At 44.1% G+C, this 126,626-nt stretch overlaps 2 protein-coding genes across 7 annotated transcripts; one reads left to right on the top strand and one right to left on the bottom strand.

Annotated features, from left to right (window-relative positions):
• Positions 1–5,789: 5,789 nt before the first annotated feature.
• On the bottom strand, positions 5,790–83,384 carry RPRD1B (regulation of nuclear pre-mRNA domain containing 1B). 2 transcript variants are annotated; one of them, XM_055545018.1, is made up of 8 exons: positions 82,802–83,384; positions 77,631–77,760; positions 69,477–69,610; positions 61,230–61,342; positions 59,551–59,677; positions 53,444–53,619; positions 6,338–6,402; positions 5,790–6,077 (listed from the first exon to the last, which is right to left on the bottom strand). In XM_055545018.1, exons 1-7 carry the CDS (start codon positions 82,950–82,952, stop codon positions 6,340–6,342), a joined length of 894 nt encoding a protein of 297 aa, XP_055400993.1. In that variant the 5' UTR covers positions 82,953–83,384; the 3' UTR covers positions 5,790–6,077; positions 6,338–6,339. The 2 variants fall into 2 exon arrangements, with proteins under 2 accessions (XP_055400993.1, XP_055400992.1); XM_055545017.1 differs by lacking the exons at positions 5,790–6,077; positions 6,338–6,402 and adding an exon at positions 28,394–28,791 and having other exon boundaries at positions 82,802–83,374.
• Positions 83,385–83,390: 6 nt separating this feature from the next.
• TTI1 (TELO2 interacting protein 1) lies at positions 83,391–125,231 on the top strand. 5 transcript variants are annotated; one of them, XM_055545013.1, is made up of 9 exons: positions 83,391–83,492; positions 94,834–97,176; positions 102,363–102,572; positions 105,462–105,610; positions 109,012–109,152; positions 111,444–111,648; positions 111,940–112,027; positions 122,889–122,983; positions 124,498–124,666. In XM_055545013.1, the coding sequence occupies exons 2-9, from the start codon at positions 94,875–94,877 to the stop codon at positions 124,512–124,514; spliced, it is 3,207 nt and encodes a 1,068-aa protein (XP_055400988.1). In that variant the 5' UTR covers positions 83,391–83,492; positions 94,834–94,874; the 3' UTR covers positions 124,515–124,666. The 5 variants fall into 5 exon arrangements, with proteins under 5 accessions (XP_055400988.1, XP_055400989.1, XP_055400991.1 ...); XM_055545012.1 differs by lacking the exon at positions 122,889–122,983 and adding an exon at positions 92,866–93,091 and having other exon boundaries at positions 83,429–83,492; positions 124,498–125,231; XM_055545014.1 differs by lacking the exons at positions 122,889–122,983; positions 124,498–124,666 and adding an exon at positions 121,734–122,340.
• The last annotated feature ends 1,395 nt before the right edge of the window (positions 125,232–126,626 follow it).

Here is a 126,626-nt window from a genome sequence, read left to right as displayed (position 1 = left end):
TAAAGAATTTGCCTGCCAACGCAGGAGACAAAGGTTGGACCCCTGATCTGGGAGGATCCCAGATGCTCTGGAGCAACTAAGTTCGCCTGTCACAGCTAGTGAACCTGTCCTCTAGAGCCTGAGAGCCACAACTACTGAGGCCACATGTCTAGAGCCTGTGCTCTACAACAAGAGAAGCCACTGGAACGAGAAGTTGGTGCACCTCAAGTAGTGAGCAACACTTTTCCCCGCAACTAGAGAAAAGCCAGTACAGCAACGAAGACTCGGCAGAGCCAAAAATAAATAAATAATATAGTATAGTATTTTAAGCATATTTTTAAAAATATATTATTTATTTATTTATGTTAATAATATTTTGTGTATTTATTTTTGGCTGTGCTGGGTCTTTGTTGCTATGTGTGGGCTTTCTCTAGTTGTGGTGAGCATGGGCCAGCCTTGCTTGCAGTGCTCGGGCTTCTCAGTTGTGTCGCTTCTGTTGTTGCAGAGCACAGGCTCTAGAGCATGGACTCAGTAGTTGCGGCACACAGGCTCAGTTGCCCCACAGCATATGAGATCTTCCTGGACTAGGGATCGAACCCATGTCCCCTGCACTGGCAGGTGGATTCCTAACCACTGGACCACTAGGGAAGCCCTACATTCCCTTTTCCTCAAATCAGCCTTCTCCCAGGATACAGCGTCTCAACATCAGGTTGAGGCATCATTGTCTCCTCCATAGGAACAGCCTAGCACTTAGTATATTTTTTTGTTGAGTAAACAGAAAACGATTAAATGATGAAGATGGCTTTAGTTTCCATTGTGACTATCCAGTGAAAGGTTTTGAAAAGAAATGAGACTTGTCTCCAGGTGTGGAGGATGGAGAGGGATAGATGAGGATTTGCAATCCAGATGGGGAACAGAAGAAGGAAGGAGTGTGATCCTGAAAATATCTGCATGGTACAGGAAACCGTAGAAGGTGCCCCAAATCCCACAGATGCTTCTAGGGAAAGTGTGGAGGTAGCATGTGCACGCTTGCTCAGTTGATCAATTGTGTCTAACTCTTTGAGACCCGCATAGACTGTAGCCCACTGGCTCTTAAATCCCTTAGCCCAGAAGTTACACATATCACTTGCATTCACATCTTTTGCTAGAACTGGTCACACGTTCTCTCCCATCTCTAAGGGTCCTGGGAAGTGTAGTTTGCCTATGTTTCCAGAAAAGAGAGGAAAACCAGGTAGGAGAGAGCATTTATACTCTCTACTCAGAGAATTTAAACAAAACAATGAACAAACTTGACCTAATAGACACATATAATTCTGCATCCAATGCCTTATTTTCAAACACAAAAGACAATTTACAAAATTTGACTATAACTTGGGCTACAAACCCAGTGTTACTAAATTTCAAAGAACTAAAATAGAGCTTATTATTTAACTAGTTATTTCTTATAATTAAGGTATAAATCAATAAGAAAGCATTAGAAATTTCCATATTCTAAGAAATTAAAATACACTCCTAGGGACTTTGCTGGTGATCCAATGGTTAAGACTCCAAGGTTCCAATGCAGGGGGCATGGGGTTGATCCCTGGTCAGGGAACTAAGATCCCACATGCTGTGTGGTGCAGCCAATAAATTCATGGGGGGAATTTTTTTTTAAATACACTTCTAAATAATGCATGAGTTGAAGAAGAACTGACAAAGAAAGCTAGAAAATATTTTGAATTTATTGATAATAAAGAAAATTCATATCAAAATTTGTAAGTGTAGGTAAATTGTACATATAAGGGAAATTTATAGTCTTAGACACATATGTCAGAAAAGACAAGAAGCTGAAAATTGATAAAAATAAACATCCACCCCAAGAAGTTATAAAAAGAATGTCAAGACAAATCCAATAAAAGTAGGAAGAATTAAATAATAAAGTCAAGAACAGAAAATAAAGTAAGAAAGCAAAGATTAAACCAGAGCTAAAAGATGGTTCTTTGGAAATACAGCAAAATTGAAAAACCCCTGAACGAAGTTAGTCTAGAGAAAAACAGAACTGGCACCAAAAAAACAATATTAGGAATAAAAAGTGGAACATCACTACAGTTGTTGCCAACATTAAAGGAAAAACTAGGGTACTTTGAACAACTCTGATCAACACATTTGAAAATTTAAATGAAATGGATAACAACTTAGGAAAGTACCTTATACCAACTTCAGCGCAAGACAAAATAGAAACTCTAAAGAATCCTCTAACAATTAAGAGCCCTGAGAATCTCTTTCATTAAGAAAACTTCAAGTCATCACTGGCATATTCTATCCAACATTCAAGGAAGAAACAATTTTAGTTTTCTGGAGACTAGAAAGAGAGTAATATAACCCCTAATTCATTTTAGCAGATTAACATAAGCCACAGACCAAAACAGCACAAAGATAAAGCAAGAAAAGAAAGTTACAGGCCAATTTTATTTATAAATATAAATGAATTCTTAATAAAGTGTTAGCCACAAAAATCACTATGTAAAAGGATACTACAAAAGTAGGCTAATCCCAGAAACACAAAGTTGATTTAACAATAGAAAATCTACTCATACAAGTCAGCACATAAACTGACTAAAGGACAAAAACTACATCCAGAAAACCATTTGATAAAAAATTAATATTTATTCATTATTTTAAAGCTAAGAAGATGATAATCTACAACATTATGAACAGAAGGAAATTTCCATACTTTGATAAAGATGATGTCTGTGGCTATCATAATTAACGGTAAAATATTGCAAGCTTTTCCTCTTGAGATCAGGAAGTCAAGGATGCCTACTGCATCCGTTTTATTCAACATTTTACTGGCAGTCTTTTCCAGTGCAGTGAGACGGGAAAAAGAACTGAAAGATGTAAGATTTAGAAAAGAAATAAAAATCCTCTTTCAAAGGTGCTACAGTTAATATGTATAGAGGAAGGCAAAATGTTCTACAACTATGTTATCTAAATTAACGAGAAAATGTAGCATTTTTATTGGACTCAAAATAAACATATTGCAAATATGTTTCCATACAACCACCCACTGAATTATTGAAGGAAGCTACCACAGGGAAGATTTGCACTTGGAGGACAAGATCTTCTGAACATTCAGAGATAAACCTGTGGGAACGGTTTACTCTGTGTGTGAGTGAGCTTCCTGTCAGTGGAAGGGTTCAAGCAGGGACAGGATGAGCTGCGTCCAAGGGGGCTGAAGGCTGGTTCTCCCCAGGCTGGACCTCAGCTCTTCTCACACTTGGCCCCAGGAGGCAGCCTCTCTCCTTTCTTTTGGCTCTTGTCAAAATTAACTTAATGCTTCTGGCAACGTAGGTAAAACGAGCCAGGATTTACGGCTCCAGAATGCAATTGCTAATCTTATCCACTTCCCTTGCCTAGGCTCCCCTTTCAGACAAAACCCACAACGGTTCTCTTGCCCTGCCTCCTGCCTTACATCCCCACCCCACCAGACTTATCTACCAAGTCTAAGTTCTCTGGCAAACAAAACAGCTCCCCCTAGGGGGATGAGTGTTGGCCTAGGGGTTTTCCACAAGGGAAAACTGGAGGTTTACCCTGTTCAAAACCTTCAAAAGCTCCCTGATGCCTAGAGTCAGGGCTTTTTCCCCAACACCACAGACCCCTTGAGAAAGGCAAATCCTTCCTTGCACACAGCACTCTACTGAGATTTACTCTGTGTCCAGAACTGCGCTTAGGCTTGACTTCACTGACTACCCCCTGAGACTCCATGAGGTAGGATCTATTATTAGCTCCAGGTCACTAAGTGAGAGCTTGGGACTGGGTCAGTCTCACTTTAGGCCACACAGTCTGAAACACCATGTTAATCTGGGTTTGTTTTTTTTTTTTTTGGTTTTGGTTTTGCCCCCACATTATTGTCTTCCTTCCTTTTTTTTTCTTTCTTTCTTGGAGTATAATTGCTTTACAATGTTGTGTTGGTTTCTGCTGTTCAACAAAGTGAATCAGCCATAAATATACATATATTCCCTCCCTCTTGAGCCTCCCTCCCAGCCCCCATTCCACCTCTCTAGGTCATCACAGCACACCAAGCTGAGCTCCCTGGGCTACACAGCAGCTTCCCACAAGCTATCTATTTTCTCACTGAGAGTTTATATAAGTCAATGCTACTCTCCCAGTTTGTTCTGCCCTCCCTCCCTATGTCCACCTGTCTGTTCAGCATCTCTATTCCTGCCCTGCAAATAGGTTCATCTGTACCATTTTTCTAGATCCCGTATATATGTGTTAATATGCGATATTTGTTTTTCTTGGTTTGCTGTTTGTAACTGTTGTCCAAGTGAAGCTTGACATAGTCCTTTAAAGGCACAGTCATGCCTGGACTGCTAGACTTTTCCACCTCATTCTCCGAAGCAGCTCCCTCAACGGGCACTCAGCCACCAAATCCACCGTCCTCACAGGAGGGGCCCAGGAGGCAGAGACATATGGCTGCAGACTTTGGAGTCAGACCTGTGCTCTCTAGTTACCTGAGCTTAAGCCTTGGTTTTCTCACCTGAAAAATGGGGCTAAGGCCTTCCTGCTTTTGTAGGGTTATAGTGAGGATTAACCATGATCGCTAATGTAAGGGCTCATCACCCGGGAGGTGCTGCATACATACCGCCTGCAGTTATTGGCAGTCTATGAGGTTTGGGGTAGCTCCTCAGCACCTCCTTCTGGACTCCCTGATGGCTCAGATGGTAAAGAATCTGCCAGCAATGTGGGAGATCTGGGTTCAATCCCTGAGTTGGGACGATCCCCTGGAGAAGGGAATGGCGACCCACTCCAGTATTCTTGCCTGGAGAACTTCATGGACAGAGGGGCCTGGGGGGCTACAGTCCACAGGGTTGCAAAGAGTCGGACACGACTGAGCAACTTTCACTTTCACCTGCTGTTCTTTCAACACCATAAATCAAGGGCCATGATCTCTAGAAAATGCTGTGACCAGGAGCTGAGGCAGCCCTGACCCCTGCCGGGGACATGGCCACAGAGCCTCACTGGCTTTCCTTGCAGCTGTAGCATCCGGGCTGATGTAGGGAAGCATGGCTGTGAATAAATCTGTCAGTTTCCTGGATGCCCCCCATCTTCCCCACCCCTATAGGGGACCCCTGCCTCATAGGAGGGCTGAAGTCTAGCTGGCAGCAGAACCACATGTTGGCTGAGCCGCTAGATAACTCTGTAATGAACTGAAGGCGTTAACCTTGCTGCCTGGGCCCTGGGGTTAACCCTTTCACTTCCCAGCCCCAGAGAAGCTAAGAGCAGAGCAAGTGTAAGGGAGGATTATATTGATTATCCCTCGCTGCCGAACAAATTATGCCCACATTTAGCAGCTGGAAATAACTATTAACGTTCAGCTTCTGTGGCTCAGGAATCTGAATGTGGCATCACTGGGTGGTTCCAGGTCAAGAGATTTCATGAGGCAGGAAGCAAGATGTCAGACACGTCGAGGCTTGACTCTGCGAGGATTGGATTCCACCCTCACTCGTGTAGCTGTTGGCCAGCTTCCGAAGAGCTATGACCAAGTTCACTCACACGTGCCTGTCCACGGAACTGCTTGTGTCAAGGCAGCTGGGCTCCCCCCATGCCCTCCCTGCTCCACCTCTGCATAAGAGGTGAAGAGGGAAAAAGACAAGCATCCAAGGTGGAAGGCACAGACCTTTAATAACCCACCCTCCTCACCCACCACTTGTGATGCTGTTGCAGGAAGAGGGGGATCCCTTCCTGGGCCGAGAGTGGGCTCTTGTCTAACACTCGGAAATGAATTGTCTGAGGAGACACACGTGTTGACAGAGCAAGAGACTTTATTGGGATGGGTTGCCTGGGTGGGGGGCAGGAGGGTAAGGAGACCCAGGAGGACTGCTCTGCCATGTGGCTTGCAGTCCTGGGTTTTATGGTGTTGGAGTTACTTTCTGGGTTGTCTCTGACCAATCACTCTGACTCAGGGTCCTTCTTGGTGGTGCACGCATTGCTCAGCCAAGATGAATTCCAGTGAGGATTCTGGGAGGTGGTGGGACACGTGATGTCTCCTTTGGACCTTTCCTGAACTCTTCCGGTTGGTGGTGGCTTCTTAGTTCCATGTTCCTTTCCAGTACCCCCTGTGGTAAAATGTAAAATAACTCAGGCAAATCGTTACTATGGTGCCGGGCTAGGGTGGGCAGTTTCAGTCAGTGTGTTTCCCCTGCCAGTGTTTCCTATTTCTTAGCTGTGAGTCAGAAAGCCCAGCCCACACTCAGGAGGGGAATGATATGAGGGTGGGAAAGCCAGGAAGCCGGGGGTCACTGGGGACCATCTCACAAGGCGCCCACTTCAGAGGGGCTGCAGCTAGGACACACAGGTAGACCTAAGGCTGACTCACCTTCAGATGAACCTGTGCAGAGCTGGGAGTTGGCCTCGACTCCTCATTCCATCTATCACCAAATCCTGTTAATTCAAAATCCTAAATCGTATCCGAGTGTGACCACTCTGGACTGTCATGGCTCCAGTCAGGCCCCCATCATGTCTCACGAGGATGTCATCACTCCATCACCATCTCCTCACTGGTCCCCCTGTATCTACTCTGCTCCTCTCTGCCCTCACCATCCCTTCCACCATCACCTGTCCCTTCCTAATAGTATTCAGAAGAGTCAAAATGCTGACTTGATGCTGTCTTCCTTTGCTGAGAATTCTTCAGAGGCTCTCCGTGATCCTCAGCATGAGAATTCTCCACAGACAACAAGGTTCTGCAGGGTCTGACTCGCCCGGAACCTCGACAGCCTCACCTCACAACACTGCTGGCCCCTCTCGGTGCCTCGAACGGGCCCTGTGCCCTCTTGACCCAGGTTTCCCACATGCTGTGCCTCTTCTGGGAACACTTTTTTTTGTACCCTTCACCTAATCAGACCCTCATTACCCTGGGGATATTGGCACAAGAGTCACTTCTTTGAAGAAGCTGACCCTGGCCAACCCTGACTGAGTTCAAGTCCTCTGTTGAAAACTCATCCTCTAGTCATAGCGTGTTGCCGGGCCCACTGTGCCTTTATCTGACTGGTCACTGTCTGTCCTTCCCTGAGACTCTTAAGTGCCATGATGGCAGGGACCGAATCTGGTTTTGCTAGCTGCAACCATTGTGCCTGTCACCAGTGGGTGCTTAAGAAACATATATTTAAGGGACTTTCCTGGTGGTTCAGTGGTTAAGAATCTGCACTTCCTTTGTAGGGGGGCATGGGTTCGATCCCTGGTTGGGGAACTAAGATCCTGCATGCCACTCGGTGCAGCCAAAACATTAAAGAAAAAAAAAAGAAACATAGAGAATTAAAAAAAAATTAAAGTCCTTTGGAAGATAAAACTACAATTTTAAAACAGAATTCATTAGAATCATAGAATTTTGGGGCTCAAAGCGGGCTCAGAGACTAGCCAGAGGAAATTAAGGCCCAGAGATGAGGAAGGGCTTTCTAGGCTGCAGAATGAGTGGAGACCAAGACAAAAAGACAGGGCCCCGGATGACCCCCTCGCCTCCCACTTTCCATCTGCCATGAGCCCCACTAACCTCCTATTACCACCTAAACTTCACCAATGGCCCCTGACAAACACTAACAGATCACCTACGTCAGTCCTCAGACCTCAGCACAAAAACTCCAGAAGCTGCTGACAGAGCCTCCCTTCAGGTAAATTCTTTTCTTAGCTCTGCAACTACCAGTTCCAAAGATGCACAGCCAGTCTGAAAACAGCCATTTCACCCCACATCAAGAACAAGCCCTGCCTTTGAAAATTCTCCATTTGGGGCATTCTCCATTCCTTGCAAGTGGAACTTTCAACCTTTTGGTTTGGCCAGGACCTAAGAGGTTCTTGGCCAGTTCCAAAAGGGAAACTGAGGTCAGAGAAGAGCAGAGACTTTTGCAAGGTCACTCAGGGAATCAGTGACAGGGTGGGGACCGGAACCCAGGCCTCTCCACTCTCTGGCCAGCAGCCCCTGTGTCTCTACAGTAGGCTGCAAGAAGTTGGACTGGATTAACTTGAAGGTTCTTACAGGCTCTGATCTGAGGCTAATAGATTCTTCTTTGAACAGAGATTCTTCCTCAGACTGTGCTCAGCTGTGCAAATTTCTATCTCAGGTCTTTAGCCGAGAGTAACTTTTTAATTTCTGAAATGAAAATATGGCATTCCAAAACAAATCAGCTTTCTGAGAACAAACCAACCAACATTCCAAAAAAAAAAAAAAAGAAAAAATTCCAAGCTGGTATTCAAATTAGTTGCCAACATTTAAAAACGAAAATATTTTTACATGCAAATCTAAGTTCCCACATTCTTATAGAAAAATCAGCCAATCTGGTATAATCCTGATCTTCCCCTCCAGTGTGTGACACTTGGCTAAACTAGCCAGCGGCCGTCACACTCTCGCCTGTCCACAGCTGGCCACATTGCCTGCTTCATGTTGCCTTCCCAGGTCCTGAAGGCATTTGAATTTGGAGCCCCTGTTCCTTCGGGGTTTACAAATTCCCTCTGTAACTATTCCCCAGGTAATGGGTCACATAGGCACTGTTTGATGCCAATAGAGACAAGTGGTGTCCTTCCAGTCTGTTCTGTGGCTGGCCAAGTAGATGGTGGTGGGGAGGGAGAGCTTGATTGAAACCATGGCTTATCTGAATCCATGTATAACAGGTCATGCTGTAAGGTACTTCCAAATTCTAATGAACTTTAATTACCTCAGAACCAGGACAGTCCATGCTTGTTTTGGTTGAGACAGATAAGAAATGACTCTAGGAAATGACTTCATAGACTTTCAGGCCATCAAAATGAAATCCACATGCCATCGCATTCTGGCCAAACTGGGGACCAGGTCGGGATGGTCTTTTTGAAGTTTTGAAGGAAATCCGTGCTGATATCAAAAGAGGGTTTGGAGGTCTGTCTTCGGGTTCTTGAGCAACGACAGTGCTCAGATAAACTGCCTTTCTATGACCCCGCCAGGATCTGTCATCACTGCCTGCCCCATGTTTCATAATCCATGGGTGTGGGGGGAGTAGAGGGTGGGGGTGAGGGAGGGTGCTTAGAGTAATGTTAGGCCACTGAGCACTTCATCAGGAGGTGGCCCAGAGAATCTGGGCAGATGCTCTTACAGAGCTCTTGGCAAGCTTCAAACTTTGGAACTTTAAAAGCAATGGCTCTGTTCTCACCACACTTATCAGTAGTCAAATCTCAAAGCCGGCGGAAACATTAGAGTCCAGGACTATATCTCAAAGCCGGCGGAAACATTAGAGTCCAGGACTAATCAATACGGGAGGGCCCTTGTATGTTTCAACTCATCTAACTCTCCACCTTAATTGAGTAGCTTCCAACAGCACCCCAGACAAGAAGACTCAGCCAACCTTGGTGGGACATCTTTCTGATAATGGGTCAGAAGCTCTCCCCATTGAAACCTCCAGCTTCTGTCCCCAGTTTTATCCTCAGAGTTAGGACCATGCTTATGCCCTTCTTCATCTATGTATATTGAGCATCACCATATTTACTCTCTCATCACCAGGCTACACTGTTTCAGGTCATCCTTCCTGGGAGACCTTGATAGAAAGACCTAGCTTCTCCCATACACTTGGCCCATGCCTCTCTCCAGCATCTTTTCACATCAGCTATGACTTTAAGAGGACACAGCTCTTGCTCTATGATTTCTAGAGAAGAACGGCTGAGTCCAGCTGTACCACATTTCAGGTTGACATGCCCAGAATTTGCACAAAGTGTTCCATATTGGTTAACAGCTTTTATTTACTTAACAAATACTCTTGTAGCTCAGCTTACTTTAGTAATATTCATTAAATCCCCATAATCCTAGGTGGTGCTAGTGGTAAAGAACCCGCCTGCCAATGCAGAAGACCTAAGAGATGTGTGTTCAATCCCTGGGTGGAGAAGATCCCATGGAGAAGGAAATGGCAACTCACTCCAGTATTCTTGTCTGGACAATCCCATGGACAGAGGAGACTGGTGGGCTATAGACCATTGGGTTGCAAAGAGTCGGGCATGACTGAAGTGACTTACAGCATAGCACATCATCATCCCCAGTGTACAGATGATGGAGCTGAGACACAGAAAAGTAAAGTCACTTGGCCAAGGTGTCAGTTAAGTGGGGAGATTGGGATTCAAACTCAGATCCTTGAAGTTTGGAGCTGAAGCTCCTAACCTCCCTGTGCTGCTTCTCCATGACGTTTGTTCATGTTAAGCTTGAGAAGAAAGATCTCCAGGGAGGTCTGGAAATCTACATCATCCTGATAAGGTCAGCCTCACCCTAAGATGTGAAGCGACTTATCTAAAGTCACTCCATTCTGCAGTGATGGAGTTGGGACCTCAACTGGTTTCAAGTCCAGGGCTCAAACTGTGGAAAATTCTTCAAGAGATGGGAATACCAGACCACCTGACCTGCCTCCTGAGAAATCTGTATGCAGGTCAAGAAGCAACAGTTAGAACTAGACATGGAACAACAGACTGGTTCCAAATTGGGAAAGGAGTACGTCAAGGCTGTATATTGTCACCCTGCTTATTTAACTTATATGCAGAGTATATCATGCCAAATTCTGGGCTGGATGAAGCCCAAGCTGGAATCAAGATTGCAGATGACACCACACTTATGGCAGAAAATGAAGAACTAAAGAACCTCTTGAAAGTGAAATAGGAGAGTGAAAAAGTTGGTTTAAAACTCAACATTCGAAGCAACCTAGATGTCCATCAGCAGATGAAAGGATAAGAAAGCTATGGTACATATACACAATGGAGTATTACTCAGCCATTAAAAAGAATACATTTGAATCAGTTCTAATGAGGTGGATGAAACTGGAGCCTATTATACAGAGTGATGTAAGCCAGAAAGAAAACACCAATACAGTATACTAACGCATATATATGGAATTTAGAAAGATGGTAACAATAACCCTGTGTACGAGACAGCAAAAGAGACACTGATGTATAGAACAGTCTATGGACTCTGTGGGAGAGGGAGAGGGTGGGAAGATTTGGGAGAATGGCATTGAAACATGTAAAATATCATGTATGAAACGAGTTGCCAGTCCAGGTTCAATGCACGATACTGGATGCTTGGGGCTAGTGCACTGGGACGACCCAGAGGGATGGTATGGGGAGGGAGGAGGGAGGAGGGTTCAGGATGGGGAACACATGTATACCTGTGGCAGATTCATTTTGATATTTGGCAAAACTAATACAATTTTGTAAAGTTTAAAAATAAAATAAAAAAATAAAAATAAAAATAAATGGATGAGCCACATGTAACACAAGCAGCTTTAAATTCAGGTTTGGGGAAGGACCTTACTATGCTGAATCTTTTGAAAAGTAAAAAAATAAAAGTTTATTAAAGCATTAAAAAAATAATAATAAATAAAACTCAACATTCAAAAAACGAAGATCATGGCATCTGGTCCCATCACTTCATGGCAAATAGATGGAGAAATGGTGGAAACAGTGGCAGCCTTTATTTCCTTGGGCTCCAAAATCACTGCAGATGGTGACTGCAGCCATGAAATTAAAAGACACTTGCTCCTTGGAAGAAAAGTTATGACCAACCTAGACAGCATATTAAAAAGCAGAGACATTACCAACAAAGGTCCGTCTAGTCAAAGCTATGGTTTTTTCAATAGTCATGTACAGATGTGAGAGTTGGACTAGAAAGTTGAGCACCAAAGAATTGATACTTTTGAACTGTGGTGTTGGAGAAGACTCTTGAGAGTCCCTTGGACTGCAAGGAGATCCAACCAGTCCATCCTAAAGGAAATCAGTCCTGAATATTCATTGGAAGGACTGATGCTGAAGCTGAAATTCCAGTACTTTGGCCACCTGATGTGAAGAACTGACTCACTGGAAAAGACCCTGATGCTGGGAATGATTGAAGGCGGGAGGAGAAGGGGATGATAGAGGATGAGATGGTTGGATGGCATCACCAACTCGATGGATGTGAGTTTGAGTAAGCTCTGGGAGTTGGTGATGGACAGGGAAGCCTGGCATGGTGCAGTCCATGGGGTCGCAGAGTCGGACATGGCTGAGCAACCAAACTGAACTGAACTGAGAGCATGCTGTGTGCACTTATCAGATTCAATCTTACCTATGGAAGTGAAATGCATTCTAAACTGGCTTTGAGCCCACATGCATATATAACACACCACAGTTAACCCAGTAGGTTCCTGGGCCAGGGAGAGGAGAACTACCCAGCCTAGGCTTCTGATAGTCCTGGGCCCTGCTCTCCAGAACCCTGTCCCCCAGAACCCTGCCCCAGGCTGAGTGGGGGCCAGAGAAGGTCACCATGTACCACACACCAAAGAAGGGGGTCGGCCTGGGGGTGGGCCACATAGGCAGCTTCTTCAGCAGCCTCTTGGCAGCAGCCCCAGCCTTCCCAAAGCAGCAGTGCCCCCGGGCTGGGGCCCAACCTAGAAGGCAGGGGTTGATTTAACAAAAACATAACGTTGACTTTTTTTCCCCGGTGGGGCTTATTCTGTAACATGACTTGCGGATATTTATATAAAAACGAGTGTTACAATGAGAAAAAAAAAAAAAAAAAAGAAAGTGCCCATGTTAGAACATACATGGAGACCTCATTCATTCATAGTCCATTAATTCAGAAGGCATCATGGTCTCTGTTGGGTTGAAATGCACATTACATTAATCCAAAGATGGGCAAACTTTGGTAAAGGGTCAGAGAGTAAGTATGTTGAGAAATCAGTCATCCATTGCCTAGTGATTGTTTTGTTGTTGTTGTTAAGGTGTACCAATCCTTTTAAAAAAATAATTAATTTTTGGCTGCACTGGGTCTTTGGTACTTTGCACAGGCTTTCTCTAGTTCAGCAAGCAGGGGCTACTCTGTTGCAGTGCATGGGGTGCTCATTACAGTGGCTTCTCGTGGATACAGGCTCTAGGGTTCATGGGCTTTGGTCACATACAGGCTTCGATAATGGTGGCACACTGGTTTAGCTGATCTGCAGCACATGGAATCTTCCTGGATTGGGGATTGAACCCATGTCTCCTGCACTGGCAGGCAGATTCTTATCCACTGTGCCACCAGAAGTCTCAGGCTGGTGATTCTTGCACAGTTGCACAAAAGTGTTCCTGGGACCTGAAACATTACCAACAACATTTCCTTACGGGAAGGTAAGGAGCTCTCATAGCCAGTGTTGGGCAAAGCACTTGTTTGCAAATATCTTTTCCCTGCGAACAGGCTTGATGTGTATGTCTTTGTGCTGCTTGAGTGGCACCTGGCCAACCCCACTGCTTCTATCTGTTCCTGGGGAGAGGGAACAGGGTCCTCCCCCTGCAGCATGAAAGGGGAGCAGGCAGACCATCTTTCTGTGTCAGCTGCAGGATAGGACCTGCTGACCATGGGAACCAGTGCTCACTCTTAAAGCAGACTTTGCTCTCTTCTCTCTGAGTCAAGCATCATTCCATCTAATGCCTATGTGAGTCGTGTCTTACTTGGTGACTCCAACACCTGAAACCATACACTTTAAATTTCTTATTATTGGGAATTCCCTGTCAGTCCAGTGGTTAGGGCTGTCACTGCGAGGGCCTAGGTTCTATGCCTGATGGTGCTGTGCTGTGCCTAGTCACACAGTTGTGTCTGACTCTTTGTGACCCCATGGACTGTAGCCCGCCAGGCTCCTCTGTCCATGGGGATTATCTGGGCAAGAAAACTGGGGTGAGTTGCCATGCCCTCCTCCAGGGGATCTTCCCAACCAAGGGATCAAATCCAGGTCTCTCACATTGCAGGCAGATTCTTTACTGACTGAGCCACATCCCTGGTTGGGGAACTAAAATCCCACAAGCCATGATGTGTGGGTCAGTAAAAAAATGAGCAAATTTCTTAGTATCTGACTTTTAACTGAGGTATTCAGACGTTTAATGTGATTACTGATATGATCAGATTTTAACATATCATCTTGCTATTTGTTTTCTACATGTCTCCTCTATTCTTTGCTCTATTTTTTTCCCTTTAACTGCCTCCTTTTGGAATAATTGAATACTTTTAATGATTTCATTGCATCTCCTTTGCTTATTAGCTACATACAGTTCTTCAGTATTTTCATGGCTGTTTTAAACTTTTTAGTGTATATCTTTATCTTATCACTTTTTACCCTCAAGTGTCATTATGTCACAAATACTATGATCCTTTTAATCTCATCTCTCCTCCTGACTTCATACTATTGTTGTTGTAAGTTTTGCTTTCTTTCATAAAATTCTAAGTAGATTATTATTTTTGTTTAAACAGCCAATTATCTTCTAAGGACATTTAAATTATAAGAAAAATTATATACTCCCCCATGGAGTTATTTTCAGTGCTCTCCGTTCCTTTGTGTAGATCCAGATTTGTATCTTGGTATCGTTTTTCTTCAGTCTGAAAACCCTCCTTTAACAGTTCTTATTGTTCAGGTCTACTGGTGATGAATTATTTCAGCTTTTGTTGCTTTGAAAACATTTTCCTTTCGTCTTCATTTTTCTCACTTTTTAAAAACAAAGTAAAATTGACTTACACTATTAAATTAGTTTCAGGGGTACAATATCATGATTCAGTATTTTTATAATTACAAAGTGGTCATCATGATAAGTCTAGTTACCATCAGTCACCATCAAAGTTTTTCCAAAATTATTGACTATATTCCCTGTGCTGTACATTACATGACTTATATTTATTTTGTAACTGGAAGTTTGTACCTCTTAATCTCCCTCACCTGTTTTATACACCACTCCTTCTGGCAAACACCAGTTTGAGCTCTGTATCTCTGAGTCTGTTTCTGCTTTGTGATGTTTGTTTTGTTTTTTAGGTTGCACATATAAGTAAAGTCATATGATATTTGTCTTTTTCTGGCTTATTTGACTTGGTATAATACCCTCTAGGTCCACCCATGTTGTCACAAATGGCAAGATTTTTTTTTTATATAGCTTAGTAATATTTCATTATGTGTACATGCCTCATCTTTATCCATTCATCTGTTCATGGGCACTTAAGTTGCTTCCATATCTTGGCTGTTGTCAATAATACTGCAGTGAACATAGGCGCACATAAATCTTTTAGAATTAGTGCTTTTGTTTTCTTCAGAAAAATACCCAGAAGTGGAACTGCTGGATCATACAACACTTCTATTTTTACTTTTTTTGAGGATTCTCCATACCGCTTTCCGTAGTGGCTGTACTCATTTACATTCCTACCAACACTGCATGAGTGTTCCCCTTCTCCAGTTCCTCACCAACGCTTGTTATTTCTTGTATTTTTGGCAATAGCCACTCTGACAGGTATGATACCATATCTCATTATTGCTTGATTTGCATTTTCCTGATGATTAGTGGTATTGAGCATATTTTCATGTATCTGCTGGTCATTTGTGTGCCTTCTTTGGAAAAAAAGGTATATTCAGGTATATAAGCCCATTAAAAAAAAAAAAAGGGTTGTTTGTTCTATAAAACTCTTAGAGGAAAACATAGGCAGAACACTCAATGACATAAATCAAAGCAAGATCCTCTATGATCCACCTCTTAGAGTAATGGAAATAAAAACAAAAGTAAACAAGTGGAACCTAATTAAACTCAAAAGCTTTTGCACAGCAAAGGAAACTATAAGCAAGGTGAAAAGATGGCCCTCAGAATGGGAAAAAATAATAGCAAATGAAACAACTGACAAAAGATTAATTTCCAAAATACACAAGCAGCTCATACAACTCAATACCAGAAAAACAAACCCAATCAAAAAGTGGGGAAAAGACCTAAACAGACCTTTCTCCGAAACAGACGGCTAACAAACACATGAAAAGATGCTCAACATAGCTCATTATTAGAGAAATGCAAATCAAAACTACAATGAGATATCACCTCCACTGGTCAGAATGGCCTCCATCAAAAAGTCTACAAACAATAAATTCTGGAGAGGGTGTGGAGAAAAGGGAACACTCTTGCACTGTTGGTGGGAATGTAAATTGATACAGCCACTATGGAAGACGGTATGGAGATTCCTTTAAAAACTAGGAATAAAACCACCATATTATCCAGCAATCCCACTCCTAGGCATATACGCTGAGGGAACCAAAATTGAAAGAGACACATGTATCCCATTGTTCATTGCAGCACTATTTATAATAGCTGGAACATGCAAGCAACCTAGATGTCCATCGACAGATGAATGGAGAAAGAAGTTTGGTACATATACACAATGAAATATTACTCAGCTGTAAAAAGGAATGCAGTCCATTCTAATGAGCTGGATGAACCTAGAGCCTATTATACACAGTGAACTAAGTCAGAAAGAGAAAGATGTATATCATATTCTAATGCATAGATACTGGAGAAGGCAATGGCACCCCACTCCAGTACTCTTGCCTGGAAAATCCCATGGACAGAGGAGCCTGGTAGGCTGCAGTCCATGGGGTCGCTAAGAGTTGGGCACGATTGAGCGGCTTCACTTTCACTTTTCACTTTCATGCATTGGAGAAGGAAATGGCAACCCACTCCAGTATTCTTGCCTGGAGAATCCCAGAGACAGAGGAGCCTAGTGGGCTGCCGTCTATGGGGTCGCACAGAGTTGGACACGACTGAAGCAACTTAGCAGCAGCAGCAGCAATACATAGATACGGAATCTAGAAAAATGGTACTGAAGAATTTATTTGCAGAACAGCAATGGAGAAACAGACATAGAGAATAGACTTATGGACATGGGGAGAGGGGAGGAGAGAGTGAGATGTATGGAAAGAGTAACATAGAAACTTACATTACCATGCGTAGAATAGATAGCCAATGGGAATTTGCTATATGTCTCAGGAAACTCAAACAGGGGCTCTGTCTCAACCTAGAGGGGTGGGTGGGGAGGGAAATGGGAGGCGGGTTCAAAAGGGAGGGGATATATGTATACCTATGGCTGATTCATGTTGGTGTTTGGCAGGAAACAACAAAATTCTGTAAAGCAATTATCCTTCAATTACAAATAAATAAAATTTAAAATTATATATATATTTAAAGAAAAAAAAAAGGCTTGTTTGTCTTTTTGATGTGAGTTTATTTTGATGCGAGTATTAACCCTCTTTGGCTATATGGTTCACACATATGTTCTCCAACTGAGGCTTTTTTTTTTCTTTTAAACTTTTTATTTTATATTGGAATATAGCCAATTAACAACATTGTGATAGATTCAGGTGGACAGGCAAGGGACTCAGTCATACATATACATATATCCATTCTCCTCCAAACTCCCCTCCTATCTAGGCTGCCACATAACACTGAGCAGAGTTCCCTGTGCTATACAGCAAGACCTTGTTGGTTATCCATTTTAACTATAGCACTGTGTTCAGTAAATTCCTAACTCCCTAACTCTCCCTTCCCCCCAACCTATCCCCCTGCCACCACAACCATAAGTACATTCTCTAAGTCTGTGAGTTTGTTTTGTGAATAAGTTCATTGGTACCATTTCTTTTTAGATTCCACATTTAAGGGATGTCATACACGCTATTTCTCTTTCTGACTTATTTCACTCAGTATGACAATCTCTAGGTCCATCCATGTTGCTGCAAATGGCATTATTTCATTCTTTTTAATGACTGAGTAATATTCCATTGTGTGTATGTACCACATCTTCTTTAGCCATTCCTGTTGTTGGACATTTAGGTCACTTCTAAGTCTTGGCTACTGTAAACAGTGCTGCAGTGAACACTGGGGTGCATGTATCCTTTCAGACCATGTTTTCCTCTAGATATATGCCCAGGAGTCTCCCACTCAAGTTTTTAAAAAATGTCCTCTTTGATTTCTTCAACAATCCATCATTTGCTTGCTTATTTATTTAGGCTGCACCCCACGGCATGTGGAACTTCCCCAACCAGGGATCAAACTAATGCCCCTACAATGGGTGACCTACCTGAGGGTGCGGGTCCTGGTTACACTGCATCTTCACCCCTCCTGCCGTCTTGTTGTAGTTCTCTACGTCTTTAGTTGTGAAGAACCTATTCTGCTAGCCTTCAAGTTGTTCTCATAGAGAGTTGCTCTCTAAATAGTTGTAATTTTGGTATGTCTGTGGGGGGAGCTGAGTTCAGGGTCCTCCTACTCCACCACCTTGGCCACACTATCCATTTTTGAGGGATGTTTTTGCTAAATACAGAATTACAGACTTTCCCCCTGTAATGGGGGGACTTTCCAACACATTAAAGAGGTCATGGCATTCCTTTCTGGCTTGCATAGCTTATGACGAGAAGTCTGCTGCCATTCAGATATTTGTTCCTCAGTGTATGTTTCTTTTGATTCATTCTCAGTGGTTTATCAATTTGACTATTATGTGTCTTAGGATGTAAGTTTTTTTTTTTTTCCATATGTATTCTTTTTGAGGACTACTGAGTTTCTTGGGTCTATGCCTTTATCATTTTCATCGTATTTGGAGAACAGTCATTATTTTTTCAAGTATGTTTTCCTTTTCTCTCTCTCATCTCCTTCTGGTATGTATTTTTGATACTTGGTATTGTTTCACAGCCTCTTCTGTTCATTCCTTTAAAAGTATTTTGTCTTTGTGCTTCATTTTGAGTATCTATTTCTGGGCCTTCAATTTCACTGGTATTTTCTTCTGTGTGATTACTTGTGTCTGACTCTTTGTGACCCCCATGGACCATAGCCCACCAGGCTCCACTATCCATGGATTTTTGAGGCAAGAATGCTGAAACAGGTTGTCATTTCCTACTCCAGGGAATCTTTCCAACCCAGGTATCAAACCTGCATCTCCTGCGTTCCCTGCATTGGCAGGTGGATTCTTTACCACTAAGCCACCTGGGAAGCCCCCATTCTTCTGGGAGGGTCTAATTTCTTCTGCTGTCAATCCTATTCAGTTTAATTTCAGATATTTCACATATCATCTCCAAAATTTGACTTGGATTTTTAAAAAAGTATATGCCCTATGCCTTTCCTCATTACGTTCATGCTTTCCTTTATATATCCTTATGTGTTTATATTATCTGTTGAGGTCTTTGTCAGCTAATCCTATCATCTGTGTCATTCTGGATCTGTGGAATTATTTTTCTCCTGACTCTGATCATATGTTTCTAACGCTTTGCCTGGTGAATTTGTTTTGCACCAAACATAATAAATTTTACATTGTTGAGTGTTGGGTTTTGTTGTATTTCTTTAAACATGCTGGACTTTGTTCTGCCAAGCGGTTAAGTTGCTTGCAGATCAGTCTGAGGATTAATATTGAGCTTGTTTTATGGCAGGCCAAAAGCAACCTTTACCCTAGGATTACTTGAGCCCCACTTCAAAGGCATGACCTTTGCAGGACTCTATCTATCACTGTGTGTTAGAATGTCTCTTCTCTGGCTGGCAGAGACTTCAACTATTCCCAGAACTATGGGAACCCTGGGAATTACTTGGCATGCAACTTTCTCTTTTTTCTTTCCCTGGTCTCATGGAGTTTCATCCCATGTCCTGATCAGAACTCACCCAGGGGTCCAGGAAACCCTGTGGGATTTTCTGAGCTCTATCTCTGTGCAGCTACCTTCTCTGTAATGTTGTTCAGTTGTTCAGTCACTCAGCTGTGTCTGACTGTTTGTGACCCCATGGACTACAGCACGCCAGGCTTTCCTGTCCTTCACCATCTCCCGGAGCTTGCTCAAATTCATGTCCATTGAGTCGGTGATGCCATCCAATCATCTCATCCTCTGTCTTCCCCTTCTCCTCCTGCCTTCAATCTTTCCCAGCATCAGGGCCTTCTTCAATGAGTCGACTCTTTGCATCAGGTGGCCAAAGTATTGGAGCCTCAGCTTTAGCATCAGTCCTTCCAATGAATATTCAGGGCTGATTTCTTTTAGGATGGACTGGTTTGATCTCCTTGCAGTCCAAGGGACTCCCAAGAGTCTTCTCCAACACCACAGTTCGATAGCATCATTTCTTCAGCACTCAGCCTTCTTTATAGTCCAACTCACACATCCATATATGATTACTGGAAAAACCATAGCTTTGACTATACAGACCTTTGTCAGCAAAGTGATGTTTCTGCTTTTTAATATGCTGTCTAGGTTTGTCATAGCTTTTCTTCCAAGGAGCAAGGGTCTTTTAATTTCATGGCAACAGTCACCGTCTATAGTGATTTTGGAGCCCAAGAAAATATCTCTGTTCCATGTCCATGTAAATTTTAGCTGCCTCGGCCTTCCTGTACCCCTACCTCTGTCTCTTCAATTCAGTGATACAGTGGGTGTCAGTTTCCCCATCTCTGTGCTGAAGGTTGGAGGCATCCTAAATGAGTAAGATTGGTAATCACCCCTTCCTGTGCATTTCCCGTCTCTCAGGGAGTCACAGCCTGTGCTTCCTGATGTCCAATGTCTAAAAACATTTGTTTTATGTATTTCATCTGCTTTTCTGGTTGTTTATAGTGAAAGGCAAATCCCACGCACTTAATCCTTCATGGGTGGAACAGAAAATCTCTATCCTAGTTGTTTTCACCATTGGTTTATACTTTAAAATATCATTTATTTAATAGATGGTGGCTTCATTAAAAGTTGTTAGAGACAGTTTAAGAAAATTGTGTTGGGAGTTAGTTCATGAATATTTTTGAGTTTTACAATTCTATCAGGAAGTCAGGCTCTGTGAAGATTTTGTGAAAACCTGAACTAGGCAAAGATCTTCAAGGTTAACTCGAATTGATCAAGACACAATGCATTACTTAACCTTTAAATTTGTTTTCTTAAAGCATTCAAGATCTTGACAAGGATGCCAAAACCATTCAAGGGGAAAAAAATAATCTCTTTGGCAGATGGTACTGGGTGAGATAAATGGATATCCACATGCAAGAATGAAGCTGAACTCTCGCCTCATACCATACACAAAAATTAACTAAAAATGCAGCAGTGACTTAAATATAAGAGCTGAAAGTATAAAATTCTAGAAGAAATCATCTGTCTCAATATCCTGATGATTTTCTCTGGAAAACCCTAATATAGCAGTTCTCATCCACTACTCATGGATATGTACATGGTGCCACCACTGTGGAAAATCATTTGGTGGTTCTTCAATTAGTTAATGGAGAAGGCAATGGCACCCCACTCCGGTACTCTTGCCTGGAAAAATCCCATGGATAGAGGAGTCTGGTAGGCTGCAGTCCATGGGGTCGCTAAGAGTCGGGCACGACTGAGTGACTTCACTTTCACTTTTCACTTTCATGCATTGAAGAAGGAAATGGCAACCCACTCCAGTGTTCTTGCCTGAAGAATCCCAGGGATGGGGGAGCCTGGTGGGCTGCCGTCTATGGGGTCGCACAGAGTCGGACACGACTGAGGTGACTTAGCAGCAGCAGCAGCAATTAGTTAAACAGAGTTGTCATATGACCCAGGATTTCCACTCCAAAGTATATTGCCAGAAGAATTGAAAATAGATGTTCAAACAAAAATTTGTACAAGAATATTCATGGCAATACTACTGACAATAGCCAAAAGGTAAAAAACAACTCAAATGTTTGTTGACTGATAAATACTGATGAATATGTGGCATATCTATACAATATTATTCAACCATAAAAAAATAAAATTCTGATAAATGCTATAACATGAACGTTGAAAACACTATGCTGAATGGACAAAACCAGACACAAAGATCACACAATGTATAATTCTATTTACATTATAAGTATCCAGAATAGGCAATGTCATAAAGACAAAAAAGCAAACTAGTGGTTGCCAGGGGCTTGGCACAGGGGCTTCCCTTGTGGCTTAGCTGGTAAAGAATCTGTTTGCAATGTGGGAGACCTGGGTTCAATCCCTGGGTTGGGAAGATCCCCTGGAGAAGGGAAAGGCTACCCACTCCAGTATTCTGGCCTGGAGACAGTCCATGGGGTCGAAGAGAGTCAGACACGACTGAGCGACTTTCACTCACAGGGGCTTGGAATTAGGAGTGACTGCTTAATGACTATGGGGTTTCCTTTTGAGGGTGAAGATATTCTAAAACTAAGCTGTGATGGTTGCACAATATCATGAATGTATTAAATACCAATGAATCATACACTTTTAAAATGGCTAAAATGGTTAATTTATACCATGTGCATTTTACTACAATTAAAAAATGTGTTTAAGTACACAGAGAAGGATAATTCTTGAAATTACTAAGAAACAAATTAAAGATACGGATGTGAACTTTTTAAGTTAAAAAAAAAAACAGTGAATGAAGAATTAGAGGGCGTAAAATAAATCACGTGTGTAACCGTAAGGAAATGGCAACCCACTCCAGTGTTCTTGCCTGGAGAATCCCATGGACAGAGGAGCCTGGCGTGGGCCACATGTAGTCCATGGGTCACAGAGTCAGACATGACTTAGTGACTAAACAACAACCACCGTTATGATAAACAGGCAGGCTTGTAGAGAATTACAATCACAAAGCAACTTTATTTTTGTCTCCTACTCTCCCTTAAAATCCAACTTGAGACTAGTGTATCCCTTAATTCTAGAAGAAAACTCGGGCCTCTGCAACTTCTCTTCAGTCATGTCCAACTCTTTGTGACCCCATGGACTGCAGCATGCCAGACTTCCTATCTTTCACTATCTCCCGGAGTTTGCTCCACTTCCTTAGTGCGTCTTAGTATCATCCTGTAGTCACATTTGGGGCCCACAGGTGGCACAGTGGTAAAGAACCTGCCTGCCAATGCAGGAGACACAAGAGATGCCGGTTTGATTTCTGGGTCTGGAAGATCCCCTGGAGAAGGAAATGGCAACCCACTCCAGTATTCTTGCCTGGAAGATTCCATGGACAGAGGAGCCTGGCAGGCTACAGTTCATGGGGTTGTAGAGTCAGATATGACTGAGCACGCACACACACACACAGTTACACTTAAGGTGTGTAACAGTCTCAGTTCAGAAATTTAAATGTCCAATTCCGTTGTAATCAAAATGGCTTATCACTTGAAGTTGAGGCTTCTCTGGGCCAGCTGCAGACTAGGGAACTGAGGTCTTGCTTGTGTACTAAGGTTTCTGACCCTTCCAGGATTAGGGCCGTGGGAGTGAGGAAATGAAGGCAAAGCAGGAACAATATCCTGAGTTGAGGTGTTGTGGTAACTGGACGCTGACCTGGCAAGAGTTTTAACTGTGTCTTTCTCCCGCGGACTCCTCCTTCACCCCTCAGGGCAGCTTCTCCCTCCCAGTCCTGCCATCTTCATGCCCAGAGATCCCTCAGGAGTGATGCCCACCCTGTGGCTCTGCTTTCTACTCCTTTGTCCGCACCGTGAGCCGAAGTTCACCTCCTGGAGGAAACACTTGCCTCTTGTTCAGGCTCTGAGATGACTACGTGTCGGTTCCCTCGCACGCACACAGCCTACATCCGGTCCTGGGAGGTATGCACACACCCCCCTCTCCCGCTCTGCCCCATCCAGGCTCCAGGAGTAGAGGCCATACTCACCTCTGTCATCTGCTCCATCATCAAAGCACCCAGCCAGACACTGGTAGCTCATCCTTTAGATTTTTCCAGGCTGGGGTCTGTGTAGTCCACTGGATTGTCACCCTACAGGAGACGCTCATTAAGTTTCCATCCAGGCCCCCTTTCCTTGGCCTTGAGGTGAGGGGCAGCTAACACTCACTACTCTCCCTGAGGAGACTCAAAACACACGAATGGCTCTCTCAAAGTCACACCAAGAACTCTCCTCCTTCTAACTCTTCTTTTACACCTTCAGTGTGGGTTAGGGAGTTAAAGAGGGCTTCAGGTTTTTGACTATCTCCATTATAAATTCAGTATATGGTATAGGTATGTAGTGTCTTCCAAAAGACATGTATTTTAACACCTTGTTACACGCACATTTAAATAAGTACAACCATTATTGAATACAGTTAACAGCCACTGTTGAGCCCCTAATTTGTCCCAGACATGGTATTAGGCCCTATTTTACATCTCATTTAAAGTCGGAAGGACTGATGCTGAAGCTGAAGCTCCAATATTTTGGCCACCTGATGCAAAAAGCCAACTCATTAGAAAAGACCCTGGTGCTGGGAAAGACTGAGGCAAAAGGAAAGGGGGGGCGGCAGAGGAGGAGATGGTTAGATAGCATGCCCAATGCAATGGACATGAGTCCGGGCAAGCTCCAGGAGACAGTGAAGGACAGGGAAGCCTGGTGTGCTGCAACTCACGGAGTGTCAAAAGATCCAGACATGCCTTAGCGACTGAACAACATTTAAAGTTATTAGCAGTTTAAATTCACTGAAAGTTATTAATAGTTATAATTACCTTGATTTATCAATTTCATGAGTTCCCACAGATAAGTGGCATTAAAAATCTACAGAGTGAGGTGGTATTAATAAGATTCTCAATAGGAAGAAATATTTTGAAACCCTAGCTGCAGAACTGTAGATCTGGAAATGATGGCAAAGGTTATTCAACCTCACTCATTGCCCTTAAGAAGCAGCTGAGGTCCCGAGAGGCTGAGGGACGTGCCCAAGGTCATCAGAGTGACAGGAGATTGGAAGATGGGGGCTGCCATTTGCTGCAGCTCTTGTGTGTGTAAAGTATTAGATACATTCTGATGCATACTACTAATTTTAATATTTATCAAACCAGTGGTAGAAATGACTTCTTAATTCAAAATAACTATTTCAGAGTCTTAAAAAATTGAACAATCTGGGCTTTCAACACGAGATAAAGCTGTGAGAATCCTAATCTACTGTACAGGAGAATAATGGATTCTTAATTGAATCTGTGCCTCAGAGTGGAAGAATGGTTTTTAAATGGAAAATCTCACAGAGGTGGTGATGAGAAATGAGTTTAGCTAGATGAATGATCTCAAGAGAAAGTAAGACAGCAAAGCCAGGATGGAGAGCGGCTTTTTCTTCAAGATTTCAAATAAACCAAATACAGGCAGTTCGTACCCAGATAGTGAACTACCGTGCTTACTCTCACCTTCCTAGTCTTGGCACTGTCTCATGTTCTGACCTTTATTGGCTACAGTACCCCAGGGTTTCACAGATATTTCTTAAGAAATAAGTATATATGGTATAATGATGATATTATTACTCTATTTATCAAGTACTGTTGGCAAGCCAGGACATGCCATTCAGCATTCTCAGACTTCAGTCCTGCATTCACTTCCTCAAACACAACAAATCATATGCTTCAGGGCTGGCAGTGTGTCTAGAAATAATTTCAACCAATACAATTCAAAGATGGGAAAACTGAGGCCCAGAGAGGAAAGTAACTTGCCAGGAAGGTCACACAGTAATGGCTCCCATCACAAAAGTAACGCAGTTTGACAGATTCATGAACTCTTGGGTAGTTCCACCCTCAGCTCTGAGGACCTTGGAGTCACATTTTGTAGCCTGAAGTGCTAATTAAACCTGAGGAATTATGGACTTATTATTTATAGGTAGGAGTGAAGACATTAACTAGGCCATGAAACCTGGGGACACAGAAGGAGATTGTCTCCTGAGATTCACATATTACATCAAGCCTTTATATTTTAAGGAAGAACTTGGTTAATGCCATAGTCTCAACTTTCCAACTCAGATCTTCATCTTGAGTTGCTACGTATGTAGCCCTGAAGGACCATGACTGCAGCAGTTTTTTGCATCATGAGATAAACAGGTAACTGCACTTCTGATAAAGGCTATTCTCACCAATAACAAAGGTTAAAACCATCCTTCTAAACGTATCAATTGCTTCAAAGGACTGTATTTCAAACCATTTTTCAATATTTTGAATTTTAACTGGTAATAGTCAATATGCTCTCATGAATGTAAAAGTGAAAAGGAACCCACAAAAAAATACTTTTTTATCTCCCATGTTTCTTTTTACTGTTCAGAGTGGCTTTCACTGTACCGCCAGCATGAAATCTCTCTTAGGAGGCCTGGTGGTGCGAACAAAAGCACTGAAATCAAAGAACTTCCAAGTTTTAATCTGTCAGAGACTGTGTGGTACTAGGGAAAGAGTCATGTGACCTCTCCATCAGTCCCATTTCTGTACAATGAGGATAAAACTCTGGAGGTACCTCTCCTGGATACTGTGTGGACTGGCTAACTGACCCCCTGGAAAGAACCAAAAATTCTATGTAACAGCTGAGTATTTATGGGCCACTAACAGTCACAAAAACTCCTAAGAGACAGGATTCTGTACAGATAGTACAATCTCTATTGGTGATTACTAATTACCCACTGATTACAAAGAAAGTTTTGAGGGTTCCCTAAGAGGGAAGGGAAAAGAAACACTGTACAATGTCGTTCAACAACACCATCTTTATTCAAAAATATATATCTATGAGACATTTCAGAATATACTGCTACCGCCAATGGCAGCCTATACTTCTAAATAAAGTCCTAAATTAATATACAAATTTAAGCTTTAAAAATATTCTTTAAGAAAAAAAAAAACAAAAACAAAAAACAAAGGAAGATTGAAGACTTTCTGAGGAACATGACCTAAAGGAAAGGTCTTGGAGGCCGATGGATGTCCTAAGTGTAGGAAAACACAAAACAAACCCCCCACCCCCACCCGACCTGGTCACCTCATACATACAAGGAGAAAGGGTCATTTAAATTAAACAAATGAAGTAAAAAGTACACTTGGGGAGGATGTGGGAGAATTGAGAGTTAAAAAACAAAAGCATTTCATTGGGGAAAAAAAAAACAAAAACAGGACTAACCTCCTTATAGGAAGTCTACTAGTAACAGGTGTTAAGAGGCCAACACATTCATTTACATAATTGCTACAGTTTCATTTCTTGCTCTTGCTGTAATAATTATGCACCAATCTCTAGTCAAAGACTCAATCAGATAAAACACAGCAGTGGGCAAAACCCATTATATTATATAACATTTTCATCTAGCTGATGAGACCAAATGCCTTCTCCACCTTTCTGGTTGGTTTGTGGCTGCTGAGATTCTGCTTCCTTTGAAAGCACAGAGTGCGTCCACGGCGATCTGTTTAGAAGCAGCTCGCCTGCAAGACCGCAGCAGCACACCACACGGGGAGGGGCTTATATGCAGATACAGCAAAGGCTGGAATTCATTTTGCAATTGTGGTAAAGTCATTTACTGCCCTATGGCCTCTGGGAGAAACACTTTACAGACAGACCCATTAATTTAATAATGACAGGACGACAGGCAGTGTCGATATGTAACCAACACACAGTCTGTATTCAATCTGAAAAATAGCTTAAATGCTACGAGGTTCTACAGAGTTAAACTGCATACCTGCTGTGACTTTTCCTTGTTTTCTCTTCATGGCAGGCAGGAGAGCTTCCTGAAGGGAAGCCTGTTACACTTCTAAAAACAGACATCATCATGCTCTAACACGTTGAACATGTAGAATCACATGTAATTGGCTTTTTTGGTAATCCTGAAAAGAGCAACTCAAAATGATGGAAATTCTGAAGCCCCCTCCAAGGAATTCCTTTTATAGCTTTTGGATTTCAGCCTCCGGGCTCTAATTCCTATTACACTATTAGGGCGAATTGTTTTCTGCCCTTTCCAATGTCAAAAATCAGCCCGCCAAATGCGAATGATTTACAGACAGCAGGCCTAGCCTTTACTAAAAGTAAGATAAAAATCCTAACTACATCATACAGTCATAACGTCAGCTGGCATGATAATGGAATTAAGACCCCCCCCCCCCCCCCAGTTAATATCCCTCACTCTCCCCCTTCCCGAGATGGGTTAGTCAGCGGCACCTGACACAAAGCACTCCTCCTCCCCGGGGCACAAGGACACGCACAGTGACGTGAACTGAAGGACAGGCAAGCATGCAGCGTGTCGGGTCTGCAGGGGAGAGTTTCAAGTTTAGTCACCATGCTGTGGACAAGCACCCACGCAATGAATTAATTGGTAGTGTGTGCCCTATTCCCCCAAAGAAGGGGTCAAAGCAACAGCAGAACCCGGACTCCCAGAAAGCCTTCAGTTTCAGGGGCCCACTGTGCCATTTCTAATAACTGCCTTCAAGCTTTCACAATGTGGGGCAAGGATGTTTCTAGAAACGTGCTCCTGACCAGAGGTTGGGACCCTTGATCAGAGCAGCCTGGGAAGGTTGATAGGAACCTTGAGGAAATACCTTATTTTTGATTCATGCTTGTGATCCCCGTGAGTCTGTCTGTCTCAGAACTGTGGCTTGATGTCCCAGATCAGCTTTGAATCTTTACTGCTCGATTCTCTAGTATGCTCACAGAACACATGCACCTAACCTCTGACAACACATTGTCAGAAGCCACAACAAGGGAGAATCTGAGATTTGGCAAACTCTTTATGGCGAAGACGCTCAAAACAGTTGTGCCTCCAACCTCTGGGGTGGATGGCAGCCAGGAAAGCCAACGATTCCAGACCTGAGTCCCTTGGCGGAAGCCTGCCCTGAACTTGAACAAGCCCAGCTCGAAAAGGAGCAACTGCTTTCATGACACAATGTCGTCATGAGGGACAAGATTCTTCTACACATGATTTTCATAACTTCTTAGGTGTACAGAGAGGGCTAAAAAGGGAAAACCAACAGGGGCATGGAAACATGAAGTGAGTTTGTATTCTTTCCAAGTATACACTGAAACTGGATTCCATTTGCCACTGTTCTCAATTGTGCTCGACAGAGGAGAGGCCGGAGAGGGAGGAGAATCAGAGTCCGTGGTTCTTTCTTGAGGATGGGGGCCGACTGAACGAGGGACAGAACCAGGGGCTTCCAGGTTATTTCCAACCATGACGTGCCCTCTTCTTTCTGCTGGTACAGATGGGAATCTGGGGCATGACACCTGCCCTAGTCAGTTGAAAACAGGTCACCAGCAGAGGGCAGGGGGGCCAAGCCCCCTGTGACGTTGGGCAGCAACGAGAGGTCTGGCAAGCTCTGAATGTGGGACTTGAGTTCCTTGCGGACCTGGGTTACCCGAGCAAGCTTCTGTTTATATTCCTGAGGAGACAAAGAGTTATATTAAGGACAACGAGAAAACAAGCTTCTGTTTATGTTCCTGAGGAGACGATGCAGTTATGTTAAGGAGCTGATACAGATACTTTCAGCCTCCTGGCCTGTGCTCCTGACCAGAGAGCCCCTCACACATTCAGCTAAGCTACCAGGCTCAGGTTTTCAAATGCTCAAAAGCAAGACTGTACACAAAAAATGAAAGCTCTAGAAGTTGGATACTGGCAACAGTGAATTAAATGGTATTTAACTGAGTGCTTGAGATCTGGAAGTAAAAAGTGATGTTTTGTATTTGTAGTGTCTTTGGTGCTTATCTATTTCAAAATACTCTGTAAGATAATGCTTGAGCTTTACAATTATTTTGAAGGCTCCACCTAGACATGACTAGGAAAACCACTCTAAAGCTAACTGTATTTTCTGTGTTAAACTTAGATTAACCCAGAGTTAGCATCTTCATAGACAAGGACTTCAGAAGCTCAAAATTCCCACCGCCACCGCCTGGTTCAGGACTTCCTCGTTCCACACGTAGGCACTGTAGCAAGGCCCTGCTGAAGCCTTCTGGCAGTCACCCCTAAACATGCCCCTGGACTTATCTTTCAGAAGCCCAGCTTTCATCAAGTCCCTCCTCTGATAAAGGGAAGCACGGTGCAACACTACCTCCATGACTGATCTGGGTGCAAGGTCTTCTAAAATTCGCTCCTGCCCACATGCTGCACAGGCCAGAGCCTGCACTGGCCGTTTGTTCAGGATCCCCCTAAACCTGAAGGGCTCTCTTTCTTCTCCTGGTCTCGGCAAGGTCCTGACTTTGCTCCTTCGCCAACTGCTGAGTCCTATCTCTCTAGGAAAATCTTTCCTCCTCATCCAATACACTGGTCCCTCTCTCCGCTGGCCTTCCTGGGCACTGCGCCCCTAACGGACTGCTCTGAGGTGCTCTCTCCCCATGTCAGAGTTCTACGTTCCTCTAAAATACGACTCCCTTGATGACAGGAACTGAATATACTATTTTCTTTCCTCAGCTCCCAGCTATAAGGTCTTGGGTAACAACTCTAGGTCAGAGGACATCTGTGGTTTATGGCTCCTTTGGGGCTAGACTTTTTCTTTTTTCACCCTCTTCGGTGTTTCTGCAAAGACAAGGCGGCTCCTGAGACTGGGCCCTTGCTGACTAAAACCTCTCCTACAGGAACATAACAGAGCACTGGGCTGCGACACAAAGCCCTGGGCTTAGTCCTGGCTCTGACTCCCAAGTTCCAGTGTGACTGTGGAGGTGTTCCCTCCTTTCCTCCATCCTTCTTTATCTGAAAATGAGGGAAGTGGAGCACCCATAAGGTTTTTCTTCATGTTCTAGATTCCTTCATGCCAGACACTTTCCATATACTTAGAGAGGCAAAAGGTTTGAAGAAGAGTGATAAGACAGGAAATAGGTTAAAAAAAAGAACACTTAGCTGAAGTTGTAAAGACAAATTCCAAGCAAGGAGTGGGAGAGGGAAATGGGGAAATGAGCAGGGAGGCTCTGCCCCCATATGACTGCTGGCGGTCAGCCTTCCCCCTGAAGTGAGAGCTGCTCACACAAGCCCTCAAACAGAGACAAGGGACAAGTAAAGAAAGGAAGCTCTCCTGATAGTCCCTTCCTTTCCTCTGAGACTTAGCACAACTAAAATAATGACTTCTATAAATTATTCCTAGTGACTCCCCCAACAAACCAGTAAGCATCAGAAGGCAAGGACCAAACCCAACTGCCTCCCCAGCATCCACCATGCCCAGCAGTGCCCTGCAAACAGTAAGTATCTACACAGCTGCCCAATGAATTAACAATATATAAAAGATAGGATTATGTACCAGTAATTACCTTTCATTCTTGAAACAAAAAACTGATTTCAAATCTGAGGATCTATTAATAAAATGTCAAAGTTCTCTGCTCTTCCTTCTACAAACAGTTTTCTCCTTTGGTTTTACAGATGTCACAAGAAGCTAACAGAGGACACCTATTCTCTATTACTGGACATGGATTCATTTATTGAACTTCTCCTGAATTCTAGGTACAAAAAGGGTAATAGTTACCCCTTGCTCCCTGTGACCATCCTCTGACCAAAGCTGACACATGAAAGCCACCTCAACTCAGAGCCATCCAGAGTAGACAGAGAGCACTTCAGTTGAAAGAGGAATTCCTCAAGGACAGTTTGAAAGTCACTGAGTCTCTGGAGAGGTGACCTAGGATCAGAATCCAAGGGTCCGTACTCTCGGGTGATCCTCAGACTAATTTAGCAAGTTCACCTGAGATCAAAAGGTGGTTGATTGGATTAACACTCCCACACCATCTTAAATTCAAACAACTCTCATCTTAAAAAAAAATCTTATTTGTTCCTCTTTAGGAGTACAAGAGGTGGGAGGATATCTCATCATGTTTCAGTTCAGTCGCTCAGTCGTGTCCGATTCTTTGCGACCCCATGAATCACAGCATGCCAGGCCTCCCTGTCCATCACCAACTCCTGGAGTTCACCCAAACTCATGTGCATTGAGTCGGTGATACCATCCAGCCATCTCATCCTCTGTCGTCCCCTTCTCCTCCTGCCCCCAATCCCTCCCAGCATCAGGGTCTTTTCCAATGAGTCTACTCTTCGCATGAAGTGGCCTAAGTATTGGAGTTTCAGCCTCAGCATCAGTCCTTCCAATGAACACCCAGGACTGGTCTCCTTTAGGATGGACTGGTTGGATCTCCTTGCAGTCCAAGGGACTCTCAAGAGTCTTCTCCAACACCACAGTTCAAAAGCATCAATTCTTCTGCGCTCAGCTTTCTTCACAGTCCAACTCTCATATCCATACATGACTACTGGAAAAACCATAGCCTTAACTAGATGGACCTTTCTTGGAAAAGTAATGTCTCTGCTTTTGAATATGCTATCTAGGTTGGTCAAACTTTCCTTCCAAGGAGTAAGCGTCTTTTAATTTCATAGCTGCAATCACCATCTGCAGTGATTTTGGAGCCCAAAAAATAAAGTCTGACACTGTTTCCACTGTTTCCCCATCTATTTCCCATGAAGTGATGGGACCAGATGCCATGATCTTCGTTTTCTGAATGTTGAGCTTTAAGCCAACTTTTTCACTCTCCACTTTCACTTTCATCAAGAGGCTTTTGAGTTCCTCTTCACTTTCTGCCATAAGGGTGGTATCATCTGCATATCTGAGGTTATTGATATTTCTCCTGGCAATCTTGATTCCAGCTTGTGCTCCTTCCAGCCCAGCGTTTCTCATGATGTACTCTGCATATAAGTTAAACAAGCAGGGTGACAATATACAGCCTTGAAGTACTCCTTTTCCTATTTGGAACCAGTCTGTTGTTCCATGTCCAGTTCTAACTGTTGCTTCCTGACCTGCATATAGGTTTCTCAAGAGGCAGGTCAGGTGGCCTGGTATTCCCATCTCTTTCAGAATTTTCCACAGTTTATTGTGATCCACACAGTCAATGGCTCTGGCATAGTCAATAAATAAAGCAGAAATAGATGTTTTTCTGGAACTCTCTTGCTTTTTCCATGACCCAGAGGATGTTGGCAATTTGATCTCTGGTTTCTCTGCCTTTTCTAAAACCAGCTTGAACATCTGGAAATTCACGGTTCATGTATTGCTGAAGCCTGGCTTGGAGAATTTTGAGCATTACTTTAGTAGCGTGTGAGATGAGTGCAATTGTGCAGTAGTTTGAGCATTCTTTGGCATTGCCTTTCTTTGGGATTGGAATGAAAACTGACCTTTTCCAGTCGTGTGGCCACTGCTGAATTTTCCAAATTTGCTGGCATATTGAGTGCAGCACTTTCACAGCATCATCTTTCAGGATTTGAAATAGCTCAACTGGAATTCCATCACCTCCACTAGCTTTGTTCATAGTGATGCTTTCTAAGGCCCACTTGACTTCACATTTCAGGATGTCTGGCTCTAGGTGAGTGATCACACCATCGTGATTATCTGGGTCGTGAATATCTCATCATGTTTAGATTACTATTATATTCTAGATATCATTAGAGAAAATTCATTTTAATGAAAGGAACTATGTTCCACATTAAAGTCCTCTTTTCATAGCACTCTGAAAGTGGATGGATCAGGCCCAAACCTCCTCGTGACCCAGGGAGGTCTTCTTGTTTTCTACCCACAGACATTTCTATTTTAAGAGCAGGCTCATGAGCCTAGGAGGAGGGCATCACTAGACAAAGGATGAAAGCAGGAGCCAATCAACAGGATTAAAAAAAAGAGTTGCAAGATACAACATTAATATATAAAAGTCAATTGTTTTCCTATATATTGGCAATGAACTAGTGGAATTGAAATTAAAACCCAATACCATTTACATTAGTCTTAAAACAATGAAATACTTAAGTATAAAGCTAACAAAATATCTATGACATCTACAGGAGGAAAACTACAAAATTCTGATGATAGAACACAGAAGAGGTAAATAAATAGATATTCCATGTTTGTGGATAGGAAGATGCAATTCTCTTACAATGTCAGTTCTTCTCAACTTGATCTGCAGATCCAAGGCAATCTCAATCAAAACCACAGCAAATTATTTTGAAGATATGAACAAACTAATTCTAAAGTTTATATGGTGAGGCAAAAGATTCTGAAGAGTCAACACACTATTAAAAGAACAAAGCTAGACACTACTTAACTCTAAGACTTACTTTAAGCTGTTGTAATCAAGAACGCAATACTGGCAAAAGAACAGACAAAAAGATGAGTGCAACAGAACAGAGGGCCCAGAATATATAAACAGTCAACTGATCTTTGACAAAGCAGCAAAGGCAATACAATGGAGAGCAGATAGTATTTTACATACAACATCAACAACATGATCCATGAAACAAATGACAAACTGGATTTCATTAAAATGAAAAATTTCAACTCTAGAAAAGACTGCCAAGAGAATGAAAAGATAAGCCAGAGAGTGGGAGAAAATGTCTGTGAAAGACATCATATGTCATCAGGGAAATGCAAATTAAAACAATACCGAGGGCTTCCCTGGTGGTCCAGTAGTTAAGAGTCCACCTTGCAATGCAGGGGATACAAGTTTGATTCCTGTTCCAGGAAGATCCCACATGCCTCAGGGCAACTGAGACCATCTGCCACAACTACTGAGCCCGTGCTCTGGAGCCTGTGCTACTGAAGCTCACACACCCTGGAGTCTGTGCTCTGCAGACACTGCAGTGAGAAGCCCCCACACCACAATGAAGAGTAGCTCCCACTCGCTACAACTGGAGAAAGCCTGCACACAGCAACAAAGACCCAGCACAGCAAAAAATAAAATAAACATTAAAAACAACAACAGCATTGAGATACCACCCCATACCTGCTAGAATAGTCAGAGTGCAGAAAAGACATCACCACATGTTGGTGAGGATGCAGAGCAAGAGGAAGGCTCAAATACACCACTGGTGGGAATGCAACATGGTTCAGCCACTCTGGAAGACAATTTGGTAGCTTCTTACAAAACCAAACATACTCTTACCATACGACTATGCTTGCTGGTCTTTATCCAAAGGAGTTGAATATCTGTGCCCACACAAATACCATCACACCACCGTTTACAGCAGCCTTATTCATAATTACCCAAAGCTGGAATCAACCAAGATGCCAAGTAGAGGAGTGGATAAACTCTGGTACATCCAAACACAGTATTATTCAGCACTAAAAAGAAATGAGTACGTCAAGGCTGTATATTGTGACCCTGCTTATTTAACTTCAATTAAATAAGCAGAGTACATCATGCAAAATGCTGGGCTAGATGAAGCACAAGCTGGAATCAAGATTGCTGCGAGAAATATCAATAACCTCAGATATTGATGACACCACGCTTATGGCAGAAAGCAAAGAGGAACTAAAGAGCCTCTTGATGAAAGTGAAAGAGGAGGTGAAAAAGCTGGCTTAAAATTCAACACTCAAAAAACTATGATCATAGCATCCAGTCCCATTGCTTCATGGCAAATAGATGGGGAAACAATGGAAACAGTGACAGACTTTGTTTTCCTGGGCTCCAAAATCACTGCAGATGGTGACTGCAGCCATGAAATTAAAAGACGCTTGCTCCTTGGAAGAAAAGCTATTACAAACCTAGATAGCATATTAAAAACAGAGACATTACTTTGCTGACAAAGGCCCATCTAGTCAAAGCTTTTTCCAGCTGTCATGTATGGATGTGAGAATTGGACTATAAAGAAAGCTGAGCGCAGAAGAATTGATGCTTTTGAACTGCGGTGCTGGAGAAGACTCTTGAGAGTCCCTTAGACTGTAAAGATATCAAATGAGTCAATGCTAAAGGAAATCAACCCTGAATATTCATTTGAAGGACTGATGCTGAAGCTTCAATACTATCGGCCACCTGATGTGAAGAGCTGATTCACTGGAAAAGACCCTGATGCTGGGAAAGACTGAAGGCAGGAGGAGAAGGGGATGACAGAGGATGAGATGGTTGGATGGTATCACCAACTCAATGGACGTGAGCTGGCAAGCTCTGGGAGATGGTGAAGGACAGGAAAGCCTTGTGAGCTGCAGTCCATTGGGGTTGCAGAGTCTGGACATGACTGAGTGACTGAACAACAAAAATAAATGAGCTATCAAGCCATGAAAAGATAGGGAGAAACTTTAAATGCTTATTATTTAGTGAAAGAAGCCAATCTGGAAAGGTTAACTACTGTATGACTCCAACTATATGACATTCTGAAAAAGGCAAAACCATGGATACAAAGGCTGGAGGGAGGAGGTAGGGATGAATAGGTGAAGCAGATGATTTTCAGGGTAGTGGAAATACAACAGTGATGAATTACACATGGTCCAAACCCACAGAATGTCCAACTGCGATGTGAACTCAGGTAACTATTAATATAGTGTCAGCATAGGTTCATCAGGGCTTCCTTGGTGGCTCAGATGGTAAGGAATCCACTTGCAATGCAGGAGACCTGGGTTCAATCCCTGGGTTGGGAAGATCCCCTGGAAAAGAGAACAGCTACCCACTCCAGTATTCTAGCCTGGAGAATTCTGTGGACAGAGGAGCCTGGCGGGCTATAGTCCATGGGGTTGCAAAGAGACTGAACAACTTTTACTGCTCACTATGCGGGTTCATCAGGAGCAAAAATGTACCCCATCTGGAGGACGTAGACAGTGGGGGAGACAATACAGGTCTGGGGTAAGGGAGTATATAGGAAATCTCTGTACCTTCCTCTTAATTTTGCTGTGAACCTAAAACTATTCTGAAAAATGGTGAATTGGCCAACTGGTTAAAATGTATCAGCAAGAGCCACTAGGTATATACTCTGAATATCTAAATACAGGTAAAGACTGCCTTTAACACTGTTAAAACATCTCTGGACAGGGGGAGAATAAGATCCCACAAGCCATATGGCACAGCCGAAAAAACAAACATAAATAAACAAAAAAAACTGTTAAAATATGTAGCTGCTTAACTGGGACAGCTGAATGACCCCACTTAATACCTTGAGGAAAGACAAACAGGTTACAATTCACCCCAAGCTCTAATTAGGTCAAACTGAGGCTATAGTAATTTTATAGTCCCCTAAATAAAGGAAATGGCAACCCACTCCAGTATTCTTGCCTGGAGAATCCCATGGATGGAGGAGCCTGGGGGCTACAATCCACAGGGTCGCAGAGAATCGGACACGACTGAGCAACTCCACTTTCCAAATAGATTTAGTAGTAACTGACTCTGTGATATCCTAACCCTTTTTTTTTTAATTAGAGTCAGCCTTTTCCCAAGTGTATATATGTACAGCTTGTGTCAGACTCTGCACAACCCCATGGACTGTAGCCCACCAGGCTCCTCTGTTCATGGGATTATCCATGCAAGAATACTGGAGTGGGTTACCATTTTCTCCTCCAGGGGATCTTCCCAATTGAGGGACCGAACCTGCACTGGCAGGTAGATTCTTTAATACTGAGCCACCTGGGAAGCCCTTAATGCTGCCACTGACCAACAGAAAATTAAGCATGAATCCAAATAAAACTACTCCCCCAGACACAAATCCAGCCTTTACCTGTCTCCACTTCTTCCCTCAGTTGGGGCAGGGCACACCCTTGATAGCTGCCTTCCTGTTATTCTCTTAGGTTCTAAACAGGCAAAGGAGACAGACCGCAGGAGAATCCAAGCATCTTTTTCCTCAAGGTACTATTCTGCTTTCTGACAACTAAGACCCACAAACTCGGCAAGATTCCACACTGAGCCCTCGGGAACTCCTGTTCTCAGCAGAAATCAAGAATTCTTTTCAAGATACCATGAAAACCAACTTCCAAGTGATGAGACCCATTCAAATTCTTTTGACTCACTGAAGTGTGCTGCACCCCACAATCTCTTCAGCACATAGATAAATGATGCGACAAGGTGGTCACATGCTGCTTGCTTAAAATACCTTAGACTTGTATATAACAGAGGACTCAGCCTTTAATCTAAGGCTCCACTACCCTGCCTGGTCCAGGAACTCGAGAGATGGAGCCCTGCACCATTTACACCAGCAGATGCCACCCCTGCCCTACTCCTGTTTCTCAGTCTTCTCTCCCCACCAGCTGATTGACCTCACCCACACGTCACACGGCTCTTTTTCACACTCGTATCTTCAGACACTTGCCTTTTCCTCCACTACCAGGCAAGCAAGAAAAGACAAGACAAACCCAGGAAGCGCTGTTGCTTTGCCTTCCCTGCTCATGCATAATTTACACTGGGGTGGTGGCAGAGGCGAAGCGTTGAGCTGAATCCGCCGTTCGCTACAGGCACTCACTGCAGCAAAACACCCCCCCCACCGCCCCCCACCATGGGGAGCCATGAAACAGGCAGGTGTTCTACCAGACTTGCGGCTACTGCTGCCCTGGTGCAGGATCCTGGAGGGGAGGTAGTGCAGGGGGAAGCAGGCACGCATGATGAACTGCCTGGGTTTCTGTGATCGCCAAGAAATGCTGAAAACAGAGAAGGTAAAGGATGGAGGTGTGACTCTCAGACTGAGCCTAGGATTTATGTTCCTGGCAAAACTCTGGAATCTCGCCTCAAAGATTCTTCAAACCAGAAGTAGAAAATGTGTCCAACATCCCCCTGCTTCCTATGGATCCAGCTGACACTGTGGGAACACAGTCCAGCACAGCACATGGAGACAACTGGCCGAGGGAAGCAAGGCTGACACATTCTTTGCCTTTTTTGGTTAGAGGGGTAAGCCAGAGCTGACACGCTGCAGATGAGCTGGGGGATAAGACGGTTAGAAATGACAGGGGCCGACATCGCAATGACCTTTCGAGGGGAATTTCACTTTCAAAACAAACAAAAATTGTAAGCATTTCCTCTAGCAACTCATGTAAGAAATACAGATCAAAATGTAAACTGTCAAACCTACTTTTTTCTCCTTGCTAAGAAGTATTTACACAACAAAAATTATGTTAGAAATAACACCAAAGGCAGGGGCTTGATTTGATAAGATTTCCAGTAACAAGATGTCTGTTTTCCTTTATCTTGCCCTGTTGTGCTATAGGACATATGGTATATAAAAATCACCCACTGCCCAGCTACTTCCAATTAAGAATTATAAAGGGTTATTATGCATGAAGAAGTTTATGAAGGGCCCTGTTTGAAACGTGACCTGCCACACTGAATTAACGTCAGAGAACGGCTTCATTACAGGAACTCAGAGAGAGCCAGGCAGAAAGGGAAAGCTGAATCTTGCCCCAAGGTTACTTAACATGCCCCCTCAGCCCTCTTGTCTTTCCAGGAGGCTTAACTCTATAGTTGCTGATGCTATAGACTTAGAAATCTACACTTAGAAATCACAGCTTCAACTTAAACTACAACTAATTAACTCATCCATTTTTTATGGGAAAATACAATATCTCAATCTTTGGGCTGAAAATAAGAATGCTGCTTTTAATTTTTCTTCAAGGATCTACATGGGAACATTAAAAACCCATCGCTGACTCGCACCTCTCCCCCAGCCAGCTCCATTGCTCCATGTGACTTGGCGGCAGCTGCGCCATTTCAGAATGGTCCCTTCTGAGGTGTCAGCAGGGCTGCGGCTGCTGAGTTAAGATGCTGGGAAGATACAAGGAAAAGAGAAAGCTGGGGCTCTGATTCTAGTCTTCAGTGGCTTTCAGCTCTGTTACCAAAACCAATAATAAAGGGACTACTACTGTTGGGGCTCCGAGTGGGCTACCCCAAAATGGCTATACCATGGCATATTAATTATTTGAAGTTGCATGAAAAGCACTGATATAAGAAATTAAAAAACAAGAAAAACTCTGATCCTCTTCTGTCTCCCTGAAAAGCAGGAAATAAATCTCTCGAGTGAAAGGTTCACTTTCTGCATCTGGAGGTGGAAAGACAGACACCCTTATTGTCAGAGACAGGAATTCAGAGCTGAGGAGCCTGTATAAACAAACTCTGTTACTTCTCTGATTCACTACCCCACACTCAAATTCTGTTTAGATTCTTTTCTAATTAAGCACCCAAAGCCTAAGTTTCTTTGTGCTGTCCATTCCTCACAAATTTACTGTGTAAAAAGTATAAAAGCTGCCTGCTTTGGTTACTTCTTAGGTCTCATTTTTAGAAGATCTCTGTGTATATGAAAAAAAAAAAATTTCTTTTTCTCCTCTTAATCTGCCTTCTGTCCTTTTTGTTTTTTGTTTTAGTAGTACAATCACAAGAACTCAAGAGGAGCAGAGGGGGAAATCCCCCCTCTCCAAAAGTACACACAGTGTTTCCCAGGAGGGAAAGTGACAAAATGACTATAATTTGAAGTATTCGCAGAGCAATACATTACTTCACCAACAAAGGTCTGTCTAGCCAAAGCTATGGTTTTTCCAGTAGTTATGTATGGATGTGAGAGTTGGACCATAAAGAAAGCTGAGTGCTGAAGAACTGATGCTTTTGGAGTGTGGTGTTGGAGAAGATTCTTTAGAGTCCCTTGGACAGCAAGGAGATCAAACCAGTCAATCTTAAAAGAATTCAGTTCTGAATATTCATTGGAAGGACTGATGCTGATGCTGAAGCTCCAATATTTTGGCCACCTGATGTGAAGAACTGACTCATTGGAAAAAACCCTGATGCTGGGAAAGATTGAAGATAGAAGAAGAAGGGGATGACAGAGGACGAGATGGTTGGATGGCATCACCGACTCGATGGACATAAGCTGAAGCAAGCTACAGGAGTTTGTGATGGACAGGGAAGCCTGGCATGCTGCAGTCCATGGGGTCGCAAAGAGTCAGATACAACTGAGGGACTGAACTGATTGGCGGAATCAAATGGGAACTGGCTTCTTAAGCTGGAAATCATACCACAAAGTGTTTTTGGAGTATTTCTTTCTCCCCAGAAGACCCTCTACACAAAAGGTTTAAGGGAGCTTCTACTATCACAACAAAAACCCCCTTCCGAGAGGGATTTGCAAAAGCAAGGGAAGAAGAATGACAAGTTACTATGTATCATGTCCAACTCTTTTGCAACTACAGCCTGCCAGGCTCCTCTGTCCACCCCATTCTCCAGGCAAGAACACTGGAGTGGGTTGCCATTCCCTCTTCCAGGGAATCTTCCCAACCCAGGGATCAAACCTGGGTTTCCTGCATTGCAGGCAGATTCTTTACCATCTGACCCACCAGGGAAGCCCAACACACATAATTAAACTAATAAAAATGAAACTAACAAAAATAAAATCCATTTTGCGTGCATGTGTGCGAAGTCACTTCAGTTGTGTCTGACTCTTTGTGACCTTTGGGACTGGAGTCCACCAGGCTCCTCTGTCCATGGGATTCTCCAAGCAAGAATACTGGAGTGGGTTGCCATGATCTCCTCTAGGGGATCTTCCCAATCCAGGGACTGAACCCACATGTCTTATGTCTTCTGTATTGGCAGATGGTTCTTTACCACAAGTGCCACCTGGGAAGGCCAAACTCCATTTTGGGACTGGGCAAATTTTCAAATCTTAATGTAATCATAAAGCTAAAATTTACAATTGAACAGATGCCTGTGAACATACTCTAAAAAGAGACTAATTTTAAAATGCACCTGGGTCCCTCAAAAATGTTTACACCAGTTATACAATGGGTCCCTCATACAAAACCAGGTAAAACCAAACCACTAATGCACAGGAAGTATATTTACAATTAATTCATTTTTTAAAAAGTTAACCTTCAAAAAACACAAGCTTTATGCAAATAAAGCCCCCACAAACTGATTTCCTTAACAATCATTTTAATAAAAAACCAAGTTATTGATGTTGTGCAAACATGAAAGGTGCAGGCAGACCTTTCAGCCGTTTCTCTTGTCGAGCCCAATACTGGTGGAGTCAAGTATTCCTGCAGGGCAGCAGTGAGAAGCAAAGGGTAGAAAGGAAAAGGGCATTTTTCACACAAAATAACTTTAAGCAATGTTTGTGATAATTTAAAGTGCTGAAAGGTCTGCCTGGAGCAAGGTGGCCTGTAGGTTACTGCTTTGCATTTGATACAGCTCTCTCTACAAGCAATAAAAAGTTTTCACTTCCTCCCGTTAGCAAAAAAAAAAAAAAAAGGAAGTAAAATGCATTTCCTAACTCTCCCAAAAGACTGAGGGTACGTCACCCTCCCATGGGAGGGAGGTCTCCATAGTAGAACAGAAAAAACTTGGAGTCAGAAACTCCAGATTCAGGGATTTTCCTGGTGGCCAGGTGGCTAAGACTCCACTTGGTGCTCCCAATGCAGGGGACCTAGGTTCAATTCCTGGTCGGGGATCTAGATCCTACATGCCGTAGCTAAGACCCAGCTCAGTCAAATAAATAAATAAGAAAGAGTTGGACATGACTGAGTGACTGAGCATTCACACACTCAGGTGAGAGATGGTGTCAGTTTGGACTACACCGGTAAGTGGAGACAGAGATGAAGAGGAGGACAAATTCAAGAAAAACTGAGGAGATAAAAATCACAATGGCTTGGCAACTACTCCAATGTGGAAGAGAGGTGACGGGAGGCTGTCTTACAGAGCTGCAGCAGTGGAGCTGAAGAAGCGACTGGGACATCAGGTGAATGAAGTGACTCACGTGGGAGGTGGGAAAAGCACAAAGAGAAACACTGGATGAGGCCCAGTGTCTGGCTTTGATGAATGGCAGTTGGAAGGGAGAAGATGGTGAATGTGATCATATTAAGTATGAGGTGTCTGTGGAAATTAGATACATGGGTCTTAAGTACAAGGAAGGATATAGGTATAGACCTAGATTGAAGCCATCAGCATAGAGGTGGTAGCTGAAGCCACTTCAGAGAATGAGAATGAGAAAAAAGCTAAAGGAATATCCATTTATTGGGCAAGAATAGAGAAAAGCATATTAAAGGACAAAAAGCCTAGAACCAGCAGAAGGTGGGATCCAGAAACCAAGAGAAGGAAAACACACGAAAAGTAATAAACAGTATTAAATGCTATAGTTTCTAGCCTCTAGCCCTTGCTGGTCTGGTGGTTAGGATTCCTGGTTTTCGTGTAGATGACTGTTAGTCACTAAGTCGTGTCCGACTCTTTGTGACCACATGGACTATAGCCTGCCAGGCTTCTCTGTCCATGGCGTTCTCCAGGCAAGAATACTGGAGTGGGCTGCCATTCCATTCTTTCTCCAGGAGATCTTTCTGACCTAGGAATTGAACCTGGGTCTTCTGCATTGTAGGCACATTCTTTACCAACTGAGCCACCAGGGAAGCCCCCATTAAATGCTATGCTACTGCTGCTGCTAAGTCACCTCAGTCATGTCCGACTGTGTGACCCCATAGACGGAAGCCCACCAGGCTTCCCTGTCCCTGGGACTCTCAAGGCAAGAACACTGGAGTGGGTTGCCATTTCCTTCTCCAATGCATGAAAGTGAAAAGTGAAAGTGAAGTCGCTCAGTCATGTCCGACTCTTAGCGACCCCATGGACTGCAGCCTACCAGGCTCCTCCTTCCATGGGATTTTCCAGGCAAGACTACTGGAGTGGGTTGCCATTGCCTTCTCCAATTAAATGCTATAGAGAGGGCCAGAAAGAGAAAAGAAAAAGAGAGCCAGAGACTGAGAAATATCTTTAGGCTTTTGAGATTAGACTACTGGTGTGTGTGGGTGCTCAGTCATGTCCAGCTCTTTACAACTGCATGGACTGTAGCCCTCCAGGCTTCTTTGTCCATGGGCTTCTCCAGATGAGAATACTTGAGTAGGTTGTCATTTCCTCCTCCAGGGGATCTACCCAACTCAGGAGTCAAACTTGAGTCTCCTGAGGCTCCTGCACTGGAAGACTGATTATTTTACTGCCGAGCCATCTGGGAAGCCCTAGGCTACTGGTGGGGGATTCTAAAGACAGTAATGGAGATGTACCTGCCAAGCTGCAGCGGGGTAAGCAGAGGCAAAATGGGGAGCCACGATGCAGTGATGTGGTAAAAAGGGAGAGTAGTAATGACGCGGGGTGTGCTCGTGTGAACGTGATGTAAAAACCATATTAGAGAGGCAAGGCATGATACACCTGCTGAGAAGGAGCCCTTCAGCCAGCCTACTGGAGACTCTTTACACAGAAAGGAAAATAACTTGGTCCTAAAGGTCCTGTGCGCTAAGGAAAGGCAAACACTAACAAATGAGGTTGGACAAGGGCCGGAACCTCTTTGTTACGGGTGAAGGTAAAACTGTTATTTTATAAATGAAAAACCATGCCAAAGATAGGAGGCTGCCAAAACCACTGAATGGCCTCAGTAGAGAAAGGCACAAAGAGCCTGGAATGGGCACTGTGGATCCTCATCACTAAATTCTGACTGGGGTTAAATGGTATATTTCTGGGAATAACTCCTTATGAGTCTTATGTCCCACAGAGCAGAAACAATGGTGGGCAAAATAAAAGCACCAAACAGCGCCTACCAGACGCCATGAAGGAAAAGTGGGATGAGTCTATTTTAATCATTATCAAAACCTCAAGAATGCTTAGAAAGCCACCAGCAAATTTTTGCTGAATTGAAGTTCGCAAAGTTACTCTGCTTAAAATTCTCAAAGAACCTCATGACTGGAGTAAGAGAGATGTCCATACTTTTTCCTAAAGATGTTGAAAGAATCTGAATAAGGAGGAGAACAAATAAGGAGGCTTGCAGAGTCATAGAGAAAGTTGACTGGTACCATCACTTCTTCACGTGAAGCATGCCATACCTTTGGGAGCTCAGGGACTTTGTAAAGGTTTCATGTTGACTCCTTATTATAAGCAAGCAAATTTTTGCTCTAAACATGGAAAAAGACTCATTCTGACCTTACTTTAAGCCCTTCATTTTATAAGGGAAAACAAAGTCAGAGATACAACTTGCAAAATTGCAGAGCATGCCATAATCTAGTTTCACCTTCTTCAAAAACCACAACTTACGGTAGGAGCAGAAGGCCCACCTGAACAGGAGTAGGAACATTCATAAAAATCAAAATAGAGCTTTGCTCAACATAACATGCACCCCTTGGGTCAAATAGACACTTAGACACAAGAGCTCAAATGTCTGTAATCTGAACTCTGCTCTCAAAGCTATGCTCACTCAAGTCAATGTTATAATAAGTAGTTGCCATCTTCACACAGCTGTTTCAAATATAAACAGTTAATTTAAAACCCAGAAGAGAGCCCCATTTGTCTAATTTGTCTACTTCAATGTTCACTCCTTCATAAAACAAAGATTAATCCTTAACTTGTGGGTATATACACACATTACACACATACCTATGTATCTTCTACCTATCTGTCTATAAAGCTCAGTGAAGTTCTAGTCTACTTAAGATGCTTTGAAAAAGATCAAGAACCCATAAGTCAGAAATGCCTACTGAAGGCAAAGACCTTGAAATACATATGACCTGGAGTATACTTAAAGACAAGCAGACATCTGCACACATACAGAATCCATTTTTTTAAATTTCTAGGAATTAAAAAATCCAGATACTAAAAGTTAGCCCAAAGTTAAAAAAAAAAAAAAAACAACTTCAATAAAAGTAATTGAATATCAAACCATATTCAAGAAACCATTTAAAATGTTTACAAAGTTTTTTGCTAATAAGGGAAAATAACCACGTAAAGTTTTTAAAGGCACATATGATCATTTTAATTTTAAAACAGGAGGAAAAAATATAAGAAATATATCAAAATTAAAAGTAGATATCTCTGAATAGTGAGATTACGAATTTTTTTTCTTTATATTCTATTTTTTTCTAAGTTTCCTGTGAGTGCTTCTTTTGTAATTCAAAAAAGAAAAAGAACTGAATATTAGTTGAGTAAGAATGAATGTTTGGGGACTTCTCTGGTGGTGGGGTGGCTAAGACTCCAAGCTCCCAATGCAGCAGGCCTGGTTCAATCCCTGGTCAGGGAACTAGATCCCACAGGCTGCAACTAAGACCTGGTGCAGTTAGGCAGCTAGCCAAGTTAAGTTAGTTTAAACAAAAAAAAGAAAGAATGAATATTTTGGCAGACAAAGCAGTGATGCAGGGCTCGAATACTGTTTTTATTCAATGTATATATGCACTTCATAAATAAATCTGAAGAATTAGTGCTACACACACTAGCTAAAACTCAGTGGAGCTGTTCCAAGAAGGAGGAGGAACCATCAAAAGTTGATAAATAGGAAAACAATGCTGTGGCTAAAGGTATGGATTTACAGCTGGGAGAGCTTTGAATTCACGTCACTGTTTTCAAAGTAAAGTTGCAAGTGTCAGGGAACCATGCCCTTAGATCACCAAGTAAGTGAAGTACATTATATGGGGCCTTTTCTCTCCTGGAGTAATGAGAGATTAATATCGAAAGACACACACACACACCCGTAAGCACACACACCGATAGATAAGAGCTCCAGCTACAAATCTGGCCTGAGCTAAAGGGTCAGCAGTACCTAAAAAGAATGGAAGGAATCCAAGGATTAAATACAGCCTCCAAACTCCAAATCACTTATAGAACCATGCAACTCAAAAAGTCCCCACCTACTGGAGGGAAACTTTAAAAAAAAAAAAGAAAAAAAAAAGGGGGGACATACATCAAAGCAGGGGTGAAAAAGCAGTGAGCGAGCCAAGGCCTGCTGTGTGGGGAAGGACACAAGTACAACCCCATCCCACCAGTCCACCGCTGATCAAGTGACCAGTGTGAGCAGACTGGCCTGCTTCTGCCCATGGTGCTGACAGCCTGCTGGTCTGGGGGGGACACGCTAAGGAAGGGAGTAGAACAGAGGGCCCACAGGCAGGGCCTCTCAGTTCCCAGGGAACACGGTAGATGATCACTGGGGTCAGGATTCTGCAGACTGGGGTTCTCTCCTCACTGACTTCCTTCTGTGACCCTGAACTGCTCAAAGGAACACTGAGCTCTGTCTTCTCATCTAAAAGGGGGATTGTATCGCCTGCTCCCATCTGCCCTGACTGTAATGGACAATGAGGTATTGGCTTCCCTCACCATGGAGAAAGGGGAGGATTTGTCCAAAGCTGACCAAAAATGGAGCTCTCTATCTCTACATACTGCCCATCCCATTACTGGAATGAACACCTCTCACCATCTGCACCCTGCGGGGAGGTGGGGGATGCCGCCAGAAATAACAGATGCCGTTAGTGCCCCCTGAGCTGTAGCCCAAGAATCTTTCAAGTTTGTTGGAACCAAATTACAAACAGATATAAGAAGTCACAAGTCAGTGCTGGATTCTGGGCCATTTCCCCCTTCCCAGCTGTGCTGTGCTGTCTTAAGTGAAAGTGAAAGTGTGAAAGTGTTAGTCACTCAGTTGTGTCCAACTCTTTGTGACCCCATCGACTATACAGCCTGCCAGGCTCCTCTGTTCATGAAATTCTTCAGGCAAGAATACTGGAGTGGGTAGCCATTCCCTTCTCCAGGGGATCTTCCTGACCCAGGGATCGAACCCATGTCTCCTGCACTACAGGCAGATTCTTTACCATCTGAGCCACCAGAGTCTCAAAGGAAAAGTCACATGTACTCTTGAGTATTCATTACAGTGGAGGGCGACCTACCAAGTTTGGGAGACACAGAAACAGGCCCAAGTTCAGTGACCAATTTCTCCCTTCTTCTCAGAGTAAGAGAATGCAGAGTTATGGCAGGAGGGTACTTAGAAGCTTGGTGGCAAAGTGCGCTCTCTCAAACTCAGAAAGGTTTTCTCAGGGGCCATTCCAGAATGCTTTCCTGCAACCATTTTAATGCCCCTATATAAGACAGCATGTCTCTAAAATAAGATTCTTGGGACTGCTGAAATGATCAACTCTGGCTACTCTTCTGTATAGAGTGTCTTTCTGCTGTGACCTGACCTAATGAAATAAATAAATAAAAATTTAAAACCACAATAAATAAACCAAAACACAAACTTGATAAAATGACAAGATGTCTGCTTTAAATTGTATTTCTGGTCTGGACTAACTCTGGGTCTGAAGAGAAGACTATATGATTCAGAAGCTGGACTATACACCTTCTGAGGTCCTATCCAGCTCCATAATCCTGTTAAAGACCTTACCTAGACATCCAGGCCTCTCCTCTGCAGAATAAAGCTGGCAGTCTTGCCTGTGCCCTGGTGACTTTGTTAAACGCACATGTGTACACACGCAGGCCTTCCAGAGGTGGGTAAACACTGCCTACTGTAAGGAGAGGCGCACACTGCCGTCCACTGCGGCTCCGGACACTGAGGGCCCCTAAACAAGGCCTCGTAAAACCAAATGCGCTGGGAAACGATGCTCTAGCATGTCTGAAAATTCTGCAGCAGAAATTAAAGAATTATCTAACTAAATGGGAAGACATTTCACGTTCAGGGACTGGAAGGCTTAAGACTTAAGATGGCAATAGTGCCCAGATTCAACACAACTCCTATGAAAATTCCAACAAACTTTATTGGAATGGAAAAGCTGATCCTCAAATTCCCACAGAACTGAAAGAGGCCCTGAACAGCCAAATGACACTAAAACAGAACGAAGTTTGAGGACTCACATTTTCTGATCTTAAAACTTACTATGAAGCTACAGAGGTCACTTTAAAAGTAGTTGTGTGTGATACTGGCATAGGACAGACACACAGACCAGTGGAACAGAACAGAGTCAAGAAATAAACCCATACATCTATGACCAATCAATTTTTAACAAAAGTACTAAGTATTCAGTGGGGAACGACAAACAGTGCCAGGGCAACTAGGCATCTGTATCAAATAAAGGAGGTACGCTCACACTCCCCTGCCCACCTCACATCACACACAAAAATGAGCTCAATAACCTCAATGTAAAAGCTAGAACTAAAAAACTCCTAGAAGAAAACACAGGAATAAGTCCTCCTATGACCTGGATTTTGCAATGGATTCTTAAATGTAACACCGAAACGTTGGATTCTTAAATGTAACACCGAAACGTAAGCAACACAAGAAAAAACAATTTATTATTATTATTATTTTTTTTTTGAAAAAACAATTTAGATCTTATCAAAACTTACTGCTTCAAACAGCATACTGAAGAAGGTGAAAAAACAACTTACAGAATGGAACAAAATATTTGCAAAGCATTTAACTGGTAGAAGCCTGATATTCACAACATACCAAGAACTCTTACAATTCAAGAACAAACAACTCAGTTCAAATTTGGGCACAGGACTTGAACAAACATGCTCTTAAAAAAGATACACAAATGGCTAACAAGCACATGCTAAGATGCTCATCCTCGTTAGTCACCAGGGAAATGCAAATCAAAACCACACGATACGACTTCACATCCGCCAGGATAGCTAGAACTTAAAAAGGGCAGACAACGCCAAGTGTTGACAAGGATGTGAGAAAAGAAGCCTCATACACTGCTAGTGGGAATGGGAAATGGCACAGCTGCTATGGGAACCAGTTCTGGCATCTCCTCAAAAAGTTAAACATAGACTTCACTTTACGACTCAGTAATTCTATTCCCAGGTATACATAGACCCAAGAGAAATAAAACATATGCCCACACAAAAACGTGTACACAACTGTTTATGGCAACACCATTCATAATGGCCACAAGGTGGAAACAGCCCAACCGTGCATCAGCAGATGGACGGGTAGACATTTTTGCATATCTATAAAATGGACAATTCAGCCATAAGAAGAAATGAAGTACTAATACATGCTACAACCTGGATAAATCCCAAAACATGCTAAGTGAAAGAAGCCAGACCCAATTATATGAAATATCCAGTGCTGGCAAATCCATGGGCACAGAAAGCTGATTGGTGGTTACGAGGGGCTGGGAGGAGGGGCACACAGGGAGAGACTGGTTAATGGGGTACAGGGTTTTCTTTTGCTCTGACAGAAAGCGAGCTATTTTAGAATTTGATACAGGTGGTGGTTACTCAATACTATGAATGTACTATGTGTCGCTGAAATGCATATACTTTAAAAGGATTATTATTTTCATGTTTCACCTCATATTTTTAAAACATCTGCAGACAGGAACACAGTTCTCCAGAGTTCGTCTCTGTGTGGCATACAGTCTGTGTGTGTACCACTGGCAGGGACATCACACACAGATCTGTCTCCTTTCAGTTCTAGAGCTTTGCTAGAATGTCAACAAACATCATGATGTTTAAAAAAAAGGACCAATGTGTCAAAATTATGAGCACCTTCCCCATTTTGATTTTTTTCTTCAATGCATGTACAAGTAAGATTTCCCTCCCTCTCTCTTTTCCCTTTGCATATGCCCAGATGGAATATACCATATCAGGCTTTCTCCAAAGTGACAAGACTGGAACTCTGTCCACCCTACTCTATGGCTTGTGAGCTTCTAGCAATCACTTGGGGTTAATGGTCACCTCTATCCCCCAGAAACAAATTCTCCCTTTGCTCTAAGAACTGAAGTTTTAGAGGCTTTTCTGGCTCCTTTTCCTTTTTTGAATTCACTTTCTTCTACCTCTTCCACATTCCTGATCCTCCCTTTCAGGCTGCTATTTGTGCTTCCTGCTGCATGTCCTCTTTCCCATTTCTATGTTTTCTCATGTTCATGACAAAAGCATGACAAATATTAAGCAGCTTTCCTTCTAACTTGCCTGGAGTTTAAGGCCAATGTCTATTATAATATCCAAAAGCAATAGCATGGGGAAAAAAGAAAAGAAAAAAAAGGTAAACAAAGAAAAAATGAATCATGATTCTCTTTAAAGGAAAAAAAAATACAAAGGAGGAAACCCACAGTTTCCATCAAATACTCACCTTTCTTTACTAATATAGTCTTTACAACCAAGAATTAGTTTTTAAATGTAACCTAAAAAACCCTCTTCATTGAGTAAGGCTGTATCAGGTGATGAATTTCACTCCCAGAACAAGTATTTACTGAAAAAAATTACGTTTCTGATACTGGAAGAGCTGCCAAAGAACACCTATTCTAGTGAACTCTGGAAGACCTGCTGAAGGCATTTTCGTTGAGTTGCTAGGTTGCATCTGACTCTTTGCAATCCCATGAACTGTAGCTTGCCAGGCTCCTCTGTCCAAGGGATTTCCCAGGCAAGAATACTGGAGTAGGTGGTCATTTCCTTCTCCAGGGGATCTTCCCCACCCAGGGATCGAACCCATGTCTCCTGCATTGGCAAGTGGATTCTTTACCACTGAGCCACCAGAGAAGCCCACTGAAAGCACAGCATTGTTCAAAAACTGTCTGTGCATTTTATAATTCACTTCTATTTTAAATAAATGTCTGATTGATACAGTGTATTAAACAAATAACATTTTCAACTTTCCTCAGTTGATTTTAGCTTAGACATAGTGAGTTAAGGTATTCCCCTTATTGAGAACATTTCTCACATTCTACTTTAACTTCATTCTTGCTTCTACTAGAGTGGAAGCTCACTAAAGGAGAGCACATATCCTGCTCATCTCCACTTACCTCCTGCCTGGCATGGGTTCTGCTAACTTCATGGCTGAATGAGCAGCTGCTAAAAGAGTTTTGTTGTTGTTGAAAGAGTATGACACCTAATTCCCACAGGAGGGCTCTGGGACCCCGCTTCCCGTACCTTCTGTCTTTGTCTTCCTTTACTCATCTGTCTGCACCAGTGTGGTTGTTCTCCATTTACAAATGTATTTCCCTTCTTCAGTTGCTACTTCCTCTTATGAAAAGTCTTTATTGCCTGCCCGGAAGTTTAGACTTAACCTTAAACCACAATCGTAAGTGCAACCACAATCCTAATTGCCAGCTGCCTCCTTGATCTATATTACATACAATCCCTTGGTTTGGTTTTACGTTCAACCATCCTGTTTATGCAAAAACATTATTTCCTTGAGGGCAGAAACACAATTTCTCTGGGAGCCATAACTCTTGTCTTCTACGTCTCAGGATCTGAATCATCCTAGGCTCTGAATCATTATACTTCCTATCCCAAAGTTCAGGAGACACTGAGAATCTAAGATAAAATTCTCAAGTGAAAGAATAAAGAGGTACACTCATTATATAAGGAAGATATAAACCTGTAGAAAAAAATGTTATGTGTTACCAAATTAGAACTCTGGGAAGAAAAGAGACTCTCAAGCAAGTAACAACATTTCCAGAGTTCTAAGAATTCTATGTTCATACACTGATGGCAATGAAAAGATTAAAAAATAAAAGTAGATTTCATTACTCTTCTGATGTGGCAGTTTTAAAACAAGGACTAGTAATGTTAAAAAAAAAAAAAAAGAATGTTAAAAAAATACATATACTTTATGTACTGTCCCTATCAATAAGACACTTTTGGAAGATTTAGAAGAAATCATAGTAATAATGTGTCTTTCAAGTGGCACATACTTATTAAGTTTTATCATCATCATAAAGATATAATGGAATTAAGATCAGTCTATTATGGGATATGAGAAAAAAATCTCAGATTCTAGGGAGCAGATTGTTCATATTTTTAGCAAACATGGATAAAGAATGAAAACCATTTCTCAACATCTTATATCTAACAGTTTGCTTTTTTAAAATGTAGCAAATTTAGCTCCATTTTTACAATGAATAGTTTTCACTCATGTGGCTGACAGACATGGTTTGGGATAAGAACTGGGAGTTCAGAGTCTATACTTTCAGGTGATGGGACATACCTGTTCTGATTCTTAAAGTGATGGAATTCCAATGCCCAAGTGAGTAAAAAAATTGGGGCTGGAAAGCAACGGATCCAAATCTCTGATCCATTTCTGCCCTAATAATCTCCTGTGGCATTTAGCAAACCATTGGTTCTACAGAAACCAGGAAGATTCCCCCAGAAGAAATATAGGGAGGAAAGTGCAACCATGAGGAAAGGAGACGAACAAAGGGTTAATTCACTCTACCAACCCAATCTCCTTCTCAAAGACTCTGTCCTCTATGGTAGCCTGCCACGTTCCACCCAACAGCAGCTGCTCATGATAATCAATGTCTGACAGATCAGAGAAAGCCCTTAATGTGTCGCCAAGGGGCAGTTCAACAGATGGTATGGTGACTTACAACCAGAATCATTAATTACACTCTCTTATTAGTCCTGGGGCACAGGGTTGAAAATGCTTCCTCAGTGAAAGATGAGCATTTCAGATAAATGACCGTCTGGTACTGCCTATGAAACTCCCTTTAGGATTTCTGGTCAGTGTTGATTTCTAAATCTAAGCCATACTATTTTTATATCTCTTTCCCATCTTCCACTTTCAAGCTGGCTAGGAATATGAAGTTCCCCCTACCACTACCCATCACAGCTCCCGTAATCATTGCAGTAACGACATGGCAAGAAGCGCCATCTTTCATTTCCCTGCACAAGTCAAATGACTGTGTTGAAAGGCAAACATAATCATGGCAGCCTCAGGGCTAGCTCACTTTTCCGTCCCTCTGGGCCAGAGAAAGCGTTTCTTGAGTGCAGGGTTGGCAGATGGGGACAATCCCCTCCCTCCCTGATCTACTCTTGTTTCCTGTAAGAAGTGACTGATTCTTCACCTCAAAACTGTCTTCCCTTCCCAAGCCACTGGTTGCAACTCTTCTCTATATATCTTTGAAAAAAAGAAGGGCAGACATTCCTTAAAAGGAAGCTTAGCTGCAGGATGCAAGCAAAAGTTCCCAGATATCCACACTTCTGGTTCAGTTATCAAAGGACTGAGATAAACCACCAGGTATTTAATTAAGCCAGACAAATGCATGGAGAGAAACTAGTTCTGGAGCTGCTCTCCAAGGGCATTCAGACAATGTCAACTCAGGGTAAAAATCAGCTCCTTCTCAACAGTTTGAGAACTGGGCTCCACAAACATTATTAGGTTTATGTGGAATTTTAGAACAGACTGCAGACAGAGCTTGGAGGCACACTACTTACTGGCCTTAGAAAGGATACAAGTTGGAAATAAATCTCAATATAATCCAAAAGAAAGTTTTAAGCATTTCCCAAATGCAATCATTCCTTGGCTGTGCTGAATGCCTATTCTTCTCAAACCTCAATCTACAATTGTTTTTCTTGAAATATGAGTTCAAACTAAAGCAATGAGACCCTAAATGCTGTGATTTAAGACTTCATTGCTTGCTTTCTGCATTCCACTTTGTTCTTTCCTGGACATATAAAAAACATGACTTCAATTTTCAACTTGGTTTAAATCATTACAGTATCTGATGGATGTTCTCATCTCATGAATGTTTTAAATAAAAAAGTGCTAATTAAGGCATAATAAAACCCTCCTAATGTGGGCTCCAGGAAGGTAAACTTGGGGAGTTTGGGTCTGCCTTGCCGTGTACTCACTTCCAGTTTTTTCTCCTTTTCTGACAAAACGTCTTTCTGGTTCTGGGTGTACTCCACCAACATCCGAGCCAGCTGGCGTCGGTCTTCCAGCTCCGCCGCCAGGCGCCCGTTATATTCGGCTAGTAACAGACATGCTTCATCTACTGTTTTTGAAAGACGTTCAGCTGCCTCTTTGTCTAAATACAAGTGAGACCAAAAAGAAAGAAACAATAAATAATGACACAGGCATAACTGCAAAGACTTCTGGGGGAGGTTAGCAGTTTCTCCCCTAACACCCAAGTCCAATAGGCTGGAACCTGTAGACAATGGACTGGCTGGCAAAAAAATCAAAGGCACTTACTCCTGTCAACAAAATGGGACCTTTCTGAACTACCTGAAGTGAGGCAATTGTACAAAGAGGTGAATCTGACAAAGGACTTCAAAATGCCTATTCCTATAAAAGCTCTACAAATAAACAGAGAGATTTACAGTCATATATGAAATAATATTGCCCCATCTCTGAAAATTTCAAAACTGCTTTCTTCATATTACGTCATTAAATAGTCTTTGCATATCCATCTGAAATACAAAAGTAAGCACCCATTTCTTGAGTGTGAAAACTAAGACAATAAAAGCCACACAACAGATTCAGTATCGTGGGCTTCGCTGAGGAGCTGTGGACTCAAAACCATAGCTCTAAAATGGACCTACAGGGACTTCCCTGGTAGTCCAGTGGTTAAGACTTCACCTTTCAATGTAGGGGGTGTGGGTTTGATCCCTGGTTGGAGAGCCAAGATTCCACATGCCTCATAGCCAAAAACCCAAAACATAAAACAGAAGCAACATTATAACAAATTCAGTAGACAAAACAAAAAAAACTCGATTAAAAATAAATAAATAAAATGGACCTTTAAGATTATATTTCTTAATCTGTGTAAGCATTAAACCTCTTGTTCAGCAAAATATACAGTCTGGTAAGACAGAAGTTTTTAAATGCTTTTGAATGTGACCCATGCTAAGAAATACACTTTATATAAATATATATTAAAAAAGAAACCAAAGTTTCATTAGACAATACTTCCTTCAGTGTGTGCAGAGCATTCTATCTGCCATCTCATTTAAAAAAAAGAAAAAGGTTGGTTATTATCTACCAGACTGACTTCAGGCCCAATTAATGGGTTGCAACTCATTGTTTGGGGAAGAAACTGCAGAAGAACCAAAGCATAAGAAAGGGTATCCTTGGGAAAAAGTGGTGAACCACACTCAACCTCAGGAAGTAAAAAAAGACAAAGGATGATTTGTGTTTAAAAAAAACTGATGTAATTAATTACATGTGGGGATGGTGAGATTAACACTGAAGTATGTATGTTGTTGTTGCTGTTGTTCAGCTGCTAAGTCGTGTCCAACTCTTTGCAACCCCATGGACTGCAGCACACTAGGCTTCCCTGTCCTTCACTATCTCCCTAATTTTGCTCAAACTCATGTCCATTGAGTCGGTGATGCCATCCAACCATCTCATTCTCTGTCGCCCCCTTCTCCTCCTGCCTTCAATCTTTCCCAGCATCGGGGTCTTTTTCAATAAGTCAGCTCTTCACATCAGGTGGCCGATAGTACTGAAGCTTCAGCATCAGTCCTTCCAATGAATATTTGGGGTTGATTGGTTTGATCTCCTTGCTGTAAAAGGGACTCTCAAGAGTCTTCTCCAATACCACAATTCAAAAGCACCAATCCTTTGGCACTTAGCCTTCTTTATGGCCCAACATTAGTACATGACAACTAGAAAAACGATAGCTTTGACTATACAGACTTGGCAAAGTGATGTCTCTGCTTTTTAATATGCTGTCTAGGTTTGTCATAGCTAAAAAGGCTTTAAAGGATCAAGAGAGTTCGGTGCTTTGAAACAAAGCACTAGAGACGCCAGTAGTTCCATGGGATAAACTGAAAGTGAGTGTCCGTGATACAGATTTTGCTTCCTCTGAATGCAGGTGGTCAAGGTGAGAGAGTTCAGCACAATCATAGGTAACCCAGATTTAAGAATTCCCCACAGAGTTTCTCTGGCAAACAGTGTCTGACTATTAGACGCTGCCTCAATATGAATACTGGAAGGTGAACTGTTGAGGGATTCCAAATTAGGCCTGATGCCAAAGATCAGGTACTTCTAGGCTCCTCGGGGACAAGGAAACAACAGGATGTTCTTGGTGGAAGGGGAGTGAGCCAAAGAGAAAACAAAGGAGAGAGACAATTTCAGTCACCGAGGGTAAAAAGGACAGTGAAACTTATTCTTCAAGACTGGTGGCACAGTCTAGGAACAAGCTGCTGGGGTCGTTAGGTTGGTTACCTTCATCACTGCTGAATTATTTTTGTAATGGTTAATTTCATTAAAATGTTTCAGGGCCTGTGGCAGAAAATGACAAGTAAAACACTACTTTTTGAGATTTAAAAAAAAAAAAAAAAAATCAATTCTCACACTCCATGAAGTTGTACAAGGGAAATAATTCATTCACACAAATAATTACAACCCAGAAAAAGAACCTGTGATAGTTTTATGAGCCAAAGAAAAAAATGCAGTTGAAACGCAGCGGTGAGATGCTCACTTTGGGGAACTTACCCGTGGCCACCCTCAAATGCTCTGCCCTCCCAAGCCCACAGACAAGCTCTGTGTGCCTCCCTCGGCCACTCTGTCACTTATGCATGGGCACCCCATCTGCTGCCTCCAAGACTCAAGTGTCTGGGACTGGCACCTGCGGGTCCCCAGCCGTCTCTCCCTCCAGAAGCATTCCCCCTAGCACGCACACACACTGCTCTACCTTCTGACCACGTGTCCCTCCCCAGCTACCGTGCACATGCCTGCTCCCCTTACAGCGGAACTACTCGACAGAGCTGTCTCTCCTCCTGGTCCCCACCCTCTCTCCTACCAGGTCACTAAACTCACTCCAATCAGACTTTTATACCCCAACCCTTCCAAGCAGCCTGACATATATGTGGACTCTTATTGTGTGTCCAACACTGTTCTAGGCTCTGAGCCAAAAGGTAACAAAAAGACCAAAACTTTCTGCCTTCAAGTTTACATTCAAAGAGAGAAAAGAAATAAATAATACACTATATTTTACTTATTTACCAGCTGAAGATAAGAACTCTAGAGAACAAAAAGGCAAAGCATTTGGAAGGAGGTGGTTCGAGAACAAGTCATGTGACCATCTGGGGAAGATCATTCCAGGCAGAAGAAACAGTCAAGTACAAGGGCCCTTGGAGAGTGCTTGGCAAGGAACCCACATGACTAGAGTGTTCTGAGCAGAGTGGGGCATGATCCAACTTCTATTTTAGTGGATCACTCTGGTTACTATGTTGAAGACAGACTGATGGCTGGAGGACAAGAGGCAGCAGGGAGAGCAGACAGGAAGCTACTGGGATAATTCAAGTGAAGATGGTGGAGACTCCCACCAGGTGGCAGCAGCAGAGGTGGTAACAGGTGTCAGATTCAAGCTGTAGTTCAGATCAACAGGAATGATGAGAGGGTCCATCTACTGAGATAGGGAAGACCATGAGACAAATTTGGGGGGAAGAGGAAGAGTCTGGTTTGGGACAGGTCAAGTCTGAAATGTCTTTCAGGTTATCCAACTCAGTAACACTCAGAGCAGGAGGCTGGATGTATGGGTCTCAAGTTCAAGGAAGAGGTCAACCCTAGAGATGTAAATTAGGGGATCATCAGCACAAAAATTGTTATTTAAAGTCATCAAACAGGATGAAAGGAACTGTCAGTGAAACTAACTAGGGAAGAGAGCTAATTACTCAAAATTAAGAGGAGAAGAAGGGAAGAATCAACAAAGGAGCCTGAAAAGACAAGAGACTAGAGAGGAAAGTTAGAACATGTGGCGTCCCAGCCTCCTCCTGCTGCCAGAAACACAGCATCAGAAACCTGGTGGCCTAAAACAACATAGACGTAGCATCTTGACATTTATTGTAGTATCATGGCCCTTTCCTTCTATCTTCAAAATGCATCTCTCCAACTTCTGTTTCCCCAGTCACATCTCTTACTCCTGCTCTCCTTGCTCTTCTAAGGACCCAGACCACTTGACTAACCCAGGAGAATTACCTCCCCACCGCAAGATCCTTCACTCAACCACATCCACAAAGTCCCTTTTTCTATGTAAGACAATATATTTGCAGGCTCTAAGGATCAGAACATGGACATTTGGGGAGGACCATTATTTTGCCTACCACACCAAGTGAGAAAGTATTTTTAGGAAGAAGAAATGATCAACTGGGCCAAATTAAGAATGGGCAAAAATATATAAGGCCTTGATAAGACTAGTAAGGGGGGCACTCTCCGTCCCCCTTCTGATGTCTATGTCAGAAACTTTCTCTGTTTTTATATTTTAATAAAACTCTGTGCCCCCCACCCCCCCAGACACACACACACAAAAGAATGGGCACAAAAAGTTCACCACTGAATTTAGCAACATGGAAGTCATCAGCCAACACTGATAAGAGCAGTCAGTGAAGTGAAACCAAAGGGTGGTGGGGGGCGGTAGAGAATAGGGACAGATGAGTATACGCCATCTATTTAGAATGTTTAGCTACACAACAGAGAAAGGAGACAATAGCTGGAGGAAGGTACTAGGCCAAGAAATAAAAAATTTTCCCACATGAGAAAAAAATATGTATTTTATGCTATGGAGAATGGCCCAGTAGCGGGGGTGGGGATGGACTGGAGATGCAGGAGAAAAGGGGAGGATTGTCAGAGCAGTGCCCTTGGGTGGGTAAGAAGAAATAGGCTTACTAGGCTAACGGGCTGCTTTAGAAAACAGCATGTTCATCCACAGAAATAGGAAGAAAAGTTAGCCAATGTTAATCATTTGTTTTGCCCAGCCACATACAATTGTGAGTGGCGGCCGCCAGGAGCTGGGGGGTGGGTGGGGATATTTATATTTTATAAAAATATAAAAACAGTGAATTGTTACTTTAATGATAGACAGCTTAAGTTCTGCAAGATGGAACGAGTTCTGGAAACTGGCTGCACAATGTGAATGTACTCAGCACTTCTGAATGGCGCACCTCTGAATGGCACACTTCAGAATGGTTAAGATGGCAAGTTTTGTTAGGTGTATTTCACCATAATTAAAAATCAAAATAAATACTTTTTAAAAGCCATGTAAGTCCTTTAAGTCAGTGAAAACAGACAAATGCAACTACACATGCTGCTGATTTTATGTTAACTTGTTTTCAGTTTTGCAGACTGTGATTCAAAAAGTTGAGTTTTTCCAGAAGACTATAGGGAGAAGGGAAAAAAGAGCAAAAGGCACTCAGGGTGTGTGTGAAGGGTGATTATAAAGACCCGAAGCCGAGTAACAGAGAACATGAGGCCAGGAGGGGGCTAAAGGCTGGGAAAAGGGGGAAAGATCAACAGCCTGTGCGCTCAACAGGTTGTTCGATCCAGTGGGTTTGATTGCTGGGGTGGGGGGAGTAGAGAGCAAGCCAAGAGGCCTGGCTGTGCTCTCCAGTAACCCACTCCTGCCTGAAGGGCTTCCCGCCCCCTCTGTCTGGGCAGCACTGCCTTCCCTCACATGTCCTCATAGCTTGCTTCCTAAATGGAGGAGGTGGGGAGTTCACGCTCACTCCTTCCTCTCGACTGACCAAGCATAGAGCGGGAAGAATGTCAACTGCCCCTCCCTGTTTAACTGGGGGTTATCATCACAAGGGCAAGGTGATAAGATTAACAATACAAACCTCAAGGGAGCGTGGTAGGGTACAGTATAAAAATCATGACACTGAGTCATACATTTTTTTTTTTTTTGTTAAGAGGGTCATGAGTTCAATGCTTCCCCCTCCTTTGCCCTCCTGCACACACAGTTTGTACCCTGATTTCAAAAGACCTTACTTGAACTGAGTACCACAGGCTGTGGCACGCCAGCATTTCTGCAATATTTCCTAGAGTCACTATTCAAGCTCAGACTATCCCAGCAGCTCATTTGTTCAGTCTGTGAGTTATGTTTGCAAATCTCAAGACAATAGAGTACCCAGCCCCAGGTAGAAGGTCTGTATCTGCAGACGCTGGCATGTCCTGGGGTCTGATGCACTGGAGATATGTTCCCCTTCCCTCCTCCTTCACCTGACCTCTAACTTCTCACCTGTTATTTTTTCCAAAAGAGAAACATCTTGCACTTCCTGGGGTAAAGAAGCAATTTTCTGTCGGACAGTAGCATCCCCCGATGCAGCATTTTCTAGGTCCTGCAAAGCTTTGATCAGCTCCTCAGTCTGTACAAGGAAAACAAAGATAACACCATCCGTGAAGATATGTGGGGATGTGGGGTTTAGAGAAACTTAGCTGGTGTTCAACAAGGTGAACGCGAATTCTAAAATTGATCATCCCTGACATTTAAAAAAGAACCACTGTCCCTACCCCAGAGTGTATACTGAATCAGTGATATAAATTCTAAGAGAATGCACATAGTATTTCTAAGTGTGAGGCAGAACACAAATGAAATTCTATATAACTGTGGAAAAGAATTTTTTTTAAAGAGTATGTTTTTGGAAACTTAAGAAAATGGAGTCTGGTTCACACTGCTTAGTTTCAAAGGATGCATGGTCTCTAGTATAGAACGGCCTCCAGTTTATAGTAAAGGAACACGTATCAAACGCTCCAGCAACCTGATTAAATGAAAGGACACTACCTACTTCAATTCTTTCCTGGATTTGCTCTACAAAATGAATGTCACAAAGATGATGTTTTTGATTTCAGCAGCCACTACCAAAACTAAATGTGTCAAGCTCATTAATTATAAACAAAGAGGGAAGAAAACAAAAACAAACAAAAAAAACAAACCAAGAATGCATATTCTGTGTATACCAAAAAAGGGTTTTTTAATTGTCAGGAAAACATACAACATTGACAGGTTAGCTAGTTCACAACGACCCCCAGAGTGCCCTGGAGACAGCAGTCAGGTTAGCTAGTTCACAATGACCCCCAGAGTACCATGGAGACAGCAGTCAGGTTATCCTGAAAGTTGGTCATTTGGGCTGTTCTCTTGCAAGTTTTTAAATGCAAAGATACATGGCCTAACACTGTTTTCATTTAACTCCCAGGCTAATTTGACATCTTACCATAACACAAATCAGACATGCTTTCTATTTACACAGGCCTTAAGCACACCCATGTGTAATAAAATAAAGCTGCATTAGGCAGAATGAGAGGCAGTGCAACTCAGTGAAATGTGTATGGGCTTTGAAGTCAGCCAGGCCCAGATTCAATTCAAACACCAAGTAAGTTACTTAATTTGTCTCCTTGAGACTCACTTTCTTTGACTGTAAATGAATACATAAATAAACAAACAGCTAAAACGAACCAACCATACAGAGTTCATGAACTAACTTACACAAGGGGGTCAAACAATGCAAATATATGGCTAAAAACTCAGTCAATGCTACCATCTGGTCTAATATTTAAATAGGCTATAGTGTGGCAAATTTGCTGTTGCTACACACACTATCCTCAGATACTAACACCTTGTTTACTTATAAGACAAGTCTTACTAGAGGACTTCTGAATGTCTTTGTAATATCTACTGGTTTACAAAAACTACTTTTAAAGAATATTTTAAATTTCTAGGAGTGAAAAAACACCAAATCCAATTACTCTGTAAAACACAAATCCAAAGCCTGCTTCACGAGTGGATCCTGCACCCAGTGCCAAGAGCTCCCATCTGGTGATTCCACACTACTGATCACTAGCTCCACCTTGTGGCCAGAACCTTCAACTAGGGGTCGCTTCAAGCCATTCAGCCCGATGCTCTGGGGGGTCCGGACGTACCAGGAGGGGCCCTGCAGAAGGATCCTGGGGAGAGTAGCTGCCAGGATAGTCGTCATCCTCCTCCTCTTGTATTTGCTGAAAAGTCCGCTTCAGAGATTTCTTCTCCTCTGTTGCTAGAGGAAAGAAAAGAGTGGCACACGTGGGTCACTGCAGCCTGAAGAGGTAGGTCAAATGCTAAGCACAACAGGTCACAAGTAAAACAGGGTAGAAGGGTGCACCTTTCCAGAGATGGCTTAACATTAACCCTAACTGCCACTTATTTTCAAGTGGTGGTCATTCCGTACATTATTGAGAAGAGTCAAAACGGCCTCAGTTGGTCGTCTCAGACTGACTCACTGGAAAAACACCACTGGAAAAAAGCACCTAAAAGTGAAACTTACCAAACTAACATATTTCACTAAAAAACCTCATTATCTTTAAAAGAAAAGAAGTTAACAGGGAAAGTAAAAAGGTAACAAACCTCATGAGAAAACATAATGAAGCAAGCCAACGTGTGCCAAGGCCTGAATAGACTATACCGTGTGTATAGTGAGAGACTTGACGCTTTCTGGGATCATTTCAGAAAAAAGTAGTAGAGAGACCCATCGATAAGACTGTGTCAAAAGCTCTAAAAACAAATACCCTTTAAATCATCCTTTTAAGAACAAAACAAACCTAGTTTTACACTAAAATTTAAAATAACCATTGCTGAGCATGATGATACTACTAAGAGAAATGACCTAAGTCAACATTTAAAATTAACCACTTTTGAGGCTAATGGGTTACATTTTTTAATTATCTGTATCATGTGCTCTTAAATTTTTATGATGGATGTATTAATTCCAAAATCATTCCTTTTGCATCAAATTGGACAATACAAAATAAACGCCAAACAACTGAGGGACATAAAGATAAACGAGAAATTCAGGTTTGGAAAGTAAAGAAACTACTGGACGCCTAACGTGTGCCAGGCATCCCAAGAGCCTCTTTACATTTGATCCTTTGAACAATTCTAAGGCGTGGTGTGTCTCCATTTTATAGGTGAGAAAATGAAGACCCAGAGAGGCTGAATAACTCATGTAATGGTATGATTTCAAAATCTGTGTGCTTTCCACCGAACTCAACTAAAACTTACTTAGTGCCAACACAACTATCCTCTCCTCTTGTCAAGGGAGGGGCACCATGCACCTGCCTCAGATTTCTGTGCGTTATAAACAGGACACGGATACTTCCTGCTTAATTCAACATTCTCTTCTGGACCCCAGGATGCAGCTTCTGTTCTCTACCTTACATATTAACTGAGCGAACTATGTTTGACGTGAAAGCCAAGTCAATATTGTGGGTTTCATTTTTTTTTCTTAATGTTTTGTTTGCTCTGCTAAAGAAGAGAAACAGCAGCATCTGTATGACGGGCAGTCCTGTCTTCGTGCTATTCTATTATGCACAGATTTATTACCACGGTTTGGTTAAATGACACCATTCCCCTAACAACACACTTTAAATTTCAGTTGTCATGGCGTATTTACTCGGAGTAACTGCATCAACAACAAACCTCGCTGCTAATTTCGGTCCACAAATCACTACGTACATAACAAAAGGGCATCATGATTAGTGACCGCATCACTTCTTTCAAGGTAAGTAACTGGTCACTGTTATTCAGTTCACACATAGGCAACAAAGTGTTTAGTTGTGTTGTTAGTCTCCCAGTGTCAAAATCCACATGACATTTTATAAAAATAAATAATCAAAACAGGGAACTGACTGACAAAGATGAAAGAGAAACAAAGAAACTAAAACTAAAATTAATGCTGGAAATGAAATTCACACGAAACATAAACAACATAAATGGGGCTGTACAAGAGACTGGGGCTGTAGGGATGCGGACCCTTGTCATGTTCTTCAGGAGACTCTGGATTCATAGCCAGAGGGAACTTAGTGAAGGCCAACTTATCAACATAAATGAAGGAAGTGGTTGTGATGAAAAGAATGTCCTAGAGGAAGTAATGTTGACAAAATTCACTTTAGAGGAACGCTTAAGAGATACTTCACAACACTGACAGCACAAAGGGTAAAATGTTGGAAACTGATCCAAAGTGAGAAAGGAGCATGACAAAGATGGAAAAGATGCAACAAGCTTCGTTCAAATCACTCTTGATAAGTCTGTTACAGAAAAATAAACATTGCAACTCATGTTTCTAATTTATGTTAAAACATGCTAAGTAAATCTTTATTTTACTTTTTTGTTTTCTTATACAATTGAGATCAACAGTGAGTTTTTCTTTCTTTGACAAAAAAATTTTAAAAGTCACAGAACAATTGTAATTTTCCACATTGATTATTAAGATCACTTTGATGGTATTCAGCTTGACCAGTCATTTTTACAGTCCTGCACTACGCAAAGCAAGGATGGCTGTATTTTTCAAACAGAAAACCTGTAAGGCTGTAATTTGCATATGAAATGTCTTTGCAGACACTGGCTGCCTAAGTAGTGTGTAGCGTGTGGTATGATCCTGTTGACATTCAGTCACCACAGCGTCAAAGTGGCTATGTTTGATTAGTGGCCACAAGAATGTAAGCACAGGAGCAAAAATGAATTTATAGTATTGTTCTGTTCACTTCCAAACACCTAGAAGAGAATGCTCAAAAAATAACTGTTAAAGACACTAAAGAAGGTAGAAAAAATTATAAAACTTCAATTTTCCAACTCTCATACAGAAATTATTACATATAAAAACCACATATCACTGAACATCTCAGGACACTAGGAACCACTGAATTCAGATAGTGGAAGCCCTTACACATATCTATGTCTTTGCTTTCCCCACTGCTCCCCACCTCATTTTTCATGAGAATGTCAAGGCCCATCAGCTGAGGTTTCTCTAAAGCCAGAGACCTTGTTTAGTAAGTCTGGGTCCCACAGCAAAAGCTTTCTGTCTCCTAAGCGGGAGTTCTTGCTGTCACTCACTCACAGCAATGCAAAACTGAAATCAAACTGATGACAATTTTTGGGCTGTTTCCATCCTTCACATCCTGATGGAAGAGGGTGTAATAGGAAGTAACCATCATCATCCTATGTTTCCGGTTCTCTCCTGTCTCCACTTAGAGGACCTACTGGAAATAAATCATTTATCATTTCCCCCACAGGGCTCCACCTTTCCTGAGCTATCTAGTTCCACTGGCTCCATCTTCCAAGTACCATGCCTTGGAGAATAGCAGAATCTCTCCCCGAGTCCCAACTTGTAACAGATTCCACACCTGTGAGGAATTCTTCCATATGCCCGCTTTCTGCTTCTTCCCAAAGCCTCTTATCAGCCACCTGTCCTCTCTCATGCCTCATCCAGACCGCTGTCCCAACTGCATCCTGCCTCTTCCAATCACTCCTTCTCCAACATGGACTATACTCTCTCTCTTACTAAAGCTGAGCTCTGGCCCCATCAGGCCTCTATTCAAAACCCTGGAAAGGCCACCGAGGTTCAGTCTACTTGGTAATGAATGGAAATGGCAGCATCACTCTCAGCACTCACTTTCAACCGTCACCATCTCCCTCTAACCCCATGGGCCTCTCTTTGAAAGCAGTTGGCCCTGCTACTTTGCATGGCCGTTGGCAGGCCACAGACCTTCTGTGCTGACAGAAACCTTGAGCACCTTATTCCTTTACAGCCCTACGATGCTCAGGAAAGTATCAACACACCTGAGCCTGAAACCTCCCGAGGGCAGAGGAAGCACAGTGCTTGGAAAGCCCCAGGGCTGTGCCACAAATGACCATCCCCACTGTCCTTTACACGAACCAGACTCTCACTCTGTTCATAGGCAGGCAAACACCTCGGGGGCAAAGTTCCTTCTGTCCTCATCTTGCACACCTTCTGTTCCATCCTCCAACTCATTCCCGTGTCTCCAGGGGGCCTTGCACTCCACTAACCATCAACTGCTCTGGTGACCGAAGGGTTTATAGTATGCATAGACCTGACTATGATAGAATTTCCAACAATAAAACTAATTCTAAGGCAAAAAGTTAGCCCGAATGGTCCCCAATCACATTAGAAAATGCAGTCATCTACCCAAAAAGCTGGACCTTCTGAAGATCTACTAAAAATTTCTAAGATTAAAAAAAAAAAAAAAGAAAAGAAAGAAAAAAAAACCCCACAGATTTTATATTACTTTTATAATGAAAAAAGAATCAGGAAATACTATTTCTAATAACTCCCTCATTCTTTGTTCCCTCCCTGCAAAAGAGACTTTTCTTTTAAAAAACACATTAACTTCTACTTGTGGGGAGAAAAAGATGTGCAGCAAACCAAGGGCTGACACTCAAGGCACAGTTCTGGAAACACCCGACCCGTCTCATCTCACTGGACTGAACCGCCAGGTCCAGCCCTGAACCCAGGAAGCTAAGCCTAGAGTGTGCGCTCTGAACCATCATGCTTTCCAACCTCGCGCAAAGTCTCAGGGACTGAAAATACTAACAAGATTCTTCCTACTTTTGCTATTGGCTTATATTTAGAAACTCAGAATATTAGATATTAGAACTGGGAGGGGGTGCCAAAAAGAAGCCATGTGATCACATTAATAACTTCATATCTACATGATCTCAAGTAATCCTCACACAGGCCTATGAGGTATTACTATCAATAGCCATACTGTACAGTGAGGAACCTGGGGCTCAGAGAGGTCAAATGCCATGCCCAAGGTCACACAACTTGCAAGCGACAGGGCTAGGATTCATACTCTGGAAGTTTGCTTTCAAACCCTTGCCCTGAATAGCTAAACTAACTATACTAAAGGTCCAGGGAAGCTGAGTGACCTACTCATGAATTCATAACCTAATTCAAATCAACTGAATCCATGTGCTTGCAAGGAAAAGTTAAGGTGTGAAGAAAATATGCTTAAAGTTATACAGACCTGAGTTTATATAGACTTACTTATCAATTGTATCTACTTGGACAAAAGTACTCTATCCTTTCGAGTCTTAATACTGTCATCTGAGATACAATACTAAATACATATAGTCCTTAAGTACCTAAAATAAATTAACAGGAAAAGAAGCCAGCAGAGAGACTGGAGTTGAATAAATGCTACTTCCTTTGTCCTTCCCTTTCCCTTTCAAAGTCTTCAACCATAGGATACTGTGTGATTCATGCGGGACTCAAGTAAATGGTGACGTTCCACCCAGACAAGCAACGACTTGAGTTTTCCCAAGAACAGAGAGACAACTTTAGAATCCCTGGGTCCTGTACCTGAGAGACAGGTGAGCGAGTCAATTCCTAGGCAGGTTGATAAGAAGTCCGGGGGTCCCCGAGGAGAGAGGGGTCTGGGGTTCTCAAGGAGGAAAGAACAAACTTTTTTTTTCTCTACATTCATTAGTCTTAGTCATATACAACGTTTTTTTCTTTAAGTCTGTAACTGATGATTACACAACAAACAACTCAGTTTAAACTCTGCTAAGGATTATATAACAATAATGTATCCTGCTTGAGGGCAGTTCTCCTTCCTGAAAACCTTCTGGCTAATCCTGTTATCTTAAAATGTAAATTGTGGGAGTGGGTCTGGTAAAATTTTCACAAACTTGAGACAGTCTTTTGATTTATTGTAATAATTAAAAAGTATGTAACTCCCTTGCTAACACTAGCAAGGGGGGTATTCTCCATCCCCTTCTGATGTCTATGTCAGAAGCTTTCTCTGTCCCTTGTCTTACTTTAATAAAACTCTGCTACACAAAAGCTCTTGAGTGATCAAGCCCGGTCCCTGGTCCCGTATCTTCTTCGGAGATCAAGAATCCGACATTGTTCACCATAAGCTATCACAGGTATATAAACTCAAAAAAAGTCCAATTCTAAAAATTCCTAAACTCGTACATTCTAAAAGATTAGAACTGCCAAAGTTCCACGAGAAAATTTTTATTCCAAGGGTAAACTCTTATAAAGCTGTCTGCAGACAAAGAATTACTCATGAATTAACACTGCAATATAAATGGACTATTTAATCCTGGAAATAAGCTTCTGGAAAAATTCATCAACATTCTGAAAGGACTGTGTAAAATATTCTGGTAATTGAAGTCTGAAGAAGACAGTGAGAAGACAGTGAGTTAGCTGAGACGAATACACACGTTGGAACCTTTTGATACGTGTTTTCATCTTTACAAACTAGAAAAAGAGAAATTATCTTTGGATCAGCATCATCCTCCACAGTAAAGGAATATTGTCTCTATTGTTAATGTCTAGACACTACAAAAAAAAAAAAAAATCAGAAACCTAATGGAGCTATTTTCAAATCTACTGCTACCACAAATCCCCCAATTAGTCTGACTCCTACCTGAGTGCAGAACTATTTCTCACTCCTCTCTGCTCTTTCCTATACTGTCTAGCAGAGCTGTTTACTCATAGCATATGTCTGGCAAATGTTTGCTGAATTGAAATTCAACACTTGGCTTCAAACATCATCTTTCAGAGCTCTCCTACTTGCCCAAAGGTGTTTTTAAGAAATCAGTACTGTTTACCAATGAACTTGAAGTCAGAGGAGAGAAAAGAATGCTGGATAATTCGCCGACGCTGTGCAGAACACCTCCAAAGAACACAACACTAACACGGCCAGAATCCAAAGTAGGAAATATCTTGCTCTTCGGAGCGACCCCAAAATTGTCTTCTGTCAACTCCAAGTAAAACAACAATGATCTGCAATCTGAAAGCACTTATGCCATTCTTATCAAGCCTCTAACCTATAATTTCACAGGAAAGTTACCCTACCTTAAAACACATATAAACTCAGATCTGGAAGGGATCATGAAAGGTATACAATAAAGAGTTGTTGAATGAATATCATCACATATGCTGCTGCTGCTAAGTCGCTTCAGTCGTGTCCAACTCTGTGCGACCCCACAGACGGCAGCCCACCAGGCTCCCCAGGCCCTGGGATTCTCCAGGCAGGAACACTGGAGCGGGTTGACATTTCCTTCTCCAATGCATGAAAGTGAAAAGTGAAAGTGCTAATCATGGTTAAATTCTATTACAGACGCATGTACAAAATACTAGAGGAACAAGGAGGGAATTGGCTACATGTGCCCAGTCAAGCTGGCAAAGATGTCAGAATGAGAGTAGCATTCTTGAAGAGTAGGTTCACCACGTACAAGGGGGCAGAAAGACATTTTAGGCAGAGGTAACAGCAGATGCAACGGAGAAGGCAATGGCACCCCACTCCAGTACTCTTGCCTGGAAAATCCCATGGACAGAGGAGCCTGGTAGGCTGCAGTCCGTGGGGTCGCAAAGAGTCGGATATGACTGAGCGACTTCACTTTGACTTTTCACTTTCATGCACTGGAGAAGGAAATGGCAACCCACTCCAGTGTTCTTGCCTGGAGAATCCGAGGGACAGGGGAGCCTGGTGGGCTGCCGTCCACTGGGCTGCACAGAGTTGGATACGACTGAAGTAACTTAGCAGCAGCAATAGCAGATGCAAAGGAAGGGGAACCACAGAGCATTCAGAAGGGAAGTTGTTAGGAATGGCCAAATATGGTACATGTGAGGAAATGGGAGAAGAATCTGGAAAAGGAGACTAGTTCACATTATAAAGAGAACACCATGTCAGGACTCGGACTTGATCCTCCAGGCAATGGGTATATATGCAGTCACATGAGAGCTGTGCCAACCAGAATTCAATCACAACTAACCAGAAGCCAAAGAACCAAATAATGTTTGGTCTTATTCCTCCTCTTCAAAGGAAAAAACAAAATAGCTTTTAAGGACTTGGCAAAATTCACATACATGCATGTACACATTACCTGAGGATATCCTTGGTTCAATAAAGACCAAAACCAATTTTTGATGACAGCTGACACCCGTCAAAAGTACATCACCAAACCACATGAGTATTTAATGAAACCAAGTTCCAAAAGGGCTAAAGGACTTATTCAAGAGCCTATAGTAGCTAACGGCAAAGCTAGGACAAAATCTTACCCAGGGTACTTCCTAGTTCCCTAGAACTCTAAACAAGTTTGTCGTTCGTTTCCCTTGCGCAAGGAAAGTCTCAGAAAGGCAGGAGCGACCCAAGGAGAATAGAGAGCAAAAGGCAGGGAACGAGATGATGAACAGCATGAATACGAGAACCAGGCTTACACGCTGCAAGCACTACATAAATTCTCACCATCATTTATGAGCATTTCTCTCTGAAGAATCATACAATCGCTGGTGGTTCACAGCAACCCCTACTGCAGCTTTTCATATTTGATTCGAAAGTAGGCAAAGACCAAGAGCTGTAAGCATGTGGTGATGTCTCTACCTTTGGGGGGAGGGCTCTTGGAGTCCTCCATAGACAGCTTCAGCTGCTGGATGAACTCGCCGCCATACACACTTCTTTCTTGCCAGATGTTCAGCAATCTTTCTAAAGGTTTTTTACAGCCTTCATCTGCCTCTCTGCCCAGAAAAGATGAAAAGATATATATAAGCTTAAGATTTTTTATTTTAATTAGGACACATTTACTTAAAAAAAAAAAACAGAAAACACCAACAACTGACTACATGATTTACATATTTAAAAACAGAAGGAAGAGTAAGGTACATACTGTAATTAATGGATACTCAAAACTTCACCAGAAACTATATTCTTCCTGTGGTGTGTAGGGAAGAGAGAGGGATTATGTTACAAAAGTAATTTGTGTCTTTTATCCTCTTTGAAAGGCAAATAGGGCAAAAGCCAAAGGCTCATTTTCACTGACAGAAAATTATCAAAAACCAATCATATCAATTGTGACAGCTTGCTTTTTAGAATGCATTAACTTAAATCTAGTGCCAGACATACTGCTGGAAAATTAAAGCAGGCCAAAACTTTTTAGGATGAGAAAAAAATTATTAAAATCAAATGTTTAAAATGGGGAATACATTTGTAACAACGCATCAATGCTAACACATCAACACCTCTAACATGCACAAATACAACTGTACACATACATATGTCAAGACTAATCTCAACTTTATACTCACTACTTCATAATTATTTTCATTCCTTGCTAGGTCTACATTCCAGGTTCACACAAAGGTGTGGAGCAGATAATCTTAGAACACACGGAGCATAATACAGTTCTTTGTAATTTATATCTGAATGAAAGAAGCTAGATAGTTTTATTCTTGACATATTACTCTTCTTAAAACAGACCATTTTTCAGGGCAATGACCATAGCTCACAAGCAGTGTTAGACAGTTGTTTACCATCAAGTGTCAGACAGCAAGTGGAAGCGTCGGGGAAAGACTTTTCGAAAGGAAAACAAATCCCCTCACCATACGCTGCATCACTATGAATTGTTCTGTTCCGTGAAGCACTGAGGGGCTTTACACAAGAAAAAATACCCCGACATTTTAGCTTCTAAGTCAATAAATAGCTTTAACAAGAACCTCAAAAAGTGGCGAGTGAAAGTCACTCAGTCCTGTCCGACTCTGTGACCCCATGGACAGTAGCCCCCCCAGGCTCCTCTGTCTAGGGGGATTCTCTAGTGGGTTGGAGAATCTGGAGTGGGTCGCCATGCCCTCCTCCAGGGGATCTTCCCAACTCAGGGAAGTTGGGAAGTCCTGCATTACAGGCAGATTCTTTACCAACTGAGCCACCAGGGAAGCCCTCCATACCAAGTTCAACTTAGGTGGGAATTTCACCCACCACCAGCCCTGACAACACTTTTAAAAAAACTTAAAAGATGAGCTGAGGTTTTGGCCTCATCTGGTCAGACTGTATTACTTACGAATTATTAGTGGCAAATTTCGCTAAATTGGGGGGGTCAAAGTACTAACTAAATCAGGACACATGCAAAATTAATTGTTCTTTTGTTCAGCCTTTTTTTAAGTCAGAGGTCAGGATGAGGAAAAGGGGGGAAAACTTTCCACTGATAGCTTATAAAACTTAAAAGATATGACCTTGATATTTATAACAAAAACATCTCTACTCCATCTTCAAAATACACCTAGAAACAAATTCCTTCTCTTTCTCTGCTATCAGCCTGGTCCAAGTCGCCATCATTTCTGGTCTAATGGCTGCAGCAGGCTCATTACTAGTCCCCCTACTTCCACCCTGTCCTCCATCTAGTCCCAAGTTTTCAAACTCCAATCCTACCTGTCTTGTGGAGGCAGTTCACGTCACTTTCTTTCTCCAAACTTTCAATAGTTCTTCCCCTTCTCCCTCAGAATAAAAGTGAAGGGCCTAACAGAGCTCACAAAGCCCTTCTCGGCCCAGCCCGTCATCTCCCCGACTCACCTCCCATCCTCACTCTCCCTTCCCTCCCCAGCAGCTCCCTGGCCCTCCTGCCTCAGCGCCTTGCCCAGCTCATCATCTCCCCAACTCACCTCCTGTCCTCACTCTCCCTTCCCTCTCCAGCAGCTCCCTGGCCCTCCTGCCTCAGCACCTTGCCCAGCCCATCATCTCCCCAACTCACCTCCTGTCCTCACTCTCCCTTCCCTCCCCAGCAGATCCCTGGCCCTCCTGCTTCAGCGCCTTGCCCAGCTCATCATCTCCCCGACTCACCTCCTGTCCTCACTTTCCCTTCCCTCCCCAGCAGCTCCCTGGCCCTCCGGCCTCAGCGCCTTTGCACTTCGCCTGGAACCACATTACCCGACACAGCTCAGGCCCGACAAGGCCCCTCTGCTCTCCTCCTTCAGGTGTGTCTGTTCACACAGCACCTTTCCAGTGAATCCTTTGCTAATCTTCCTATTTAAAAGTACACTCCTTACTCCTGCTTAATTTTTCTCCACAACATTTAATATTTGGATTTGCTGTATGTATAGTTTCCCTGTTTATACTCTTTCCATTTGAATGTAATTTTCACAAGAGCAGGGATGTGTCTTCCCCCAACTGCTATATGCCCAAGAATAAACACAATAAATGTTGAACTGCCAATGTTTTTAATAAAATTTTAGATAAGTTTCAGTAGGCCAGGCAATTAGTTAGCTTTCAAAGACTATTTTACCACATGGAGGTCATTCATGTCAGATGTCAATTCAATTAAATATTCATCTGCTCATTCACTGGGGTTTGTGAAATACCGTGCTTGGAATACACTGAACAAGGTCTAAGTCCTCACCTCTAGGGCTTGATCTAGCAGCACCCCACCTCTCCACACCTTCACATTCTAGAACACTCAACCGTATTCTCTACTCAGCATTTTGCTGCCACTGGTAAATGTGACTGTGTTCATGCTATCTCCACTCCCTTGAATGGAACCCCCAAAACGCAACAAGGTGAAGAGCAAGAAGCTATAATTCAGGTAGCTGAAGTGTATAGGGAGTATGTAGAAACAGCAGAAGAAACTGGAGGGATAGAGACAGAGTGGCCTGAGATTACAGAGGACCTTATTTTGTTGTTAAGTCGTTATGGCCTTTATCCTGGAGGCAACAAAGTCCCTAATGTGATCAAATGTAGGCTTTAGAAAAATAAAGTCATTTTAACTATTGTAACAACAAAATCACAACTAACCAGAGTTTAACTGGTTGGTATTTTAACATGAAATCTGTTCTCTTGGGCTTCCCTGGAGGTCCAGTGGTTAAGAGTCTGCCTCACAATGGAGGGAATGTGGGTTCGACCCCTGGTAGAGGAACTAAGATCCCACATGTCAAGGGGCAACCAAGCCCACGTGCTGCAACTAAAGACTGTGTGCCCCAAGGAAAGCTCCTGCTGACTCAACGAAGACAGCTCACAGCCAAATAAATAAACATATGTATTTTTTAAATTAAACAAATAAATAAAATCCATTGTCTGCAAATTTTCCTAAAAGAGAAATCAATCATGTCAACAAATTCCTGAAAGGACTGAGGGACACCTACCCAAACACCAGCGCCGCGCCTGAGGCCGGGGCCTGGTGCTCCACTAAGGCCGGCAGTGCAGCTGCAGTCTCAGCACCGACAGTGGGTACTGACGCCCAAACCTGTCATCACCAAAAGACCTTCAAAGGCTGTGGCCACTAAAGTGAAGCCAAGTTGCTCAGTCGTGTCTGACTCTTCGTGACCTCATGGACCGTAGCCTACCAGGCTCCGCGGTCCATGGGATTTTCCAGGCAAGAATACTAGAGTGGGCTGCCATTTCCTTCTCCAAGGGATCTTCCCAACCCAGGGATCGAACCCAGGTCCCCTGCATTGCAGGCAGACACTTTACCGTCTGAGCCACTAGCCCAAAAGGGCACTCTAGTTTAATGAGTGAACTAATTAACCGTGATAGGCTGATTCCTTGAGCACTATAGTAAAACAAAGTTTTGCCACCTAAGGTCCAAAGACAGAGACACAACAGTCAACTAATCTTTTTACAGATGGGGTTTTGCTATAAGTAGCTCCAATGAAGCTGAAGTCACTTTAGTACCTGAACTGGATACAACCAAAGCAATAAAATCATTTTATGACAGGAGGAGCTATCTTTTCAAGTTGTACTAATTCCATTCTAATTAGAGATATTTAAGTGAAAAAACACCAAAAAACCCCTTGCCACCTATCAATGAATAAACTGAGAGATAAGTATATATATAAGTTATTCTGTGGAACACAACTTAGTATGTATCTTAATTCTAATTATTATAAATTCAACCACTGAAAATCTGATCTAAAAAGTGAAAAGTATGTATTATACCCATGTGAGACTGCTGATTGAAGTGTCAGCTGGATACCCGAGGGCCTGCCAAGCCAGGTTACAGGTCTTCCTCTGCAGTGCTAAAGGCACTGCCTTCCTTAGCACACCCACCATAGCTCGTGTGTTTCTCTCTAATCCCATGCACAGTAGGCCAATGGCAGGCCTACTCAGGACAGAAATGCTAAGTACCCTCAGCACTTCCAAAAGCACCTCATGTAACGGCAGAGCAGAAACAGTTCTTTGCAATTGTGTAGAAAACGTGACGGATAGGAAAGCCTGGCGTCCATGCACCCTGAGCAACTGAACTGAGAAAAGAGTTAACACGGCAGGCCTGAGACTGCTGCCCTGACAAAGGCCTGCTCACAGGGCTGGCCCTTGACTGGCATCTGGGAACTTGGATTTCAGACATGGTCCCATCACGTCCTAATGGAAGAGGGTGGTTTTCTGTGCTTAAACTGTTTGTACAAACAGTATGGTTTTATGCTGAACACTTGCTTTTCTTCTGGGAGTCTAGAATTTTGGCCAGGAGTGCCTGTGAGCAACCCCAGCAAAACCCCTAGGTACTAAATCTCTAATGGGCCCCCAGGTAGATGACACTTGGCGTGTGCTGTCACAACTCAAAGTGGGAAGAACTGAGTGTGTCACGTGGGACCCACCAGGAGTGGACCCCAGGAGCTTATGCCTGGCCTCCTCTGGACTGCAGCCCTTGCCCCTTTTCCCTCTGCTCATTTTGCTTTATATCCTTTCACTGTAATAACTCACAGCCATGAACACAACTACCCACTAAGTCTGGTGAGTCCTCCTAAAAAGTCACCAACCTGGAAGTGGTCTTGGGGACCCATGATTGTTATAACAGGAAATAAATATGTATAGGGGGATAATTCCAAATTCATGTCTCCAGAAATTAATTTCCTACTGAGCTTCCAACTATTTCATCCATCTGCCTATCTGGCATCACACCTTGGAATATCTATCGGCCATCTCAAACTTAATACAGCCAAAACAAAATTCCTGATTTCCTCTACCAATTCTTTACCCCAATCTCCATCACAGTAAGCAGGGCCATCAGTCATCCATATACTCATGTCAAGAACCTAGAAATATGCGCTCTTTGACTTCTCTTTTCCCTCACTACCAGCTCCCCCTTAATTCCCACAAATGTTCTCTATTTTACATGGGAGTGGGCCACACAAATCTATCCATACATATTTAATAAAGCTGTAATTTTCTCAACGCTTCTGAGTCCTAGCCAATGTCATCTCTAGCCCATGCAAGTGCAAGACCCCCCATGCCCATGTCCCTGCCCTTTATAATTCATTCTCCACCCCAAAGTGGAGGGATGCTAGAACAAAAGTAATTGGAATACATCATTCCCCTGCTTAAAATCCCTCACTGACATCCCATCAGGACAAAATCCTAACACTCTGCCAAGGCTCACAGGGCATATGTGACTGTCACCTGGCTACCTCTCTGGTTACTTAAACTGCTATTCAAATTATATCTACTCCCAGGAGCTTGGGTTCCACCCTGTAGCTTAGATGGTAAAGAATCTGCCTACAATGCAGGACAGCTGGGTTCGATCCCTGGGTGGGGAAGATCCCCTGGAGAAGAGAATAGCAACCCACTCCAGCATTCTTGCTTGGAGAAGTACATGGACAGAGAAGCCTGGGGGGCTACAGTCCAAGGGATCAAGGAGAGTCAGACACAAATGATGGACTAACACTTATCTACTTACAAGCTTGGCAAGCTTTCCCTGACTTGAGAGGTTTGTTCCCCTCCCCCTACCCTAGGTGGCAGGGGGTTTGAAGGAGGAAGTAAGAAATTATCATAAAGAGATTCCTAATCAAAATTTTAGTCAATATTAATGGGTCTATCTTTGTTCATTAATTGGACACAAAAAGACAATACAGAGAGCATTTCTCATTGTTGATAAGGTGCCTTGGGATCCAAGTGGAGTGGCTGGACTTTCTATCCTAATAATGGCAGTGGGAGTAGGGAGGGAACTTAGAAACATGGGGATCTTGGAAATAATATCCAAACAGAACCTTAAAAGAACTAGAAGAATGCAAAGAGGAAAGCTAACAGGCCTATTTTATTTTTTTTAGGATCAGGTCTATTTTCCCCACGATGCCATGGAATTTGCCAAGACATGTTTACAATGTCTCCTGGATAGGTTTAAGATGAAACCAAGTAGAAAAGGAATTTTTAATCTTGGTATTGCTCATCCCTCTTCTCCCACCCCTTTCTACTTATCCTTTTCTGATTTGGGGGCAGCTAATGATTACTGTTCAATGTTTAAGGAAAATGTGTGTTATCCCTACAGGTATTATTTTAGTCAATTTCCTATACTCGAAATTAGTTAACTTATTCAGTGACTGTTTACTGTATCCCTACTCTGTGCCAAAGCTGTGCAACAATATTGCTCAGCTCTTGGGATACCACTGATATCAAGACTAAATGGTGTTACCTAAGCTATGTAAGCCAGTAGCTCTATGCCAGACACTGCACTAAGTGCCTGGAACACAGCAAAGAACAAAAATGAAACAGTCCTTCTCTTCACAGAATTAATAATTTAGTGCACTCCCATGAATGAGCAAAGACTGTTTTACTTTAACCTCACAACAACTCTAAGGAGATAGGTGGTAACATCCCCTTTTAACCAATTAATGAAACTTGGGTTCAAAAAGCTAAGTAACACATCCAAGGCCACTCAGACAGTGTTGGAGGTAGAGCTACAGCCCACATCTAAGAAACTGTTAACTAAATCTCCTCAAACAAAAAAATCGCCTCTCTCCAATTTCAGACGGCTACTCTAGTAGTCTGTTCTAAGTTTATTCACTGTTACGAGGATTCCATGTTTTCAAGTTCCTAACACATCCTGCTTTTTCAGTAGCCATGTTCACAAAAAAAGTCACTTGACAAACAAATATTTTGTTTCCATCTCTATAAAGCTAGATGTCATCTCTTCAAAATGTTCTGAATTTCTCATTTCATTCTTTCAAACTTTCCAAATCTTTCACGGAATGCCAGACTTATTTCCACACTTAAGGTCTTTCACTTACACTCTAGACCCTAGAACAGTTTCTGTTTAACCCACTAGTCTCCTCACTGTCAGTTTCCTTTGGCAAAGATGTTTACTTTCATATGTTTACTTAGTAACATTCTAGTGAAAAGTAACTTATCTTTGCTTCTTCTGGGCAGCTAAGTGTCAAAAGCAGTTTGCTTTTAAATGAATAAAAATGATTTGTAACATTTTTAATGAAATGTATAATTTCCATGATCTCAGCTATAGGTATGCCCTATGCTCCGGTCCTCTGTCACAAAACACAACAGGGGCAGAGTCTCAGTATGATAGAGCCAGAGAAACTTTTAACACTAATAATTCCTATCTTTGCAGTTACAATAATGACTACTATTTTTAGTGAGTTAGACATCCAGACACCCAGAAGGAAGTAAATAAAAACAAAGGCACAAGCAACGAATTTCTTGCTAAGTAGCATGGTTTTGTTACCAGAAAGTTCCCTCGTACAATTTAGCTTTGTTTTTTGACCATAAGCTAATGAGGTAACTCAGCCAAACCAAGGAAAATACCATATTCTAGAAATAAATTCAATAGTGAGTACATCTAAGAGACAAGATGTGCTTCAAGTGCTAGACTGAATCCCTTCAATACAACAAAATATTTACATGTCTGAGAGAGTTCTCAAGGGCCCAGGCAAAATATAAAACCACACTCTCTATAAAGCACATCTCTTTTAAGTATGAAGTTGGTGAGTTACAAAGGCTATCACAAAAAAAGAACAAAAGGGAAAAAGTAATGCATTTAAAAATAAAACATACCTGGCAACGTGAGAAAAAGCATCCACAAGGACAGATTCAAATTCCCTCGTGAATTCGGGTCCTTTCCTTTTACTGTTTTGAATGACATCGTTGGCTAAGTATAGAAAAGTAAGCTTTCTATTTGATTTGGCTGGAAAAAAAGAAAAGATAACTTAGCTTACACCACGGAAATTCTCAATCCACAATTCTTTTGCATTACGCTACTCCTAAAGAATACTAAGACAAACATTATCCACTTGAGGTCTAGATGGCTATGTTTGAAAACAAACAAAAAAAAACACAATTTAAGGAACTCCTGGAGGTGTGTCTAGTAAAATAGGACTGAGAATACAATTTTGAAAAAAACAGGAAACAAGAAAAGCCATCTTAATTTCTGTGTTATTTTAATCAGTGTAATTAATTGGCAATAAAAATGAAGATAATCGAAAGAAGATTCCTAAAAGATAAGCAGTCAATATTCTCCAGAAGACATGTTAAAAGCAAGATTTCCATTTATTCTGTTGCAAAGATGAACATTTCTAAGTGAAGTCGCTCAGTCGTGCCCGACTCTTTGGGACCCCATGGATAGTAGCCTGCACCAAGCTCCTCCGTCCATGGGATTTTCAAGGCAAGAGTACTGGAGTGGGTTGCCATTTCCTTCTCCAGGGAATCTTCCGAACCCAGGGATCAAACCCAGGTCTCTCACATTGTAGACAGATGCTTTACCATCGGAGCCACCAGGGAGCATTTCTAACTCACTGTTAATTATCAAATACCACAGAATGAAAGAATGAGTTAGGTTTCAACTTTAAAATAGATTCTTGTAGTTTATGCTCCTGGACCAAGAACTTGAATTTCTTTTTCAACAGTTCAATAACCATAATCAGTCAATGATACCAACTCTACAATCCAGAGGAATCTCTAGATGTACCCGTGGATATTCATCTTAAATAAAAATACATGTGAATGCTACATAATCAGTGAAAATTTACACACGTCTGAAACCTGGATATGCAAAATCATGGCTCCCACAAAAATTCTTCTCTCTTATACCTACTAAATGCAGCATCCTCTATTACTCTACATGGCATCATATATTAAACCATAAAAACCTCATGCAATCTATCTGAGTTACACTTGCTTAGTGGAACATACTGAATTTCCCAGCTTCTCTGCACATAACTTTTCAACCATGGAGTTACATCAATATCATTTTTGGTCCCAGCTTTCCTTTGTAAGAAATAAATAATAACACAATCAGTTCAAAACAAAGTTTTCTTCAACATCAAAGTGCCTGAAAAACTCAAGCAAACCCTATGTCAAACTTTACACACTGAATTACTAGTCCTTATTCCTTGCTCTGAGAAACCATTTCTGTTTCTTTTGAAATGCACACAGCATGCATAAATTCTGACACAGCAGGCATAAGATCTGACATTTTAAAATGTAGTACAGGAGAATAACTCAGGTAAAAACAAGATTTTTAACGCATGTTACAGTTTAAACTGATGACTTAAAATGCTCATAAAATTAAACATGGATACAATGAACTGTATTAACCTTCTGGTAATAACCTAGTTTAGACAGCCAGCTGATGAGAATATTGAAAACCTTGAGCTATCTTTAACTGTTCTAATGATTATTCAAAAGCAGAATGTAAGCATCAATAATTTCAATATGCCACTGTTGCTACAAAGGTATGATTACAGCAAAAAGCGCTTTCTTCAAAAAGCGCTTTTTTTTAAAAAAGTAAACCTTTTTCTAGGATATTGCAGCAAATTAAACTATCACGTAAACAACACCATGAAAGCTGAAGATTCAGAAGTAAAACAGAACTTCTACAAAGCAAATCGAACTAAGTGAAGGTTTACAAATATGATATACTTTATGTTTAGAAAAAAAAAAAGCCCAGAATCCATATTGTAAAATGTCTATTAGGCCATTCAAGACCTGATACATTGTGCCCTATTACAAATATGATAGCTAAGAAGATACAGAGCCAAGGTTTTCACCATCTATGATGCAATTAATTCTCATCACCCTCAAACTTAGCAATGGGAATTTGTTTAGGATAAAACTTCATCCCTCCACATTCAATGTCCTGAATAGTCAACATTAGCACCATGTGTGCAAAGGCAATATAACAAAGCCTTAGACAGAATTCCCTGGTGGTCCAGTGGTTAGGACTCTGAGTGCTCGCTGCCTAGGGCCTGGTTCTACCCCTGGTCAGGGAACTAAGATCCCACAAGCCACAGCCAAAACAAACAAAAACAACAACCCCCCCCCCCCCCACAAAACCCTAGAATATTTGAAAATACAGTCATAATACACAGAACACACACACACACCCCTGTCTACTCCAGCCCTGGGTGATAACTCACTTGTTCAGGTGTCTTTCCAATATGTCAGTACAGATTCTTTCACTCCCTACAGAGGCCCATTCCAAATTAGAGCAAGGTTTAAGTAACTGGCTGTCCAAAATTTTTCACTTGTTTGGCTAGTTCAGACATCTAGGGAAACTAACTTTTTTAAAAAAAGGTTTATTTACCTGCATTCAGGCTAAGGTACAAAACACTACTGAAAAATGTTCATCTAAGAGCATTTTCCCTGGAGAAGGAAATGGCCAACCACTCCAGTATTCCTGCCTGGGAAATCCCATGGACAGAGGAGCCTGGTGGGCTACAGTCCATGCGGTTGCAAAACAGCGGAACACGACTTTGCAACTAAATAACAATACAGAGTATCTTACACCAAATTGTTTCAAAAATAAAGGGAGTAGTTCTACCTAGAACAGAATCCAAAGGGATAAATTAAGAATTATTCCTAAGAAATGGAAAGAAAATAACAGTAGGAACAGAAATAGTATTCTATTTCCAAGTAGGAAAAGGAAAAAGTTTAAAGTCTCATGAGTATTTGGAGGCAAAAAAACAATCTGTGAGTGTCTTAAAGAAATGACTACAGACAGAAATGCCCACTTTTAAAGACTCAGGTTGGGCTAGAACCTAAACGGCTAGTCAATTCAAACGCTGGGGCACAAAAACCTTTTCCACTTTAGTGTGGAGGCATTTTCAATTCATGAAGGAAGCTTGGGTATTAGAAAACTGTATTCTGAGGCTTGGAAGACCAGCCTCTAGTCTATATTGTCCAATATGGTAGCCACTAGCCACATGCAGCTATGAATATTTGTTTTGTACCTAACAAAACTCAGGAACTGAATTTTCCATTGTATTTATTTGAAACTTCCTTAGTCACACATTGTGAGTGCTCATGGCAAGAGGCTACCTTATTGGACAGCAATGTAAAACATTTCTTTCATCACAGAAAGCTCATGTCCCAACTGGATAACCCTTAACAAAGCATTTAATCTCTTCGTATCTTTATCTTTTCATCTATAAAACAGGGATAATAATGCTGACCTACTTACAACATAAGGTTCCATTATACGAGATAAGGGTTTAAGGAGCTTCATAAACAAAAGAACTCTAAATTTTTACTCTCAATAACTCAAATACGGTGAGATGGGGAATCAAGATGGCATCACAAAAGAAGTGACGTTTGAGATGGATTTTGACATGCCTCTGAGATCCTACTAGAAAGGATCCTATAGAGGCAATTCAGATTTTCTCCCCACATCTCAGATGATCTGAGTGGCACAGTGGGGTTCATGAATGAGGTTCTGGGAGCCCCAGGCTCTATTCTCCAACTACCTAGAAGGATGAGGGGGCTGCCCCCCCACATCTCGGTACAACACATATCTGGAGGGGGGTGGGGGGAGGGCCTCTGCCAGAGGACTAGAATTGGGTCTCCCCAAAGAATCCTGGATTTTGGTGTCTGCCAATCTGATGTTATCCGAGGCTCATGGGTTCTCTCATCTGCATAACAGGGTGACATCCTGAGCTCACAGAGAGCAGAGGACACATGTAAAGTTACCTCCTATGCTACAAAAGGTCTACCACACACAGGCTGTCCAAAACAGCGCTAAGCTTCATTTCCTCAGCTTTTTGCTCCGAAACTCAGCAGGGCGTAAGACAGCTATGTAGGTGCCCATCTTTCCTCACCTGAAAGCAACTGTGGCAAAGACCGTGTCGCACATGGAGTCACCAGTATCCCCCCTCACGGTATCCATCCAATGCCCACACTGTGCCTGACACCATGCTAGACGTCCACGTGGATTAGGCTGACCACTTTTCACCACACACCCTTTGAGCCTCCTTTTTTCTCACCTGCCAAGTTCCTACTTTATAGAACTCTGGGAATTTTAAAAAATGACATGTGTGTAAAGAGATCAGTACTGCACTTGGCACAGAACAAACGCACCGTGAGTATCACTTATCATCATCTTCATTTTACAGATCAGGAAACCGAGAAACAGAGAAGTTAAGCTGCCGGGGCTCAGTAAATGACAAAGTCGGGCGTAGATTTGAGGCAGTTGGCCTCTGGGGCCAACAGGCTTTCAAGCACCCAACCCAGTGCCTGGCACATGACAGGCTCAGCTCAATCAATGGCGGCCAGATCCTGAGCAGGATCTAGAACCAAGGAGAGCTGCATGAGAAGAGGAGCCTGAGAGGCTAGGTGTAGGTGGAGTGGCCTCTTAACTTCTCTGTAATGGCAGTGACTATATCCACTCCCCAGGACAGTGCTGAGCATTGAGTGCAAGGATGTACGAAAGGTCCTAGCACACTAACTGGCACAGAATAAAGCCTCTGTAAGGGCCAACTGTCCTCATTTGCGTTTGACAGATGAGAAAACAGAGGCTTAGAAGAAACTTGCCCGGTATCACTCAGCTAGTAAAAGTGGCTGAGCCAGGGCTCGATCTGGGCAATCTTACTTCAAATCCCTAGCCTGGCACACAACAGGCCAGGGCTTGGACCCTCCACCTGGCGCTCAACGGGGCCGAGAGAATAATAGCCACAAGTGTCAGAAAAAGCCGGAGGGGGGAAACGACTGGATGAACTGAGAATCCTGAGCCCCGGTCGGTGGAACTTAAGACAAGCACCTTAAACCTTTCGAGGCCTCGGTTTCCTTCTCCGAGAAATGATGATAACACTGTTTCCAACCTCAGCAAGCGCAATGGATCACAGGCCCGGGCCTGGAAAGCCAAGGCTCAGCAAAGCAGCTACAGGAGCCGCGGGAATGGGTGCGGACGAGGGCTACCCGGGGTAGGACCGGAGGGGGACGGAGGGGATGTTTACCTTTGCGGAGCTCGCGATGCCACACCGAGACGATGGGGCCCGCGTGCTTGCGGTGGTGGATGAGCCACAGGGAGAGGGTCTGCACGCTCTGCTGAGAGTTGCTCAGCTCCGAGAGCTTCTTCTCCAGCGCCGACTCGGAGAAGGAGGACATGGTGGCGGCGGTGAGGCCCGACAGGGAGCGGCCTAGGCCGCCCAGTGCGGCGGGAAGAGTGACGGCACGAGGCCGGGGCCTCACTCCACCCGCCTGCGGGACTCTTTACGGACTGACAGACGGCCGGGGGGCCCGGCGGGGGAGGGGATGGGTCTCTGCAGTAACAGCCACCCGCACCGCCGCCACAAGATGGCCACCGACCTCTCACCCCGCCGCGAGCGCAGGGTCAAAGGGCAAACGCAGAAGTGGTGGGACACCGTGGGGCGGGAGTCAGAGTGTAGAAAACACCCTAGTGTTGAAGGCCTCTTTGAATCTCGCTCTTGAGTACTCCGAGAGCGGCAGACCGGGAAAAAAGCGCAATTCGACGGCCTCCGGAAGGCGCTTTGACCGCTCGCGCCCGCACGCCGACGCAGTGAGTCTCATCGGAACCCTTTCTCCCGCTCCCGCAGAACCTTTCTGGCGCTGGGCGGTGCGCGAATTATGCGTCACTTCCGGCGCGGCGGAGGAGGCGGGAGAGTGAGGGAAAGGCTGGAAGACGAGGTAAGGGAAGAGTGGCGCGAGCAGGAGGGAGCCCAACAACCGCGAGCCCTTAGAGGGGAATCCCAGGGAGACGATGAGGCTGAGAGATCATAACCTGGGAATGGAACGGGGCCTTTCTCCCTCACCTGGCAGGCCGCAGCCACACTCTTCCTCCTGCTTTCTGACCTACCACCACAAAAAGCTTTTTTTTGGTTCTGCCAAGCCACGCACGTGCACTTTTTCTGCCTCCACACCTTGGCTTTTGCTCTTCTTTCTCCAGAGGTGACGCCCCCCTCCCCACGTGGTGGGTTCCCACTCCACCTCCAGAACCACCCTTAGTGGCCAGTTCCGATGTTGAGTTTGTGACAGCACCGCTGTAAAACACACCTTTGTGCTCTTAGTTTTTGTGCGCACCTGCGTGCGTGCTCACTAGTATTTGACTCTTTGCAACCCCATGGACTGCCGTGCCAGGCTCCTCTATCCATGGGATCTTCCAAGCAAGAATACTGGAGTGGGTTTGCCGTTTCCTATTCCAGGGGATCTTCCTGCTCTTCGGGGAATTAAAGGCTGCCCTCTGGGGTGGGGTGGGGGGGTCCATTTGACTGTGGCTCAAATTTAAGTACCATATGTTAACTTTGTGGGTGGATAAGGAAGTCAGTGGGTTCGTTAACCTCCTTTAAGAAACACTATTTGACACTCTGTTTTCAAAAACAGAAATACTCTGTACCCTTTTCCTATTTCAAAAAAGTTATAAATTTCAGTTATCAAATCAGCAGAGAAATTTGTCCTTTTAACTGATAATAGGGTTGGTGGTAGGGAGTTAGGTTATTGTAGACATAACAGAATTTTAAAATGTCCCGATCACAGTGGAACCGACCAGTTGAAGCAGATTCCACTTCGGAGACCCTGTTCTATTATAGTCGATGCCTGTTTTTGCTCTTACTGCCCTGTTTTTTGCTTAGCTGCTTTTACTTCTCCAGACTGGAATCGTGATAATCATAGCCAACATAATGAGCTGCTGCTGTGAGCTAGACACTGTTTTCACACAGTGACTCATTTAATCGTCGCAACAAAGCTATGAGATGGTATTAAGTATTCCCATTTGGCAAATGTAGAAACTGAGGCTGAGAAAGTTTAGGTGACCTACCTAAGATCACATATCTAAGATTACAGGGAAGGGACTCTACCTATATTTTTTACCCTAACACCTTATTCGTAGCTGATTGAGTGAATTAAGATCAAAGAGGTGAAAAGCCTAAAATTACAGTCAATATCCAGTCATAATTATAACCTAGGGCCTTTGAGTCCAGTTGCTCAGTCGTGTCCGACTCTTTTCGACCCCATAGACTATATAGTCCATGGAATTCTCCAGGCCAGAATACTGGAGTGGGTAGCCGTTCCCTTCTCCATGAGATCTTCCCAACCCAGGGATCGAACCCAGGTCTCCCGCATTGCAGGAGGATTCTTTATCAGCTGAGCCACCAGGAAAGCCCAAGAATTCTGGAGTGGGTAGCCTGTCCCTTCTCCAGCAGATCTTCCCAACCCAGGAATCAAATCAGGGTCTCCTGCATTGCAGGCGGATTCTTTACCAGCTGAGCTTCTAGGGAAGCCCCAGATCTAGGCCATCTTTCTGTATTAAGTAACAGTGGCATATAGTGAGCACTTTTACACCAAGTTACTATGTATTAAGTATCTTACATACATTCTTTTATTTAATCGTTAACAACAGTCCTATGGGGTATGCGTATCACTATTTGATATATGAGAAAACATTAAACATGGATGAGTAATCTGTTCAGTGTCACTTGGACACAAGAAACAACGGAACTGGGAATCAAATTGAGGTTATCTTGTCACAGATTCTTCACTCTCAAGCCAGGGGTTCATTTATTCTTTCAGCCAGTAATTTTTGAGAGCCTTTGTCTGAAGCACTATTCAGAATAGTGCAAACAGACTGAATCTTTGTCCTCGGAAGCTTATCTTCTGCACAGGAAGATAAACATAGTCGTGTGTAAAATGAGCCCAAAAGTTGTAAGTGCTTTGAATAAAAATAAAGGAGGGTAAGAGGGTTGGGAGGAGGGGGTTCTCTGGTAACTCAGTGGTAAAGAATCTACCTGCCAAGGCAAGAGACTTGGATTGGATCCTTCGGTCTGGAAGATGCCCTGGAGAAGCAAATGGCAACCCACTCCTGTATTCTTGCCTGGGAAATCCTATGGACAGAGGAGCCTGGTGGGCTACAGTCCATGGGGTCGTAAGAGAGTGGGACACAACTTAGCGACTAAACAACAACAACAAAAGTATAGCACCTTATCCTATACAGAGTGTCCCATTTGTCTTCCACACCTGTACACCATGGCACAGAGGTCTTATATCGCCCGTGCCTGTGACAAAGCAGAAAGAGACGGGGAGGAGGCGGAGAGGTTGCCAGGGAAATGGGTTCACGCAAACACTGATTGCAGTTCTGTTCTAGCACCTCCCCAGGGACTGCTTTCCACAACCCAGTAGGGCTCCACTGCACTTGGAAAAGATTAGAGTCGAGAACTGGTTTATTCAGTCATTCTCTGCCACAGTTGAACTCTGGGTTGTCTTCTCTGCTCACCCAGAGAATCAGCTTGTTCTGAGTGCCTCATCCCAGTATCACTTTCTGGGCAGAATGCCCCTTGCTATAAGTTATATAAATATCAGACTTTGCAGTGCTACTGTAAATAATCAGGGTTGCATTTTATAGGAGTAGAATCTAGGACACCTAAGCTTCTAAATCTCTAAACAGTTTCTTCTGTAATTGACATATTGTCACACAGGTGTGATTTCATGGCCATCCCATAAAGGTGTTATATATGAGTACCTTTTATAGTCATGCCAGAGTAGCCATTTGTTACACTCTCTTCCTTACAGAAAGCTGGTTTATGTATTTCTGAACCCATAACCCATTCTTTGAAGATCTCCACTTGTGGTAAATCTTCATCTGTACAGGATCCCATTGGGAGAATATACTGCTATTTATCCATTAGACTATAGAAGTGCAGTAGTTTTTAATGTGGAGGCAATTCTGGATAGGATATTCCAGAACACACCTATTGTATGCATTTCTGTTGGGTATATTTATCAAAGAATGTAATTACTAGATCATAGTGTGTATGTATGTTTATCTTTAGAATAATAGATAACTGCCTGAGTATTTTCCAAAGTAGTAGTACCACTTATACTCTTACCAGCACTGAATGAGAGTTCTAGTTGCTTCATATCCTTGCCAACACCTAGTATTTGCTTTTTTCTCCCCCTTTTTTCAGTTTAGCCCTTCTAGTTGTTGTGTAATGGTGTTTTGTTGTGGTTTTATATTGCATTTTCCGTACTAATGATGTTGCTGCTGCTGTAACTCTGTGCAACCCCATAGATGGAAGCCCACCAGATCCCCCCATCCCTGGGATTCTCCAGGCAAGAACACTGGAGTGGGTTGCCATTTCCTTCTCCAATGCATGAAAGTGAAAAGTGAAAGTGAAGTCACTCAGTCGTGTCCAACTCTTCACGACCCCATGGACTGCAGCCTACCAGGCTCCTCCGTCCATGGGATTTTCCAGGCAAGAGTACTGGAGTGGGGTGCCATTGCCTTCTCCGACTAATGATGTTAATATCTTTTCATATGTTTATTGGCCATGTGGATATACTCTATTGTGGTATGCTTGTTCAAGTCCTTTTCCATGTTTCTGCTGGATTGTCTTTTCCTTAATGATTTATAGAAAATCTTTATTATAAATATGGATGTGTTATCAGACATATCAGATATCTTTCCTCACTTTATGGGTTGTCTTCACCCTTTTAATGGTCATCATCCAATTTATCAATGTTTTTCTATGGTTAGCTCTTTTCTGTGTCCTGTTTAAGAAATCTTGGGCTACTCCAACATTACAAAGATTTCCTTTTTCTTTAGAAAGATTTATTATTTGACATTTCACATTTAAATCTAGTGTGAGATGCAATCAAGACCTATCCTTTGCCGGTTTATTTCAGTGTCACCTTTGTCACATATGTGAGCCTATATGTGGAGTCTCTGTTGAGGCGGTTAAGTCTCTTTGTGTGGGGGTTATTTCTGGACTGTATTTTGCTCCATTAATTTGTTTGTCTTTCTTTTTGCCAATAACACACTGCCTTTAATTATCATATCTTTGCAGTAAATCTTGAAATCAGGTAGTGTAATTTACCAGTTTAATTCGGAGAAGGCAATGGCACCCCACTCCAGTACTCTTGCCTGGAAAATCCCATGGACGGAGGAGCCTGGAAGGCTGCAGTCCATGGGGTCACTGAGGTTGGACACGACTGAGCGACTTCACTTTCACTTTCACTTCAAGATTATCTTAGCTATTATAGGGGGTTTGTATTCCCATATCAATTTTAGAATAATCTTGTAACTTTCTACAAAAATGCTACTGTGTTTTGGTTGGGATTGTGTTGACTCTGTACCAGTGGTTCTCAGCCAGAGTGATTTTTACCCTCCACAGGACATTTGGCACTAGCTGGAGATGTTTTGGTTGGTACTCTTAGGGGAGTGCTCCTGGCATGTTGGGGATGGAGCCAGAGATGCTGCTCAGCATCTGACAATGCATAGACCAGTGCTCTACCAATAAATTATCCAGCTCAAAAATGTCAATAGAGCCACTGTAGAGAAATTCAGAATTAACATAATCAGTGTTTCTTTGGGCTTCTGTCTACCGTCTTATTAAGTATTTGTCTTCTGTTTGACTCACTGGTTTTGCTTCCTTTTTTTCCTCATTTTTCACCTTCTTTTGGATTAATAAAAAATATTTATTATCCCTTTTCATGCTATTCATGGGGTTCTCAAGGCAAGAATGCTGAAGTGGTTTGTCATTGCCTTCTCCAGTGGACCACATTCTGTCAAAACTCTCCACCATAACCCATCTGTCTTGGATGGCCCAGCACAGCATGATTCATAGTTTCATTGAGTTATACAAAGCTGTGATCCCTGTGATCATTTTGGTTAGTTTTTTGTGATTGTGATTTTCATTCTGTCTGCCCTCTGATGGATAAGGATAAGAGGCTTGTGCAAGCTTCTGATGGGAGGGACTACCTGTAGGGGAAGCTAGGTCTTGCTCTGGTGGGCAGGGCCTTGCTCAGTAAACCTTTAATCCAATTTTATGCTAATGGGTAAGGCTGTGTTCCCTCCCTGTAGAACCAAACATGGAACAAGGCTCCATGGATCAGGGCTGTGGTCTTTCCAGTGGTCATGTATGGTTGTGAGAGTTGGACCATAAAGAAGGCTGAGCCCCTACAATTGATGCTTTCAAACTGTGGTGCTAGAGAAGACTCTTGAGAGTCCCTTGGACATCAAGGAGATCAAACCAGTAAATCCTAAAGGAAATCAGCTTTGAATATTCATCAGAAGGACTGATGCTGAAGCTCCAGTACTTTGGCCAGCTGATGCGAAGAGCTGACTCATTGGAAAAGACTCATGCTAGGAAAGATTGAGGGGAGGAGGAGAAGGGGGTGACGGAGGATGAGATGGTTGGATGGCATCATCGACTCAATGGACATGAGTTTGAGCAAACTCCAGGAGATGGTAATGGACAGGGAAGCCTGGCATGCTGCAGTCCATGGGGTCGCAAAGAGTTGGATGCAACTGAGCGACTGAACAACAATGAATTTATTATCCCATTTTTACTGCTCTCTGAACTTGTTAGAAACATATTCTTTTACAGTTCTTTTGGAATTTACCCTACAGATTTCAACATGCATTCTTGACATGTTAGCTAATACAGATTTTTTTTTTAACTACTTGCTGGTACTACTAGTCTCTTAATATCCTTATCTCCTTTTACACCATCCATGCACCTTTTGTGCATTATTGACTTGCATTTACCTTTAATTTTGAAAGATATTTTTGTAGAGTGTAAAATTCAAGGTTAGCAGTTACTTTCTTTCATCGCTTTAGAGATGTCATTCTGTTGTTTTGTGGATTTCATCATTTCTTTAGAGAAGATATCTACCACTTCTACTGCTGTGTTAAGATTTTTCTCTTTATTTCTGGCTTTTTGGCTGTATGATGTGTCTCTGTGTTTCTCTTTGTATTATCAGCTTAGAGTTTTCTAAGCTTCTTGAATTTGTGGGTTAATCTCTTTCATTTTGTTAGCCATTTCTCAGCCATTTGTCCCCCAGCAGCAGCCTCCTCTCAGAAGTCATGTATTTTGAGATTCCTGAAGACTATGGTTTTGCTTATAGGACCCCAATCCTATATGACCACATTAAAAGCATCATTGTTGCTTTTTCATCAGTGACAGCCCTCAGCCTGGGCCTCATCATAAGCTTGAGCCACATCCAGAAATCAGCAAATAGACCAAAGGAAAACAAACAAACCAGCTGTTGATTGTTGACTCACTGTGACTTTCATCCTTCGCTGGAGTTAGTCCATCTGGTCTTTGTTGCTTCTACAACTATTTGATGCTTTCAGATCAGATCAGTCGCTCAGTCGTGTCTGACTCTTTGCGACCCCATGAACCGCAGCACGCCAGGCCTCCCTGTCTATCACCAACTCCCGGAGTTCACTCACATGTCCGTCGAGTCAGTGATGCCATCCAGCCATCTCATCCTCTGTCATCCCCTTCTCCTCCTGCCCCCAGTCCCTCCCAGCATCAGGGTCTTTTCCAATGAGTCAACTCTTCGCATGAGGTGGCCAAAGTACTGGAGCTTCAGCTTTAGCATCATTCCTTCCAAAGAAATCCCAGGGCTGATCTCCTTCAGAATGGACTGGTTGGATCTCCTTGCAGTCCAAGGAACTCTCAAGAGTCTTCTCCAACACCACAGCTCAAAGGCATCAATTCTTTGGTGCTCAGCCTTCTTCACAGTCCAACTTTGATTTAAGAAGTGGTTTTTAAAATTTCTCTGGGCTTCTCTAGTTGTCACCAGGTGTATTGGCCTGCTATCCTCTACTGGAGCTACTTGAAAGGAGAATCTGTACAGGTGTTTTTGAGCGCTTTGTCATATGCCAGATGCTCTTGCGGCCTCTGGGTGTATGGTTGCCTAGTCTAAAGTAGGTAAAACAGGCACCAACAAAATAATTCAGCGCGCTGAATACTGTAGTGGCGGTGTGTGCAGCGCAAGGAGAAAGGCCGCTGCGACAGCACCACCTGCTGAGGGAACTGCGGGTTCTGTCATCTCACATGCTGCAGTTTCCACTTCAAGGGGCGAAGCAGCGAGAAAGGAAGTTGATGAGCATGGGCCTGATGGTGCAGAGCCCCGTACGCCATGCTACAAAGGTGTTTGTACTTTAAGCGGGCTACAAAGAACAGGTGATGAATTTTAACCATGGAAAAGAGTGATCCAGGTTTTTGTTTTAAAAAAATTACTTACATGTCAATGTGAAATGTGGGTTCAAGAAGGACATACACACAAGGCAAGGGTTGCCAGAGAAAAAACATTTTGATCAGTCCAATATTAAATAGATGATTATAAGCATCAGTAGATTTGAAAGATATTGAAGGCGTAGAACTGATGAAGCTTAAGGGAAGAGTGGAATTAAGAGAAAGGTGAGGGCTTCCTCGGTGGCTCTGTGGTAAAGAATCCACCTGCCAACGCAGGAGACACAGGTTCAGTCCCTGGTCCAGAAGAATCCCACATGCCACAGAGCAACTAAGCCTGCGCGCCACCACTACTGAGCCTGTGCTCTAGAGCCTGGGAGCTGCAACTACTGAGCTCTCCCACCCCAACTGCTGAAACCTGTGAGCCGCGACCACCGAAGCCTGTGCTCTAGCACAAGAGAAGCCACTGCAGTGAGAGCCCAACCACCACAATGAGGGGTGGCCCCTGCTCGCCGCAGCTCTAGAAAAGCTTGGGCAGCAACGAAGACCCAAAAATAATTTTTTTTTTTTTAAAGGGAGGTGAAAGAATGCAGAGTCTAAGGTGTCTAGCCCAGGTGAGGACCATAAATCACGAAGGGAATACAGCAGAAAGAGCAGATGAGTTCAGTTTCGGACAGGCTGTGGTGTCTTCACTAGCACTCTTACAGTTTTTGTCATGTAATCTGAGAACGTAGTTCCTGGGACCCCCAAGTTATCTTCCCGAAACTCCTGAGATGAATAAGAGAGATGCAGGACCCCAGGCCATCGCCTTCCACCCAGCTTTAACCAGACACTGATTTTATCAGTTTTCCATGCTGGGCTTCCATTTAAACTGTTCTATTTGAAGGAAGTTTTCCATGCTAAAAGATAAAAAAGTTACTAAGCAGTGTTTCCTTCTTCATTCATCTTCCCATTTTAAGTCTGTTTTGAGTCACTTACTTGAATGGAGTCCTTTGGTAGGACATGCAGTGCTACCCTCTCTGAATCCTTGTCTGTGGCTCTTTGACCCTGATGGCTGCATCTCTTTACTGTAAGTACGGTTTGGGGGCCACAATCCTTTATTTGCAGTCAGTAGATGCTATTCCACTGTCTTCTATTGCAAATGAGAAGTCCAAAGCTGGTCTTTTTCTAAGTTATTTGTTGTTTCTTCCTGAAGGCATATGTGATTTCCCCCCCCTTTTATCTTTTAGTGTACAGGAATTTTACCAGAATGTGACTAGATGTGTATCTTTCAGTCTTTTCAATCTCCAGGTAAATCCTTTTGCAGCTCAGGGAAGTGTTTCAGTTGCTTATTTGTTTTAGCTCCTCCATCTGTTCTTTTTTCTCCTTCTAGAATTCCCAGCTATTTATATGTGGGTTCTCCCAGATCTATCCTCCAAGCCTCACATTTTCTGTCTCTCTGTATTTCTGCTCAGTTTTAAGATAGCTCTACTTGATCTTGCTAGCCACTAATAGGATCACAGCGATTAACTGTCTTAAAAAATTTTTTTTAATCAGTTGAGTTTTTTTGGTATGGAAAGGCATATTTTTAAAATTCTAAGAGATATCTTTTTGTCTTGTAATTGAATTTCCTTATTACTGTTTTTTGGATTTTTATCTATTTCCTTTTGTTGTTGTTTGGGTCATGTTAAGTGGAGTTGGTGATGGACAGGGAGGCCTGGCGTGCTGTGATTCATGGGGTTGCAAAGAGTCAGACACAACTGAGCGACTGAACTGAACTGAACTGAAGTGAAGTCCTGTCTGACTCTTTGCGACCTCATGGACTGTAGCCCACCAGGCTCCTCTGTCCATGGGATTTCCCAGCCAAGAATACTGGAGTCGGTTGCCATTTTTCTTCTTCAGTGGGTCTTCCCAACCCAGGGATTGAGCCTGTGTTTTCTACATTAGCAAGCGGATTGCTTACTGCTGAGCCACCAGGGAAACCTTGTATCTCCTTCAGTTGTTCTGTTACTCTAAGGTTCACCACCTCAGGGGTGCTCTGTCTGCCTTTCCTACTCCTGACCTCTGTGTCCCATTAAGGGGTAACTTCTTTCTTTCTGTTGTTACAGTTACTAGTACCTCTGGATCATCAGTGTGTGAGCTGGTGCTGCTGGAGCGTCGGTAGTCCTTGACTTAGCTTTCTGGCATCCATACCTGGCATTTTGCTAGCCTGGATTAGAGAGGATTTGAGCTTCTTCCCTTCCCTGGCTTCTTGGAGGTCACAGAGACCAGGAACCTCACAGACCAGCAGTGCCCTTCCTCTCGTGGAACTCTGGGGACCAAACTCTGTACGGGGTATGAGAACCTAATCGTTGCCCCAGAGCCCCTTCCTGACCCCAGAGGAGAAATCCAGGACCAGCTCTCTCTCTGGGCTGAGCAGGTTTTGCCCACACCTACCAGGCATCACTTGCCTGCCAGCTGTAATGGGACAGGGAGAAGCAACAGACACTTTTATATAAAAAAAAAAAATATTTGTTTGGCTGCCTTGGGTCTTAAGTATGGCATGCAGGATTTTTATTAGCAGCATGTGGAATCTAATTCCCTGACCGGGAGTCAATCCCAGGTCCCCTGCATTAGGAGCGTGGAGTCTTAGTCACTGGACTACCAGGGAAGTGCCAGCAGACACTTTCTTGTCATCATCTGTTCAGAAGCCCCCAGCAAATAGAGAGAGTGAGAGAGAGAGAGAGACACCACCAAGCTAGGTGATCTCTAAGCCTCCATCCATTGCCTGCCTTTTACAGCCACGTGTATTTATGGTCTCCAGCTTCAGCTCAATCCTCAGTACCCTGGGACCAGACTTGTATGTCTTCCCAGCATGCTTTGCTTTCCCCAGAGGGAATATAGGAGACTTTTATTTCTTTCCTCAAGCCCTCTGTTTCCCCTCCTTCTTGTTCACTGTCAGCCCATGACTTTGCATTTCCCCTCGTAGAGAAAAAGAGCTTCTCTTGTGTAAAGTTGCTGAGCTCCTTCGATTACCTATAAACCTGTCTCCTTTCCCTGCCTGCCTGCCATCCACCTCTCCATCCTGCCCCAGCCTCTCTTCTCCCGTGGTCTCTGTGATCATGTGCGCTCCTGGTTTTCCCGTCTCACTGGCCGCTCCCTTTCATTTTGTGTTGCTGTCAGTTCCACCCAGTTCTGAGTCTTCTCCTGTATTACTAGCTGCCAGGGAGTCTTTTTCAGTGAGTAAAGTTGATCCAATCACCCTCTGCTTAGAACCTGTCTATGATAAGAACAGGCATAATTAGTCCATACTGGTAAAAGTCAGAGTAACGGTTACCTCTGGGTAAGGAACCTATGGGTAGGGGAAGTGGGAATTGATTGCAAAAGGGAATGAGGGAGCCTTTCAGTGTGCTGTAAATAATTCTGTATCTTATTTTGGGTAGTGTTTCATGGGCCTCTGCATATACTTAAATCCACTGAGGTTTCTATTCACTCTTCCCTTGAGTCTTGCCTCAGCGTTTTCCTCCTGTGAAACCCAGGCTGTCTGTCTGAGTGTTAAGATATGTAGGTCTTCCAGGCTCATGTAGGACAGTAAGCACAGGTCTCTCCTAATTCTTCATAGATCATATTGTCACTGTATATCTGCTTCCCTCACTGGACTGAGGGCTCCCAAAGACCAGGAACCGGCTCTTTTCCGAGAATGGCACCCCACTCCAGTACTCTTGCCTGGAAAATCCCATGAATGGAGGAGCCTGGTGGGCTGCAGTCCATGGGGTTGCAAAGAGTCGGATACGACTGAGCAACTTCACTTTCACTTTTCACTTTCATGCATTGGAGAAGGAAATGGCAACCCACTCCAGTGTTCTTGCCTGGAGAATCCCAGGGACAGGGGAGCCTGGTGGGCTGCCGTCTCTGGGGTCGCACAGAGTCAGACATGACTGAAGCGACTCAGCAGCAGCAGCAGCAGCTCCCCCAGCACCTCGTGCAGTGACTGGCACGTAGGCCCCTGCTGAACGTCTGTTGAGTGATGAATGCGAGTTCACTTTGTATTTGCTCTGAGCTTGGCCTTCTGTACTGAAAAGTCTCCTTCCCTCCAGCCTGCAGGATGTTTCCTCAGTGAGAGGAAGGCTGTTGCACAATGGCGGTGTTTGATACCCCAGAGGAGGCCTTTGGTGTCTTGCGTCCGGTCTGCGTTCAGCTCACCAAGACGCAGACGGTGGAGAACGTGGAGCGTCTGCAGGCCCAGTTACAAGCTGTGAGTGACTCTGCCCTTCAGGAACTTCAGCAGTACATCCTCTTCCCTTTGCGATTTACCCTGAAGACCCCAGGCCCCAAAAGAGAGCGCTTGATCCAGAGCGTGGTGGAGTGCATCACCTTCGTCCTCTCTTCCACATGCGTCAAGGAACAAGAGCTCCTCCAGGAGCTCTTCTCGGAGCTCTCTGCCTGCCTGTATTCGCCCAGCTCCCGGAAACCCGCGGCTGTGTCTGAGGAGCTGAAACTGGCTGTGATCCGGGGCCTCGGCACGTTGATGCACTCGGCTTATGGGGACATCCTTCTGACTTTTTATCAGCCCTCCATTCTGCCTCGCTTAGGATTTGCCGTATCTTTGCTGTTGGGCCTCGCAGAACAGGAGAAATCCAAGGAAATTAAAATGGCTGCCTTAACATGTCTGCAGGTTCTGCTGTTTCAATGTGACTGTCCGGACCATCCCCGCACCTTGGATGCGCTCCAGCAGAAGCAGCTGGGGGATTTGTTTGCCTCCTTTTTACCTGGACTCTCCACTACCCTGACCAGAGTCATCACAGGAGACTTCAAACAGGGGCACAGCATCGTCGTGTCTTCCCTCAAGGTCTTTTATGAGACAGTGAGTTTCATTATGGCCGATGACCAGCTCGAAAGGGTCTCAGAGGTCCAGGCGAAGCCTGCCGTGGAGCACAGGGTAGCGGAGCTGATGGTTCACAGGGGAGCCAGCTGGGTGAAAAATACTGGTGACAAGTTGACCATCCTTATTAAAAAGATAACAGAGTGCATTTCAGTCCACCCACACTGGAAAGTCAGGCTGAAGCTGATAGACTTTGTCGAGGCCCTTCTCTTAAAGTGCAGTCAGTCACTGATCGAGTCAGCTGGTCCCCTTCTGAAGGCCCTGGTGAGTCTGATAAACGATGAGAGTCCTGACGTCCAAGCCCAGTGCAATAAAGCCCTGAGGCGTTTCGCAGACGAGAAGGTGGTGGTGGGCAGCAGAGCCTTCGCTGACGTCCTGTCAGAAAATCTGCACTCCCTGGCCACGTCCCTTCCCCGCCTGATGAGCTCCCAAGATGACCAGGGCCGATTCTCCACTCTCTCCCTGTTACTCGGGTACCTGAAACTCTTGGGCCCCAAAGTGGACTTCGTCCTCAACTCTGTGGCCCACCTCCAGCGCCTTTCCAAAGCACTTATCCAAGTTCTGGAGTTAGACGTGGCTGACGTCAAAATTGTTGAAGAGCGGCGCTGGAACTCCGAACATCTGAGAGCTTCTCCAGAGGCTCCAGCCGCGAGGCCCTGGGCTCAAATGCAGAGGAGATATTTCCGCTTCTTCACCGACGAGAGGGTTTTTCTGCTCTTGAGGCAGGTTTGTCAGCTGCTTGGCTTCTATGGGAACCTCTACTTACTTGTGGATCACTTTATGGAACTGTACCACGAGTCCATGGTGTACCGGAAGCAGGCCGCCATGATCCTCAATGAGCTGGTCGTGGGAGCTGCTGGGCTGGGGGTGGAGAATCTCCATGAAAAACACACTCCAGCCGACCCGCAGGAGCTGAGGGAGATCGTGACCTCCATACTGGAAGTGTACACAAGCCAAGAAAACTGGTATTTGGTCACTTGCGTGGAAGCTGAAGAAGCGGGAGAGGAGCCGACGATGAGGTGGACGGGCCTTCAGGCCCTCGCTTCTGGTCCACACACCTGCCCACCTACCTCTTTCCCTGAATTCTCAAAGCCGAGTCCCACGGTCTGCTCCATGAACAGCAACATCTGGCAGATATGCATCCAGTTGGAAGGGATCGGCCACTTCGCACACGCACTAGGGAAGGACTTCCGTTTGCTCTTGATGTCAGCCCTGTATCCAGTACTGGAGAAAGCTGGGGACCAAACCCTGCTCATCAGTCAGGCGGCCATCGGCACCATGACGGACATCTGCCAGGCTTGTGGCTACGACTCCCTGAAGCACCTGATCAATGAGAATTCCGACTATTTGGTGAACGGGATCTCTTTAAACTTGCGTCATCTCTCTCTGCACCCCCACACCCCGAAGGTCCTGGAAGTCATGCTGCAGAACTCGGATGCGAGCCTGCTTCCTTTGGTGGCAGACGTGGTTCAAGATGTCTTGGCCACCCTGGACCAATTTTATGATAAGAAAGCTGCAACTTTCGTCAGTGTCCTGCACGCCCTGATGGCAGCGTTAGGTGAATTGAGAGCCCTTTTTAATGCTGATGGGAGGGAAGGACTAGTATCCTTGTTTGCTGCATCTTGTTTTTGTTTGTTTATTTGTGGTTATGCTATGGAGGACATTGTTTCATTATTTGTATAGTTGTTTATCTGGTCCCACATGTTATGCTAGGGTTCCATTGCTTATGTTCTTATGCTTATAACAGTCTCTTCCATCCCAACAGGCTCAATGCCCCTGCTCCATCCCAGGGACATAAACCCTGCACATTTTAAATGTAAACGTTATTTTTATTTTACAGAGAAGGAGAACTAAAGCTCAGTGAGCTCCTACTTAGCCGAGGTCACACAATTAATAAGGAGGAAAGTCAGGATTTATGACTTTTTTCTCTTCAATAGACCAGACTGCTTCTGACAGTATTTCGAGTTAGCAGTATCTTTGCTAATGGAGAACAGAACTAGCATGAATTATTTAGTCCACAGATAATCCAGAACAGTACTGTCCAACAGAACTTTCTGTGATGGTGGCAATGTTCTATATCTGTTCTGTCCAGTACACTAACCACATGCAGCAAGTGCACCTGAGGGACTGAAGTATTTTTATTTAAATAGCCACACATAGCCAGCGACGGCCACGTCAGAGCAGGCCTAGAAACTTTAGCCTTTTAATTGTATGAGTTGGTTTGAATTTCTCTCCTTCCCTTTGACCTTGTTGGGTGTCTGTTGGAGGTATTAGCCACCATTGGCAATGGCAAAGTTTTGGACTCTTAAGAAAAAGAACCCTCCACTGGATAGTCCATCTTTGCATGAAAAAATAAAAAACTAAAAAACAAGCTATATACATGAGCTCCTTTTATCCAGAGAACATACATCCAGTATTTATTTCAGTACTGCTAGTAGCTGCCAAAGTAGGTGGAAAGGTCACTGACCTCATTCTATCAGCTGCCAAAGCCAAGACCACGTAAGAAAAGTTTGTCAAGGAAGATAACTGAACAGGGACAGTCTTCTGCCCTGTAGCTGATCCCGCTTCCAGCGTTCATTCATGAACATGCAATGTAAATGTTCTGTGATTCATTCATTAAATAAAGGGTGCCTGTTAGATGTCAGACACTGTGCTAAATCAGGGTACAGCAGTGAACAAGATGGATAAACTCAAGGAGCTTTCCTGCTCCTGTGAGAGGGTAACAGGAACAGTAGCAGAGTGGTCAGGAAGGGCTTCTCGGAAGAAGGGACATTATAGCTATGACCCAAAGTTTGAGAAGGGCTCATCATGGAGCGTTCATGTCCTTTTCAGGGTTTTTAAGAATATTCAGGCCAAGCAAATAGCAGATGCAAAGGCCTAGAAGGAAGAAAGGGCTTGGGGTCTTTGGAGAATGGGAGAGGGGTCACTGTGGAGAGAGTGACACCAGATGAAATTGAAAGGGTGGGTAAATGTGAATCCCACAGGCCTTGTAGACCAAAGGAAGGAGTAGGGGTTGTATTTTGCAACCACGAAGAAGCCTGTGTCCTGGGCTAGTCACTGGGATAGCAGCCATGACCAAGGAGAACCTGGTGGTCCCTGCCCTCGTGGAAGTGCAGCTAACACTTGCTGACTGTTTATAGATTTTAGATTATGAATGCCTTCCATGGCCCAAATATTCCAGGGCCTAGACTCCTGCCTGTAGTGCTTTGGAGAACTCTGCTGCTGCTGCTGCTGCTAAATCGCTTCAGTCGTGTCCGACTCTGTGCAGCCCCATAGACGGCAGCCCACCAGGCTCCCCCGTCCCTGGGATTCTGCAGGCAAGAATACTGGAGTGGGTTGCCATTCCTTCTCCAATGCATGAAAGTGAAAAGTGAAAGTGAAGTTGCTCAGTCGTGTCCAACTCTTTGCAACCCCATGGACTGCAGCCCACCAGGCTCCTCCATCCATGGGATTTTCCAGGCAAGAGTGCTGGAGTGGGGTGCCATTGGAGAACTCTACTATGTCTTAATTTGAGTTTTAAAAAATATATTAAGAAAAAGCCTATTAAAAATATCCTCGGGGACTTCCCTGAGAGTCCAGCAGTTAAGACTCCATGCAACCAGTGCAGAGGTTTCGGGTTTGATCCCTGGTTGAAGAACTAAGATCTCACATGCTGTGCAGCATACACACACTCATGATAGTTGTGCCTGCTCAGTTGTGTCAAACTCTTTGTGACCCTTTGGACTGTAGCCCGCCATGCTCCTCTGTCCATGGGATTATTCAGGCAAGAATATTGGAATGGGTCACCATTTCCTCCTCCAGGGGATCTTTTGGACCCAGGGATCGAACCCTCTTCTTTCTGTATTCCCTGCACTGCTGATGGATTCTTTATCCGCTTTAGCCATCGAGAAAGGCCAAAGTGTGTTAGTCACTTAGTCACGTCTGAATCTTTGCAACCTCATGGACTGTAACCTGCCAGGCTCCTCTGTCTATGGAATTATTTATATATATATATTCTCTCAGGAGATATCTCATTTTGGGCCTTGAAAATGGAATTGCCTTGGATTGCCAGTGTCTTTGATCATTTCTAAAGGAGGGATCCTGTATAGCACCCTTTCCTTAAATTGTAGAAAGGATAATGAGGATGGCAAAAGCTTGACTTGATAACATCCTAGGAAAAGCTGCCAAAGTGGGGATAGCTATTCCAGAAGTTTCAAAATAACCCAGACAACACTTGCATTTTGGATGGTAAGCAGTTCTGTGGGGAACGCACATGTGGGGATCAGCCCCGCATGAAGCAAAGTAGCACTGTCTGCTGGCTTTCCTTCTTCTAATTGATGGTCACATTCTCTTAAGATGGGAGTGGAAGTGCGGTCTCAGGGAACTTCCGAAAGGTTTTAAAAGAACCCGGTATGCCTTTTAGGAAACCGAGTTACTATAAGCACAGCGTTTCACACTCATTGACTAAAAAGCCATAAGGTTCCATAGTGAAGGCAAGAACTGTCAGTTAAATTACTGCTTAGCACCAGCTTTTGGTTGGCTGATTATTTGTAACAGCAACAACAACAAAAAATGGAGTCTCTTTGAAAAATGAGAAAGCATCCATGCCACACACCTTGGCCCCCAAAGAACATGCCGCATGCACACACGGAGCTGCCGTATTATTTTGATGGCCGCATAGTGTTCTGTTGCACAGCTGCACCATGATTTAAGCAGTCCTTTCTTGGTGGACATTTTATTTGTTCTGATCTTTTTGCTCCCCTCTTTTTGCTCCCCCCCAAAAATGCTGCAGTGAGTATCTTTGTAGGTCATTTTGAACATGTCTAAGTGTATCTATAGGGTAAATTCCTAAGACAATTGCTGGCTTAGAGAGTGTTACATTTGAGTCTTTGATAGAGAGATACAGTTTCAAATTGCTCTGTAAAGAGGTTACACCAATTTAAACTCCCATCAGCAGTATAAGAGAGCAGCAATTTTGCCACCCCCCACCCACCCTGTATATTACCTTAGCTTTTTGATCTTTGCTAATCCAGTAGGAGAAAAATTGCACCTTATTATAGTTTAATTTGCATTAAGAGTGAGGTTGAGCTTCTTTTCATATGTTTAAAAGCCATTTGTGAGCAAAGACTTTTTAATGTCTGGCAGTAGCCTTAAATCTAGAAAATAATCTTCTCAGCGTGTCTGCTTTCAGCAGTGTAAATGTTGGGTACTGGCTTTAACCCATTGGGAATGCAGTCCCTCAGAGTACAATAAGAACAGGTTTATGTCTGGGCGGTGAAGCACTGGCATAATCAATCCCTTCGTTTAGGAACCTTCAAATACTGAACCAGGGGTTCTCATGTCCAGCATTCGCTCTCTGCCACTCCCAGTTGCCTGGCCCGGGCATAGCCCATCTGCTACTGCTGTGACTCTTTGCAGATACTCCTTGATAGAAAGGAGATTGTTGCTGCCGTTGTCTTAGTTGCTAAGTTGTGTCTGACTCTTTGTGACCCCATGGACTGCAACCTGCTAGGCTCCTCTGTCCATGGGATGTCCCAAGCAAGAATACTGGAACAGGTTGCCATTTCCTTCTCCAGGGAATCTTCCTGACCCAGGGATTGAACCCACGTCTCCTCCTTTGGCAGGTGGATTCTTTACTGCTGAGCCACCAGGGAAGCAGAAAGGAGATTAGCAGGTGCAAAGGTTATCAGAGACTTTCCCCTCCTGTCTGCAAAAGGAGGACAAAAATTCAGGCTACAGGGCTTTCTTATTGTTTTGTTCTTTAAGTATTAAGTGCCATTTTTGAATTGAAGCCCTGGGGGACCCCAATATATAAAAAGAGTTAAAACGAGAGCAGTGCTGGCCACAGAAGGTGTAGAAACCCTGTTCCCACCCTTTAACCTGCTGTCTCTGGGTGCCCTTCCTCTTGTGACCCTGAGACATTTCTGCAGAGCCCTCGGGCTCCTCAAGGCACAGTTTGAAAACCAGATTGGGTACCATTTGAAGCTTATTCCCTGGTGACACATCAAAAGTATTAGAGGATCACTGAAGAAGGAAAAGCTTTGGAGAGAAAATGCCAGCCTTCTGAAGCATTTTGTATCAAATACCTGTGTGAGACTTGTTAGTTCTCAAGGCTCTGCTGAACCTCTCTTGTGCTGATGAGCAATGTAGTCTGCACTCAGAATTTTGTCTCTTGTAGCTGTCCTTCAGTCTAGCGTATTTATTCATTCAGCGTGTGTTTTGAGCATCCACTCCATGCTGGGCAGACTGACTTTGCAGGGGTAATCACTGGAGCACAAAGTCTAATGGGAGATTCAGGCACTAAACAAGACATACAAAGTAAATACAGTAACTGCAAATGCTGATGAGTTGAAATGAAAGAACATTAGACATGAAAAGAACATATCTAATATAGCATATAAGAGACTGAAGTTGGGATGGGGTACGGGAGTCAAGGGATGGCTTTACTGGGTGAGGTGTATTTGTATTAAGATACTAAAAGTGAGTTGGAATTAACCAGATGTGACATAGGGGGTGAAAGTATTCCAGACAATGAGAACAGCATGTGCAGAAGTTCACAGGCGGGAGGACGCCTGACAGACTGGAGGAACCAGAAGATGGTCAATGAACAGGCAGCCAGGAGTGGTTAGAAGAGAAGATTGGAGAGAGGTAGAGACTGGATCCTGTGGTGGCCACACGGGCCATAGCAAAGAGCTTATTCTAGTTAGAAGGTACTAATGCCTATCGTCAATGACCAAGGTGATCGTTATAACACTTTCTTTACAGTTCAGTGGTTCCCAGACGCAGGTCATCTCGGGCAACTCCAGGAGCAAAGCGTAGGGGAAGAGGGAAGTCCTTTGAGCCAGAGACCAGCAAGTCTTGAGAAAGGCCTTGAGAACCCCACCACAGCCGAAGACATTGAGCAGTTCGTGCTGAACTACCTCAAGGAAAAGGATGTGGCAGCTGGGAATGTCTCAGATCTTGATAATGAAGACGGTAACTATCATTTATCTTGGCTTCAACTGTTTTGTTTGTTGGTTTGTTTTCTTTTTGAAGCAGATTATTGTAAAAACAATGAAACATCATTATAGACAGTTTGGAAATAAGAAGCGTCATTCATAAGCCCACCATGCTGACGTAGGCATCCTCACTTTGTGTGTTGTCTTTTTTCCATCCTTTTCTGTTGCAGGCCTGTTTTTATTTGATTGCAGCCACAGTTGAAATGTATGATACCCTTTTTGCATTTAGTTATATAAGAAGGAACTCTTCACGTTGCTATGGAATTTTCATAATTAATGTTTTAATAGCTGCTCCTAAGCATCCATTCCCCTGTGGGAAGTTTAGGTTGCTTCTAGCTTTTCACTCTGATAAACAGTGCTTCAGTGTATGATTCTGTGCATGTGACCTTTTCCTTCCTTTTGCATATTTCTTTATAAATCCCAGAAGTGGGATTTCTAGGTCAAGGATATGAACATTATTTTATGCCTGCCAAATTGCCTTCCAGAAAGGTTGTGTCAATTTACGCCTTCCCCTTAGCAGTACAGGATTAATACTGGTTTTACCACAGCCTTGCCAACAACGACTATCACCAGTTTTACTCCTCGCTGAATCAAACTGGTTCTGGTTATTTTACTTTGCATGTCTTTGATCACTAGAAAGGTCGAACATCTTTCTGCACGCATCTTTCCTAACAGATTTTTTTTTTTTTTCTTATGCCCATTATCTTTTCATACGCTTTGTCCATTTATTTTATTTATTGGTAGGAGGAGATTCCAGTGTTTTTCTTACCAACTGATATGATAAAGAAGAAGGGAGTTTAGGCTAGTTGAAGCTCTGGCCTGTTGTTTTATTCACAAGCTCAATCTGGAGCTTCAGGTCACGGAAGGATTAATAAATTATTAGAATCTCCTCTGCAAACATAAAATGCCAAGTCATAATGAGCTTGGTGGTCTCAGAACTATCCTAAATCGAACTGAGTCCCAAATTAGTTTGTTAGGTTGGAGTTGAGCAGATTTCTCTCTCTTTTTTTTTTTTTGGCAGTCTACTCTGAGGCTCTGGTGAACTGAAGCCAATACTTTTTCAGGATAACAGGAAATAGTAGTTCAATGCAGCTAACTACAACAAATTCCTTCTAAATAGCAGGGGAGCATCACAACCAAGAAACAATTTATGCAGAGCTGAGTTGTTTTTCTCTCCAGAAACAGAATTTTCTAATCAGAGATCCATCCAGCTTTTTCTTCTCCATTTTGTTTCTGGAGCAAACCCAATCCTTGTAAACTGCACCCCTTAACCAAGCCTAGAAACCATGAAGGAGAGGCATCTTGATCCCTGGTAATCCACATTGCCCATTCCTGTTTGAAATTCTAGCATCATCCCTGACTCCATTCTTTCACTATTAGGAGCTTCTGGTTCTAGTTGATGTTTGCCAGGAGCGGAATGAATGAATCAAATTTTTCTTCCAATAGCAAGAATCCGCAGCTCTCAAATAGCATTCCACAGTAGGTGAATTTCAAACAACCAGTCCTCCTCTAGAAGCAGAGCACAGCCTTGTCGTTCTTATCGTTATCATTCATCAAGTACACACCACACACTTGGCATTATAAGGAATGTTTAGATTGATAGTGGTTTGATGTGGGTGTTTTTGTTTTAGCCATAAACGCACCTTGGGTATCTGAAGCCCCTTTCACCAGGAAATCCAAGCATCCTATAAACACATTTTCCTTTATCTTTTCAGCATTGTTAGAGACAGATGTGGACTCTTAAGATTCTGTTTTTCCAGCAGAGGAAACTGAAATGGAAGAAAGTTAAGGGAGCAATGCTCAGCTCCATGGAAATGAGCACAGCTGATATTGAGGATCGGCGGGGAGAGGCTAGAGACTATAAGCAGAGGGAGGAAGAATTTCAGGGAAGGAATTTTGGCCTGGGTTTCACACTACTCAAGTGTTTTTTGTTTTAATTTACAAACTTACACTTATCTCATGCAATGTAGTACTCCAGGCAGTGAAAGTAAATAACTGGTGACATTCATCTCATTTAATTCTCTCAACAAGCCAATACTTTATCCCCATTTTTGTCAGGTGAGGTAACATGGGGTGAGAGGAGCTGCTCGTAGGATGAGGAGGCAAGACTAGTCCTCTGACCAAACCCCATCACTGTATGTTGCATCAAGCTGCCCTGGTGTTACCCCTCATACCAGGAGGTACAAGGCTTCATCTTGGCCCTCCAAAGAGCTTCCAGGCTGGTAGAGAAGACAGACACGTACCCCCTTAGTCAAAAGGAGAGGAAAGAGAATAAAGGGCCAGAGGCCCACCAGGGAACTGCCCAGCCTCAGGGCTCCCAATTAGAACCTTGCCCTCTTATGTTTTTATTTTAAATATTTATGAATGGCAACTTAGAAAAGGCTAATGGTGTAGGGAAAAAATAAAAAATCTCGTGACCCCCATCTCTGTTAATATTTTGTACTTCCTCCTGTCTTTATATAAAACTTTATATAATAGTATTCACACTGTGTATGCAATTTTGTATCCTGCTTTTCTCTTTTTAACACAATGTTATTTCATAAGCATTTTCCCTTGTCCTTAAAGCCCTTGATAAACACAAATTTTCAGGCCTTCATAACATGCCGTTCATTTTATGGATCATACCATGGTTTATATAACCATCCCCCTACAGTGGACATGGAGGGTTTCCCTAGCTGTTAGAGGTAATATTTTGGTGACTATCTTGACTCAGAGCTTGACCCACCTTTTTTTTTACATGGTTTTCTTGGGATCAGTTCCTCGACATTTTCCCTCTGAAATCTTACTCCAGATCTGAGATTGGGAGGTTAGGTTGAGGTGCGGCATGTCTCAGAAAACACTGCCCCCAGTTACGCTTCTTTTCCAGAGGAGCAGTCAGACCCTCCTGAAGCGGAGGGGGATGGCACGGGTCCCCACGTGGAGCCACCACTGCCGGCGCACATTCAGCTAGCCACGGGCGCGGGGGAGCGCTGCGTCCACCTGATGGCAGACGAAAGCCTGAACACCCGCCTGAAGGTCAGTGTGCAGCCCTACCCCTGCGTTCACAGAGCAGCGGGATGAGGTTTGGTCTGTGGGCAGTGACTGCAGGGTGAGCAGGAGCCACCCTTATCTCCGGTGCATGTATGGTGGCCAAGAGAAGGCCCCAGGAGGAATTTATCTGTGGGATGCCATCTTATTCTTTCTGTATCGACCCAGATGCCAAAAGGGAGCTGAGTCCCCTTGATGGAATTAAAAAGCACAAAGTTTCAGAGAGTCATCGCATCTCCAAGGGTGGCGGTGGCGGGGGGTGGGGGAGGTCATAAGCTTTGGGAAGGATATCATTTTCTGTGCTGACTTAATGTGGGACACAGGTTTTAATACTTTAAAGTGGTCATTCTTCCAAGCCTGACTGTAGCCCTTATCTCTGTTTCCGCTTCCATTCTCATCCTAGGCCAAGCATCAACACTTTTCTTAATCTTACATCCTCACTTGCTGGCAGTTTCTGAAGCAGCAGTTTCCTCCCCATCAGCAAGGACTCAAACTATACAGTAGTGATTCTGATAACAGGCTGGGGGCATGGGGGCAGGGTGAGCATGGGAGACACAGCTTTCAGATCACCTGGGGGCAGATCTGACCCCCAAAGGAAAGCACAGCCTGACCCGCTCCTGCCCACCCCCAAGCAGGAGTGAGAAACACAGCCGCCTCCATGAATTACTGATAGTGATGAGGGCACTTCGCCCCGACCAGGGGCAGTGGGCTGGGAAACCCTGGCCCACAGATTACTTCAAACTTCAGCATCTGGGTTTTGTGGACTTGTTTAGTCTTCCCAGAGATACTTCTTAGTATTTTCTGTTCCATTCAGGAGTCATTTTTCAGGTGCCTTTTGTTAGTGGTGTCTGGTTGATACATTAACAAAGTGTCTTCCCTCTTCTGGACACTTTGTAGCAGCCATGTATGAAAGTGAAAGTCACTCAGTCATATCAGACACTTTGTGATCCCATGGGCTATACAGTCCATGGAATTCTCCAGGGCAGAATACTGGACTGGGTAGCTTTTCCCATCTCCAGGGGATCTTCCCAGCCCAGGAATTGAACCTAGGTCTCCCGCATTGCAGGCGGATTCTCTACCAGCTGAGACACAAGGGAAGCCCAGTTGCCATGTAAACACTGTAGCTATGGAGACCGTCAGCACTGGAGTCAGATCGGCATACCTGAGTTCAAATCCCGGCTCTGCCCCTCACTAGGCCCATCACCTTTTTGAGCATGTTCTGCTTCATCTGTAAAGTAGACACTGCCTCACTGAGTTGTTGGCTATAAATAAAAAACAGCCTCAGGTGTGGCATTTATACTCATTCACTTATTCGCTCAGTACTTATTGAGGACTGCTACAGATCAGACAGAGGGTGTGTAGAAGGAAGTGAAGCAGACATGATCCCTGTCTTCATGGAAATTTCTGTCTCTCAAGGGGAAAGAGGTGATGCACAGATACACACATGTACATGGAGGAAATGCTGTGAAGGTAGTAAGAGGTTCTATGATAGAAAATTCACCCCTGTAGTAAACGTGTTTGGAAACCTACTCTCCCACGGCCTGTTGAATAAGAGGGAGCTTACGTTCTGATTTAGACCAGGTTGTTGGGTGATGTTTAAGCTTAAAGGCTGAGAAGGAACCAGCCCTGCAGGGGCAAAAGGGAGAGGAAGAACATTCCAGGCAAAAGGGGGAAAACATGCATCTTTGAGTCAATGAAGTATGGTGTAACTTGCCCAGTTAGTGACGGAACACAAATCCAAAGCCAGTCAGCAATCCCAAAGCCATTTCCCCCTGAGTACTACCCTTCTCTCCTGAGGTTTCTCTTCTTCCCCTAACTATTCAGCCCTCAAGGGCAGGGCCTATTTTGTTCTCTGTTTCTGTTCCAGTCTTCCTATGACCAGCACACACTAGGCATCCAATCTGCGTTTCCTGCAGACCTCACTCTGTCTTCCTAACTCACATACGCACCCTCACCTCTGTGCTGGGGGAAAGCCTGCCCTGGTCATCATGGTGACCGCTGCCTGTGACCCTGAGCAGGCCATCTATCTTCAGTGAACTTTGAGACATGAGAGATCAGGAGACATATTTTCAGGAAAGGTAAAAAAACCAATTGACATCTAGGCTACCCCAGACCTCTCTTCTGAGGTCTTCCAGTGTCCCAGCTACCTACTTGACCTCTCTGCTTAGAGGTCACAGAACCCGATCTCCCTCCCCTCTCCCAGTTTCCTCCCCCTCCCCTGTTCCTGTCTTGTAAAGCTGCACCTGCATCTGTTCAGTTGCTAAGCCTGAATCCAAGCAGCTCGTTTTAATACTTTTCTTCACCTCCCCAAAGAGCAAGTCCTTCAGCAATTTAAGCCATTTTATCTCCAAAACAGATCTCAAACGCTTCACATCCCTGCCTCTGTCTCCAGCGTGTGGCCGCGTGACTCCACCCCCACGCCACCCAAGTGGACATACGTCTTGGCTTCCTCCAGGGCCTCCTCACTTCTTCTCACTCCCTCTTCAAGTCCCCTCTCCACTCAGCAGCCAGAGTGACCTTTTTAAAACATGAATTGTATCATGTCACGTTCCTGAACATTCCCCTGGCTCCCCACCACATTTAGTACCAGATAAAAAAGTCTTAACATGATGCCTCATGGTCCAGCCCCATCTTACCCTCCTCTGTCACACTCCATGCTGCCCTGCTCTAGTTTCTTTTTAATTTTATTTATTCATTTATTTGGGTGTACGGGCTCTTAGTTGCTGCACACAAGATCTTTGTTGTATCATGTGAGATCTAGTTTCCTGCCCAGGCATCAAACCCAAGCACCCTGCATTGGGAGTGCCAAGCCTTAGTCACTGGACCACCAGGGAAGTCCCAACCCTTCCACTCTTTATGTGACTAGCTCCTGCTCATCCTTTATGCCTCCTTGTGGAAGTTACTACCTTGTTTCTGCCTTGCTCATCTCCTTACAGCAACCTTGCAAGGAAGATACTGACATCCCCACTTTTGACAGAGGAGGAAGCCAGCTCAGCAGCCCTCCCGGCCGTTTGTATGGTGTAGATCCCTCCCTTTAGTGTCTTTGCATTTCTCCCTTGATTTTGTCCTTCGTAGCACTCGTCACAATTGGCAGTCATTCATCCCTTTATTTGTCTTAGCTAAGGTCTAAGACCTTGGGTCTTTCCCCAGTTGACCATAAGCCCCTCATGAAGGCAAGGAAACACATGTATTACTAACATACATATTTTGTCCCTGTGTGCCTCCCACCCAGTATCCTCACCAGTGGTTGACATGTAGTCAGGAACTCATGAATACTTATTTGACTTAATGAGTGTCTAAGTTTTATTCTTTTTAAGTGGCGACTTGATCACAGATATTTGGTTTCAAGCCTTTATGGTCTGCTGCAATCACGTCCTCTTCCCTTTCAGGTCCTGGACGTGCTGGATCTGTGCGTGGTTGTTCTGCAGTCCCACAAAAACCAGCTGCTTCCCTTGGCTCATCGGGCCTGGCCCTCGCTCGTACACCGACTCACCAATGATGACCCCCTGGCGGTGCTCAGAGCCTTCAAGGTACCTCACCAGAGCCCCACTGCCATCAGTCATAGGGATGGGGAGATGTAAGCTGGAAGCTCAGCAGTGTTTTGGGGGGATTGGTTCTCTTTTTATCTGATGTGACCTACTATACCGTGAAGAAGGTACAGAAAAATAAGAAAAGCACAGAGGAAAAAAAATGAAAGTCAGTTTCCTTTGGAATTTGAAGCAGAATGAGTGAGCTAGTAGATGAAAGGGCCATCAGTATCCACTGAGCACCTCCTGTGCCCCAGGCAGCATGCTTGGCAATTCTCCATGTGTGAGCTCATCTTACAACACCCTTGCAAGGAAGATACTAACATCCCCATCTTTGACAGAGCAGGAAACAAGCCCAGAGATATTAAGGAACTTTCTCAAGATCACACAGCTAGGGACTTCCCTGGTGGTCCAGTGGTTAAGAATCCGCCTGCCAAAAAAAAAAAAAGAATCCGCCTGCCAATACAGGAGACACAGGTTCAATTCCTGGTCCCGGAAGATCCCACATACCTCAGGGCAGCTAAGCCCTTGCGCCGCCACTACTAAACCCACAGTCTGGGGCCCACGCTGCACAACAGGAGAAGCCACCACAGTGAGGAGCCCACACACCACAACTAGAGAGACCCCGCTCACCACAGCTAGAGAAAGCCCTCACACAGCAGTAAAGACCCAGATAGTAAGTGATAGAACCTGAATCTGTGAGTTCATGCCCACCTCTGTGCACGGCACAGAGAGTCAAGGTGAAGAGGCCAAGGGTCTGCAGTCTAGCAGTGGGCATCCTCTATCCAGCTGAGCAGCTCTGGACAAAGCTTATGGCCACCCGGCCCACCTTTCTCATAGTTGTTGTCAAGGATAAAATGGGATTATTTGATGAAATGCTTCGAAAAGATGAAAGCCCTCTGTGTATGCATGGTATTATTCTCCCTGTGTTAGTTTGGCTTATGTTAGCACACATATTTTGGCTTATTTATTTATATCCTTCCTTGTTCTAAAAAGCACTTTAAGGCAGCTTACAGAGATACATTTACCATGGCAAGCTAACATAAATTAGAAGTGGGTGAGCAAGATAAGGCAAAGAAAAAAAGATGTGTAGGGATATAAAATGAAGCCAGGGATGCAACTGATATACTTGGCAGAAGTATATTGTGTTTCTGTAAAATTCTTCAACATATACTGGACCAAAATGCAAGCTTACATTGATAACGTACAAGATTGTTAATGTATTTTCAAAAGCAAAATGCGCAAGGTGACACACAGATGTGTTGGTGGTGGGGCGGGGTGGGAGAGAAGGAGGGGAGAAGAGAAGCAGGGGAAGGGAGGAGGAAGGAGGACTTGCTCAAATTGTACTCAGCTGTGCTGTTTCCTTTAAGAAAATTAATAGGTTATCTGAAATGACAGCAAGTGTGGAAAAAAATATAAAGGTGTATGCACGGTAACTGAGGCTGCTTTCCCACTGCCAGACCCATTGGTGACCCTTGAGCTCCATCGGGCCTTGTGCAGTCCAGCTGAGGGCGCTGAAATAAGTGCCTCGTTCTCTACAAAGTCAGCAAATGCTCTCTGTGCTGGATATGCCTTGCTTACCAATTTTTAAAGAAATTCTTATTATCCTGTACACTCAGTCCTGTGCAGTGGGGCAAAACGTTTCAATATGTTCTGCTAGAGAAAGTTTAAAACGAGACATGCAAAGAGACTGCCTGTTGTGAAAGTTGGAATGAGGATGACGTACATAAGAGATTGTGCCACGGAACAGAAGGAACTCTGACTCAGCTCTGCCCACCAGGGTCCCTGCCCAGACCCAGCCAAGGACCTCGGCCAGTCACTGCCCTCCCGACGCCTGCACATGGCAGCAGCTGAGCTGGGCCTGGGCTCCCGGGCCTGTGTGTGTGTGTTCAGCCAGCTAGAGTTAAAAAGCACAAGTCTTTCCTTCAAGGGCTGTTAGGAAGATTCGAGAGATGATCTATGTGAACTGCTTTAAGCTCTTGTTTTTTTTTTTTTTAACAAAAAAGGGAGGAAAATCCAGGTATTAACTATATTATTCATCCAACCCAAGATTCCTTTGAATTATTCTCCACGTAATCTGTATTTATGGATAGAAGCAGCCATGCCTCGGGAACAGACACCTCCAAATTCATAACTGTCAGAATCACAAACCGTGGGCAAGGAATTAACAGCAATAATTCTATTTTTTTTTTTTCAAGCAGAGACTGAGATGAAATTGAATTACCAAACATTCTCTTAAACGCTCTTGCTGCCTTAGCGATGTTCAGTCACCGGATTAGGGACTGTTTCCGCAGGTTTTGCGTACCCTGGGAGGCAAGTGTGGCGATTTTCTAAGGAGCCGGTTCTGCAAAGATGTCTTGCCAAAGCTGGCTGGCTCTTTAGTCAGCCAGGCTCCCGTCAGTGCCAGAGCTGGACCAGTTTACTCCCACACACTGGCCTTCAAGTTGCAGCTGGCCGTCTTACAGGGCCTGGGCCCCCTCTGTGAGAGACTGGACCTCGGTAGGTACCAGCCCGTCTCGCCTGGACCCACACCCCATCCTCTCCGTCTCACCCGCTCTGTTGCCCTCTTTACTTGGCCCTGCTCCCCTCATCTCCCTTCCTGTGCACATCCTTCCATCTCACTTCGGCCTCATTTATCCATTTACCTTGCTGTGTTTTTTGACTTGGAGATGGAGTATAGAGCCCATGCATCTTGCCGAGCTGTTCCAGTTTCATGCAACAGCAGTGGGTTACTGCTCGTCCCTGATGAAGTCTGAGGGCCAACGCTTGTTTTGTTTTTCCTCTCTGCAGGTGAGGGTGACCTGAATAAAGTGGCGGATGCCTGCTTGATTTACCTCAGTGCCAAACAGCCCGTGAAATTACAAGAGGCAGCCAGGAGGTACGTCTGCTTGATCACCTGCATCTCTTTTACGTTTGTCCTAAATTATGGACGATTTGCTAATGGTGAGCAGAGTGGAGGCATCTCTGCTCCTTTCTCTTCTCTCTCTCCTCGCCAGGTTAAGATGGGTTCTTTAACTGTGCCAACATCCAGAGATGGCATTTTGACTAGACGCCTTTCTCTTTGAAAGTAACCTTTTCCTCTGCTGCAGCGTCAGCAACAGTTCCAAAGGGGCCAGAAGCATAAAGACAGTGTCCTGGAGGGGAGCAGGCAGAGGGTGATTGGCTTCTGGCTCTCCTCCCTGGTGACCCTGGCACCTCTCTCTCAGCTCCCCCACTCGCCAAGCAAAAGCATTGGGTTATTGATCTACCAAACCTTGGCTCCACAGAATGTCTTAATGGTCTTCAGGTGCCACAGACCCTCACAAATCATATGCAGCACTGTGTGTGTGTGTGTGCAAGCAGACACGTACATGTCTTTTTTTAGATGGAGTCTACATCATTCATCTGATATATAATAGGAGTCTGTGAACCAAGAATCGTTCAAAACCCCTAGACTAATGATTTAAAGGGCCTTTTCAACTCTGAAATTATGTGATTCTCATTTCTAAAAGATTTGCTTATTGAAGAATAGCTCTACCGCCTCTAACAGAAGAACCTATGTCTGGTTCCGAGAGTCCTAAGGAATATTCAGCAGAAGCTAAAACTGAGCACAGCAGCCTTCCCCTGACTTGAGACCCACAGTGCACCCTGACCCCCCTCTCCTGAGCCCTCATTCTAGCCTGCGCCCTGGAACTGCCATCCTTGGACGTCTGCAGTGGAGGCGAAAGCTAGCCGGTCTGCCTGGCACTGCCTTCTGGCGAAAGCTGGCCAGTCTGCCTGGCACTGCCTTCTGCCCTGGGCCTTACAGTTCCACCTCCCCAGGCAAAGAAACAGCCCCTCCCACTCCATCAGTTTCTGGAAATGTGCCCCTAATCTTCCTTGGTGGGCTCGACGTCACCTCGCTCCCTGAAGGGCTGGAAGGCTGCTCTCTGTCTGTGAGTGAGGAAAGCCCACTTGCTCCCTTATAAACCTTGCACTCTCTGGGAGTGATGGAAATATCTCTTTGAATTGATTTATTATCCTTTGCAGTTTTCTGCTCTTGATTTTCCCAGTCTCCTTTTTTCTTTCTGTCCCTTTCCTGTCACATCCTCTAGGCCCAGAATCAGTCATGGTTTCTCGAGCACAGGGGCGCATCTCAACCAGCTTCTTGTCCCCAGACATTCTCGTTCCTTAAAGATGAAAATCGTCCTCCCCCAGGCAGAGTCCCTGAAGCTAATTGTGCTCTGATTTAAAGTAAAACTCACGAACATGACGGATCCATCTGGAAGCAGATTCTTCTGGGTGTCTGCTACGATTGAGAGTCTGAAAGGTCTGGTTTTTCTCATCTTCCATCTCATTCTACTTTTCCTCCACCCTCCCCATAGCTGTCCTTCAAATTCAGACCCATCAAACAGGCTAATATTCACAATTCATTATCTTTTCATTTCTAATTTTCTTTTTTTTTTTTTTTTGCCACTGAAAGCAATCAAACCCAAACTGGACCTTGCTGACTCTTGAGCTGGAATTCCAGGTGCCTCGGGAGGAGGCAGGTGGGGAAGGAGGAGGTTGCTGCCAGCCTGATCACGGTGCCTTTTGTTTGCTCCACTGCATTCCACTCAGGGTTGAGTCAGATGACCTCCTTCTGCCGGGCGGGCCAGGCGGGGAGGAAGTACAAGGTTGATTGCTTCATGAACGCATCATCTGCAAACTTATTTTGAAGTCAGGGGAGAAAAATACCTGTGTTGTCCTTGATCCGGAGCTGATTTGGCATCTTGATTCAGAAATTAATAAGCTCTCTAAATGGGAGAAGAAGCGTGAGACAATAGGCAACCTGGTCCCTTTGTGAGTCTGATTGCAGAGCAAAGACAGGGAGAAGGGGGGGCCAGCGAGTATGAAAGCAGTCAGACCTCCAGGGACTAACGAACGAGGTCCCCTGAGTAAGACACAGGCCCCAGCTCAGCAAATGGCCGCACATCCATCCGGTTGTTTGTCCTTAATTCTCCTCTTTCCTTCACACGCCGCATCCGTTCCAGAAGTGAGGCCTGTCTATCTAACTTGCGATATCTCTCTTAACACTGTCTGCTTCTCCTTACCTCCAAGCTGCCAGGCCAGGCACCCTCATCTCTTTACGATCCCCTGCAGAAGCCTCACCCCAGCCCCCTGCTTCCACTCCTGCCCCTCAGTGTTCCCCCCCAACAACTGTCAGTGACACCCCTACCCACTTGGGGGAGAAGAAAAGGTGGTGTGTTCTTTGCCAGCGCCCACAGGGGAGTTCTGTAACCAGAGGGTTACAAAAACTCCACCCTCAGCTCCGTATTCAAGAGAACTAGTACAGACTAGAGCCATTCAGAGACGCCCCAGCTCCCTCCAGAGCAGTGACTTCCCGGCAGGCACCGGGCAGGTGACTGGCTGGGCTGTGGCGGGGCTGGTGAGGACACCTGGGAGGGCAGGTGGCTGCTCTGAGCCCACCCCCACCCCAACGCAGAAAGGAGATGGAGGAGCAGCTGTGTCTGTAGGTCTGGCAGGTGGGGGTTCGGTGAGACCTCGGCAGGGCGGCCTGCCTCATGTGGGGATGGAGGCAGACTCAGCAGCTCCAGGCGAGTTCCCCTTTGCGTGTATTCATGGTTGGATTTTTCCTTCCTCCTGTTTGCTCCTCCTGGCTCCAAAGAATGACCAAGCCTGTGTTTGCTTTTTTAATTTGTCATATTAAATATAGCCTTTGTGGCAGGCTTTTACATCCCGGCTGTAAACTCTAGAAATGGAAATTGATCAGGGGGTGGTTGATATAACCAAGGCCATAAATGCTAAGAACGGAGATGCCATTCCAGTTTAATGCTTTTATCTAGCGAATGTGCCTTGTAAGGAGGAACATAAATCTTGCAGCTTGGTTGGGGGGAGGGGGCGGGATGGGGGGCATGGGGGTGGGCGGTAGAAGTAGGGGTATAATCTTGCTGTTTGTTACCACCAGGTGTCACTGTTAACTGGCTGTGCAAGAAAAAATACCAACTCTCCCAGAGTTCACCTAGTTAAGTGATTTCAGTGGATAACAAATGAGAAAACCATGTTTGGGGTGTGGGAGGAGGGGTCAGCATGTCAGGAGCTATAAATAAGGCCCAGTCCCTGAGAATAAGCACTGGAGTACAAAATAACACGTTCTGTCAGCCACGCCCCCATCTCAGCCTTGGAGAACTTAACTGACATCAATTCCCCAGTGGCCCCAGTGGCCTTTGAGGCACCTCCTGGCATGCAGTGGGCCTCCACGGTTCTGTGCCTTTCTGGCCACGGAGCTTTTCCTTCTCCTACATGAAAGGAATCTGAGATGAGCACGCATTCCCCCAAATTCCTGTGTTTTTCCTTCCATTCAGTACCTGCTCTCAACCTGGTTCAATTCAGCTCCATTAAAACCACACTCCTCAGGCCTCTCTCCGAGCAGCCTCTGAGGTTCCCTGTCTTTTGCATACATCATCCAGTCAGTCTCCCACCCTCAGGCTAAACAGAACTAGAACTGGGCAATATCTGTTTTTTCAAACTTGGAAGTCCATGCCCAGCAAGGGAGGGACAGTGCTTTCAGGCCGCCCGGTTTCCACCCCCACAGTCCTAACTCCACCTGTCACCCTGAGGTGCCAGGCGGGGGTGCAGGGTGCCAGCAGTTAGTGACCAGCTGGTACACCTCCTGGTTGGGCAGGTGTGGGATGCTGTGGTTCTTGATGCGTGTGGTGGGAAAGGGAGAGAGCCTCCCCATCTCCTTCTCCTGGACATTGTGTAGACAGGCCCAGGGCTGCAGTCCCGAACGCAGGCAAACCCAGGTTCACATCTTCCTAGCTCTGCGACCTTGAGCGGGTGGCTTCGTTTCCTCGCCCCTCATCTCCTTTCCCTGTAAACCGGATTTGGTGATAACAGCTTCCTCCCGACATGTCACACCGATGCTTAGCATTAGTGTGTAAGACTCTACTCAGCAATCATTCATGCTGCTGATTGACTGAGTAGCTACTCCATGCCTGGCACTGTTCCAGGCATGAAAACTAGAGGGGAGCAGGAGAGAGAAGGCCTGTGCCCTCATGGTGCTCCCATTCTGGAGTTACATTTGTTTGTATGTGCACACCTGTGTGGAAAGCGTTAGTCGCTCAATCATGTCTGACTCTTCTGTGATCCCATAGACTGTAGCCCACCAGGCTCCTCTGTCAATGGAATTCTCCAGGCAAGAATACTGGAGTGGGTAGCCATTGCCTTCTCCAGGGGATCTTCCTGACCCAGGGATCAAACCAAGGTCTCCTGTGTTATAGGCAGACTCTTTACCATCTGAGACACCAGGGAATCATCCATGTGGGGAGATATATAATTTGCCAAATATATGATATGTTGTGTATTTGTTACACATACATGTATACCCTTGGGCATGGTATTTTTCTTGGAAGCCTGCTTCATCTTGACTGAAATCTGAAACGGGGTATTCACCTCAGAAGGATCTTTTTTAAGGTATTTTTTATTTTATTTATTTATCTTGACTGCACCTCGAAGCATGCAGGATCTTGGTTCCTGAACTAGGGACTGAACCTGTGCCCACTGCAGTGGAAGTGCAGAATCGTAACCACTGTACCTCCAGGGAAGTCCCTGAAAGATCTTTTTCATGTTAGTTGTTAAACCTTTCCCTTACCACTTTTGCTCGAGCAGCCAGGACCAAGTTTGAATGTTCATTTACTGACTGACTTCCCCGCATTCTTTCTAGCAGTAGGATCTCAGCCCATCAAAGATGCAGCCACTGCCTCAAACCCTGGACGAACTCAGACTGGCAGAGGCTTGTTCATTTCATCCCCGTCAGAGCCCCAACTCCTCTTTACCCACATGTGGGCTTATTATATTTGAATGGATCAGCAGCCACAGAGGTGATCCGTTAGTTCAGCTGAGCTTGAAATTAGCAGCTCACCCCCTTAAATGGTGTGGGCAATGTGTTTGAGCTTGGGCTGCCGAGCTGTTTCCCCCTCAGACTACACCCAGCATGGAAATGAGGGCACTTCTAATATTTTCCTTTTTGATATTTGATTAATAGTGGACAAATCCAGACCCAGTAGTTAGCTTTCCTATTATCCATCTTTTGGCAGGCACTGCTGCTTTTCAAGTCTCATTGTTCTAAAAATGCACTCAGATCTGAAGCTGTTCACTGTGTGGATATAGGCATGATTTCCTGGTGTCAGAGATAAGAGACATCTGCCATGCAAATTACAAACGAAGTGGGTTGCTGGGTTTCAGATCAGAAGGCAGGGACCTCTGTGCCACCAATTAAATCAAATGCTACCAATCCTTCCCCTGCTTTCTCGGTGTTGTCACATGACTGATAATCTGCCAGGGTCATCCATTCTACCACCCAGTGGAAAAGCCCAGTGTGGGGCCTGCATGCACACTCATATGTGCCATATGGGTCGGGAACTATGATGCTCATGACGGGAGATCGAGCCTGGTAGCTGGACAGCCTGCACCAAGTGGATTTCAGATATCAGAAACCTTGGCCGACTACAGAGTGGTCATTTCATCCCTTTGCAGGGCATGAGGTCTGTCTTGAACACCTAAGAAGCAGGAATGAATGTTGACAATCTCAGTGCCAAGTGAAGTAGCCAGGGACATGGCCTCAATTGTCTTATTATATATTTATTTATTCAAAAGATGCTTTAGAGTCTCTTATTCGCCAGATACTGTGCTGAGAGTTCAAAGGTGAAGACCACGGTAGAGTTGGCCTCACATGACTGCTTAGCAGTGGTATCACCTTGGGCAAATTAATTTCCTTCTGGAAGTCTCAGTTTCCTCATCTACAAGACTAGAATAAGCATATCTTTTTTTTTCTGTGTGATAAAATTATTACAAAGATTTAGCAAAGTCATGTATATTAGTCTGTAGCACAAAATGTCAGCCCAAAGTAAAAAGTCAATCAGTAGTATTCATTATCATTATTTAAACTTCCTCCTTATTCCAAAAAAGACCTTGAGTATCTTACAAACTGAAGTGTATGCAACAAGGTAAATAAGAACTGAAGACATTTTTTAAAGGAAAAATAAGAAGAGGGGAAACAAAGTGGAAGCCAGGGCTGAGGTTCATTTGTAAAACACAGACTTGGAGCTCTTCACCTGTGCTAGAGATGAGCCTGCAGCAGGCTCTGGGCTTCCTAACACAGGAGGCAGAGAGGGAGACACGCCTGCTGTGCGACTTCCAGTCATCACTCAAGTCAGAACAGAAAGCTTTTAGAAGGCAGCCCTCTGGAACTCCCTTGGTACTGAGCCCTGAGAAAATGCACCCCCTGGGTCATCTGAAAAGAACACTAGGTACCTGTGTGACTGATGACTCCTAACATCCTTGCAGTAAATACAGAAACATTTCCTAGAGCTGTTTCTTACAGCTCCATCAGTGGAGGCTGCTGGCTTGGTGCCCAAGCGTGGGTTTCAGGAAAAGAGTTCGAGGGTGGCAGGGAAGGGGGTGCAAAACAGGTAGGCTACCAGGAAAATGTCTTTTTCTGCAAGGGCGTGAATCTTCCAGGGAGGGCCAGGAAACTCGGCATGCAGCCGGGAAGTACAGACAGCCAGGGCCACTTTGAGATCCATGCCCAGCAGCGTTGCCATCATGGGATCTGGGCTATCAGTGGGGCCTGGAGCCGGGAGAGCTGGCCAGATGGGAAGGACTGCTTTTAAATCCGGCCCCAGTGGGACTTAAACCCTTCTCGGCTCTGGCTTATTTTTGAATTGTCGGTAACAGATTGGGCCTCTCAGTGCCATATCTTTTTAAATATGCACAAAGCCGTAGAGTCATTCCACTGCAACTATGATACTTTGTCTTGTGGTACTTTAGGGACTGCATTAGCATCGTAAGCTTCCACTAGTGTTTATGGTTTTAATTCCTATCCTGGTTGCATTTAAAAATGTTTTTAATACCGGGCTCTGCGTGAGTGTGCGGGTTGGCGATCGATAGATGAATGGCTGTGAACAGGTAAATATAGTTAAGTCGAACGAGTATGTATAGCTGCAAAGGCAATTGGTGGGATTTATTTGGAGAGTAAATCGTTGCTCCAAGTCATAATCCTCCATTTCCAACATTTAGAAACAAAAAAACGGCCTCTGTGCAGGGGAAGATAGCTAAATTGAATAGCAAGAAAGGACAGGCTTGAAATACTGGTTAACCAATGAAGCTAGACCCATTAGAGTAAATTACCGAGTATGGAAGCATCGCCCCACTGCTTTGCTGACTCCAACACGTGGATACCCCTAGCATCCGTTTATTTAAAAGGAAACACACAGCCTCATTTGTAGCGTCAGCATGTACTGAGTCAGCAGGTACAGAATCATGGGAGAGGAGGTGGCCCGAGAAGAGAAGAGCGTGGCGGCTGTTCTGCCAGAAAGGGAACCACAGGGAAGCCAAAATCACTTTGCAGTATGCCTGCTTTCCAACAAGTGAGTTTATCCTCCAGTTGCGTTTAGTTGCAGCCACATTGAGACAGCCTGTGTCGTGTCCCTAAGGAGACGCCCTGAGTAACTTCTTTCAGTGCTCCAAATAAATAAATAAATAAACCTTCCAGAGCCACAAGTTCTTTACCACTGGCATTTATGCAGACAGCTCATGAGAGCATTTTATAAATCCAGAAGGAGACAAGGAGCAGCAGATCCCTCAAGCAAGTAATTGACAGAGAAAGAATAGCCTGTCACCCAGGAGAACTGGGAGCACTGAATTTCAGTTACGGTTTATTTAGCTTTGCCGAGCCTCGATTGGCCAGCGGTTTTCTAGAATTCCCCTTGAAGCCAGCGTGGTCTAGCACGAGACGGTGAGGACGCACTCCATAATATTCGTGTCTTCAGCAGAAGGGTGTCTTTTTGGTTCTGCCCCACTTGGGATGGACAGGCCCAGGACTCAGCCCCCAGATTTGAGAACTGCTGGGGCATGTTGGAGCTGGAAGGGGCTTAGAACCAATCTCACTGATGTCCAGGAAAGACTTGCCGGGTCCCCACCTCAGGAGTCCTTCCCCGGCTCCGGCCCAGCCGTGACCTGAGCCTGGCCGTCTTCATGTCACACTGTGGGTGTCTGTGGTCCGTCTGTCCTCCCCCACCAGACAGGGAGCCCTGAGGCCAGAGCCTTCGTCCACCCATCTTTGTGTCCCACACACACCTGACACAGCTCCCTGCGCTGGACCAGGCGCCAGTAAACATTTGGTGAACCACACAGAGATGGGACCAGACCCAGCCAATCAGATTCCAGCAGCACATTTCCCAGCCCCCCAGGCGCCCTCACCCCCGGCTTTGTCACTCAGAGCACCTGATATTGATCGTAAAGGAATGAGTTGCTTCTGTTGGTTTGGTGTCTGGAGTTTATTAGGTACTTACTGATACCCGTCAACTGTAGATAGGGCTGAAGTGCAGGGAAATGGCTGCCTGCATGAAGTGAAATTCAATAAAACCGCATTTTAAGTGAAAAATCAGTATAAACACCAGGCTTCTTTGCCATGGAAACAGAGGTTGCTTAGAAACTGCCTAACGGCGAGTTCTAAATTTTTTAAAGTCAAGTTATCATTTAAGCTACACGGCCCTACAGGTTATTGAGAGATAATCACTCGCCTCAGGACACTCAGAGGCAGGAAGCCCAGCTGAGTGCCTCCCAGAACTCTGGGGACCAGATAATCTCTTGATAACTGTGCTCCCTGGAGCCACCGATTTGGGCCTGGGGGTAAGAGAAAGAAATTTTTGTGCAGGAGTTAAATGGTGTACATATATATTTATTTTTAAAGTATTTTTCTTTGGGCTTGAAAAAAGATGGAGTTGGCCATTTGGCGTGTTCACCAGCCATCCCGGCCATGTCTCAAGATGTATTGGGAACATTTTCCAGGCAGTTACTCCAATCAATTCAAAGCAGAGGTCTCCTCTTTGTCTTTCATCTTTCGATTATGCAGAAGGATGCTTTCAGGGTCTTTGGCTTTCTGCCTTTCCCTGTCTGGGTGCCCCTCTCCCCAAAAAGGCCAGGAACCCGGCCTGGGACAGGGTGATCCTAGAGGTTGGAGCAAAGCTGGGCCTCTGAGTAGTCAGACAACACCTTCTGGGTCTCAGGCTCAGCTCCCAGGGCCTCAGAGTGAGCGAGGGTTTGGGTTCAGAATTTGTCAGTGTTTAGAGTTCAGCAGGTCGCATGTCTTTTGCCAAGCAAAGAGCACAGCTCTGCCTACCAGGCACCTGGCACAGTTGCACGGCGCAGTAATTGCTCGCGACCCCAGGCACATGGAGGGCAAAGAACAGTGCATTCATTTCTTCCTGAAAATAATGGGCAAGATTACAACCCCAGTGGCTGAGAATTGGGACCCCTACCAAGTCAATATGAAGGAAATTATGACTGAAGCAAAAGACAAATGTTCTGCCCTTTTCAGAGCATCTGAGAATTTTCCATGGTGTGGCAGTCCTGCCGGGGTTGGTAGTGATAATTATTCCTGAGACACACACACTCTTTCTGGAAGGAACAGTTGTTTTCATCCTACACTTCAAAGTGTTTTCCTGCACCTCATCTCCTTAGAGCCTCCGAACAAACCTGTGAGGAGGGTGGGGCCAGTGTGATTATTTTCCTTTGGAGAAAAAGGAAAACAGGTTCACAGAGGCAAAATAATTTGCTTCCAGATGCAGAGAGAAGAAACCAGCATTGCCAACCTGCCATTCTGGGGATTCTATCACTTTAGGAGCTCAGGAATGAGACCCAAAATAATTCTTCCAAGAGTTTGGCCCTGGCTTCTAGAAGAAGATGAACTTTGCACGTGATTTTTCCTTTGCTTCCCTGTTAGTGTCTTACTTAGGGTTCTCGAAGGGCAGAGAGAGTGGTTTCCTTCCTTTTCCTTTCCTGCCAACGAGTATAACACCCGAATTTAGCAAGTTAAAAAGGGATGCCGAAAATGAACTTCAGCTTTGCAGAACAGAGGGATGACTGAACTGGGCTGCAGCACCACTTGGCTGGGTGTCGCCCAGATCAAAATACTCCTTGAAGTTGAGAGTGTGCACCCATGCTATCGCTTGAAGAATTGTTCCAGTTCTTGAAGGAGGAGAAAAAAAAAAAATCAAATGAAATCATTTACATTCTAACAGCCTTTGGCACCAGGGAAAACTGTCAGCTGTGTCACGTGTAAATAGAAATCTGCTTCCCAGTTTTGGTGCATTTTTTCATCACTTCCCTCGCCACTCTAATTATCAAAGATATTTTTGTTTTTAAACAAAAATTGTCTCCTACGCAGGCCCCATCTCCTTTCTGCGGTGAAGTGGAAACAATGCATTAGAATATTCTAATCACTTCTCCAGGAGCCACCGCTGAGGTTATAAACTCAAGATTATCCTGAGTAAAGAAAACTTCAGGCACTAGACAGGTCAGAAAATCAGAGTGCCCCCTCCACCTGCCTCCCTGGCCACCTGAGCCCACACCTGTTATACCCAAGGAAGGAAGCACAACTGGCCCACTGAAGTAAAACCTGAATCCCGTCCCCCAAGGGCACAGGCTTTTCAGATTAACAAAATTAAAAGCCAGAATTTAGCACCAGTTAGCAACCGTTTTGGACATGACCGAGCAGGCACGCCACAACTGTTTAAGTTCCTATCCGACACGCAGTAGTAGGGGAGAGGCTTCTCAGAATGGTCATCAAGAATCAAACGTGATCCATCAGACAGATTCTGTCCACTGTTAGCTGGTAGACAGGGACCCCATGCAGGCAGCCCTGTGTAGGGCCGGATCTGCGTTTTCCCAATTAAACCCCAGCAGAGCCCTGGGTGAAGTGTATCTCCCGTTTTCAGAAAGGAGGAACCTGAGATGAAGATAAGTCACGCAGCTAGTGACGTCTGTGGTAACGTGACTACCGTTAGTGACATCCGTGGATCCTTCCTTAGTGGTGAGCCATTCACCTCTTCTTTAGGTCATTTTACAGAATATCGCTATTTCAGCTCTAATATTTTGGTCACCTGATGCAAACAGCCAACTGATTGTAAAAGACCCCAGTGCTGAAAAAGATTGAGGGCAGAGAAGGAGAACAGGGCATCAGAGGATGAGACAACTGGATGACATCACCAATGCAATGAACATGAACTTGGACAAACTATGGGAGATGGTGAGGGACAGGGAGCCCTGGCGTGCTGCAGTCCACGGGGTTGCAAAGAGTCAGACATGAGTTAGCGATTGAACAACTATTTCAGCGAGGGATGCCATCTGAAGTCATTAGTGGGCAGCGTGATAAGTCCCTTCCTTATTAAACATGAAACCTGTTCAATCAAATGTTAGTTGAGTGCTTACCGTGTGGACACCAAACACCCAAGATACATCAGTGAACCAAACAGGCATCCCTGTCCTCAGGGGCTTGTGCTATAAGGAAGGGAGATGGTCAGTCAATAGGCCGTTGACAAATGCTGGAAAGAGTGTCCTGAGAAGGAAAAGTTGGGGCAAGCACCTAGGCATGGGGGTCGGGAAGGCCGCCCTCTCTGTGCAGGTGGTTCAGGTGCTGAGATGGGCATGATGGCTGCAAGAGAGCCACCCAGCTAGGGAAGGGCCTCACCCTTCCTAAGACTGAAAAGCCAGACTCTACATCACTGAGTCAGCCGAGCGTAAGAAGTTTACACCTGGGTTGCCCAGTGCCATGGCCCTGGGCATTGTTTAGAAATGAAATGTGAGCAGATAAGAGGCAAGGGTTGTGACCCCACAATTCAGACCAAGATAAAGAACCTCACCTGTGGTGGGTGTCTGGTAATGGGTAGCCCGGGCCCTTCTGCTGTGTTTGTGTTGTATGTTCGTGACCAGTACTTGGCATCTGCTAAAGGTCTCAGGGCAGGGCTTAGCCGATCCTGCCACGGGAGAACAACTGGATCAGATCTCTTTGTGGGTGAATCCAGACCACCAAAATGCCATGGCTCTCAGAGGCCTCGACTACTGAGTTCATCAGCTTGCCAGAGGGAAAAGATAAGGACCTGAGGCCCACGAGTTGAGGGTTGCCCAGGCTCCCCAAGCAGGACAGGGGAGTCCCTGCCCCCGACTGGTCCCATGAGCGGAGAGGACCATGTAATGGAGGTGGGCCCTATCCATTTCCTTCCTTCTAAAAACTGCTTTGTAGCCAAGAATTTAACTACTTTCTTTGCCAAGAGCTTGTTTGATGTCAATATGGTTCCACTCAAGACTAATTACTTTCCTTCTTTCTCTGTCAACGGAAATGAAACTCTTTACCTCTCTTTCTGTTAGACTTTGTGACCATCATAATGGTCTTCAGAACTAAAGCGGGTTTTGTTCTGCTCTTTGAAGTGATATGGTTATCAGTTGTTTTCACAAATAGCCCAGTACAGAGCCTCTGGGGGTGCAGGGAGCCCAGCAGCCGTCCGCCACCCCCCCATGCCCCCACACTCCTTTTCCATCTCTCCACAGCGTTTTCCTCCACCTGATGAAGGTCGACCCGGACTCTACCTGGTTCCTCCTGAACGAACTTTACTGCCCGGAGGAGTTCACGCCTCCCCACCCCAGCCTCCACCCTGTGCAGCTGCGGGGGGCCACCAGGCAGCAGAACCCCTACTCAGCCAACGTGCTCCGCCTGCTCCCGGAGCTGCAGTGACACCCCTCCCCTCCCCGGGCAGGCAGGTGGACGCCAGAGGAGGTCCCTTCCCTCCCCTGCCGAGGAGGACGAGGTCGTGGGGCCGACCCCACCCTGGCGAGGGCGGCGGCGGTGGCAGCGGAGAAGACTGCCAAGGTGGATTAGACAGCCGATCGATTTATAAATTGATCGATCACACAACTGCTCAGAAATTGGATTGAAGGAAAGCAGCCGACTGTTATTTATATTTCATACCTGGTGTTTTCAAATGACATTGTCTGGCAGCTCTAAGGGCTTAACTCCTTAGCTCACCACCTCTGCGGCCCCAGCTGCCTCACAGGCCACCCCACACACACACCCATACCCGAGAGTTTAGGGACATGTGGGGCAGAGGCCTGTGCATCGTGTGTGTCCTGTGAGTGCTCAGGGTGGAGCGACACCCATCCACGAGTTTTCCCGTCACTGGCCGGCAGCACCAACTCACACACCTCCTTCTCCTCAAATAAGGAGATGGAACCTCCCCTGTTCTTTGGAAGGAAATGAAATAAAGGCACTTCTTGAATGAAAAGTATGATCAAGACCTCACTTTGAAGTTTGTTATTTAAATTGGGTGACTTTTTAAAAATTAGTTTATGTTTGTAAAGGGATAACAGACTCATGGTATAAAATCCAAGTGGTACAAAACACTGAGAAGTCATTCTCCCCATCCTCATTCACCAGACATCTAGCTTCCCTCTCTAGAGGCAAACTCTCCTGATAGTTGTTTGGATGCCTTTTAAGTATTTTTCAACTGTCTACCATGGATAATGGTCTACTGACGGCCACGTGGCCATGACGCAGTTGCACCAGTCAGGACTTGGCCAGCCCTGCTTCATCCCTCCCCTTCCCAGTTACCTCCATGCTCCCACTCAGCCCCTGCGTTAATCCCAGATGTCATATCCAAACTGTTTTTTTTTTTTTTTTTTTTAATGGACAACCAGAATACATTGGGCTTCCCTGGTGGCTCAGATGATAAAGAATCTGTCTGCAATGCAGGAGACCCCGGCTCGATCCCTGAGTTGGGAAGATGCCCTGGAGAAGGGAATGGCTACCCACTCCAGTAGTCTTGCCTGGAGAATTCCATGGACAGAGGAGCCTGGGGGGCAGCAGTCCATGGGGTTGTAAAGACTTGGACACGACTGAGCGACTAACCCACAGAATAGCATTAAAAAATTTTTAACAATGGTCCTTTAATATTATATTCAGTCAGTGTTCAGATTTTCCCAGTGTGTTTGAATCAGGATGCAAATAAGGTGTATACATTGCCATTGTCGATATGTCCCTTAATAAATCTCTCTTAATTTATAGATTCTCCACCTCTCTTTTCTTTTCCTGGGAAGTTTTTTGTTAAGGAAACAGGTCATTTATTCTACAGCACTTCCCACAGTCTGAATTTATTGATTACATCCCCTTGGGGGTCATTGCATAGGCTCCTCTTGTCACCTGTATTTCCTATAAATGCAAAACAAGAGATCAGGGCTTTTTTGTTTTTATTTTTTGGCAGCACTCCTCTGTGGGTGGTATCACTCACTTCCATCAGGAGGTGTATGATGTCTGATCTCTTGTGATGTTGGCAGCCACTGGTGGGTCGCGCCTGGACCTAGTCATTCATTACAGACCGCAGAGCAGTGCTCTTCCCACCCCACCGTGCCAGCTGGCTTGTAGCTAGAGCCTTGCATCCCTTCATCAACCATGCGGTAACCTTGAGAGAGTTTGTGTGGAAAAGGCAAGATAAACACTTGATTTTCGTAGCTGGGAGACTTAAAACCCACAGATTATGTAAATTCAGGTATACAGCCGCACACACACATACACACAGGTGCTGAAGGACACATGTGCAGGAATGATGAATGCTTTCTCAGCAGATGCATGGTGAGGCACTAGCTAGATAACTCCTCCAGTGACATAGATAATCCCCAAGCTCTAA

Source organism: Bubalus kerabau, chromosome 13, assembly GCF_029407905.1.
Source record: "Bubalus kerabau isolate K-KA32 ecotype Philippines breed swamp buffalo chromosome 13, PCC_UOA_SB_1v2, whole genome shotgun sequence".
In the NCBI taxonomy this organism is placed as follows: domain Eukaryota; kingdom Metazoa; phylum Chordata; class Mammalia; order Artiodactyla; family Bovidae; genus Bubalus; species Bubalus kerabau.
The sequence above is the reverse complement of the archived record's forward strand: the minus strand, read 5'-3'. Positions and strand labels throughout refer to the sequence as shown.

Excerpts from the sequence above, each read along its gene's own strand:
- RPRD1B (XM_055545017.1), bottom strand. The coding sequence starts at position 82,952 with ATGTCCTCCTTCTCCGAGTCGGCGCTGGAGAAGAAGCTCTCGGAGCTG. Across the intron at positions 59,678-61,229 it reads CTTCTGCAGGGCCCCTCCTG|ACTGAGGAGCTGATCAAAGC; the intron begins GTACGTCCGGAC and ends TTCCTTGTACAG. Across the intron at positions 28,792-53,443 it reads AAAAGGAGAAAAAACTGGAA|GAATATAAACAGAAGCTTGC; the intron begins GTGAGTACACGG and ends TTGTCTCCTCAG.
- TTI1 (XM_055545011.1), top strand. The coding sequence starts at position 94,875 with ATGGCGGTGTTTGATACCCCAGAGGAGGCCTTTGGTGTCTTGCGTCCG. Across the intron at positions 105,611-109,011 it reads GCCTGAACACCCGCCTGAAG|GTCCTGGACGTGCTGGATCT; the intron begins GTCAGTGTGCAG and ends CTTCCCTTTCAG. Across the intron at positions 109,153-111,443 it reads CGGTGCTCAGAGCCTTCAAG|GTTTTGCGTACCCTGGGAGG; the intron begins GTACCTCACCAG and ends CTGTTTCCGCAG.